Here is a 144,179-nt window from a genome sequence, read left to right on the forward strand (position 1 = left end):
GATTTTTTCTTGTAAATTCATTTAAGTTCCTTGTAGATTCTGGATATTAGCCCTTTGTCCAATGGATAGATTGAAAAAATTTTCTCCCATTCTGTAGGCTGCCTATTCACTCTGATGATAGTTTCTTTTACTGTGCAGAAGCTCTTTAGTTTAATTGGATCCCATTTGTCAATTTTGGCTTTTGTTGCCATTGCTTTTGGTGTTTTAGTCATGAAGACTTTGCCCATGCCTATGTCCTGAATGGTATTGCCCAGGTTTTCTTCTAGGACTTTTATGGTCCTAGGGCTTACGTTTAAGTCTTTGATCCATCTTGAGTTGATTTTTGTATAAGGTGTAAGGAAGGGGTCCAGTTTCAATTTTCAGCATATGGCTAGCCACTTTTCCCAACACCATTTATTAAATAGGGAATCTTTTCCCCATTGCTTGTTTGTGTCAGGTTTGTCAAAGATCAGATGGTTGTAGATGTGTGGTGTTATTTCTGAGGCCTCTGTTCTGTTCCATTGGTCTATATATCTGTTTTGGTACCAGTACCATGCTGTTTTGGCTACTGTAGCCTTGTAGTATAGTTTGAAGGAAAATTTATGGCACTAAATTCCCATAAGAGAAAGCAGGAAAGATCTAAAATTTACACCCTAATATCAAAATTAAAATAACTAGAGAAGCAACAGGAAACAAATTCAAAATCTAGCAGAAGACAAGAAATAACTAAGATCAAGCAGAACTGAAGGAGGCAGAGACATGAAAAAAAACTCAAAAAATCAATGAATCCAGGAACTGGTTTTTTGAAAAGATCAACAAGTAGATAGACCACTAGAAAAGATCAACAAGTAGATAGACCACTATCCAGACTAATAAAGAAGAAAAGAGAGAAGAATCAAATAGACACAATAAAAAATGATATAGGGGAGATCACCACTGATCCCACAGAAATACAAACTACCATCAGAGAATACTATAAAAACCTCTATGCAAATAAACTAGAAAATCTAGAAGAAATGGATAAATTCCTGGACACATACACCCTCCCAAGTCTAAACCAGGAAGAAGTCGAATCACTGAATAAACCAATAACAAGTTCTGAAATTGAGGCAGTAATTAATAGCCTACCAACCAAAGAAAGTCCAGGACCAGATGGACTCACAGCTGAATTCTACCAGAGGTACAAAGAGGAGCTGGTACCATTCCTTCTGAAACTATTCCAATCAATAGAAAAAGAGGGAATCCTCCCCAACTCATTTTATGAGGCCAGCATCATCCTGATACCAAAGCCTGGCAGAGACACACACACAAAAAAAGAAAATTTCAGGCCAATATCCCTGATGAACACTGATGCAAAAATCCTCAATAAAATACTGGCAAACCAAATCCAGCAGCACATCAAAAAGCTTATCCACCACGATCAAGTTGGCTTCATCCCTGGGATGCAAGGCTGATTCAACATATGCAAATCAATAAATGTCATCCATCACATAAACAGAACCAATGACAAAAACCACATGATTATCTCAATAGATGCAGAAAAGGCCTTCAACAAAATTCAACACCTCTTCATGCAAAAAACTCTCAATAAATTAGGTATCGATGGAACTTATCTCAAAATAATAAGAGATATTTATGACAAACCCACAGCCAATATCATACTGAATTGGCAAAAACTGGAAGCATTTCCTTCAAAAACCGACACAAGACAAGGATGCCCCCTCCCACCACTCCTATTCAAGTTAGTATTGGAAGTTCTGGCCAGGGCAATCAGGCAAGAGAAAGAAATAAAGGATATTCAATTAGGAAGAGAAGAAGTCAAATTGTATCTGTTTGCAGATGACATGATTGTATATTTAGAAAACCCTGTCATCTCAGCCCAAAATCTCCTTAAGCTGATAAGCAACTTCTCAGGAAGTTGTAGCAAAGTCTCAGAATACAAAATCAATGTGCAAAAATCACAAGCATTCCTATATACCAATAACAGACAAATAGAGAGCCAAATCATGAGTGAACTCCCATTCACAATTGCTACAAAGAGAATAAAATACCTAGGAATACAACTTACAAGGGATGTGAAAGACCTCTTCAAGGAGAACTACAAACCACTGCTGAAGGAAATAAGGAGGACACAAACAAATGGAATAACATTCCATGCTCATGGATAGGAAGAATTAATATCCTGAAAATGGCCATAGTGCCCAAAGTAACTTATAGATTCAAAGCCATCCCAATCAAGCTATCACTGACTTTCTTCACAGATTTGGAAAAAACTACTGTAAGCTTCATGTGGAACCAAAAAAGAGCCCTCATAGCCAAAACAATCCTGGGCAAGAAGAACAAAGCTGGAGGCATCATGCTACCTGACTTCAATCTATACATTTTTATTAATTGTCTGTAGCCCGTATGATATATAGATATATTTAGATATCTATAGACATAGATATATTTAGATATCTATAGACATAGATATATTTAGATATCTATAGACATAGATATATTTAGATATCTATAGACATAGATATATTTAGATATCTATAGATATAGATATCTAGATAGATAGATAGATGATAGATGATAAATAGATAGATAGATAGATAGATAGATATTTTTTAATTGAGAGGGAGTCTCGCTCTGTCATCCAGGCTGGAATGCAGTGGTGCAATCTCAGATCACTGCAACCTCTGCCTCCCAGGTTCAGGGGATCCTCTCGCCTCAGCCTCCTGAGTAGCTGGGACTACAGGTGCATGCCACCACACCCAGCTAATTTTTGTATTTTTGGTAGAGTCAGGGTTTCACCATGTTGGACAGGCTGGTCTTGAACTCCTGACCTCAAGTTACTGCCCACCTCAGCTTCCCAAAGTGCTGGAATTACAGGAGCTAGCCACCACACCCAGCCCTCATATGACATTAAAACTATTATCAGACTTGCTGGGCATGGTGGCTCACACTTGTAATCCCAACAATTTGGGAGGTTGAGGCGAGAGGATCGCTTGAGCCCAGGAGTTTGAGACCAGCTTAGGCAACATAGAAAGACCCATTTCTAAAAATAAATTAATAATATTTAAATTTTAAAAGTTTAAAAAAACTATTATGAGACTGTATCTGTATGCTCATTTATTTTTAAATATATTTATATCTATGCTTTTTAAATCAAGTTCTTTGACTTTGCCATAATAAGTTATTTATATTTATTTGTTTCATTTCTTCAGGGATGTTCCCTCCATTTCATAAACTTTTTAAACGTCTAAGATAACTATTAATTCATGCAATTTCAAGTAAAACATCATGAAAGGAAAATGTGCAGTTGCTAGGTGATAGAGAAATAAATATGAAAAGGAGGACCAAATCATCCAAAATATTTAGGAGGATAATGGAAATAAAAAGAAACTAAATAAATATCAGTGGCATGTCAGCAGTTAAACATTTTTAAACTTTCCATCACTGCACTCTAGATTCCAGTTTCACAGTCTTTTTTTTTTTTTACCAAAAAACTGCATTTTTATTCCTGCACCTCAAATTCAACCACTGTAACCTCCAATCAGAATACCATTCTGAGGGAAGAAGCTACCAAAGAGATACTGTTATTCTAGATCTTCCAAGAAGCAGATGCCAAGACAGAACTAAATGTGCAAGGATTTTATTAGGTGTAATATCCATGTAAAAAAAATAGAGTGATGGGAAAGACTAGGAAAACCACTGAAGAGGGTTGAGAGAAAGTGTCTCAGAGTGCTATGCAGGTCATCGGGGAGTCCTTGAGTCAAAGTCAACTGAGAAAGGAGTCCCCTGTCTGTCAGAAAAAGATCACCTTTAGCATCCTCACCACACCACACTCAGTCAGCTGATGAGGAGCTGCTCATGGGTGGTGTGGCCGCTGTGCAAACTCAAAGATGGATTTCAAAGCTGGGACCCTGGGGCCCCCGATCAACTGTGTTCCCCATAGTAGGAGGTTTGCAAGACACCATTCTCATGGATGCCATAGATACAAAGCATTCAATGCAACTATTATTTTAAAAAGTAACACTGAATATCTAGATAAACTATTTTCAAATGAACATTTCAACAAATAAAAATCAATTCTGCATTTTTATTTGAAGAATTTTTGCATAGTTTTCACAAACATTTCAAAACTGATTTCTAATTTAAATAAATCAAAGTTTCTTAACTATTTACTGAAACATACTCTGGCTTTCCTTGCTGCAATGTTTAAGATAAACAAGGCTTTAAAAAGTTAATAGGGAAAAAGAACCTTGGTTCTTGTTTGATTTGTAGATTCTATGCATTTTCACAACCTATATAAGATACTTCTCATATATCTACAATTTCCACACAATTCTTTCTCTCTGGGGAAATAGCTTTTTCTTCCTAGAACACCATCAATTGCACCTTTGACCATACTTTTCTCCCCAGCTGTTAGTCTGTGACCAATTTTCTTTCTGCAACATTTTGGAGAACCCTGCTGTGGATTGAAATTGGAGGTCACAGTTTCCTTCCAAACATTAGTTCAGAATGCAGGACACAGCCCCACTGCCCAAGAGAAGACTGTGGTCAAGCTGAAGCCAATTGTGAAAGCTTTCAAGACCTAATTATCTTCACCCTACTATCAACTTGTTTGGTGTCCAAATTTCTCAGGAGTCATTTAGTTTCAGGAATACCAGAGGATGTTTAGTTCCAGAATTTGTTCCCCCATTATGTGAAGTGTTCTTTCTGAAATGCTATCTCGTGTTTTCTTTGTTTTGTTTAAGACATTGCTTCTTGGTTTATTTACTTCAGTTTCTAACTACATGTTGGGTACCTTAATGAAACAGTAAATTCCTGAGAGAAAAAGAGCTCTCAGGTTATTAAAATTGCATCATTGATTGTCTCTATCTGTTTGGGCCTTTTAAAATGTTGATTATATAATCACGTGCTAGGAAAATAGCTCAGATAAGGAGTCAAATAAAATTCAGAATTTAAAAGCATTCACAGGTTGGGTGCCATGGCTCACGCCTATAATTCCAACATGTTCGGAGGCCAAAGCAGGAGGATTACTTGCATCCAGGAGTTCAAGACCAGCCTGGGAAACATAGCGAGACCCTGTCTCTACAAAAAATTTAAAAATTAGCTGGGCATGGTGGTTGATGCCTGTAGTCCCAGCTACTTGGGAGGGTGAGGTGGGAGGATCGTTTGAGCCCAGGAGGTCAAGGCTGCAGTGAGCCATGGTTGCACCAGTGCACTCCAGCCTGGGTGACAAAGCAAGACCCTGTCTCAAATAAATAAATAAATAAAATTTAAAAATAAAAGTATTCAGGGCCCGGACACAGTGGCTCATGCCTGTAATCCCAGTACTATGGGAGGCCGAAGCGGGAGGATCACTTGAGCTCAGGAGTTTGAGGCCAGCCTGGGCAACATGGCGAAACCTCATCTCTATAAAAAATACAAAATAAAATTAGCCGGGCGTGGTGGCATGAGCCTGGAGTCCGAGCTACTCAGGAGGCTGCAGTGGGAGGATCACTTGAGCCCAGGATGAGGAGGACACAGTGAGCCAAGATTGCACCACTGCACTCCAGCCTGGGTGACAGCGCCAAATGCTGTTTCAAAAAAAAAAGTATTCACTAGTTCAATATGTATATTGTCATTTTTGTCACCCTTGATCCCAGCCATTATCAACAGTTCTCCAACTTTAATGTGCATAAATCAAGGTCTGGGCACAGTGTCTCATGCCTATAATCCCAGCACTTTGGCAGGCTAAAGTGGGAGGATTGCTTGAGCCCAGGAGTTCAAGACCAGCCTGGGCAACATAGTGAGACCCCATTTCTAAAAATAATAATAATCATAATTCATTTTAATGTAAAAATAACCCAGGGAGCTAGTTAAAAATGGAAATTCTAAGCCTGGGCAACATAAGGAGACCTCGTTTCTACAAAAAATAAATAAATAAATAAATAAATAGCCAGGCATGGTGGTGTACACCTATGGATCCAGTGACTGGGAAGGCTGAAAGGCAGGAGGATGGTTTGAGCCCAGTAGGTCAAGGCTGTATTGATCTGTGATTGTACCACTGGACTCCAGCCTGGGCAACAGAGCAAGACCCTGTCTAAAAAAAAAAAAAAAGCACAAATTCGAGAACACTGTTCTCAAAATACCAGCCTGCGAAAGCCAAAAAGCTGTGTTTTTCACAAGCACCCAATGAACTGAAAGTTCCACCCCTCTAATCACATGGTTGGTTCCCCTGGCAACAGCCCACGTCCTGAGGCTCTTGAGGAACCTCCAAGATTTGCCTCATTAGAACAAAAAAAGATCCTGTCACCCAGGAAATTTCAAGGGATTTAAGAGCTCTGTGTCAGAAACTGGGGTCAGAGACCAAATACTATTAGAACAAATATTAGAACAAAAAATACTTATAGCACCCCCATCTATGAGGGTTTTAGGAGGTCTATGCCAGGAACTGGGGGCAGGGACCAATATTTCTATATTTGTAAATATATCTATACAGATGTTCCTCAACTATAGCTATATCTATCTATATCTGTACATATAGACAGATATAGTTATAGATATAGACATATATAGTTGAGAAGCATATCTACATATCTGCCCCCAGTTCCTGGCAATAAATATATAGATATAGTTATTCATATCAATAGATATAGATACATAGCAGATATACACATAGATTGATATAGATAGATATAGATATAAATATAGATAGATATAGCTAGATAAAATCTGTATCTATTGATACAGATATAGATAGCAAAATAGATATAAAGAGAGATAGTAGATATAGATAAACTATAGATATACAGATAGATATTTCTTCTTATATCACTGTATCACAGATGACTAATAAAAGTGTGCAAATGTGAAACTTACATACATATTATTAAATTCCACAGTAATTTCAATTATTTTGACCTAAGACCAACAAAAGTTTGGAGAGAGAGTATTTTATCACTGACATTGTTTAGACTTGGTGGTGTATGGTGGTATTAAAAAGAAGACCTACTTTGTAGGCAGTTCGTTATTGTTTTTAAATTCTCTACAGGCATCGCTCTTCTTTCTTACCTGCACCCAGAGGTGGCTGCTCCCACTGCCCCACCCTCTGTAAGCCCCTGGCTGGTTCCTCTTTGGGAATGCCTCAGCTAAAGAAAATTGCCTCGCCCAAGGTCATGCCTAAGCTCATGTCTAAGGACCAATATACAGAAGGTATAAAGGCCCAGCTCTTTGTTTCCAATCACTCTGAAGGTCATCACAACTCCAGAGCTCCCTGCAGGGTGGACTGAGGACTTCTTTGAGTCTGCATCAGAGCTCAAGTTCTCCCTCTGCCCAATCTTACTTCCACTCCTTTCCACAGGTGTTGATTCCAGGACCCCTCCCTAATAAAAGTCCTACACACTAAAATTAAAGTTAAAAATTAACTAGAAATCCTGCTTCCTGAGGAACTCAACGGGTAATACGAATTTTTCAATTTTTTGAAGAATTCAATAAAACCTGATAGTTAGAATTTACATTTCTTTGATTATTAGAAAGTTTCAGTTTTGCTCCTGACATCTTTCGGCCACTTATACTTCTGTTTGTGAATTGTCTCTTTTTTGTCAATTTTTCTTTTGAATTGCTCTCCTCTCCACCCTCACAATAAAACTATCTGCCCTTTGTCAATTTTTCTTTCCTTTATTAATGGGCTCTTTATAAATTAAAGATATTAACTCTTTGGCATATTCAGTTCTGCCCAAGGGAATACTCCCTTCTTAGCAGATGGTTCAGTCTATGGGACTGAAAAATAAATGTCAGTCTTGTCTTTCAGTTTTGTTTATGATATTTTTAAACATATATATTTTTAAAATATTTATGCAGAAATTTTTCCATTTTTTTCCTTTGTTGTTTTGCCTTTTGCATATACCCAGAAAAGCCTTCTATATTGGATACATTATGACATTGAAATGCACTGTATGATCAATCTCAGTGCTTTTGATTAAATTTTCTCATTTTCTACTCACCACATCTGTGAGATCACCAAAGCAAGTTACATCTTAGGGTTCAGGAGACATTAGACCGGATCTCATTGCTTTAGCGGTAGAGTGGAGTGAGAAGGTGATGACCTCATTCTCCCCAAGTTAATTCCACTCACCCAAATCTTATAACCTCCTATCTTTGCTGACTTTGCAATTCACCACTCTTTTCATTGATACCTGTATCTGAGATCCTGTATTGTGTACTATTCAGTAGCCTGCCATCTCATGGTGGAAATAGAGAAGTAGAAGTTTTTCTCCAGAAGAATAACCCCATTTCAGAATAGAGCTCTAAGGTAAATTAATAGTTAACTAATAATTGGAAAAAATTATGTATCATTTATAAATCAATTTTAAAATAAAACATAAATGTATCATAAACCTGGAATTGTAATATCTTTGTTTTATCCCCAGTTCTGCCATTATTGATTTGTGATGTCTGTTTTTTTAAAAAAAATTCTTACACCATTCTGGAAGTTAGCCTTAAGAAAGAATTTATGACCAAGTCCTCAAAAGCAATTGCAACAAAAACAAAAATTTACAAGTGGAGCCTAATTAAAGAGCTTCCGTACAACAAAAGAAACTATCAATAGAGTAAACAGACAACCTACAGAATGAGAGAAAATATTTACAAACTGTGCATCCAACAAAGGTCTAATATCCACAATCTATAAGGAACTAAGCAAATCAACAAGTGAAAAATAAGTAAACCCATTAAAAAGTGGGCAAAAGACATGAACTGGTACTTCTCAAAAGAAGACATATAAGCAGCCAACAAATATAAGAAAAAAAATGCTCTTGATCACTAATCATCAGATAAATGAAAATCAAAACCACAATGAGATACTATCTCACACCTGTCAGAATGGCTATTATTAAAAAACAAACAAAAATAACAGATGTGAGTGAGGCTTCAGAGAAAAGAAAATGCTTATACACTGTTGATGACAACGTAAATTACTTCAGCCACTTTGGAAAACAATTTGGAGATTTCTCAAAGGACTTAAAACAGAACTACCATTCACCCCAGCAATCCCATTACTGGGTATATACCTGAAAGAAAATAAATTATTTTACCAAAAAGACACAGGGAGTCACATGTTTATCACAGCACTATTCACAAGAGCAAAGGCGCTGAATCAACCTAGGTGGGCATCAGCCCTGGGCAACGTAGGTGCCCATCAATGGTGGGTTAAATAAAGAAAATGTGGTACATATATACACCATGGAACACTATGCAGCCATAAAAATAATGAAATCATGTCATCTGCAACAATATGTATGCAGCTGGAGGTCGTTATCCTAAGCAACTTAACACAGGAACAGAAAACCAAATACCGCATGTTCCATTTGTAAGCGGAAGCTAAACATTGAGTACACATGGACATAAAGATGGGAACAATAGACACTGGGGACTGCTAGAGCAGAAAGAGAGGGAGGAGGGCATGGGCTGACAAACTGCTTATCAGGTATTATGCTCACTACTTGAGTGACAGGATCATCTGTACCCCAAACCTCAGCATCATGCAATAAACCTATGTAGCAAATCTGCACATGTACCCCCGAATCTAAAATAAAAGTTGAAATTATTTTTAAAAAAGATTTGAGACAGAAAAAAAAGAGAAAGGAATATTATTTGGCAATAAAAAGGAGTAAAGTACTTGTATATGCTACAACACGGATGAATCTTGAAATCTTGCTGAGCAAAGGAAGCCAAACACAAAAGAACACAAATTATATTGTTCCGTGTATATGAAATGCCCAGAATAGGTAAATCTATAGAGACAGTAGATTAGTGGTTGTGTAGAGGTGGGGGAAAGTAGGAGGGAGAAAATGGGAAATGAGTAGTAATGGGTATGAGATTTCTCTTTTCAGTTATAAAAATGTTCTAAACTTAAATTTTGAGAGTGATTGCACAATTCTGAATATAAGAAACCACTGAATTGCACACTTTAAATGGTTGGCTTTTATGGCATTGAATCATATTTCAATAAAGATGTTTACAATTTTAAATTTAACTTAATTTAACATTTAAAAAATTTTCTTAATCTTTTAGAAGTTGAGTTTCTCTTTCTTTAAGGTAAGAAGGCTGTTGTTGTTGTCCTAAATTCTCTGTCATTGCCAATATGTCCTATTATTCTATTCCATGTGATCTTTGGAGAACTCTCACATCAAGAAATTTATTTTCCAGAAAATAAAAAAGTCATTTCAATAAAAGAAAACCTATATATTGCAGAAATAGAACCAGTAGATTAGTTTCATGGGAACACGTTTTGCTTTGCTAGGAAACAGATATTTCTACTACTTGAAGATATCTGAAAATTTAATGATCAGCCTCAAACAGTCATGAGTCCTTCCCGATTTCTGCAGGTGATATGACATTATATCAAATGACACTGAGGTCTCTTTGTACACTAAGATTGCAAGGTTTGTTAGTATAAAACCTTTTCTGATTACTAATCTTTCTTCTGTGACATTTTTGTGGCCTTATAATAATTTAAAATAATGACCTTTCTGCCTATAATTCACTTTTCTTTGTTCATTATTTCTCATGAAAATAGTATTCTCATCATAATAATACCATTTACAAGTCCAGCTGGTAAATTTTCCATCATTAGTTTATGTAATTACTATACAAGTTACTGCTGTAGCAAGACAGCTCCTGGGATCATTGCCATCAAAATACAAAAAAAAAAAAAATTAAAAATAGGAAATATTTGGAAGACAGAAGAAAATACTGTCATGCTTTAAAAATACATATTTTAAAATACAAATTTTTAACTTCATGTGAATTCAAAAGATATAATTTATTCAAGTTAAAAATGAAGTGGATATGTATAGAATAGTGATATATGAGTTTTGTAACACTTTTAAAATAATTAATGTTATAAATCAGAATTTCCCAGATAATGGTCAAAAGAATACCACTTCTTCAGGTTGCTAAAGGTATTAAATAGTCATATGGTTTGGCTTTGTATCCCCACCCAAATCTCATGTTGAATTGTAATCCCCTGTGTGAAAGGTGGGGCCTGGTGGGAAGTGATTGGATCATGGGGTTGGTTTCTAATGGTTTAGCACCATTCCCGTAGTACTGTCTCCTGATAGAGTTCTCACAAGATCTGGTTGTTTTTAAGTGTGTGTGTGGCATCTTCCTCCTCTCTCTCTTGCTCCTTCTCTGGCCATGTAAGACGTTTCTCCTTCCGCTACGCCTTCTGCCATGATTGTAAGTTTCCTGAGGCCTCCCCAGCCATGCTTCCTGTATAATCTGTGGAACCATGAGCCAATTAAACCTCTTCTTTATAAATTACTCAGTCTCAGCTCTTGGGAGGCCAAGGCAAGAGGATCATTTGAGTCCAGGAGTTTGAGACCAGTCTATGCAGCATAGGGAGACCCTGTCTCTTTAAAATAAAATAAAATAAAATAAAATAAAATAAAATATCAAATAGAATAAAATAAAATACCCAGGCTCAGGTAGTTATTTATACCAGTGTGAAAAAGGACTAATACAATTATCTAAACAAAGGAAGGCATTGTCCAATCAATTGTTTGGAAAGCACTGGGTTAAAGTTAAACACCTTTAATTACAAAGGGCTTCTCGGAGACTTTACTATGCTAATGCGCACGCTGACTGTCCAAGATGATACATTGATTATCAACTGCATTTCCCAAACCTGTTTGTTCACAGAGCTCTCTTTTTTTTTTTACAGAGCATCTCTCAGGGATTCTTAAAATAAAATAAGTCACTGTGAATACACAAAGGAAATGAAAACATATACAGAGTGTGAAATAACAGCCAAAAAGGTAAAAAGTCACTTACTGTTTAGGAAAGAGGAGAAGGGCTTGACATTTGTGATGAAGACAAACAGTGGTTTGGGGAGTGAGTAAGAGCTAGGGAGTAGCAGAACTTCTTGACACTTAGTGAGATGTCTAAAGAATCTCTTAACATAAACAACCCGAAGCCACTTGTTAAAACTTTGACATGACATATTTCAAATTAAAAATGTGCAGATGGGAGGAACCAAATGTAGACGCTTGCTATAATGTTATGGCGACCTCTTGTGGTTCAAAATCAAAATGACCTTTGAAAAATTAATTCGGCCACCCGAAGCAAATATTTTGGTGCTTCAATAAGCAACTTTAGTGTTCCCCCAAATTGTTATCAGAGGTTCTCTTTAAGAGTGGTATTAAGTAGCTTTAATCTCATATATTTTTGTAATGGTTCAATTTTTATAAAAAGTATGCATTGCTCTGATAAGCAGAAAAGAAAATAAGGACAATAAAATATAATAAAATATAGACAAAAATTATCATCTTTCCCAGGTAATTACTCATTTCACTGCAATCAGAATATAGAATTTGGATTAAAGTACTAAGTAATTCCTTTAAGCATTTGAAATATATAGCTATTCCATGATTTTGAACTTCTTACTTTTGCTTTGTAGTTATACCTACATTAAATATTTTATCCAAATATTAACAAATGATGATTGATTTTCCCATTTTTCTAATTCAAATAAAAATTCTTGCCACTAGACAGATTTTGTAATAAGAGATGAAATAAGGTCCCTGAAGAACAGTGAGATACTATGAAGGAAGATGTACTAAATCAGGTCCAGGTTTAATTAATATATAATAGCAAAAATATTATTTTGTTAAAATACAAAAGGTAAACCATTTGGGCAAATAACACATTACAAATTACTGCCAAGGAAGATTTAATAGCCATCCAACACCTGAAATTCTTTTAGTCTTCTCTTCAGGAAGAAGAAAATATTAAAATACTCATAACTTTAAATCGCCAAAATCAACAAAGCATAAATGGCCCCACTTCCAACTCCAAATATAAGAGATCCTTCTAGGTGAAGTAGTCCAGAAAGTCAATGACTCTGGCGACAGTTCACAAATTCTTCTCTGTTTATCAAAAGCAAGTTAAACCAGGAGTGTGCTCTGGCTGAGGAGCATAGTATCTGTTCAGAATCAATGTCAAGTGAGCAATCAGGTTTGCCTGCTGTGTTCTGATACTGAAGACAGACACATGCTAAGTTTTCTCACTGTAATCTGCCTTAGTCAAGTTAGAATTCTTGAAGAACGTACACAGGCATCAAGTTCATACGACCTTATAATTCACTTTTTCCAGGATAATGTTTTTCTTGGACTGATATGGAAGGTTTGTTTTGTTTTGACATGTTCTAATTAGAAAAACTTCAGTAGTGGAGGGAAAGTTAAGAAAAGGTAACCACATAGCCATCCACAAAAGCACTGTTCCCTACTGAGCACATCTGCTCTTAGAATCTGCCTCCTGGGCCCTCACTTTAGATTCCAGAGAGAAGTGTGGGGCCATCACACCACGTATTGTACCGTCCACGCACTGCAGGGGCTTTGCATTTTTCTGAACATGCATTAAGAACTGCAATCTTCCTGGATCCCAGCACTTTGGTAGGCCAAGGTAGGAGGATCACTTGAGCCCAGGTGAGCAGACTGGGCAACATAGTGAGATCCCATATCTTTTTTTTTTAATTTCCTTTTTTTTAACAAAAGAACTGCCGTCTTCTCAAAGCTAATCAACGTTGCTGCAAATGGATTTCCTTCTCTTTTAGGACTAAATAAATAATAATAAATAATACATACTCCATTTTATATATATACACACAGACACACATATGTATATACACATATACATATAAATCTATTCGCTTTATCAATTTTCTTTATCCATTCATCCATTGAATGGACACTGTGTTTCCATGTCTTGGCTATTGTGAATAATGCTGCAATGAACATGGGAGTGTAAATATCTCTTTGAGATACTGACTTTGTTTCCTTTGGACATATGCCCACAAGTGGGATTAAGAAGACAAAAACTGTATGATCTCACTTAGATGAGGCATCTGAAAAAGCTGAACTCATAGAAAAAAAGAGCAGAAGTAGAATGCTGATTGCCAGGGGCTGGAGGACGGGGGAAATGGGGAGATGTTTGTCCAGGAGTACTAATGTTCAGTTACAAGGTGAGTAAATCTGGGGACCTAATGTGCAGCATGGTGAGTATAGGTGACAATACTGTATGGTACACTTAAAATTTAAGAGACTAGATCTTAAATTTTTCTCTTTATACATACACATACAAAAAAAGATAATCATTTCACAATGTATACATGTATCAAAAATTCACATTCTATACAATAAATATATTCAAATTTTGTCAATTATATTTTAATAAAGCAGCAGGAATAAGAACTGCAATGTTAAATCAGAGCTTCTCAGAGAACAGCTCATTCCAGGTCTGGGCAAAAAATTGTACAAAATGAGCTTGGAAGATCCAGTCATTACAGAAAGCAAGGAAGCTATCAAAAAGTCAGAGTTGGCTGGGTGTGGTAGCTCATGCCTGTAATCCCAGCACTTTGGGAGGCTGAGGTGGGTGGATCATTAGTGGTCAGGAGTTCGAGACAAGCCTGGCCAACATGGTGAAACCCTATCGCTACCAAAAATACAAAAATTAGCTGGGTGTAGTGGCGGGCACCTGTAATCCTAGCTACTCAGGAGGCTGAGGCAGGAGAATCACTTGAACCCGGGAGGTGGAGGTTGCAATGAGCCAAGGTTGCACCACTGTAATCCAGCCTGGGCAACAGAGCAAGACTCTGTATGAAAAAAGAAAGAAAGAAAGAAAGAAAGACAGGAAGGAAGGAAGGAAGGAAGGAAGGAAGGAAGGAAGGAAGGAAGAAAGAAAGAAAGAAAGAAAGAAAGAAAGAAAGAAAGAAAGAAAGAAAGAAAGAGACAGAGAGAGAAAGAAAGAAAGAAAGAAAGAAAGAAAGAAAGAAAGAAAGAAAGAAAGGGACAGAGAGAGAGAAAGAGAGAAAGAAAGAAAGAAGGAAGGAAGGAAGGAAGGAAGGAAGGAAGGAAGGAAGGAAGGAAAGAAGGAAGGAAGGAAAGAATGAAAGAAAGAAAGAGAAAGAGAGAGAGAGAAAGGAAGGAAAGAAGGAAAGAAGGAAAGAAAGAGAAAGAGAGAGAGAGAAAGGAAGGAAGGAAGGAAGGAAAGAAGGAAAGAAGGAAGGAAGGAAGGAAAAGGGAGGGAGGGAAGGAAGGAAGGAAGGAAACACAAAAAAATCCTGCCAGAGTTATATCAAAAGAACATGTTAATCATGTTTAAATATGTACCTTAATAATATCTTTATTTGTTAGAAACCCTGGCCTTTATCCTGCCTGTTCTTTTTTTTTTTTTTTTTTTTTGGAGACAAAGTCTTGCTCTGTCGCCCAGGCTGGAGTGCAGTGGTGTGATCTCAGCTCACTGCAAACTCTGCCTCCTGGTTTCAAGCAATTCTCTTGCCTCAGCCTCAGCTGGGACCACAGGCACCCGCCACCACACCCGGCTAATTTTTGTATTTTTAGTAGAGACAGGGTTTCACCATCTAGGCCAGGCTGGTCTTGAACTCCTGACCTCATGATCTATCTGCCTTGGCCTCCCAAAGTGCTGGGATTACAGGCATGAGCCACTGCCCCTGGCCTATCCTGCCTTTTCTATACAAACTATATACTAGGGTAACCAATAGTTGATGTAGTTTCTTTTTTAGAGTATTTCAGCTAATGAATGAAGGAGTAATAAACTAAAAATATAATTATTTTGTTATTCCTAATGAAATAGTGGATCTAGGTGGTGATCATAAATGGCTGCTTTGAAAAAAAAAAGTGAGAGACAAATGTTACATGCATTCTGATGCAAGTATTCAGTACTGTTGTGAGTGTTCTTGCAAAAGAAAAATCTAACATAAGTGTGATCTAGCCTCCAGATCTAACTACCAATTTATAGGAATTACAGGGGACACCACAACATGTTAAATGACGCCACACGATGCAATCAGCAAATTCCAAATGTGCAAAACTCTACAGGGTACATGACCCACCAGTTTCTTAAAAAGAAGGGTTAGAGGAGGGAAGGCATATCTAAAAGAAAATATAAAACACGTAAACCAATTGTAGTGTCTCCTATTCAAATAAACCGACGGCAAAAAAATAAAATAAAAATTATAAAACAATTGGGAAAATTTGAACATTGACTAGATTTTGGGTTTTTGTTGTTGTTTGTTTGTTTGTTTGAAACAGAGTCTTACCCTGTCTCCCAGGCTGGAGTGCAGTGGAGTGATCTCGGCTCACTGTAAACTCCGCCTCCTGGGTTCAAGCTATTCTCCTGCCTCAGCCTTAGCTGGGACAACAGGCACCCACCACCATGCCCGGCTAATTTTTTTATTTTTAGTAAAGATGGGGTTTTGCCATGTTGGCCAGGTTAGTCTCAAACTCCTGACCTCAGGTAATCCACCTGCCTTGGCCTTCCAAAGTGTTGGGATTACAGGCGTGAGCCACCGTGTCCAGCCTAGATTTTGTTGATATTAAGGAATAACTTTAAGTATGCTAATAGAATTGTGATTATATTGCAAAAGGATCTTTATCTTTTAGAGATATTGAAATGTTTATGGATAAAATAATACATCTTGGTTTTACTTGAAAATAATTCAGGGTGGGAAGAAAGCAAGCAAGGTTATATATAGATCAGGGGTTGGCAAATTATACCCTAGTAGTCAAATCTGACCCACGAACTGTTTTTGTAAATAAAGCTTTACTGGAACACAGTCACATTCGTTCATTTATGTGTGATATGCGGCTGCTTCTCCACTACGATAGCAAAGTTGAGTCATTTCAATAGAGTTGAAATGGCCGACAATTCCTAAAATATTTACTATTTGACCTATATAAAAAATACTTTACTGATCCTTTGTATAACTGACACAAGGTTGGCCATGAGTCCATAATTATTGAAGGTAGGTGATGGATACGTGGGGGTTAATTATAGTAGTGTTTCTTTCCTGTATGTTTAAAATTTCCCATCATAAAAAGCTTAAAAGTTTGGTTTGGTTTTGGTTTGTTTGTTTGTTTTGGGATTTTTTTTGGTTTTTGTTTCTGGTTTTTTGAGACAGGTTCTCACTCTGTTGCCCAGGCTGGATTGCAGTGGCGTGATCAAGGCTCACTGAAGCCTCAACCTCTGGGGGCTCAATTGATTCTTCCACCTCAGCCTCCCAAGTAGCTGAGACTACAGGCACGTGCCCACCAAGCCAGGTCAATTTTTGTTTGTTTGTATTTTTTGTAAGGACGTGATTTTTTCATGTTGCCCAGGCTGGTCTTGGACTCCTAGGCTCAAGTGATCCACCTGCCTCCGCCTCGCAAAGTGCTGGGATCACAGGCATGAGCCACTGTACCCAACCTAAAAAGTTTAAAAGTTTTGTTTTGTTTTTTTAAAGTGCTGATAGTCCTAGGAGAGAGCTTTGACCTGGCCTTTGATTGGCTATTAACGATGGCATCATAGTTCTGCTCTGAGGGGCAATGTGTACCACACACTGCCTCTAAAGATGCTTTCAGGGGCTGAGGGTGAATATGACTGTCCACCCTGACAATTATTTTAGAGTTGGCAAAGCCTTGGCTGCCTTAGCTGCATCGAAGACATCAGAGGACTGTGTGCTGTGTGGGAAGCAGCCTTCTTCTCCTTTGCTTTTGCATTGCGCTTTGAAGAACCTACCACATCTAGAAAGAAACTTTTTATGCTCAAAATAACAGACACTTTACCTCTTCAAGGAATATCTCCTTTCCTTGCAGAATAAATTGATCCTCTAATGCTATGAAGATAATGACTCTTGGGAGCCCCTGAAGTTGACAAAAAGTCACAATAATTCCTATACATCCTATACAGGTATACACGCATCCACAATTATATATGTATGTGTGTTAGGCTACAAAACCACAAAATAACCTCACTCTTCAGATACACTTGCCAAGTATAGTGTTTCCTAGAGAAACAGGGAATTAAAGATTCTGTAAAAGTAATTTTAAGTCATTTTAAAACTCTGACTCTAGTTAATTCACGAAATGAGTATTGAATTATCTGCCCCCACAAGGCATGCTACTAAGCACTGAAGAGATGGAAAAATGAGCCAGGACTGTTGGTGTGCATCTGTAGTATCAGCTGCTCAGGAGCCTGAGGTGGGAAGATGGCTTGAACCCAAGAGTTCAAGACTGCAGTGAGCCGTGATCACACCACTGCACTCCAGCCTGGGTGACAGTGAGTCCCTGTCTCTTTAAAAAAAAAAGAAAAGAAAAATGAAAAATGAATAAGGCACTGTTCCTGGATTTAAGAAATTCAATCTAAAAGTGATTACAGGCCAGGCTCAGTGACTCACGCCTGTAATCCCAGCACTTTGGGAAGCCGGGGTGGGCAGATCACTTGAGGCCAGGAGTTTGAGACTAGCCTGGCCAACATGGTGAAACCCCGTCTCTACTAAAAATACAAAAATTAGCTGGGCATGGTGGCACGTGCCTATAATCCCAGCTACTCAGGAGGCTGAGGCAGGAGAACCGCTTGAACCCGGGAGTGAGAGGTTGCAGTGAGCTGAGATCGCGCCACTGCACTCCAGCCTAGGGGACAGAGTGAGACTCCTTCTTAAATAAATAAATAAATAAATAAATAAATAAATAAATAAATGTGATTACAGTGGTTTTTGTACAATAGTCCCTCCTAATCCACCCCAACGGATGCCAAACTCTTTATATACTATGTTTTTTTCCTGTACATACATACCAGTGTAATTTAAAGTTTATCTATAAATTAGATGCACTACTCTTGCACGTTGGGTCCATTATTAAGTAAAATAAATGTTATTTGAACACAAAACAACTGCCTTGACAGTTGGTTTGATAATTGAGATGGCTACTAAGTGACTCACAAGCAGGGGGTGCCTACAGCCTGGAGGACAAAGGGAGGATTCATGTTCTGGCTAGGGCATAGGGGGCTGGCGAGAGAAAGATTTCATCACACTATTCAGAATGACACAAAATTTAAAGTGTATGAATTATTTATTTCTGGAATTTTCCATTTAATATTTTCAGACTGTCATTGACCATGGATAACTAAAACTGTAGCTTCCTTTCACCAAGTACTTAGCACACACGCCCACCTGTGCTAAGCATGCTAAAGATTTTATCTTATTTAATTTTTGCAACAACCTATGAGGCAGGTGTTATTATTTCTATTTTACGCATGAAAACACTGGCCATTAGAGAGATGGAGCCACAAACCCATGCCTGCCACATTCCAAAGCCCACTCTCCTGAACATCATTGGTAGTTTAAACACTGGAATGACAATTTTATTATGTTTTCACCATAAGGACCCATTTATAAAGAAACTCCAGATCTTGTCATTCTATTGGGTTTCCTCTCATCTCTTGTGAGCTTGATGGCATTTATGACGAGTACCTTTAGCAGGAGTGAGACATTTTTGCTTCTGCCAGGCGAGAAGGACAATGTGAAGGGAAGGGGAATACTTTGCTGCCTTACCCATCAATTTCATAATAACAAAAGATGTGGGTGACTATTATTTTAAAGATGCATTGAAATTGTCACTACATATAAATGTAAAATATGGCAAATTGGAAAGTTGTTTTGCACACACAACAGCAAAATTCCTTTTTTTTTTTTTTTTTGAGCATGTTGACGTCCAGGACTGGCTCTAGGCAAGACTGTGAAGAAGCTATGGTGTGCACATTTAACAACTGGCTGTCCATAAAAATGTATGGCATGTTTATTTTAAATTTTACTGATGCAAAGAATGTGTCTCAACCAATTTATAAGCAACAGTAAAATAATACTTTTTTTTGAGATGTGCTTTCACTGTGTCACCCAGGCTGGAATGCAATGGTGTGATCTCGACTCACTGCAAGGTGCGCCTAGCCAGCTCAAGTGATACTCCCACCTCAGCCTCCCAAGTAGCTGGGACCACAAGTGCACACCGCTATGCCTGGTTAATTTTTAAAAATGTTTTGTGGACACTGGGTCTCACTATGTTGCCTAGGCTGGTCTCAAACTCTTGGCCTTAAGCAATCCACCTGCCTGAGTCTCCCAAAGGGCTGAGATTACAGGCGTGAGCCAGCCAAAAAAATACTCTTTATTGTAAATTCCAATTCAATAGTCAATTGATTTTCACAGAATGCTTTCATTGATTTTTTTGTTTGTTCAATTCTTCTATCTGTACCCAACCTATACTTGGAATTGACAAATAAGTGAATATCCAACATAAATGTTGGCTAATATTTCTATTTACATTAATGAACAATATGAAAGTGAAACAACGAAGACATATGTAAAACTTCTCTTGATCTTCATAAAGGGAGTGGCTTCCTTGCTGAATCAGATAACAGTTTTTAAATACTGAAAGAACATTTCTTCAAATTTTTTTGCAATTTACAATATAATGGCTATAAACATTACATACTTTTACTTTGCTTTATTAACATTTTCTCCATCTTTTTCTCAAGTCCAGACAATTAACCAAACAGTGAATCAAGCCCTGATTTGTAGCATTTGCCCATTTTCATGGTATAAATACTTCATTCCTGCCATGGTCTGCTGCAAGCTACCGTCATTATGTCATTAAACCCGGAGTTGAGAAGAGATGCATGAGAGCATGTCATTATATAGAATATCTACCTTACAAATACAATAGACATAATAACCTCAAGTGCATAAATAACAGTAAAACATAGTAAAATAATTTAAAAAAGATAAGTGTGGTATTTATAATTTATTTAAGTTGTATTAGTTTGAACTCTATAAAACTGTGGATATGTAACCATCTTTAGACCACAGAAGTGATAAATAAGTGACTGATTCAACATAAAACACACTCAGGATGTTTAAGGATGGTGGAATTGTGGTGGGTGGATAGAGAATGATAACAATAATGGCAGCCTCTACTATTTATTGAATACTTTCAAAGTCTGGGCACTGTGAAAAGCTAGGTTTGATTCTCTGTGATTTTCAACAATCAAAGCAGAATTTACATTGATTCCTTTTTATCTAGCTTCTCCCAAACAGTTCGGAAAAACCCTGATAGAGACTGGAGAATTTCTGGGACTTTAGTTCCAATTAAAGATTTGACACAATATATATGAAACACTTTATATGCAAATAGCATTCATGATATTTTACATAATTTTTTAACTAAATACAATATATAGCAGAACAAGCACTCCTTTTGGAGTATGAAACTCAACACAAGTCCCAGCTTCATTAAATACTTACTGTATTGCCAGCTGTGCATTTTGAGCTGCCTCACAGCTTCTGAGGGCTGGTTCCTTATTTGTGATTTTAGTAATAATACTGTCTGTGCAGATTCACATTGCAGAATAAACAGGAGATTCAAGTAGGAAAAAGAAAATAGAGTGCCTTCTAAACAGTCCAATTTTGCAGAGGTAGTGGCTTATTATTATAGAATCATAGCCTTCTGTATCTGTTTCCAGGATTGTTTCCTGGGCTATGCCCTTCGACTGGCTGGGAAGCAACTACCAGCCTTTGGCAATTTTAGGGCATTTCTGACCATTTGTCTTACAAATGAACTGTGTGGTAGAATTAGGTTCTCATGACTCTTCAAATTGCCTAGTCACATTTGATTTACTTATATTATAATAATAATGATAATAATAATTATCATTATTATTTTGAGACAGAGTCTCACTCTGTCCTCCAGGCTGGAGTGCAGTGGCACAATCTTAGCTTACTGCAACTTCCGCCTCCCACGTTCAATCGATTGTCGTGCCTCAGCCTCCCGAGTAGCTGGGATTACAGGCATGCACCACAAAGCCTGGCTAATTTTTGTATTTTTGGTAGAGACGAGGTTTCACCGTGCTGGCCAAGCTGGTCTCCACCTCAGGTGATCTGCCCCGCTAAGCCTCCGCAAGTGCTGGGATTACAGGTAAGCCATCATGCCAGCCTAAATTAAATTATTTTTATTAAAAACCCTCTCTTTGTTCATATTGATAGTCCTCAAAGAATTTTGGATTAGTGTAAATTACAGTTGAAAGCTCAGCTGGTGGTAGGAATGTTTACAAAACATTCAGGAGTTTGAAGCCTCCCAATAGTAAAGCTGGGAAGGGTCCCATCTGTGGGAGAGTAAGAATTGAGCCTGGATCCTCCCCTGACTCTCATATCTCTTTTTCCCAATCGTGGTTTGTTGCCTGGGTTTACTTGGGTCATCTGGCTGATTCATTGTTGCTGTATAAACAGGGCTGAGTGTGCTGTGTTGAAAGCCACTGAAACCAGAGGAAACTAGTCACAAAAACCCTGACTATCACCTGATAGATTGCTTGTGCTGCCTGATAATTACTCGCACTTTTCCCAGGCTAGTGCAAATCTTCAGGGGCCGTCCAGGACTACAGAGCTGTTTCACCCTACCTTGGCTTCAATCTCTTCCCCCATGCTCGAAGGTGCGGAGCTGTACTTCAACGTGGACCATGGCTACCTGGAGGGCCTGGTTCGAGGATGCAAGGCCAGCCTCCTGACCCAGCAAGACTATATCAACCTGGTCCAGTGTGAGACCCTAGAAGGTAAGTGTAGCTCTTCTCACCCTTTAAAAAGAAAAAAAAAAAAATGAAATGATGTCCCTCTCCAGAAGCATGGAGAAAAAAAGCCCATAATCATATGGTTTGAGAGTTCTGAGCAGATCCTTATTCCTGCAGTCCAGATTTCTGGGGTCCATAAACTTGAATGAGGAAAAAAAAATAAATCTCTATTTTTAATCTCTAAGTGAACTATAACATCTTTCATTACTAATGTAGGCAACAAATCACAGTAGTTGAGATAAGTAGTATCTGTGACACTGTCACCAACAAAAATTCAATGTTTTCATATCCCTTTAAAGTTCTTGCAGATACCTTGAAATGTCATGTATGTTTTCTCTATTTTGAAGTAAGATACCACACTCATCCTTTATTATTTATTTATTTATTGAGATGGAGTTTCACTCTTGTTGCATAGGCTGAAGTATAGTGGCGTGATCTTGGCTCACCACAACCTCCGCCTCCCGGGTTCAAGCAATTCTCCTGCCTCAGCCTCCCGAGTAACTGAGATTACAGGTGCCCACCACCTGGCCCGACTAATTTTTGTACTTTTTGGAGAGACGGGTTTTCACCATGTTGGCCAGGCTGGTCTTGAACTCCTGACCTCAGGTGATCCGACTGCCTTGGCCTCCCAAAGTGCTGGAATTACAGGCGTAAGCCATCATGCCTGCCAGATTCTTATACATTTTAAAGACATTTTGACAACTATATCTAAAAATATTTGGTTTCCTTTATAATCCTGTGTATTTTCATTCTACATATTTATAAACATTTGGAGAAGGGCTTCACCAAACTGCCAAGGGATCTATGACAAAGAAAAAATATATATATTTAAAACCTTGTTCTATAGAATTTTATTCTATCACATTTCTCAGTATCTATTGATTTGAGAGTTTGAAGTCTACCTTTAACTGAAGTTAAAAAAAAAAAAAATCAAGAGCTGTTACTGGTGGGGCCAGCCCTGGATTCAAAAGTCCTGGATTTGACTTCTGTCATGTCACCAGTAGGTGACCTGTGGCTCCAAGCCTCTGAGTCTCAGTGTTCTCAGTTATAATAAATAAATACTCAACAAGTGGAAATTGTCTCTAAACCACATTTTTTTTTTCAAAACCTTACCAAAGATTCCACGTCTGTAACAGTATTTTTATTATTAAAAACAGCTACACTCACTGATTTTGAAACATACTTACAAAACCCATATAGGTCAATAATAAGGTGGTTTAAAGCTTCCAGATTATTCTAGAAAAGGCAAGAAAGCACTAAGAATAAAGCCTCCTAGGAAGGGTATTAAAAGGCAAAAACGAACCAATGAACCTTCTAAAGGTGACTTTGCAGTCTCCTCAATTAGGGCTGAAGGGTCCTGAGGCCACTTGTTTATAGTTCTGACCAGTTAAAGCCAGAGTTCAGACAGAACCACCCAAGTTACGACAAACCCTGCACTTCCATTAGCATTGGAAACAGCAAGAACCTTTTAGATAACTAATTCTGTTGGCTACAAATAATTACAGTAAAACCCCAAATCCTAAGTCACTTCAGCATATTAAAATAAGAGTTTGGTGACTGGAGAACGTCGGTCACGTATAGAAAATCTACATAAAATAAAGAACACAGGGCTGACTAAGTGTTTCTGAGAGGAGACATTTTAATGAATTCTATTTAGTTTTCAGCCAAGCTCTTAAATGAGCTAAGGAATGCAAATTTAAATGCAAGGAATACATAAAATATCTTTGTGATACCAAAAAAAAAAAAGAAGGAAACAAAAAAAAGAATTCAGAGATAAATCAAGGGAAGCCATATCTAAAGCCATATAAAGAATTCTAGGCCTGGAGAGGTGGCTCATGCCTGTAAAACCCCGTGTCTACTAGAAATAGAAAAAGTTAGTTGGATGTGGTGGCAGACACCTGTAATCCCAGCTACTCAGGAGGTTGAGGCAGGAGAATTTCTTGAACCTGGGAGGCAGAGGTTGCAGTGAGCTGAGATCATGCCACTGCACTCCAGCCTGGGTGACACAGTGAAATTCTGTCTCAAAAAAAAAAAAAAAGAATTCTAGAAAATAGGTCGGGTATAGTGGCTCATGCCTGTAATCCTAGCATTTTGAAAGGCCTAGGTGTGAGGACTGCTTGAGGCCAGGAGTTCAAGACCAGCCTGAGCAACACAGCAAGACCTCGTCTCTACTAAAAATTTTGAAAATTGGCTGGGCATGGTGGTGCATGCCTGTAGTCCCAGCTGCTTGGGAGGCTGTGGCAGGAGGATGGCTTGAGCCCAAAAGGTTGAAGCTGCAGTGAGCTGTAACTGCACCACTGTGCTCCAGCCTGGGCGACAGAGTGAGACCCTGTCTCAGGAAAAAAAAAAAAAAAAAAAAAAAGAATTCTAGAAAGTAAAAAGATAAAAATCAGGAATTTAAAAATTGTACCCTATATTTTCTGCCAAGGTCCCTTTTAATCAAAAGACTTGTCGAGGGAAGGGGATAGATAGAAGGAGGAAGAAATGAGATTAACAGATCTATCCTCTACATAGACAGTTAGCTGAATCTGGTATCTTCATTTTCAGTTTGGGACAGAAGAAAAGGTTTCAATCCCTCTCAAAGACCTCAAGAATAAAGCTTGTGTTTAGAAAAACATACATAAGCAGGCATATGCAGAATTTTCCATACAGCGTCAGGGGATGAGAAACCACCTGAAGCCACCCCACCTGTGCTCTACTGCTTTATTGTCATTGTGTCTCATGATTTCTAACTCTCTCTCTTCCCAATTCTCAACTACATTTGAATCTGTGTGCCAATCTACTGTTCAGAGACTCCCAGAAATATCAAGCATGAATCATCAAACCATGTTTAGGTTATCATGACTGCTGAGAAAACAAATCTAAACAAGAATTTCATGTCCTCTGTTAGTTGAGGACACTGGGGCTTAGAATGGCTGTGACCACCTAACACGCTATTGGTGATGGAGGATGGATAGAGCTATCTGTGTCTCCTTTTCCACAAAAATATGCCATTGCCTCCTGAGTATAAATTGAAGATATATGAATAGGTCTGTGTGGAGTTGATGTCCACTCCATTTTGAAACAGAAAATAATGACTGCTCTACCTGATTATTTTATAGGATGTTGAGAAATAAATAGTGTGTGAACAGCAGTTCAACTGTTGCATCTGTGAATGTACTTAAGGAGACTCAGTCTGCCCCAAGCTAGATTCAGAGCTGAGAAGAAATCAACTTGTTGGAATAGAATCCTAAAGGCTTAAGGATTTTAGTTTACTTTTGCACAAAATATACACCATACAAACTATGGATAAACAACAGGTTACACTGTGCCATTCCAATACTATATGTTGAAGCAGGGACTTTCTGTAAAAGAAAAACTAACTTGGCCAAGATTAAATTTGCTTTCAGTCTTTTTAAGTCATCTGGTCTTTAAAAGGAAAGTGTTCTGATAGCAACAAATTGTTTTAGAACAACTTGCAAGGAACATAATAAGGTTTTGGGTAAATTTAGAAGAGAGAAAAAGATCATCCAGCAAAGCTTTGAAAAGTGTTAGTATTCATAATTGTGCTTAATTGTGTGCATAATTGGGTTAAGTGTAGTAAGAAATACCCATGTATTCTGAGGCCTGCCCCTGACTAATTGTGACTTGATTCAGATCTCTGGATCCACTGTGACTCAGTCTTTCCTAGGTACAGAAGAAGGAAATTAGTTCCCATTGCCTTTGTCACTGGTATTGCTTTAAAGTTGTATCTATAAAGAAATTTTAGGGTCTTTAAAAGTGACTTTGAACCAAAACAATAACTTTAAAAGAGCATATTTTAAAAACTAACACTACTGCTTGCATCAGAATTTTTAAAAATTACAAATAAGACTTTTGGAAATATTCTTCCCTCCTCAAAAAAGACAAAATAGTAAATCAATACTTAAAGTTTAGTAGTAAATAATCTTTTCTAAAACATATGACAACAGTGTCCACTGGCTCTCAAGATGTGGGAGGTCATTCTGGATTAAGTCTTTTTTTTTTCTTTTTGAGACGGAGTTTAGCTCCTGTCACCCAGGCTGGTCTCCAATGGCACGATCTTGGCTCACTGCAACCTCTGCCTCCCAAGTTCAAGTGATTCTCCTGCCTCAGCCTCTCAAGTGGCTAGAATTACAGGCATGTGCCACCATGCCTGGCTAGTTTTGTATTTTTTTTTTTTTTTTTTTAGTAGAGATGGGATTTCACCATGTTGGCCAGGCTGGTCTCAAACTCCTAACCCCAGGTGATCCGCCTGCCTTGGCCTCCTAAAGTGCTGGGATTACAGACGTGAGCTGCTGGCCTGGATTAAGTCTTTACTTTGTCCTTGACACAGTTTGTTTAGAAGGGAATTAGGGAAGCTGATTATATCTCACTAACAATGGTGCCCCCCTGTCAAGGGGCTTGAGCTTCAGAGCTTCTCCAGCAGTGTCTTCAGGTAGGAATTAATTCAACACCATCTAGTAAGTACTTTCTAGCTAGCGCCAAGAAAGTAAAGATGAACAAGATAGAGTCCCTGCCCTAAAAAGGATCCTACCTGGAGAATAAAAATATTAGAAAAATGAGAACCCCTTAAGGATGGCAATTGGGTAGTACCTACTGAAATTCCAAATGCTTATACACTTTGTCCAGGAATTCCAAGTCTCATAGACAAACTTACACACATGTGAGATGACAGCTATACAAGGCTCTTTATGTGGCATAGTTTTTTGTTGTTGTTTTTGAGACAGAGTCTCACTCTGTCACCCTGGCTGGCATGTAATGGCACAATCTCGGCTCACTGCAACCTCTGCCTCCTGGGTTCAAGTGATTCTTGTGCCTCTGTCTCCCGAGTAGCTGGGACTACAGGCGTGCACCACCATGCCTGGCTAATTTTTTGTATTTTTAGTAGAGATGGGGTCTCACCATGTTGGCCATGACAGGTCTCAAACTCCTAACCTCAAGTGATCCACCCACCTCAGCCTCCCAAAGTGCTGGGATTACAGGCATGACCCACCGCGGCTGGCCTTTTATGTGGCATAGTTTGGAATAGCAAAAGATGGAAACAAATCAAGTGTCCCTCTGCAGGAAATAAGTTTTCATTTTTTAAAATTTATTTTTTTAATAGAGACAGGGTCTTATGTTGCCCAGGCTACTCTCAAACTCCTGGGCTCAAGCAATCCTCCCACCTTGGCCTTCTAACATGCTGGGATTATAGGCCTGAGCCACCACAACCAGCCAGGAATAAGTTAAATAAGTTATGGAACATTCACATAATGGAATATTCTGCATTTAAAAGGAAAAACGCATGAGGAAGCACTCTAAAAGGAGAAATATGGAAAGATTACCAAGATACATTAAGTCAGAAAAGCAAGGGGAAGAACCAGGTGTGGCATGGCACTCTTTAGTAAAAAGTGGGATAAATTTTAAAAATATACTTCCTATATGATTACCTAGCTACAAAGAAACTGTGAAAGGATTAAAAAGAAACTAAAAATAGAGGTTACGTGAAGCTAGGAACGAGTGGCAGGGGGTGGTGGGTAGGTGAGTGACAAGCATAGGGACCTGTCACTGTTTACCCATATATACACCTATTACTTATTTTTAATTTCAAAATAACATATGGGAGGATGACTGATTTCAAAGAGCTTTCTCTTTGCTTCCTTAGACATTATTTGTACCTCTAATTATAGCACTTTTTCTGCCTTATATTAAAAAGACATATCCAATTCTCTCCTGTTTAAAACACATACACACACACACACACACACACACACACATCAAGAGCTTCCATCAGGCAAGATAAATGATAAATGACAGCTTAAAAGGCTGATCCACCTTGTAAGCCCTTCGTCAGAATGTTTTGCCTTTTCTAGAGCTGCACCTTCAATCACAAATTCCATCCCTTATCCCATGTTCCTGGAAAGCGACCATCTCCCTTTAAAGTCTTCATTTAAGTCACTTCCTCTGTAAGCCCCTTCCTACAGAATCTATCATGGGATGGAATTGACAAGCTTCAACTTTAGCTCCACGGTACCTTGTAATGAACCTAATCCTGTATAACATCTGTGACATTTGCATAGATGTGTCATCCTGAGGCAGAACATTTGCCTCGTTTGTCTATCTAGCTCCAGAGGCTGCTGCAGTTACAGGCTTAACTGATAAATAAATATATAGCTCTATCTGCCTTATTGCAAGCTTTTTTATTTTTATTTTTTAAGACGGTCTGGCTCTGACACCCAGGCTGGAGTGCAGTGGCATGATCTCAGTTACTGCAACCTCTACCTCTCCCGGACTTAAGCGACCCTCCCACCTCAGCCTCCTGAGTAGCTGGAACTACAGGCACAGGCCACTGTTCCTGACTAATTTTTGTATTTTTGTAGAGACAGGGTTTATTCATGTTGCGCAGGCTGGTCTTGAACTCCTGAGCTCAAGTGATCTGCCCACCTCAGCCTCCCAAAGTACTGAGATTACCGGTGTAAGCCAGCGAGTGCCTAGCCTGTAAACTTCTTTTTTCTTTTCTTTTTTTTTTTTTTTGAGATGGATTCTCTGTCGCCTAGGCTGGAGTGCAGTGGCGCGATCTCGGCTCACTGCAAGCTCCGCCTCCCAGGTTCATGCCATTCTCCTGCCTCAGTCTCCCGAGTAGCTGGGACTACAGGCACCCACCACCACGCCCGGCTAATTTTTTATATTTTTAGTAGAGATGGGGTTTCACCGTGTTAGCTTGGATAGTCTCGATCTCCTGACCTCGTGATCTGCCCATCTCGGCCTCCCAAAGTGCTGGGATTATAGACGTGAGCCACTGTGCCTGGCTGCCTGTAAACTTCTTAAAGGCAGAAAGTACACCTTAAACTTTTCTCTCTCCTACCTCCCTAAGCCTAAGAGTGTATTTTGCATGTAGTAAGAATCTGAAAATACACACTGGAAATATCTACATATTGGGTTCAAGTCCTGGATCTTCTGCTTTATGGTTCTGGGATTCTAAGCAAGTGCTTAACCTTTAACATGGTGCTTTTTTTTTTTATTTTTATTTTTTTATTTTGAGACAGGGTCTCATTCTGTTGCCCAAGCCAGGGAATGCAGTAGTGGGTAGCGTGATCATGGCTCAATGCAGCCTCAATCTCCTAGGCTCAAGTGATCCTCCCACCTTAGCCTTTCAAGTACCTGGGACCACAGGTGCATGTCACCAAGCCTGGCTAACTTTTTTGTCATTTGCAAAGACAAGGTCTCACTTTGTTGCCCAGGCTGGTCTTGAACTCCTGGCCTCAAACAATCCTCCTGCTTCAGCCTCCCAAAATGCTGGGATTACAAGCGTGAGCACTGATAAGTGCTTTCTTATCTCATCTTTAGATGGTATCTCCGTGGCCTAACTCCCAGTTCACTGGGAGGATCCAAAATATCTGAAGATGTTTTGTAAATTGTAAATCTTAACAATACACCCCTGCACTGTAGTTTACATACAACAAGAATTTGTTTTCCCTCTTCTGCTAGACTTTGGAATTCCTGAAATAGTTCTTTCCATTTTATGGTTTTGGATAGTGGCATTTGGATATGAATCCATTTAGTTTATTCTGTTCTTCAGAGAGCACCAGTTTTGAAAATATTTATTTTGGTAAGTAAAAATTAAAATGAAGATTTTCAACCCTAGTAAGATTTACTGGACTGTATAATGAAGTTCTGTGGGGCCACTGCTACATGGATCTTAAGTTTTAATCACAAATTAATATTTGAGGCTCATTTATGTGGCAAAAAAATGCATTTGGAGCTGTGGAGAGTACAAAAAAGAACAGGCTGGATGCAGTGGCTCATGTTTGTAATCCTAGCACTTTGGGAGGCCGAGGCAAGAGGATTGCTAGAGGCCAGGAGTTCAAGGTTGCAGTGAGCTATGATTATGCCACCGTACTTTAGCCTGGGTGACACAGCAAGAATCTGTCTAAAAAAAAAATGACACCATTTACTACCTAGACAACTGTGTAGTTGATAGGATGTCACAAATAAGTAAAATGAGATAAAAATTCAGAATCCAAAAATGGTTCAAACCTATTGATAGCAGATATACTTGAAGGTGAACCAAATCTTGAATAATAGATTGATAAAAGGCCATGAAATGGGGTTTCAGGAGGAGAAGAATTGAGATGTCAGGACATTCAGCAAGCAGATAAAACAAATGAATTTAAAAAGGGAAAAAATAAAAGCCTGTGGATGGGGAGTATATCAGTTAGGCTGCAATACTAGAATACTTGGAGAGAAGGCTGGAATTCAGGCTGGGAAAACTCTGAAAAACCTTGAAGGTTTGATTTGAAGTTTCAAGATCCTGACGCTAACACTGAATGAGGACAAGAGTCAGGTATGATTCTCAGTTAACTACTTGCCAGCGTGGAAAACAGGAACAAGTTACTTCTCTGAGCCTCAGTTTCTTCATCTATGAAATAGGATTATTGTTAAAGTTAAGAGATTATGTATACTAAAACCATTCTGGCAATGGTAAAACGCTCTACAAATTTTATAAAAGTTGTTTTTAATCTGCCTAAAACTTTTCAGTGGCTGCAAGCTATTTTTAGGATCATTACAGTACCAAAACAATTCTTAGGAAAGATTAAACTTGAGGCGGGGAGCACATGAGGAGAAATGAGCCTGGGAAAATCGATTCAAAGATTGCTGCAGTAATCGAAGTGCCAGATGTTATTCAAAACGGGAGTGAGCAGCAGAAATCAGGGAAGAAATGCAGGGCATTTGGAGTAATAAAGCACCAAAGAGGACTTTGAAGTTTCAACACCCTGAGAACGGCAATATATTAGCAAAAATGGAGAAAGAAGTGTCTGGTTGTACATCTTCCGGTGTATTTATTAAAAGTCTGAGTAATTACCAGATTTGATGGTTGATTCCAATATGTTAGTTGGAAAAATTCTGGTTTAGAGGATAAAAGCTGAATTCCTTAGCAATTTATTTTGGAGATAGGTGGGTACAATTGAAAAAACAATATTTTGTGGTGGATTCTCTATGCTGGCTCTTTACCTACCTGAATCATCTTTTTTTGTTTGTTTGTTTCTTTTCTTTTTTGAGACAGGATCTCACTCTATTTCCTGAGCCAGAGTGCAGTAGCTTGAACACAGCTCACTCCAGCCTCCACCTCCCAGGCTCAAGCAATTCTCCCACCTCAGCTTCCTGAGTATGGGGACCACAGGCATGTGCCACCACACCCAGCTAACTTTTTTTTTCTTTTGTAGAGTTGGGGTTTTGCCATGTTGCCCAGTCTAGTCTGAAACTCCTGGCCTCAAGCAATCCTCCCACCTTGGCCTCCCAAACCCCTTGGATTAGAGGCGTGAGCCACTGTACCAGACAACCTTGTTTAATCCCCAAAACAACCTGAAAGCGTAGACTATATCCATTTTGTAGATGAGGAAACTGAGTTCGGAAAATTCAGATAATTTCCCTAAGTTCAGCAGCAGCAGAGTGTGGGGAAAGGCAGGGGGCTGCTTGGATAGAACAGTAGATAGTCACTTCTCTTTATTTTTAGTAGAGACGGGGTCTCCCTATGTTACCCAGACTGGTCTCAAACTCCTGGGCTCAGCAACCCTCCTGCCTCGGCCTCCAGAGTAGCTGGGGTTACAAGCATCAGCCACCACGCCCAGCCAAAAAGGAATTTTCTAAAAATAGTCTGCCAACAAATTAGTAGACAATAACCATGAAGTCTAACTTCCCTATAGCCAAGTGATCTCAGATAATTCCCTTCATGCAGTGACCACAACCCACAGAAAACGCATGTTTATATTATGACTCAGTGCATACATTCAGGCACACATTCACACTATGTGATAGACTCTATTTGTTAAAATGGTGTAATCTATTTTTTTTATTCTATTGCTGTGTGGCACCTATTAAAGTGATTTAGTTGGTAGTGATCCTACAGTTTGGAATATATTCTATTTTCCTTATTTTAATAAAAAGGAAAAAACACCATTTGCCACTCTACCTTTCTAGATAAAAAGTAGTGTAATTTTCCCAAGTGTGCTCTGTGGGCGGCCCATTGTTTTTTAGTGGCTTGGGAGGTTCTGTCCCTTACTGTTTTCAAAGAAATCACTTTCATGTAGTAAAGGCTTTTAATTCCTACAGTAAAGAAGCTTGTGCCTTCCAAATTTATTTTACCATAAAGTCTTATTACTCACACACCTATTTAGATAAGCATTTAGGGAAATGTAGGAAAAAAAATTCAGTGAACTCATTTTGAAAAGTATAAAACTATGAGTACTGTTGTTATTATTGACAGTCTATCATCATCCCAGAGTGCATTTCAGACCCTCAGATTCTCTTGGAATCTGAAAGCAAGCATCCCTTGGATCATTTTAGTGCTGGGGAAGAGAGGTTCCTTCTATTCCACTTTTCACTGATTACAGTATTATAAGATTCCTACAGGGTATGAAACACTGAGACATTTAATTTCAGGATGTCCCTGGCAGCTGAAAGGTTTGAAAGTTATTTAGCTTGAAAGAAACATATGTCACATGAGCAAAATATCATGGTTTTGAAAGAAATACCATTTGTGTCACTTCTGTTGGCAAATATTCCTTGGTGCTGAGAATTCAAACTGTCAAGTTGCATAAAAATCTGAAATGCCAAAATGAAAGCTAAATAAGGCATGGCAACAAAGTAGAATTGTTTTAAGTTAATTAAATAGGTAATTGAGCAAATAAATTCTGCTGTCAGATGAACAGCATTTACGATGCAAAATCTACTCCAGACACTGAGGAAGACTGCAAGAACCACATTGTCCCTAATTGCAGGTGCACCCTCCCCCAGCTACCAGAGCAATCCATTCATAGCTCGCAGTGGCTTCCTGTTATCTCAGGATAAACATGGCATACCAAACCCTCCCTAGGACAGTTCTGCTTATTTCTTTGGCTTCAATTCTCACCTCCCCTTCTCTACCACTCCTTTAAAATTGACACATAAAAATTGCATATATTTATCATATGCAACATGATGTTTTATTTTATTTTATATTTTATTTTTTGAGACAGAGTCTGTCATTCCTTTGCCCAGGCTGGGGTGCAGTGGCGCATTCTCAGCTCACTGCAACTTCAGCCTCCCAGCTTCAAGTAATTCTCATGCCTCAGCCTTCTGAGTAGCTGGGATTACAGGCGCACACCACCACACCCAACTAATTTTTGTCTTTTTAGTAGAGACGGGGTTTCACCATGTTGGCCAGGTTGGTCTTGAACTCCTTACCTCAAGTGATCCACCCGCCTCAGCCTCCCAAAGTGCTGGGATTACAGGCGTGGGCCACCACGCCCAGCCTATGGTGTTTTAATATATGTATTAATTGTGGTATCAACCAAAATTAAGTTTGTTGAGGCAGAAATAGTTCAGTAAAGGTTTATTGGAAGCCAAATGTAAGGACTGATCAAGGAAGACACAGCAACAAAGCTGTGTGTGTCCCAGAGTCTGCTGCGAGTTGGAAGGCTTTTAAGGGAAAGTTTAGAAGAACAGAGGAGGACTCTTCATACTAGAGTTGTCCTTTTCATTGCAGGTCACAATACAGAGGTTACAATCACTGGCTACAGATGATATACAGGCTAAAATGTCTACGTGCAAGACAATCAGTAAACTTCATGATGCAGAAACCAATCACCAAAACTTGATGATTTGGAAACAAATCAGTGTCCTTTTCAGTGCCAGTAGGTTATGTATTAATCAGTACATTAAAAATTTGAGGGACTCACGGTAAGATTCTTTACTCTGGGATAGGACAGGACAGGACAGGACAGGACTGGCATCATAAGACCTCCGCCAGGCAGGTAAATTTGGAAGCCTGCCCAATGTGACCTACATGTTATCAATCAAGTGAATTAACAAGTATGTGAATTCACATACTTATTTTTTGTGGGGAGAACACAAAATCTACTCTTTACATGATTTTAAAAATACAATAAATTGTTATTTACTATAGTCACCATTTTGTACCATAGGTCTCTTGAAGTTATTCCTCCTAACTGAATCTAACTGAGTTTTGTATCCTTTGACATCTTTCCAACCCCTCACCCTCTCACTTGTCCCCCACTAAGTCGTTTTTTTCTTTTTTTTTCTTTCTTTTTTTTTTTAAATGTAGAGACAAGGTCTTGCTTTGTCACCCAGGCTAGAGTACAGTGGCGAGATCATAGCTCACTGAAGCCTCGAGCCCCTGGGTTCAAGAGATCTTCCCACCTCTGCCTCCCAAAGTGTTGGGATTACAGGCATGAGCCACCACTGCTGGCCCACTCCTTGCCCTTTGATGACCACTACTTTACTCTCTACTTCTGAGTTATCAAAATGAAAGATTTCTTTCTTTTTGAAGGCCGAGCAGTATCCTATGGTATATTTATACCACCTTTCCTTTGTCCATTCATCCATCAATGGGCACTTAGCTTGATTCTATGTCTTAGCTATTGTGAGCAATGTTATAATGAATGTAGGAGTACAGATATCTCTTCACCATACTGATTTCATTTCCTTTGGATATATACCCAGTAGTGAGATTGCTAGATCATAGGGGGTTCTATTTTTAATTTATTTCTCTCCCACTTAATACTTCAGCAACACTGAACTGCTTTGAGCTCCTTGCACACAGCATACCTGTACTAAGTCATCGAATGCCTGCCTCTGTTCTTAATCTTTCTCCCCTCTTCCTCCACTCTTACATAATATTCTAAGGCTCATCTCCTTCAAGACACTTTCCTAGGCTTCTTGCTCCTATCTTTATGGATCTGGGTCTCATTTTCTATGTTCCCATAAATCAAGGACCTTATCTTTATCACTAAATTAACACATTGTTTGAATCATTTGTGACTGCCTCTTTCTTTACCAAACAGTGGGTTTCCTTGGGAATGAGGAATATTTCTGGTCTATCTTTGGGTCTCCTGTAGTTGGCAGCACATAATAGATGCTTAATAAATGTTTGAGTGGAAGATCCAATAAGCTCCATATGTGTGCTGGATGTTGCCAAGGACATTTTAGATACTCAGATATGCAATAACACTTACATGTTGGGTTCTGCATAAGGAGTCACAGGTAAAAGATATAACTAAGATAGTGTAACTGCCTTCTGGGTTAACATGCTTAAGACTATATAATATCCTATAATAGGTGTTATGCTAGAGGTTTTATCAGAGTACTTTCAAATTCAGATGCATGAGAGTGAATAATTCTGCCTGAGATAATTAAATCTTTACAGAACAAGTGATAATCTAATTGAATTAGTTGGCAATAAAATAAAGTTTTAAGTGACTTTGAAGTCAGGAATACCTGGCTTGGAATCACAGTTTATCTACGTGAGATTTTTAAATTTTTTAATCTATGTGATCTTGAACAAGTTACTAACCTCTCTGAGCTTCAGTGTTCTTATCTGTACAAAGGCATAGAAATCATTTTTACCTCATAAAATTGCCATGAGTATTAAATGAGATAATACAAGTTCAGTACAATACCTGGTACCTAATAAGCACTCAATCACTGGTAACTATTATTTTAATGTTACCAGTAGGGTAACATTGAAGTGTAGATTATAATAAGCCAATCTGAAAAGGGGTGGGGGAAGAAATTCTAGAGTGGGGTTGGGTCAGCATTTACTGAAGTATGGATGCTAGAAAATACATGGTTTGTTCAGGAGGAAGTGACAATCAACAAAGCTGAAATTCAGTTCAATCCAATTACCTGGCAACCAAAATGGATGACATTTAAAGGATGCATGGCATGGTCTGGTGGAAACGATGCTGGGTTATAAGAATAAGGGGACTAATCGCCTACTTCAGTCTCATTAGATAACTCCACCATTTAGTCCCACTGAACTTCAATTTCTTCGTCTGTAATAAAAGGATACTGAAACAGAGCACCGATGGCTGCCCGTGCCACCTGCCCCCACACCCATGGTAGCTACTACTAATACATTTATCTTTTCCATCAAGTTGGGATGGAGCATTTGTATCCTCAACAGTTTCCCAGGTAGCTATCTCCAAAAGACTAAAACCTGTTTGCCATCTGTGGATTAGGTGTTTGTTAGGTTTTTTTTTTTTTCAGATCTGCTAAATAATACCAGATTTCTTAGTAATTGAAATATTTTGTGAGGGCCAGGCACAGTGGCTCCTGCCTGTAATCCCAGCACTTTGGGAGCCTGAGGTGGACAGATCACTTGAGGTCAGGAGTTCGAGACCAGCCTGGCCAACATGGTGAAACCCTGTCTCTACTTAAAAAAATACAAAAATTAGCCAGGTATAGTGGCACACGCCTGTGGCCCCAGTTACTTGGGAGGCTGAAGCAGGAAAATTGCGCGAACCCAAGAGGCAGAGGTTGCCGTGAGCTGAGATCGCACCACGGCACTCCTGCCTGGGCTACAGAGGGAGACTCCCTCTCAAAACAAAAGAAAAACACATTTTCTGGTGTGCTGGATTATCCATATTCACATAACATTTTTGTTGCTTTACAGATCAAGTCTAAATCATATTTAGACCTTATATTAAAATCTAATAAGATAATACATATGTATGTAACACAAAATTAGCATGAATTCAACTAATGTTGAAAAAGCTATTTGTGTATGTTCAAAATTTAACCTGAATTGGGGTTTCATTTAATTTCAGACCTGAAAATTCATCTCCAGACTACTGATTATGGTAACTTTTTGGCTAATCACACAAATCCTCTTACTGTTTCCAAAATTGACACTGAGATGAGGAAAAGACTATGTGGAGAATTTGAGTATTTCCGGAATCATTCCCTGGAGCCCCTCAGCACATTTCTCACCTATATGACGTAAGTGATGACAGAAAGCCCTAATAAGCCCCAATGTACTCGTGCGGATGACCCCTAACAATTACAGGGTGGGTATCAAGCCAGAGTGAGACTTAAGACCTTTTCCATTGTTTGTAAGTTTAAATTCATTCACATTTTAGCAACTGATAAGCTCATAGAGCCACATTTTTGCATTAGAAAATGGATTTCATTGATTTATAAACATGATTATATCAGCGGTGGTGGCCTCCATCTAAAGGAATCTTTTCAGTTTTCATTTAAAAAAAAAAAGTGTTGCCAGTGTTTAAGGTGTTAGTACTGAAGGTAAATGTTATGTGACATTCTTGGATCACTTTTCAGGGTGGGGTTGACAATATCTCAAAGTATTCATAAGGTCACATAAACCACTCCTAATTCCCTTTGTAACAGTATAAGTAGCAGTTGTGAAAGTTATATATGTTTTATTTTTATCCATCATCTGTGGTTCCAATTGTGCAACACATGAGCTCCTCATTCTACAAAATATTTGGGGCCGGGAGCTGCGGCTCATGCCTGTAATCCCAGCACTTTGGGAGGCCAAGGTGGGTGGATCACGAGGTCAGGAATTCGAGACCAGCCTGACCAATATGGCGAAACCCCATCTCTACTAAAAATACAAAAATTAGCCAGGCGTGGTGGCACTCCCCTGTAGTCCCAGCTACTCGGGAGGTTGAGGCAGAAGAATCGCTTAAAGCCGGGAGGCGGAGGTTGCAGTGAGGTGAGATTGTGCCACTGCACTCCAGCGAGGGCGACAGAATGAGACTCTATCTCAAAAATAAAATAAATTAAAAAAATTGAACTCCCACATAATAGTGAACTGCACTTTTATGACACCAATTAATAAATTTTACTTAGTGCTCAAATGGACCATTTGAAATAAGCTTATGCCCTTTCAGCTCTCCTAGCTGAAAAACTGGGAACAAAGACACACAAATAAATGAGCTGTGTGTTATGTAGATAAAATGTAGATGTAAAGCACAAAGTTCTGAAGACTAGGTCCAAGCCCAGGTCTGGTGCCTGGCACTCAGGCGTCAATATATTTGTGGAAAGAAAATATCAATGAAAAAATGCTGCATAGTATAAGCCAAAGATTAGTCAAAGGGGAACAAAAGAACAGGACTTCATGTCAAACACTGTGCTCAGTACTAGAAGTAGGAAATTAGAGACATGTTATACGAATACAGGAAACTGGGCGTTGGCTGTATGAAAGCATGGCTTTGGGAGACAATCTAAGATTTTTAGAGGCAGATTCCAAGAAAATATAATAAGAGAAAGCCTGGAAAAATAGAGGGCAGAGACTCCTTCTGAAAGAGCAGAGCAGTTTCAGCCTCTGTCTGGTTGAACGATAAAATGATGGCGCTGCCTCAAGGAGCAGGGAATGAAAAGAATCCGCTTATCTGACCAGGAAGATGATACTCCCTCTATCCTTCTATTCTTTCTTTGTCCTTCCGTATCATCCATTTTTTTTTTTTTTTTTTTTTTTTTTTTGAGACTGAGTCTCATTCTGTCGCTCAGGCTGGAGTACAATGGCGTGATCTCGGCTCACTGCAACCTTCGCCTCCGTGGTTCAAGAGATTTTCCTGCCTCAGCCTCCTAAGTAGCTGGGATTGCAGGCATGTGCTGCCATGCCCGGCTAATTTTTGTATTTTTAGTAGAGATGGGGGTTTCACCGTGTTGTCTGGGCTGGTCTCGAGCTTCCAACCGCAGGTAATCCTCCCGCCTCAGCCTCCCAAAGTGCTGGGATTACAGGTGTGAGCCACCATGCCCGGCCTCCATCATATATTCTTCCACTTTACAAATGACAGTATCTCTGCCCTTCAGTCCAGTGAACAAGAAAATGGAACTAAGAATATCCAAATATACTTGCTGAGCTGAACAAAGTTAAGTGGACCTTAACTTCTACACATGCCTTTAATTTCAGGGGAAAATAATATGTCAGTCAGAAAGATTTCTCACACTATAGCAGATATTCCTTGGCATCTAAATACGGCAAACAGAAAATATTCCATGAAAACAGACCTGCATTCCTAGGCCTTTGGCACAAAGGAAAACCAATGCAAATTTCCTATTATTGACAGTGGGCAAGAGCAGAAGTAAAGGAAGGCTCTTCTGTTTGGAATTTCACATCGCATCATACAATCTGAGGATCAATTTTACTTAATGAATAATATCTTTAAGAAAAAAAGAAAAGTAATTAAGGGACATGATTACAATCTTTCAAGAGTTCAGAAAAGCATAAAATAAAAATATCACTCTGTGTCTACATTTCCTCTTCTTCCCCACTCAGTTTCTCTTCCAAAAGTAACCACTTCTCAGTTTCTTATGTGTTATTCCAGAAAAATACTTACATGTACGTGTGTCTATTGCTACACACTCTCCCACCCACACATTTCAAATTTATACAAATGGAATCATATTCCTTCTGTACTTTTTTCCCACTTAATATTTCTTAGAAATATGCTTGTGACTGTCATTCTTTTTATTTTATTATTTATTTCTGTTTTTACAGACAGAGTCTCACTTATTGCCCCGGCTGGTCTCAAACCATCCTCTCACCTTGGCCTCCCAAAGTGCTGGGATTATAGACGTGCACCATCATGCCTGGAAAACATCATACTTTTTAAATAACTGCATAGAATTGGCTATATGTGTCATGACTCCATTTACCAATCATTTATTGACAAGTAGCTAAATTATTTTTATTTTTTCCGCTTACAAAAAAATTTGCAATTAGCTTATTTCCTACGAGATTAGACGAGATCAGGCACGTTCAGGGTGGTATGGCCGTAGATCAATTAGCTTATTTCTATGCAGGTCTTGAACTTATTTCTAAGCTCAGTTTTTAGCAGTGGAAGTAGTGAGTCAAAGGAATGTGCATCTTTATATTTTAGTAAATATTTCTAAGTTCTCAACAAAGGTAGCACCAATTTTAACCCCCTACAACAACCTGTGGAAAGACCTGTGTCCTTTTACCATTACCAACATTGGATATTTTCTTTTTAATTTTTGCCAGTCCAATAGGTTAAAAAAATAGTATCTCTTTGCTTCAATTTATATTTCTTCAGGAGTGAAATTGATCATTTCATATTTATTATTTATGTGGATTTGATACAGGACCTAATTGTCTATTTTTGTTAGAGTTTTCAGCAGTTTTTAATGACATATAACAGCTATTTGTAAATTAAGAAAGTTTAGCCCTTCATAATATATGTTGCAAAACTATTTTCTTTGTGTTATATATTTTAATTTTTATAATGTTTGTGGTTTTTTGCTGTGGAAACATTGAACACTTTTAATTAGCTATACTCATCAATGTTTTCATTCATTGCCTTCTGGGTATTTTATTGTACCCTGTTTAGAAAGGCCTTCACTCCAAATTCATAAATAAACCCACTTGTCTTTTCTTCTATTTATTTGTTGTTACACATGTTGCTTCATTTTTTACATTTAAAACTTTGGTCCATTTTAGAATTTATTTTCGTGTAAAGAATTAGACTACAGATCTAGCTCAAATTGTTTTCCCAAATAGCTCTCCCTTTCTACTCCATTTCTGTAAGTAAGCAAGTAGAAGAAAAGACCATAGGTCAAGGAAGGAAGGAATTGTGGATATACCTGAGGCATGACTTTAGTGCGGATGTTTCTTGTTTGCCATACTCAGTCCTCCTATCAGCGCTATGGGTTAGGATAATTCCTTCCATGTTACTTACAGGCAAGACACAGATGCTGATGTTTTCTAAGAATTCACAAATATACATACAGCTAGTCAGGAGTAGAGATTAGATATGGACTTACATAGGACTCAGTTCAGGGATTCTGGAAAACCTTCCCAGAAGGGCTGATGTTACTGAGCCTGGAAATACGGTAGAATTTGGCAATACGGGAGAAGCCTTAGCATCCGGGTCTGAAACATGTAGATGGGAAGGTTGTTCCATGCGTGAGGAACAGTTCAGTTTTGGCTGGAGTGGGTGTGCCATATAGGAAGGAGGAAGTGGGGAAACGAGGCTGGAGACGCAAACTCCAGTCAGATTATGGAAAGTCTTTGATGCCAGGCTAAGGAAGTTGAGCCTTATCACATCAGAGTGTTTTTCTTTTCTTTCTCTTTGTTTTCTTTCTTTCTTTCTTTCTTTCTTTTTTTTTCTTTCTTTCTTCTTTCTTTTTCTTTCCTTCCTTCCTTCTTTCTTTCTTTCTTTTTTTTTTTTTTTTTTGACGGAGTTTCACCCTTGTTGTGTTGCCCAGACGTGAACCTCCGCCTCCCGGGTTCAAGTGATTCTCATGCCTCAGCCTCAGGAGTAGTTGGAATTACAGGCGCACGCCACCACGCCCAGCTAATTTTTGTATTTTTTTTTATTTTTTTTAGTAGAGATAGGGTTTCCCCATGTTGGTCAGGCTGGTCTTGAACTCCTGACCTCAAGTGATCCACCCGCCTCAGACTTTCAAAGTGCTGGGATTACAGGCGTGAGCCACCGCGCCTGTCCGCAGAGTATTTTTCAAGGTTGTGTGTATATGTGGTGTATTTTGTTGGTATCTGCAAGGCCCTTCCTAAAAAGTAAAAACCTTAAGGAGAAACCCAAAATGTAAAAGAGATGAAAGAAGATGCCAGGATTACTCACAGAACGTATTCCTCCTCCCAGTGATGGTTGGGAGGAAGTAGAAAGTGCTTAGGCTTTGGGCTGAGTCAGATCCAAATTCATACCTAATCTTCAATAGCTGGCATGAGAGAGGCTCTGCAAGCAGTGGTGCCTCCTGCAAAAATACCTGGCATGGATAATTATGGAAACAGTAAAGATTCCTGAGCTGAAGGACAAAATGGCCCTAGTTGTGTGGAAGGAAAAATAACAATCAATATACTAGACAACATTTACAGAATATTACAATATGCCGGGGACTTTATTAGGTTGGAAAGCTAAGTGCTTTACAAATATTACCTCATTTAACCCTCCTGACAAGTCTTACTCAATTCTTACCATCACCATTCTAAGGATGAGGAACCTAGAACTTAAGTGCAATAATCTGCCCTGATCACAGATCTAACGAGCGGTGGAGTCATGATTTGAAATAGTTGTTAGCAGTAGGCTTCATAAAATTATTTTGCTCAGATTTTAGTTGAGTTCAGAAAATCTGACCATGACAGTGACAGAGGGCAGCCCAATTTTATCTGAATCAGAAAGCTGCCAGGGTTTGTACTTTGGGATTGGGAAACAAATCTCATATAAAGGCAATGTGCCCAGAATACACTGGGAAATGCTCTAGTTCTAAAAACAGCTGTGAGTCCTTTGGTCAAAGGTTCCGCTCACTGATGATCCCACAGATTTCTTGTTTCCTAATCATAGGATCTTTTTTTTTTTTTTTTTTGAGATGGAGTCACTCTCACCCAGGCTATAGTGCAGTGGCGCAATCTCGGCTTACTGCAAGCTCCACCCCCCAGGTTCAAGTAATTCTCCTGCTTCAGCCTTCCAAGTAGCTGGGTCTACAGGTGCACACCACCGTACCCAGCTAATTTTTGTGTTTTTAGTAGAGATGAGGTTTCGCCATGTTAGCCTGGCTGGTCTCAAACTCCTGACCTCAAGTGATCTACCCACCTCGGTCTCCCAAAGTGCTGGGATTACAGGCAGGAGCCACTGCCCCTGGCCCTAATCATAGAATCTTAGACATGGAAGGAAACTTAGCATTCATTAATTAAGCAAGCATCCTTATTTCACAACAAACTACTGTGTTACAAATATACTGTTTCTAAAACAAAAATAATTACTTAAAATTTTAAATATTTCTAGTTATAAGCAGTATTTTTAAAAATTATGTACAAAAATACAGATAATCACAAAGCCCAGGGTGGAATGCTAACACAAAATTAGAATTGGAAAGGTGGTTTTGGTAGTATCAGTATTGTTACTAAAGGATATATTTTAATTTATCTACTCTTCCTATTGGCTATACATGCTTTGAATTAGTGCTTTTAGTATCTCTGTCTGGACTCCCTATTACCTAATGGGCATTGAATATTTGTTGAATCAATATAGAATCCTGCATTCAGCAGTACTTTACACGGAGCTAGAAAAATATATCCAGATAACTCAGCAGTTTATATTTTATATAGCACTTGAAAATTAGTTTTTTATTGACCATTATGTTAGGGGTAAAACTGGATGTCATGCCTGCAGATACATTTTGTGAGGCCAGCTCAGTGTTTTAAAAAATAACTTTTAAAAAATACACTTTGAGCCAGGCACAGTAGCTCATGTCTGTAATCCCAGCACTTTGGGAGGCCAAGGTGGAAGGATCACTTGAGGCCAGGAGTTTGAAAAGCCTGGTGAACATAGTGACACCCTGTCTCTACAAGAGAAAAAATTTAAAAATTAGCCCAGTGTGGTGGTACATACCTGTAGTCCCAGTTACTGGGGAGTCTGAGGCAGGAGGATTGCTTGAGTCTAGGAGATTGAGGCTGCAGAGCCATGGTCATACAACTGTACCTCAGCTTGAGTGACAGAGTGAGACCCTGTCTCAAAAAAAACCAAAAACAAACATACAAAAAACACTTTGAAGTCAGGTGTGGTGGCTTGCACCTGTAGTCCCAGTTTCTCAGGAGGCTGAGGCAGGAGGATCATTTAAGTGCAGGAGTTTGATTCACCAGCCTGGGCAACACAGCAAGACCCTGTCTCTTTAAATAAATAAATTAAAAAAATTTTTTGTCAAGGCTGCATTCTTCCATTAGCCACAGTCTCCAACACTCTTGTATTTAAGCTACTTATCAGACCCCTGAACATATTTACTCTGACTTAAATGTTTTACCTTCACCTCTACACAAGAACCCTGCAAAACAGGTGTTTATATCTCCAATTTTAAAATTACGGAAATGGAGTGTCAATGAATTAATGCATTTTCCAAAGTTACAAAGGTAAGAGACATGGAAGGGATTCCATTCCAGGTCTATCAGTCTAGCAAGATAATGATCTCACCACTGTCCTCCTAGTTTATAATAAGGCAAACAAATCAGAAATATCTGTCGGTCTTCAAAAACCACTCATATTCTTGACCCCTACTTCAGTAGATTCTGATCTAGTTGGCCTTGGAATGGAGCCCATGTGTATTTTTGAAGGCACCCAGGTTATACTGAGGTGCACATCTGATTTAAAATGTTTAATCAGGGGGCCTCAGATTGATTACTTGAAGGTGACTTTCACAAATACTTCCATGAGTTTCTGTTGACAGTTACCTATACAGATAGCATTATCTCCCTGTCAGAGACTAGATAGCACCAAAGCCTAGGTCTTCTGAATCTCCATCCATGATCTGTCCCATCATGTCATGTGATGTCTTGTGACTAGCAACCCTGGCAGCATTCAGTTGCTGTCTGTAGACCTTAGAGGTTTATTACAATAAGAAATGATATATGGCCAGACACAGTGGCTCATGCCTGTAATCCCAGTACTTTGGGAGGCCGAGGTGGGCAGATCACTTGAGGTCAGGAGTTTGAGACCAGCCTAGCCAAAATGGTGAAACTCTGTCTTTGCTAAAAATACAAAAATTAGCCAGGTGTGGGGGCGCATGCCTGTAGTCCTAGCTACTTAGGAGGCTGAGGCGTGAGAATTGCTTGAACCTGGGAAGTGGAGGTTGCAGTGAGCTGAGATCGTGCCACTGCACTCCAGCCTGGGTGACAGAGCAAGACTCCACCATTTCAAAAGAAGGAGGAGGAGGAGGAGGAGGAGGAGGAGGAGGAGGAGGAGAAGGAGAAAGAAGGAAAAGGAGAAGGAGAAGGAGAAGGAGGAAAGAAAAAAGAATATACAAATGGTGGAAAGGTATCCCACAGTTCTGAAACCATTTCTCTTATCTCTCTTCCAGTATATCTTGCAAATTCGAGGGTCTCTCTAGCACCCATGAAATTCCATCAAATGAAGTAACTTCCTGTCCTATTAGAAAATGCCCGAGACAACGTTATACAAATGATTAAATCTGTTTTATTAGAGACAGTCTAAATTTAAGTTGGTATAATAAATACAATCTTAAGCATTGCACATTTTATGAGATATAATTACTGTACATGTGAAACTTATTTTGAAAATCTGGAATGGATATTTTTAAATACTTAATAGCAGGAAGATCTGCTGGAGGGTTTGTATACTATAATTATACACAGTTGTGTGAAACAAAGGAATGAATGCAATAACATTTTAACGAAGAGATCATTTAATATAAGCCTTGGTTGTTTTATTTTTCCTCCTTCCTATTGAACATTTTCCATCAGCATTTCAACTTCTCATCTCTTTTGAAACCAGGCATCTTTTTAAAAATAATCTCTCAAGCATTCAAAGTATCCCACCTCAGAGGCTGTAAAATTTCTGAGTAGAGGATGACCAAGGAAATGTCATCTTCGGTACTTAAACAGTAATGAGTAATCCTAGGTTAAAGTCCTAATTCTCAGTTTACTAAGAATCTGACGTTAAGGACCACACACTGAAGAAATCTTTAAAGATTCATTCCTAAAGGCTAATTAAAGTTTTAAAATATCCCAATGACACATAATAAACCATTTACAGCCTTTGTGGTGTGCTGTACATTAGGGTACTGAACACCTTAGTTTACCCAAAGTGTTTCCCAGGACTCAGAACTTGTAGTGTTGATACCAGGAAAGTCCTTGGAAAACCAGATCATTTGATCACCCTATCACCATATAGTCAAAAAATGAACAACATAACTCTGGCTCACTAAGGGCTTACATTCTAATGCAGCAAGCAAGTCCACAAATGGTGTAAAAGTAAGACAGAATTAAGCCACAGCTATAAGAGAAGGCTGAACATTCAATGAGAGGAACCTAGAGGACTGAAACAATGAATTTTGACTTTAAATGATTCTGTAGAGAAAGTAGAATTTTGGCCATTGTTTAAAATTGGCATAGATTGAAAGAATAAGTGAGGCATGAAAGGATTTTGTGTTTGGAGATGACATGGCATCTCTGATATTGCTGGAACCTAGACATGAGTAGGGAGAACAGAGACTTGGGCAAGAGAGTAAAGAGGTTGACCAGGTGAAGGGCTTTGTCACTAAGTCTCTAAATAAAAGTCACTACAGGAAGGCTTTCAGAAAATACTATCAATTCCATGCTTCTTGTGTGCTGCAGACGATACCCCCTCACTTAATGGTCACCACGCTGTAAGGGGAGAAGTATTTTCCCCCTGGGTGGCCATGTGATAGAGTGGTTGAACACTTCCGCTACCTCTGACTGTGTGGCCAAAGGCAGTTTGACATCTAAGCATTAGTTTCTCATCTAGCCAATGGGAGAGTACCTGTTCTTAGGATTATTGTGCATGTAGTACTTATTCAATAACTGGTGATTGCTATTATTATGCTGCTTTCCTGGGGCATACTTAAAAATAAAGTGTCCAAGTCCTTGTAGCTGCTAAGTAAAAAGCCTAAGATGTGATATCAAGTCACTCCAAATAGCATTCCAAAAGTGATCATTTTTTTCTTTTTTGCTTATTTGTATGTTTTTACTTTTTAACTCCTGCTTCGCAAAGTGAGGGAGCTGATCGGATGTATATCTTAGGAAGATGATTTTGTTAGTATTATAAAAGATGCATGGAGGGGATGGAACTTAAAGCAGAGAAACAATAGAGGAAGCTATTTTAAAAGCTTAGACTGGAACTTTGAATGGTAGAGACAGGAAGGCGGGGAATATGATTAGATTCATTTGAGAGAGAGATTTAACAGGATTTAGTATCTTGATTTATGAGGCATGAGGGAAAGCAGACAATAATTCCTGGGAATTCTAAGTTAAGGAAAGAAAGGATTTGCAAGTAAGATAAGTGGATTTTATTTTTAGTTCTTATCAAAGAGACTAGGAAGACCATGGTAAATTAGAGGAAATTATAGAAGTAAATAAATCACCCTAAATCTCACCATCAATTGACATATGCCTATACTCTTTTTCTATACATTTTTAAAGAACTAACATTATCATCACTTTAATTTTGAATCTTGGTTTTTCTCTGTATATTATCAGCATTTTCCCCACATCTTTAAATGAGTAAATAGCCTTCCATCTGGTCATGAACATAGATATGTTGAGTTTTGTGTCTTTCTTTCCCCAAACTTTGCATAATATTTAATTTGTTGAATTCCAGTTTCAACAATCAAATTTCTAATAATATGAAATTGGCTTTTTGACACCACCATGCCCTTGTGATCCTGAGTCTCTGGTCGGAAAAGTTCTTCTGTGGTCTTATAGATTGCACTGTCTTAAAGGCTTTGCACTCAGAGATTCAATGGGAATAGTCAAAGGGGAGCAAGTGCAGGGCAAACACATCCCTACTGTAGTTGCTGATAAGACCTTCAGTGCTTAAAACTCTCAAGCATTTTGTGAATTGAAAAACACTGGCGCTATTCTGCCAAAGCTATACTTGGTCTCCCTGTAACTGAATGATATTCATTTAATCAGCATAACAGTAAGTGACTACTATGAGTAAAGGCTTATGCGAGACTCCAAGATTAGAAACGAATTGAATATAGACTTTGTTCATTAACCAATGGAAGAGTTACTTAAGATGCAGATTCTAAGATCATGCTTTTAAAAATCATGATTTACTAGGTTCTGGAATGCAGTCAATGAATTTGCTCTTCTAAAAGCCCTCCAGGCGACCCTGATACAGGTGAGAAATTCTTATAACCAGTAGGTAGACTCTAAACTGGGTCTACAATATACCAACTGTAGGACCCCAAAAATGTCCCTTAGTCACTCAAAGCCTTGGTTTCCTCATCTGTAGTACAGGGATCGTAATTATATACAATATAGAGTTGTGAGTTTAATTTAAAAACAGAACCAGATACATAGTTTGTGAGGCCCGGTGCAAAATATAAAGCTCCTTGTTTAAAATATGTTCAGTGATTTCAAGAGAACAGCAGCAGAGAATTAAACCAAGCATTGAGTCCTCTGTGACTACATAGATCACACTCCCCTGAAACTGGCTGATTGAAAAAAATGTATACTTATACAATATATAAATATACCCACACATCCATACACATGCTCAAAAAATGTAGCTAATTTTATTTGTGTATTTGAGTATAATGTTCACCTGTGTGAGTGAGAAAAGGTGGCATGAAGGAGGTGATGCCCAAGCTAAGGCTTGAAAGGCTAAGCGTTTGTAGGTGGACATGGCTGGAGAGAGGCAAACAGCAGAGAGAACAGAAAACACAGGCCCCACCACTACTGTTGTTGGGTTGCTGATGCCACATGTCAGCAAAATCAGCGTCTGAGGTTGAGGATGTTAAGGTAATGGATGTGAAAGAGCTTAGGATGCCATCGCTACAACAACAGTTTTGAGTGGGATACAAATCAGTACCAAGGTGGGCTTGGGCAACTGTATGGCAAGGCATCAATCAACCACCAGGAGGCGATATTGATCCCAATAACCTGTTTTCCAAAACACTACTCCTTCCCCAGTTGTTTAGTTTAAGAGATTTGAGACTGTCCCATAACCTTCATTTTCAGGATGGAGACTGAAATCCACACTTATCCATTGTCCTAGTTTTATTTTAACTTGTTTATTTTTTAACTGAAAATAAGCACGTGTGTTTAAAAAATGAAAGAGGTTTTTTACTAAAATGTATTTTGTGCTCACTACACAAGTTAGTACCTTTATAATCACTTTCCTGTATTAAATTTAATAGATTTTCACAGCAACCCTATGGAGTGGTACTAGTATTGTTGGCTTTTTAGAAATAAGACGATGGATTGAGTAAAGACTATACTTCAGAATTCATGTCACAGAGCCCAGAGGTAACCACTCAAAACTTTCATGCATATCTTTCTAAACTTTTTCCTTGTGAAAAATGTTTTTTTATATGTGCATGTGTTTATATTTAAACACAAATATAAATATGCATAGTTGGGCTTATTGTTTGTTTTAGAACAGTGAGATCATACATGTATTGTCCACAATTTGTCCTTTTAAAATGTAATCTATTATAATTTTTGCATAAATATATAAAGATATATTTTATTTAATATATTTTTAATTTATGTATTATTTACTTAATTTAATTCATTAACTTATTTGTTTTTCTGAGACAGAGTCTCACTCTGTCACCCAGGCTAGAGTGCAGGTGTGTGATCTTGGCTCACTGCAACCTCCACCTCCTGAGTTTTAGTGATTCTCCTGCCTCAGCCTCCTGAGTAGCTGGGATTACAGGCATGCACCATCATGACCAGCTAATTTCTGTATTTTTATAGAGACTGGGTTTTGCCATGTTGGCAAGGCTGGTCTCGAACTCCTGACCTCAAGTGAGCCACCTGCCTCAGCCTCCCAAAGTGCTGGGATTATAGGCGTGAACTACCGTGCTCAGCCTATATATATATATATATATATATATATCTTTTTGTATATAGTATAAAGTTCAGGTGTACATGTGCAGGATGTGCAGGTTTGTTACTTAAGTAAACGTGTGCCTTGGTGGTTTGCTGCACAGATCATCCCATCACCTAGGTATTAAGCCCAGCATCCGTTGGCTACTCTTCCTGATGCTCTCCCTCTCCCACTCCCCTATAGTTATTTATTATCTGTAAATAACTATGTTTGAAATGAACATGTAAAACGACTTACTCAAAAGCACACAGCTCTACAGTGGCAGAATTAGTACTGGAATCCAAGCCTTATGTCACACTAAATATGTATTAAATATTTGTGAATGAATGAGCTAACTAGTCCTTATGTTCATCACTGCTACTGCCAATGTATATAGAAAATTTATTTCACCCCAGGATAAATATAAATACAGAAATTTAGAAAGAAAAAAGATATCACCTCTAGCTGGAGACAATTGAAAAGCTTCATGAAAAATATGATACTAGAATATGGCCTTAAAGGATTGGTAAGGAAGGGAAATTTTATACCTCTGGAGAAGGGTAGGAACCAAGACATTAATGTAGAAAAGGACAAGTTAAGTTTGAAGAATTTTTAATCTAAACAGTTGGGTTAGACCAAGATTGTAGAGAATCTTAAATACTGAAGAGGTTTCTTAAAATTCCAGAGCAACCAAGGGCTTGGGAAATGCAAAGTTATCAGCATTCTTGTTCTAAAATATGCTATTATGGCAATGCTGACTTGTAAGTAACTTTTCAGTATTTTATTTTGCTTCAAGGAAAAACAAGTGTGACAGCAAAATTGTTTGCTTTTTCAAATTATTTTAATTTTCACTTCCTCTATTTAAAAAAGGGAAGCTTCAGAGAAGGAAGAAATGTTACCAAAAATGTGAAATTTTAAGAGAGAGAAGAATGTTTATGGGGATATTCTAAATTCAGCTGACTAGGAAATCACGCGATATGACAGGGTTTCCCCATGTAAGCATATGTGGTTAGTGCTGGATTGAACAAATCCACAGTATAACAAAAAATGTTTACCAATGTAATCAAGGAAAACTTTCATTTGAAAATTCATACATTGAAAAAGTGTGAAATATATTTGGTGTACTTTTATAAATTATTTAATTCCTCAATGAAACTCGTAAATGAAAGGTGCCTTTCACACACACACACCGATCCTTTCCATGAACAATGACCCCTGAAATGCTTTTTTTTTTTTAATTGAGACAGGGTCTTATTCTGTCACCCAGGCTGCAGTGCAGTGGTGTGATCATGGCTCACTGCAACCTCAGCCTCCTGAGTAGCTGGAACTACAAGCAGTCACCACCACACCCAGCTAATTTCTGTCTTTTTTGTAGAGAGGCACCTTTGCCATGTTGCCCAGGCTGGTCTCAAACTCCTGAGCTCAAGCGATCCGCCTGCCTTGGCTTCCCAAAGTGCTAAGATTACAGGAATGAGCCACAGCTCCCAGCCTGAACATGCATTATATGTCCCTATCCTTGTACATTCTGTATGTATAATTGTTACCTAGCCAACATCTCACATAGTTCTCTGGTCACCTAAAACAAAATGGTTGTCATTAAGAATTAGATTACATGTTGCAGATGAAGGATGTGGATCTGGCCTCCTAGGTAGAAAGGAAACCTGTAGCAATCAAGGCCTGATAAAAGGATGTGGCTTTCTGGGCCAGGCACAGTGGCTCATGCCTGTAATCTCAGCACTTTGGAAGGCCATGGTGGAAAGATCACTTGAGCCCAGCAATTAGAGGTTGTGGTGAGCTATGATTGCGCCACTTGGGTTTGGATGACAAAGACCCTGTCTCTAAAAAAATAAAATAAAGCTGGGCAGTGGCTCATGCCTGTAATCCCAGCTCTTTGGGAGGCTGAGGCGGGCAGAGACCAGCCTGGCCAACATGGTGAAACCCTCATCTCTACGAAAAATACAAAAAATTAGCCGGGCATGGTGGTGGGTGCCTGTAATCCCAGCTACTCAGGAGGCTGAGGCAGGAGAATCACTTGAACCTGGGAGGTGGAGGTTGCAGTGAGCCAAGATCACATCATTGCACTCCGGCCTGGGCAACAAGAGTGAAACTCCATCTCAAAATAAATAAATAAACAAACAAACAAACAATAAAAGGGATGTAGCTCCTGTGATCAAGCCAAATATTAGTCACAATGTGTGTACACAGTGAAGCTGTTGTCATCACCAAGTTAAATGTTCTCTCAGGCCCAAAGGACAAAGTTCAGACTGAGTATTGAGGTACCTCCATCTAGCAAAGGGGCTCAGGTCTCTTTACAGGAAAGCTGTTATCAGTTTTGACAAACAGTTGGCAAGCAATGTTTTGAGATTACTGATTACATTTCCAAAGAAGTAATATTGAACTTTTTGAAGTTCGGATAACTTAAAGGAAACATCATATAAAATAATGACCACACAAAGACAACTCTGGGGTTACAAGATACAAAACAAGATGGTAATAGGTTTTATGAAATAGGTGTAAATCAGACTTGAGGGCTAGTATCTTAACACTATTGAGTAATACGATTTATGGTCTTCTTTTTTGGTGTCCCAGCCTTCCAAATGACTGTATCACTCAGCTTCTTGTCTTCACACCACAACTGACATGATAATCTCCTATTATCTAAGAGCAATAGGTAAATTTAGAAAGAACTCTCTTAGCTAAAACTAAATCCAAAACTACAGAGATGAAGAAAGCTCAGGCTTACCTCAACTAAACTTTTCAAATGTTTTACATTAAAGATGATGTGGCTTATAATTTCCTGCAAAGTCCAGTTTACAGGAAAATATCTTCTTCTAACAGTGTATGTCCTCCTTTATCCAAGGCACTCTACGAGTGCTTTCATATGTGTTACTAAGCCTGATGCCAACCATTCAAAGTTGAATGAATATTTTCATTTCAAAACTGAAGAAACTGAACTCTTAGGGTTTTTAAGTTGCAGAGCTGGGCTTAAATCAGGTTTATCTGTTTCAAAGCCTGGGCTCCTACTGTGACAACTTCTTTATGATTTACAAACTGCTTTCCTATGTGTAATTTGATTTAGTGTGCACAGCGACCCTGTGAAGACAGTAATTGTCTACTTCTTCTCACCCTGTGATGCCAAGTTTGTTGAAAAGAATAATCTGGCCAGGCATGGTGGCTCATGCCTGTAATCCCAGCACTTTGGGAGGCTGAGGTGGGAGGACTGCCTGAGCCCAGGAGTTTGAGACCAGCCTAGGCAACACAGGGAGACCCTGTCTCTATAAAAAAGGAAAAAAATTGGCCGGGCACAGTGTTTCATGCCTGTAATCCCTGCACTTTGGGAGGCCGAGGCCTGCAGATCATCTGAGGTCAGGAATTCAAGACCAGTCTGGTCAACATGGTGAAACCCCATCTCTACCAAAATTAGCTGGATGTGGTGGTACGTGCCTATAATCCCAGCTACTCAGGAGGCTGAGGCAGGAGAATTGCTTGAACCCAGGAGGCAGAGGTTGCAGTGAGCCGAGATCGTGCCACTGCACTCCAGCCTGGGCAACAGAGTCAGCCTCTGTCTCAGGAAAAAAAAAAAAGGGAAAAAAATTGACCAGGCATGATGGTGCATGCCTGTAGCCGCAGTTACTCTGGAGGCTGAGGTGGGAGGATTGCTTGAGCCCAGGAGGTCGAGGCTGCAGTGGTCTGTGATTGTACCACAGCACTCCAGCCTGGGTCACAGAGAGAGACCCTGTCTCGAAAAGAAAAAAAAAAAAAAAAGAAAAGAAAAGAAAAAAGAAAATAATAATCTATACTTCTCTATTTTCTCACTTATTTCCTCATCCCACTTCGGTCTTATTTCCTTCCCCATCAGGTCACCAAAAGCTATTCTAATAGCTAAGTCCAATGGATATTTTTTCAGCTGTTTCCTAATTCGCCATGGCATTTACTGTTGTTACCTTGTCCCATTCACTTTGTGACAATTCTTTGTGCTCTTTTTTACCATTTTCACTCTTTCTCCTTCTTCCTTGCAAAAATCTCCTTTCTATCCCTTAAGAACCAAGGAAATAACACAGTATGGACTTTAATTAATAACAATATGTTAATATCGATTCATTAATTATAACAAATGTGCCATACTATTTTAAGATGTTAATGAGAAGAAACTGGGTATGGGGTATATGGAAACTCTCTGTACCATCATCTCAATTTTTTCTATGAATCTAAAATTATTCTAAAAATTAAATTATGTTAAAAATAATTTTACAAAACAGAGTTTTTCTAATCTCAGTGTGTGCAATGCTTAAGAGACAGACAGGAAAAACAAAATAAAGAATGAGCTAAATAGAAAAAGAAAACGACAGGCCTGGGAGATAGGGCAACCATAAGACAAATTATCACAGAATTCAAGTTCCAGGAAGGAGGAGGAAGGTGTCCTGGAGGGGTGTTTACACTCATCAAATACCATTGCAAATCCTGGCAGACGCACCCTGAGAAGCACTCCCTCCCCAGAGTGAAGCCCTCCTTCCTGCTGCTACTTGAAAGGAAGAATAATATGCCCAGCTGCCTGCCTCTGTCCTCTTCCCCATGTGCCCTATGGGGAAGCCTCGGAGCATGTCTGCTGGCCATAACGACCCCCCACCCCAGTTCTTCCCCTTTCAATTCTGTTCTCAAGGTCTGGGTTTATCTCCGTCTCTGCTCACTCTGACTCAGTACTTGTAAGCACATCAGAAATCTTAACTCTCCCCTTCTCTACCTCAGAGACCCTTTTGGATTTTATCTTAGAGATAAATAACAGTGTGGCCAGCGGTTCTTTGTCATATAGTGTCCAATGTCCCTTCTGTCCCCTTAGATCAGTGATCACCATCCTTTAATCATACACCTATCATTAACACACAAGCCCAAAATAATATAACATATTTAATTATATATTATATGCATTTTTCTAATATATTATGTCAATTTTATATTTATTTATTTATTTTGTGTGGGAGGTGGGGGGAACGAAGTCTCACTCTGTCTCCAGGCTGGAGTTCAGTGGTGCAATCTCGGCTCACTGCAACCTCTGCCTCCTGATTTCAAGCGATTCTCCTGCCTCAGCCTCCCCAGTAGCTGGGCCTACAGGCGCACACCAACACGCTCAGCTAATTTTTGTATTTTTTAGTAGAGACAGGGTTTCACCATGTTGGCCAGGATGGTCTCGATCTCTTGACCTCAAGATCTGCCCGCCTTAGCCTCCCAAAATGCTGGGATTACAGATGTGAGCCACTACATCCAGCCATTTTTATTTATTTATTTTTGAGATGGAGTTTCACTTTGTTGCCCAGGCTGGAGTGCAGTGATGCGATCTCAGCTCACTGCAACTTCTGCCTCCCGGGTTCAAGTGATTCTCTTGCCTCAGCCTCCCGAGTAGCTGGGATTACAGGCACCTGTCACCACGCCCAGCTAATTCTTGTATTTTTAGTACAGATGGGGTTTTACCATGTTGGCCAGGCTGGTCTCGAACTCCTGACCTCCGGTGATTTGCCCACCTCAGCCTCCCAAAGTGCTGGGATTACAGCTGGGAGCCACTGCACCCAGCCTTATGTCCATTTAAAAACATATGCAAAAATTGAAATTTAAAAAAGAAAGAAATTAAAACCTATCTTAGTGAATAATTTTGAACATTCTATAAGACAGCAACCTTTCCACTGTTATACATGTCCCCCTAGGTCTACAGGATGCTTTCCAAGGGTTATGGAGACAGGAGTGATTATAAGATGACCACTTTCCAGATCCTGAGTGCCTATATGTATATATACTAAAACTACCTAAGAGTACTTGAAGTCAGAACACTGTGCTGGGTTCCCCTTATCACCTCCTTATCACAACTGTTCTTTTTCCACCATCCTTTTACACCATACTATGATGTATAGCCCTGAGGTATAAAAAGCTTTAGGGCACTAAACAAACCACAGGACCATTTGAAGTGTTAGTGTGTTGTTTTTTTAATTGATAAATAACATTTTCCATATTTATGGGGTCCATGCAATTTTTTTTTTACAGTTATAGAATGTGTAATGATCAGGTCAGGGTATCTGAGGAGTCTATGACTTTGAGTATTTGTCATTCTGTGTTGGGAACCATCAGTCTATTTTGTAATATGTCATACATTGTTGTTAACTATAGTCACTCTGCTCTTATGTCTAACTATAGAACTTATACCTTTTATCTAACTGTATATTTATACCTCTTAATCTACTTCTCCTCCTCTCCCCCTCCCTACCACCCACCATTCCTAGCCTCTATTATCTGTCATTCTACTCATTACCTTTATGAGATCAACTTTTTTTAGTTCCCACATATGAGTGAGTGCATATGATATTTGGCTTTCTGTGCCTGGTTTATTTTACTTAACATATTGACCTGCAATTCCATCCATGTTGCTGCAAATGACATATTATTCTTTTTATGGCAGAATAGTATTCTATTGTGTATCTGTACCATACTTTCTTTACCCATTCATCTGTTGATGGATGCTTAGGTTAATTCCATATCTTTGTTATCGTGAATAGTGCTGCAATAAACATGTGAGTGCAGGTATCCCTTTGACATACTGATTTATTTTCTTTAGTATAGATACCCAGTAGTGGCATTGCTGGATTGTATGGTGTTTCTGTTTTTAGTTTTTTGAGGTATCTTCCTACTGTTTTCCACAGTACTTGTACCAATTGAAATTTCTACCAATGGTGTATAAGAATCTCCTTTTTTCCACATCCTCTCTCCAGCATATTTTATTGTTTGTCTTTTTAATACTGTCCATTCTAAATGGGGTAAGATGCTATCTTATTGTGGTTGAAGTATTGGCGTCTTGGAGGACACTAATGACTAAAAGATAGAGAGAAGAAGACTGATTGGCTAAGAAACTTGAGACCCAGGGAATGACCTGGTTTTGAGTTTCTCGGATTTTCCTTCGGGTTGCCTCATACACTCCTAACTGGATGCTAGAAAATCTTACAGCCCAGAAAGCCAATGGGCACATACAAAAATGCCCCCAAGGAAAGGCTGTTCTCTCTAGCCAAAGGACCAGGAAAGGGGCAGCTTCACAAACAGAAAGTCTTTTTTTTTTTTTTTTTTTTTTTTTGAGATGGAGTCTCGCTCTGTCACCAGGCTGGAGTGCAGTGGCACCATCTCGGCTCACTGCAACCTCCGCCTCCTGGGTTCAAGTTATTCTCCTGCCTCAGCCTCCCGAGTAGCTAGGACTACAGGCGCCCACCACCACACCCTGCTAATTTTTGTATTTTTAGTAGAGACGAGGTTTCACCATATTGGCCAAGCTGGTCTTGAACTCCTGACCTTGTGATACACCCACCTCAGCCTCCCAAAGTGCTGGGATTACAGGCGTGATTCACCGCGCCTGGCCACAAGCAGAAAATCTTCAGATAATAATGGCTCTACTCTAACCAAGTGCCATGGGAAAAACTGCAACCCCACCCCTGTCAGCAAATGCTCGATGGGGACCCAGATGTCTACCCTTACCCGGCTGTAAGTGGGGTCAGAGAGGGCTGAGCGGGAAGCTGGGCCTTTGACCACCTCCCAGCAGTAATGAGCCCTCTTTTTAGCCTTGGTGTCAATAGAGGCCACACACAGAGTAGTAATAAATCCCAGAAGGAGAGGAGAAAAAAAGAAAGGTTGAAAAAGTATTCAAAGAAATAATGGCTGAAAATTCCCCCCATTTGGCAAAAGACACACACCGACTGATTCAAGAAGCTAAGTGAAACCCCAAACAGGAAAAATCCAATGAAATCCAGGCCAAGACATGTCATAATCAAACTTCTGAAAGAAAAAAAGACAAAACAAATCTTGAAAGCTATGGGAAATGACACCTTACCAATAAGAGAGAAGCAATTTGAACCATAGCAGATTTCTCATTAGGCACCTCATGGAGCCAGAAGCAAGCGGTGTAGTATTTTTCAAGCACTAAAGACAAGAAAAAAAAATAGCATTTTGTATTCAGTGAAAATCCTTCAGGAATGAAGGGGAAATCAAGGCATTCTAAGATGAAGGAAAGCTAGGAGATTTTGTCACCAGCAGACCTACTCTAAAAGAATGGCTAAACGAAGCTTTTGAAACACAAAGGAAATGATAAAAAGAGTAATCTTGAAACAATGGGAAAAAAGAAAGGACAACAGAAAGGAGAAAAATATGGGTAAATACAATATACCCTTTCTCCTCTTGAGTTTTCTTAATTGTATTTCACAGTTGAAGCAAAAATCATTACTCTGTCTGATGTGGTTCTCGATATACATAGAGGAAATATAAGTTATAAACAGGGAAGGAAAAGACACTTAAAAAGAAGTAAAGTTTTTAAAACTGCACTAAAATTAGGACAGCTACTCTGAAAAATAGTCTTGCAGTTTCTTAAAAAACTAAACATATTCTTACTATGCCACTCAGCAACTGCACTTCAGGGCATTTATCCAAGAATAATAAAACTTATTTTAATATAAAAATCAGCACACAGATGTTCTTAGCAGTTGTTATTCATAATAGCCAAAAACTAGAAAAAAACCACAAATGTCCATCAATAGGTGAATGGTTAAATACACTGTGGTATATCAATACCATGGAATACTACTCACCAATAAAAAGGAACAAACTGTTTACATGCAACAGCTTGAATGTATTACATGTATCTCAAGAACACTGAGCAGAGTTAAAATAGCCAGTCTCAAAATGTCACATATTATCTGCTGCCAGTTATATATTATTCAGAAAATGGCAAAATTATAGAGTGGGAGAACTGATTCGCATTTTCTAGACACTGGGGGTGGTGGGTGGGAAAGGGTGGGTGTGACAATGAAGAGGTAATACCCTGGAGAGCTTCTTCACTGAACTGTGTTTTTCTTAGAAGGTGTTTCTCTTTTTCTATCTCATGCCAGAGTGCTTAGTGAATGACAGTCATTTCTCAGCTATTGCTAATGACACTGAAGTACTAAAATTTTTATTCAGAGAAGAGCAATTCCTCTAACTTACCAAATTATGGCTCTATAATATTTGACCTCTTAGCAACTGTTATAGCAGCAGAATGTGGTAGTTATCATACAGAAAATATATTATAGTTTTCTTTGAGATCCTTAAATAAGCTAGGGAGCAGGAGGAGAAAGAATAGCTCTAAGATCAAATGGAAATGTTAAAATATCATCTGGCTTGAGCTCTTTTATCTGAACCTACTAGGGAGCCAGCACTTTGATTTTAGGGACCCAACTCTGCTGCTTGCCAGCACTGTGATCTTGGGTAAGGTATTTAGTACTGCTAAGCCTCAGTTTTCCTTAATAATGGTTCTTACAGCATTGAGTTGTTGTGAAGCTTGAGTGAGAGTGTGCATATAATTACTGCCACATAGTAAAAACTTCAAAAAGAATCAGCATTTAAAGATTTTTTAATATCCTAAAATTTTTGAAATTGAGTAATTTGCTCATCACAGTTTTAGGTGACTATGATTTTTACAGGTGTCAAAGGACATTTGTCTAGACCATGAGTAGGAGAAAAATTAACCTAACTGAATGGGTGGCTCTGTCACTACTTATGAGGATAATTATCTAAAACAGAGGTTTGAACTAGGTAAACATCCTGGTGTCTTTTTGTTCAAAAATTACTCAGGCAATGTCAGCAATTATTTGCTTCCCAACCACTGCATGCATGACCCCCTGGAGATCTACAAAGATTATAGTCTGGAGAAAGTAAACTGTCTTCTGGTTACATTATGTCCCTGTCACCCCAACAGCCAATGATAATTATATACCTGGTACCTATGTGTGATGGAGATGAGAGAGGGGACAGGAAAGAGACACCCCTGCCCCTCATTGTGGGCCAAGCCCTGGGTTCTCCATGTTTCTGAGGAACACTGCAAGAACTGGTATTATTGTTCCATTTTAGAAACAAGGCCACTCAGTAAGAGTTGAAATAAAATTGAACCCCATCTATAAAGCCCTTGCTCATTGCAATATGGAGCTTAGCCTGTCTATTAGTAAAAAAGTAAAAATAAAAATCCTGAATACACACACATGCACACACTGTAGAGGCAGGTCTGGGTGTTATATGCAGGCTGCATCCTGCTCACACCATTGACGCTGGTCGCCCGTCAACGTTGCTCTAATAGTCCTCTGCTAATTAGGAATGTTCGCAGCTCAGATGCTTTTACATTGCAGGGGAGGTTGTGGGGAACAATTAAATGTCTGGAGTCTGCTAAGCATTATTAAGTACTAGCAATTGCCCTCTGAGGTAATTGCTTTTGAGCCATAAAGGGACAGTTAAATAAGCACTTCCATTTTAATATCTTTTTGAAGAGATAAAAAGGATTCTAAAATTCCATAATGTCTAAATTTGGTACTGCTGTTCAGGAGGTGAAGAAACTTTATAGTCATGTGCTTTTTATAAAGGGATAATTGCCTGCTTCAAAATCTTCTCTAGTTAGAATTTTTGGGGTTAAGCTCTAGAAGTTCCACAATGAAGGAGACCCCCTTTTCCAACCAGAAACGAATTCCCTGCCCAGGAAGTCTGTACCCCATGCAGCCAGACTCTGGTGACAATGTTTCTACGTGTTCAAGTAAATTTTCATCCAGTAAAAAGGTATCATTTTTCAAGTGTATCTCACAAAGGTGGCTAAGCTTCCCATCACTGTGAAACCTCGAGGACTAGGTTTGCATTGTCCCTTCCTCCTTCTGATCTGCGACCTTGCCTTGTCAACTGCCTCCTCCCCCTCAGCACTTAAATATCTTTACTTCTCTTCCTCCCACCCTAAAAGGACACATATTAAAACTAAAAATCGAAAGCGTCCTTGGCCCCTGTATCTCCATATATCTGGTTTTCTCTTCCTTCAAGGTCAGCTTGCAGCATGAACTCCATTCTTTAAGCCTCCATGTCCCATTAATTTCAGACACACAATGGCCAGTCTTCCGCCATCCTCTTCTCCCTTTCCCTTGCACAGACACACTCCACTGAAGGCGTTTTCATTGCATTCTCTGATGACCCCTTAGTTGCTGTACCCTACAGATGCCTACTTCCAGGTCTCAACTTACATGTGGACTTTGACTCTCCAATCACTTCTTAGAACTCTCTAGAACTTCCTAAAATTCTCTCCCCTGATTCTCCTTCCCCCATCTAGTCATCCCTCTGAATTTCCTTCAAGGTCCTTAAAAGCTGGGGTTCCCCAGAGTTCCCAAGAAAGAACTCTCTACATGCACTCTACGATGTGATCCTACTTACTCCCAAGACTTCAGCTTCCACCTTTAAACTAACCCCTCCTGACCCGCTCGCCCAAATGTCTCGAATCGGCAGCTGTCTTCAGGGCACACACTTCTTAGGCTTACTTGACATCTCCTCTTGGTTACCTCCTGGTTACCTTGAACTCATTCCATCTAAAACATCTGCACCCATTGCAACCTCCTCTTCCCCTAATGCTCTCATCTCAATAAATGGCTCTATAACCTAACTGTCAAGCCCAGAAACCTACACATCACCCCAAAAACTAAAAGCACATAATGTGAGGGTTCAGAGGAAGATTTCAGAAGCAGACTGCCTGAGTCTGAGTCTCAGCTCTCCTACTTGTCAGCTTTGTGTGTCATCATGGGTTGTATTTTCACCTCTCTGGGCCTCTGGTTTCTCGTCTATAAAATGGAGATAATAATACGACATACCTCACAGTGTTGCAGCTATGGTTTGAAAAGATAACTTTTTGTAAAGCACCTCATTGTATAGGTGTTTGTTTACCTTTTCTCCTGTTTTAACATTTACATAGGTCATAATATTCCCTTCAGTGTAAGGGCAGTCAGTATCCTCCGTTGCCCTTAACATTCAAGTTCCTCATCTTGTCTTTCGGGGCCCAACATGCTCAGCCCCAGCCCCAGCTCCAGTGCTCGGCCCAGGCAAAGGAAACACCCTGAGTATCCTTGTGTTCCCATCTCTGGGGCTTTTCAAATGTTCTCCCTTCTGCCTTGAAATGTGCTTTTCCCCAGTTCCCAGCCCCTTTTGGCTGGCCAGCTTCTACTAATTCTTCAAGTTTCTACTTGACTGTCATTTCTCTAGCAAGTCTAATTCCAGGACTGGTTTAGCGTCCAGCTATGATTCTCCACACCACCCTATAATTTATTTTGCATAGCATGTATGCCCTATTGTGATTTGTTGTAAATGATTCTTTGTCCATTTCCTCACTTAAGCTGTATTCTTTGTAAAGGAAGGCCCTAGGTCTCATTTACTTCTCAACCTCATTGCTTGTAATATCTTAGGTGCTGACTACATGAGTGAACCAGGACATGCACCCAGGGTATCCCGAGCAGAGCTTATACCAAATAAAGAAATCACATAAAAATGATTAAAATATGAATTAATATGAATTAATAAACTCGGGGATGTGAGGAAGGTGGCCTAGAAAATTCACAATGTGATCTCATGCGAGGACAGAATTACACAGTATTTTTTAGAATTAAATTTTGAATCCTCAGTGATAGGCTTCATTGCAGTTTCAAATATAGTAGTCAGTTTTTAAAGTAGAGTAAGATGCTCCAGCTCTGTGTTTTTCAACTTTTCAAGCCCTTTGTCCATTCTGATAAACCAAACAAGTTCACACCCTCACCCCCCACCATCACATTTGAGAATGACTGTGGAGGGGCTTCTTCCGCATATTCCCACCAGCCAAGGTTTTATTTAGTTAGTTGTTAGAATATTGAATATGCTTTTTCATGGCCAGGTGCAGGCACCATGGCTCATGCCTATAATTCCAGAATTTTGGGAGGCCAAGGCGGGCAGATCACTTGACGTCAAGAGTTTGAGACCAGCCTGGCCAACACAGTGAAACCCTGTATCTACTAAAAATACAAAAATTAGCTGGGTATGGTGGTGAGAGCTTGTAATCCCAGCTACTCAGGAAGCTGAGGCAGGAGAATCACTTGAACCCAGGAGGCGGAGGTTGCAGTAAGCCAAGATTGGGCCACTGCACTCCAGTCAGGGTGACAGAGAGAGACTTGGTCTCAAAAAAAAAAAAAAAAAGAATATTGAATATGCTTTTTCAATTTATGACAGTCTCAGAGGTCATATATTTTTCTCCACATCTCCTAAACCCCAGTGTTTAAAATAAAAAGAGACTCATGTATTTTCTGAATGAAACAGTGTGTACCTAAAGAGTGTGTGTTTTTTACTTGTGGGATGCTTCTTATCCTTTTGCAGCTGTCCTCTAATGATTGAGTTGTCTTCTGAACCAGGTGCAGTTATATGATAGACAATGTGATTCTGCTGATGAATGGTGCATTGCAGAAAAAATCTGTGAAAGAAATTCTGGGGAAGTGCCACCCCTTGGGCCGTTTCACAGAAATGGAAGCTGTCAACATTGCAGAGACACCTTCAGATCTCTTTAATGCCATTCTGATCGAAACGCCATTAGGTAGGAACACTTAGGTAATTTTGTAGCTGCTTGTGTATGTTATCACAGTCATTAGAAAATGTACTATTTTTTTCTTCCCTGTGGTCCAAAAGAAAATGTACTTTGATTTCACAATTTTTTTCCATGAATACAGTAGCATACCATGCAGATTCCTGGAAGTGGCAGAGACATTAAGGAATTATCTAGTTCAGCTCCCTCATTTTTCAGATCAGGACAAATGAAGCAACCTGCTCAGATCACATGTGAACCATTTGTAGTAGAGAAGGAACTGGAGCTCATCTCTCAACCTTCAAACTTTTCACTTTATACCAGGTCATAGCAAATAAATAATAGCACTTGTCATTCTTCAAAAAAAATGTAATTTTCTAGCTTGGTTTTACAGAATTAGTTTCTTGTCCTTCCATTTAAATTTTTGTCTAGATAAGGCTGCATATAGGAAGCATTTTCTTTCAGGAAGTTTAAAAATGTCATTTTTCTGAGATGCTCAAGAGTATCTGTCAAGTCATCAGAAGCAATGATGAAATGATTGTTAATTTCATTATAATTTGGCACTAACAAGAGTTGTGTTCAAAATGCTAAAGAGATAATTGTATAAGCATCATTATCTAATATTGTCAGGAAATCTGGATAGTAGCAATTCACTATTGATCGTTTGTCAAAATAGTTGCTGTTTAAGATAGATATTTTAAAAAGCAAAAAAAAAATATTTGTGTCATCATTAAGCACCCGATACTGAGATAGCATAGGCTGATCGAGAGAGGTTGAGACTGCAATCAGACAACCATGAGCATGAAACCAGGCTCTGCCCGGTCCCAGCAAGGTGACTAGGAGCAATTCAATTCACCCCAGTTTCCTCATTTTGGAAATAATCGTATCTTTTTATAACAGAGTTTTAAAAATAAAACACACTTTTAAGTACAACTCAATGCTTGGCACATACTAAAGTTGCAAATAATAAATATTATTATTAGATAGTGAAGGAGGAGGGACTTCAAAAAAAAGCCTTAAGTGAATAGCTCCAAGGTGTTGTGAAGATTAAATGAAAGTATATTCAGTGTATAGTGTAGTGAGTGAGGTTTAGGGCAGCAGTCCCCAACCTTTAGGGCAACAGGGACTGGTTTCGTGGAAGACAACTTTTCCATGACAGGAGAGAGGGGATGGTTTCGGGATGATTCAAACACATTACATTTATTGCGCACATTATTTCTGTAATTATTACACTGTAATATATAATGAAATAATGATACAACTCACCATAATGTAAAACCAGTGAGAGCCCTGAGCTTGTTTTCCTGCAACTAGACAGTCCCATCTGTGGGTGATGGGAGACAGTGACAGATCATCAGGCATTAGACTCTCATAAGTAGCACACAACCTAGATCCCTCAGATGCACAGTTCATAATAGGGTTTGCTCTCCTATGAGAACCTAATGCTGCCGTTGATCTGACAGGAGGGGGAGCTCAGGTGGTAATGCAAACAGTGGGGAGCAGTTGTAATTACAGTTGAAGCCACTCTCTGGCCCACTGTTCACCTCAGCTGTGTGGCTCAGTTACTAACAGGCCACGGACTGGTGTTGGTCTGTGGCCTGGGGGTTGGGGACCCCTGGTTTAGGGCTTACACATGATAAATGCTTAAAAAGTAATAACTGCTTTCACCCTCATTACTATTAGCCCTATTTAGTGGAGTGTATGGATTGCAACTCTGCAGTGTTCTTGTCAGGAGTGAGCAGAGGGTGGTGTGTTCAGGATACGTTTTCTACAGCTTATAATCTTGCTTAAGATTCATTTTTTGGTATGGCAATTTCTGCTTTCAGCTCCATTCTTCCAAGACTGCATGTCTGAAAATGCTCTAGATGAACTGAATATTGAATTGCTACGCAATAAACTATACAAGGTAATGGTTTTCCCAAATATTGTCTTTTTCTTGATTACACAATGTATTGTGACTAGAGTTCTCTATTAAAACTTACTTTACTCATTAACCAACTTCTGCAATTATGAAACTGTGCATATTTGGAATATAGCTTTTATAGTTCTGGCCTGTCCTCTAGTTAAATGCATGCATGTCAGCTTCCCCTAGCCAGCAAGATATTTGAAAGGAAATAACATGCCCTATTCTTCCATATTCCTAGCTCCTTGCATGGTACCTGGAACATAAAAGGTGTTTGGATGATGGTAGGTGAAGAAATGGGGTGAACAATATCAATCCATTTAAAGCAACCAGCATACATAGCAAACCTTCTGCTATGTAGTGTTCATCTCTGTCCTCAATCCTGTTAGTATCCCTGAATCTCACAGCTAATCTGCCCACACAATTTTAATCTACAGTGTGCAGCATACCAGAATGAACAATTTGTGTACACTGCATCATAGGTACCACTTTGCATAATGTGACTGTCTGGACTGTGCTGCCACCATTTGAGTAGCTGTATATACTTTAGGCTGAGCAAAATCTGTCCATTTTTAGTCAAATAACCATAGCCTCTTTGGACACTCACACACAGTAACTGAACATATATGGCATGCTGTGTTCAAACATGTGGTCCTTTCAAAAGCATTGTATTGCAGGCAGTGTTCCTTTTGGTAAAGTGACTTATGGGCCTAGAGGAGGCATCCTTGAGATATAACTAACAGAAGGCACCGTTCTAAGCAATTTATAGGCCTTAACTCACTAATCCACCTGGCAAAAATATGATGTTTATGCTATCTCCATTCCTCAGAGGTGAAAACTGAGGCTTGGAGAGCCAAGGTTTCTTTGGAAGAAGTCAGTTAGCTAAAACGTATTAGAGTTGGGATCCAAACTCAGGCAGTCTGACCCTACAGCCTTTCCCATATAGCTCCATGCTCAAAGCCATCCCAAATGTGCCTCTACAAGAGACTAAATGTCAGCATAGGGCTAAATCTAAAATTATTCACTGATCTCAGAAAAGAACTTGGCACTCTTGTTAAAATAGCAAGAATTAACCATATGAAATAATCCAAAACCATGCAAAAAAAGTGCTTGTTAAGTAATTATAAGTTATGATAAATGCAGTTTTGTCCTTTTCTGGAATTCTTTTTTAGACTGTGCAACATGCTGCAATGTGAAAGCTTCTACCAAATTTATTATAAAATATCTTCCTATGGGAGATGTAATTCAGATTCCATTAAAGCATTTAATAAACCATGAAAAGCTGATCTAGACATTTTCAAAAGGAATATATATTCATTATATCACTTTATGATCTTTTTTCTTTTTAAGTCTTACCTTGAGGCATTCTATAAATTCTGTAAGAATCATGGTGATGTCACAGCAGAAGTTATGTGTCCCATTCTTGAGGTAAGAAAGAGTCCTTGAATTTTGTTATGCTAAATAAGGTGCTTACATATTTTTATTGTTTTAACCTTACTTATATTTCCTTATCTTTGAATTTTTTTTTAATCTAGAAGTAAGACAAGCAGTACATTTTATTATACATATGATTTGATATATTTGATTAAGAGTTGTATTTTCCAACTCTTAAGTTGGAATATGGAAGTTTTCTACATGGAAAAGTTAGCTTGGAATTAGAAAATAATAATGTTTACACAGATTTGGTTATGATTCATTTTAATGTAGTATGTAAAAAATAGATTGTAAACAATAACAAATTTAGTATACTGTTGTTACTGGAAAAGGGTCCCAATCCAGACCCCAAGAGAGGGTTCTTGGATCTCAGCAAGAAAGAATTTGGGTCCATAGAGTAAAGTGAAAGCAAGTTTATTAAGAAAGTAAAGGAGTAAAAGCATGGCTACTCCATAGGCAGAGCAGCCCCAAGGGCTGCTGGTTACCTATTTGTATGGTTATTTCTTGATTATATGCTGAACAAGGGGTGGATTATTCATGTCTCCCCTTTTTAGACCACATAGGGTAACTTCCTGACATTGCCATGGCATTTGTAAACTGTCATGGTGCTGGTGGGAGTGTAGCAGTGAGGACGACCATGGTCACTCTCAGTGCCATCTTGGTTTTGGTGGGGTTTAGCCAGCTTCTTTACTGCAACCTGTTTTATCAGCAAAGTGTTTATGACCTGTATCTTGTGCTAACCTCCTATCTCATCCTGTGACTTAGAATGCCTAACCGTCTAGGAATGCAGCCCAGTAGGTCTCAGCCTTATTTTACCCAGCCCCTATTCAAGATGGAGTTGCTCTGGTTCAAATGCCTCTGACACTATGAGCAATGGATGGACTATAGACACTCCATAATCACCCAAATTCCCTCTGGTGAGGGAACATTGGGCAGCTGGGAACCCCCACAACTTGGCATCAAAAGTCCACTATAGCTTCATCCACAGGGACATTGTGCCTTACAAATCCTAAAATAAAGGCTGCCCCAAGCAACCCATGAACATTCCAGCTTTTGGCAGGAAGACTCATTTGTTATGTGATTCACAGTTGGTAAGCTCATTTAATTATGTGTCAAACACCACCATTGGTATCTACCTCTCTAGCTGATGTTATAACTTAATTCCTCTTAAGGACCACAGATTTCATCTATGCTTAGGAGTCCTCTTGCATAAGAATGTTGACCTGCATATGCATGGGAGATTCAGGGCAGAGATCAGAAGGATTTGTGGGGCATCCTGCACATAATTTGCACTGAGTATTTTACCTCCATTCCTCTTGCTAGTAAATAATTTCCTAATTCACTTAAAAAGAAAAAATATCACTTTGGGCTTTTGTAAGCCCTTACTTTGCCCTGTGAAACTAAATTTTATCTAAAGAATATTTTTCATCATTACATTATCTGGTACAGTGACTTCACTGGTGGGTGGAATTCTGATTTCAAGAAAAGCCTAATAAGCATTACCCTTCAGGTAAAAAGAAAAAAATTAACTTCATTTGCAAGTATTTCAACCTAATGCTCTGAAACTGCATATGATAAAACTAGCTCCCCTCAAAACATCTAATCATTAAAATTTTACTTGGTTGATGACTTCTGATATAGAAAAAGGAAACAAAAAAGTTTTATAGTTGAAGATATTTTGCTATTCCTTATTGAGATTTTGTTTGTTTGTTTTGATTTTTGAGACAGGGTCTCACTCTGTTGCCCAAACTGGAGGAGTGCAGTGGCATGATCATGGCTCACTGCAGCCTCGACCTCTTGGGCTCAAATGATCCTCCCACCTCAGCCTCCTGAGTAGCTGGAACCACATGCACATGCCACCATGCCCAGCTAAGTGTTTTATTTTTTAAAAAAGTTTGAAAAGACCAGGTCTTGGCTGGGCATGGTGGCTCACACCTATAATCCCAGCACTTTGGGAAGCCAAGCTGGGTGAGCACCTGAGGTTGGGAGTTCGAGACCAGCCTGGCCAACATGGTGAAACCCTGTCTCTACTAACAATACAAAAAAAAAAAAATTAGCTGAATGTGGTGGTGCACATCTGTAATCCCAGCTTCTTGTGAGGCTGAGGCACAGGAGGTGTGAAGGTTGAACCTGGGAGGTGGAGGTTGCAGTGAGCCGAGATCGTGCCACTGCTCTCCAGCTGGGCAACAGAGTGAGACTCAGAAAGAAAGAGAGAAAGAGAGAAAGAAAGAAAGAAAAGAAAGAAAGAAAGAAAGAAAGAAAGAAAGAAAGAAAGAGAGAGAGAGAGAGAGAGAGAGAAAGAAAGAAAGAAAGAAAGAAAGAAAGAAAGAAAGAAAGAAAGAAAGAAAGAAAAGAAAGAAGGAAAGAAGGAAAGAAGGAAAGAAGGAAAGAAGGAAGGAAGGAAGGAAGGAAGGAAAGAAAAGAAAAGAAAAGAAAAGAAAAGAAAAGAAAAGAAAAGACGAGGTATCTCTATGTTGTCCAAGCCTGAAATTCTTAAAATAAAGCCTAAATAGTTGTGAAGTGAAAATCTTATCACTAAAGATCTCCAAAAAATATTCTTGTTCTTATCTATATTATACAGAAAGTGGATATCGAATAAATAAATAACATTTTGAGGCATAGTAAATGACAGAATGAAAAATAGTCTCTCTCAGTCATGCTAATCATGCAACATCATTAACTGGTGACCCTATGAAGCCCTATCCTTTCTTTTCATAAATTCAACTACTAGCCATACTATAAGAATCCATATTATCTATGGCTCAAAAGTAGAATTTCTACTCAGCATAATTCTTGTGGTTTGGAAATGGTTTGCTTACTTTATACCCATGAAATATGTGAAATAAAAGTTATATCAAGACTCATAACCTTATCAAAGGTATACAATAGCACTATTAATAGCTAACACTTACTACGTGCTAGATGCTATCTTGAGTGCTTTACATACATGAATTCACTTAGACTTCAAAACCACACAGAATAGGTAGTCTAGTATCTATTTTTCAGGAGGAGCAACTGAGGCACAGAGAAGGCTAATAACTTACCCGACGTCTCACAGCTAGTAAGTCACGATTGGAATGCAAGCAGTTGGCTCACGTACTTATGTGCTTATCCACTCTGCCATAGTGCCTCTGCATTAAATTCACCATTCACAATTCTTTTATATAAACGTGAGTGCTAATTCATAAGCAAGATCATATTGTGTACTATAAAAATTGGTAAATAGGTAAGGTAAGAATTACATCTTTGAATAGGTAAGAAATAGGTAAGAATTATGGCTTTGTAATCCTTGGTAATGTAAAAAAAGGATAGTATCATAAAAATGCTTATCACTGGGATGATGTGATCAAACTACGATATGCCCAGTGTTCTCATGGTACTTTTCCAATCTTCATGGTATCAGATGAGATTAGTGTTTGTTTGTTTGTTTCAAACAGCATTAAAAAAAAATCCAGCTAGGCATGGTAGTTTATGCCTGTAATCCCAGCACTTTGGGAGACCTATGCAGAAGAATCGCTTGAAGCCAGGAGTTTGAGACCAGCCTGGGCAACATAGCAAAATCCTACCTCTACAAAAAATACAGAAATTAACCGGGCATGGTGGAACACACCTATAGTCCTGGCTACTCAGGAGGCTGAGGTGGGAAGATCGCCTCAGCCCAGAAATTCCAGGTTACAGTGAGCCATAAGCCACCTCATTCCAGGCTGGGTGACGGAGTGAGATCCTGTCTCTAAGAAATAAAAATAAAAATCCATTGAACAGTTTTTATTTATACAGAAATATCAGCTACACAGGGCATGAGGTTATAACATTTATAATTATATGATCAAAGGGTGTTTGTCAGCTTTACATAAATACTTTCGATCATGTAATTACCTCCCTTTTACTTTTGTAACTATAAAGCACTTACTGTTTATAGGTTCCATGTATATTCTCAATTACTCTCATTTGGCCAGAGACTTCAAGAGACTTAATATGGTAGAAGAGACCATTAACCTCAGCTTACATGTGAAAATTTGACCTAATTACAAGATTATAACTTCATATGAAAAAAAAAGAAATTGACTTATGTTCAAGGCAAATGCACTGTAGTATAATATTTGCCTTTTACTCCTACTCTTCAATCTTATGGTTAATAGGGCAGTGAAAAACAATCATAAAATATGTTTGTTTGATCTCTACTGGTCAGTGCATGTGCTGATAAGGCTGGGCTCCATTCCAGTTCACTTCACTCTTTTCCATTGCCACTGACATCTCCGCCCACTGCCTCCTGCCAGGTGCACCCTTCTTCCCATGAGGAACTGGAGAGAATGTGTGACCCCATCGGTCTGAGTTTATGATGTGCAACCGATAGTGATTTTGAGCAAGTAAACAGTTCATTGCTATCTCTTGAAATAACAAAAAAAATAAGGTCTAGTTTTAACATGAGTAAGTTTTTATAGGGAAAAGTAAAAGGAAAGTCATGGGACTGCCAACATACACCATACCACACAGCGTGCCAACTCTCTGCAAGAAACAGGAACTAAGTCACACTAACACCAGCCCATTCAGTCTCCTCTAATCAAATGCGTGTCAAACTCTGCTTAGGGATGGTCAAAGAACAGTCCTTTTCCAATTCTAAAACGATGGGTGTTTTCACCATAGGATAATACACACACTTACCCAAAAGAGCCTCTAGACTAGAAGAGTAAGGTAGATATATAGTCAGTTATGATAAAAGGAAAATGGAATGTAATCAGGGTTCAAAGGGAATCATATCCAATTAGAGAAGAAATGGAAGGGCTTGTTATGAAAAAGATGACATTTGATGGGACAGGAGCGCAGGGAGGATTTCAGCATGCAGAGTTATGGAACAGAGCACATGCACGGTAGGCTAAGGGAAGAAGTGGTTACAAGGACAAGGAGGTAGCGAGAAGATGGAGGGCTCAGATAACCTACTGTATCAGCCAAAGCCCTTTCTTCTTATATTCATATTCTCTCCCCAGCCAGCTGTCCTTCCCACTTCTCCAATTGCTTTCCCAATGATTGAGCCATGACAATTCCTCCAAATCATCCTGCTTTGTCTCCTGCAGCTCCCTCTTCTGGCCTGGACTCTGCTGTTTGCCAGTCTGCAATGCTGCCTACGTTGCCCTAATTCTCTTCGTAAGATCATGACATTTTAGAATCTGAGAGCACATTAAAGAACATCTATGACAATTACCTCCATTGTTGCTCTAGTTGCCCTAATTTTTGTTTTAAGTTTTCTTATTGCCACGAAATCTTCTTCTTCCATTTCTTCTCTTATCCCTAGAAGGTCTAAAATTACTGACAGGACTGGTTATATTCAGTAGCCAGAGACAGCTGCCCTTGCTTCCACATAAAGCCACTCCCTACTTTTCAGCTCACACATAATCTCCATGAGAGCAATCAACAGGGTCAGATGGAACTAACTCTCACTCTCCTGATAGAAAACACCTGTTCTTACATAGGATTTCCAGTGAAATCTGTTGCAAGTTGGGTTTTGTTATAGGTTAACCAGTCAAAAGCTGATTAGAGGATAGCATACAGCAATTCTTTTCAGCTTTCACGTGCATATAGATAGCCTGGGAATCCTATGAAAATGCAGATTCTGGTTGAGTAGGGTTGGACTGCGGCCTGAGACTCTGCACTTCTAATGAGTTTCCAGGTGACGTCAAATCTACTGAGCCATAAAATATTGCTTTGAATAGCAACATTATGGAGAATGTTGGAGAATTTCAAAGTAGTAGGATCACACATCACTCTGTTGGATACAGTAAATACTTAAGACTTTCTTATGTGTCAGGCACTGGCTATTCAAAAATGAACAAAAGGCTGGGCGTGGTGGCTCATGCCTATAATCCTAACCCTTAGAAGGCCCAGGACAGAGGCTTTCTTGAGCCTAGGAGTTCAAGACCAACCTGGGCATTATGGCAAAATCCCGTCTCTACAAGAAAAATTACCTGGGCATGGTGTCACATGCCTGTAGTCCCTGCCACTTGGGAGGCTGAGGTGGGAGGTTGAGGCTGCAGTGAGTCCTGACCCCACCACTGCACTCCAGCCTGGATGACAGAGTGAGACCCAATCTCCAAAGGAAGAAAAAAAAAAAAAAAAAAAACCAATGAACAAGAAAGACATGGTTCTTCAAAGATTTTAGAGTGTAGTGGGGAGAAATGCAGGCACAGATTTCAAAATGAAGTGGTAATTACTGGGCATTTGGAGTACCTAGAGAAGAGCTGCGTAGCCCAAGAAAACCATGGCAAGCCCCCACAATAGGCAGAGGAGCCCCTAAAGGAGAGACTGAGATGGAATGGCCAGAGGAGGAGAACCAAGAGACTGTAGAAACATGGAGCTCAAAGGAATAGAAACGAAATTTCAAGAAAGACTTCAGTGGTCAGATGAAACAGGAATGATGAAGGGATACGAGCCCAGGTGCCTAGTGGTGTTCAGCACAGAGAAGACAGGCCGTGAGTATGTGTTGACCTACCTGGAAGATCATGTAGCCACATTCCAGCATCTTACAAAGAAGAAAACTTCTTGCGAGAAAGATGATTTGCCCTAACCCACATAGTTCTTAGCTACAGTCTTAGATTTATTGATACCTCACCTAGGACACTAACAAAGAAAACCAAAGCCATAAAAGTGTAAACAAATGGTAGGTAGCACAACATTTCATTATGTAAAAAGTTATGCTGACATTGACAACTAGGAAGGGATATTAACATGTATGGCATACACTTTTTGTTCCAAACATCATGCTAAGCACTTCCACTTATGTTACCTGGTTCTGCCCCTGAATGAACCCTAAGAAATAGGTATTCTCCTTTTTATAGAAGAGACACTTGTGACACTAGCGGCCTAATGTGACAGAGACACATGAGGAATTCATTGCAGGGTGCCCGGGAAATAAATCTTACTGGGGTTTCAGGAGTCATAGGTTATCATTGCTGCTGTGTGATCCTTCTCTGGCAAGCAGAGTTACTCCATTACAAGAAAAGACTAAGGGAACACTAATAACACATGTCTGGAGTATAATTAGACATAGATCCAGAAAGGAAAGCGAATCATTTCAGAAATGAATGTGTGCACTTAAGAGTCTGTTTATAGCATTTAGCAGTTTATTAGATTTTACTGGTTTTGTCTTGCAAATTCAGTTTGAGGCCGACAGACGTGCTTTTATCATCACTCTTAACTCCTTTGGCACTGAATTGAGCAAAGAAGACCGAGAGACCCTCTATCCAACCTTCGGCAAACTCTATCCTGAGGGGTTGCGGCTGTTGGCTCAAGCAGAAGACTTTGACCAGATGAAGAACGTAGCGGATCATTACGGAGTATGTGATGACACTGGCTTCCCTAAGTCCTTTGTGTTCATTCATTTCCATGTGCTTTAGAAGCTCACACATCAAATTTCCGCTTATACTCAAAAGAAGTAATAATATTTGTAAGGTAGCAATCAGTGTTTCTTGCTGAAGCAATCTCTCCCTAAGAAACACGTTAAGTTTCTAGCCCAAGCTGCTAATTTTTAAAGTTCCTGCCAAGCAAGTACTTGTTTAAATCTCCAAGGAATGGTCATCTGAGCACTCCTTTTGAAGTGTTTGATAAAGCAAGTTCCCCCAGGAGACTGGTTCAGTGTTCTGGAAATGTGAGCTCATATCAACGTTATGTAAAATAGTCTAACCCAGCAGCCCTTTCAGGTACCCACTAGGGAAACAAGGTTAGCCACAGAACGTCTAGGTGGACGGCAAGGAACAATATGGATGTATTAGTTTTTCCACTCACCTTGCTGAGTGGCCAGAAATCAGGAGAGGAAACATAGCTGCTTGTGTCCTTCCCCCACTCCAGCATCCATTTGCTCTTGGAGCGCCTGAAGCTCCTCAGCTTAAGGTTGTACACTTTGGCTCAGCTTCCATTCCCTCTCACTTGCACACATTTACATAACCTCCAGGTAACTTTTCCAGGGCTAGAATGACACTCATCTTTTCCTCCAGATTTCTGAAGCACTCCAGGAAAGATGAAAGTCAGCAAATGCGTAACCCTTGTGACATCTCATATGTAATTGCGTGAGACTCTTTAGCGTAATATTAAAATTTGAATTTCTCCCAAATTCCACCCCTTCCACACTGGAAACTACATGTGAATTTTATCAATTTTCATCTCAAAGAACCATGAACCCTTACTGACCAAATCATGAACATTCACTGAGCTTCTATAATGTACCTAGCTAGCCCTAAGAACCTGAGTGAGAAAATGAGCTCAAACACTGTATACTGAGAGTTGAATTGCCTTGTAGCCCTGAACAAGCCAATAGGCTAGAATTTCATCCACACTCTTGTTATTTGGATTTTTTTATTGTTTCTTCGGGAGGCCAAAATCCTATAAAAAAACATTCAGTCCTCCTGGTATTTTTTTTTAAATAGGTACACAATTTCTATAATGCTAGGAAAAATATATTTATATACATTTATAAGAAATGAAAATGTCTTTAAAATTAATGTCTTTGTTTTTAAGGTATACAAACCTTTATTTGAAGCTGTAGGTGGCAGTGGGGGAAAGACATTGGAGGACGTGTTTTACGAGCGTGAGGTATGATATAAGTGGAAATACTATTAGCTTATTTTTCTCTTACTGTGGATTTTATATATTTTCTTACTTTGGGTTTTCTTTTTACAGCTGATCATGCCAATTGATTAGGCACATTCATAGCTTGATAGTCAGTGATGTATTATTGCTACAAAGTTACACACAGACCTAGGAATCTTTGTGCTAGCAGTGCTGCTAAAGTTTGTAGCTTTTCTTTCTTTTTTTTTTTTTTTTTTATACCCTCCTAAAAGAGTTTACTTAAAAACTGCGAGAAGTAATGGAAGTACATTCAATTCCTCATGGAATTTGCTGAAGAACATTATTACAAATGCTACAAATTTTAGTGTAAAATTTTGGTTAATCATATGAGATAATGTTTCTTTTTTAAAAAAAAAATTGTGTTATACTTTAAGTTCTGAGATACATGTGCAGAATGTGCAGGTTTTGTTATGTAGGTATACGTGTGCCATGGTGGGTTGCTGCACCCGTCAACCCATCATCTACTTTAGGTATTTCTCCTAATGCTATCCCTCCCCTATTCCCCCCACCGACAGGCCCCAGTGTGTGATGTTCCCCTCCCTGTGCTCATATGTTTTCATTGTTCAACTCCCCCTTATGAGTGAAAACATGTGGTGTTTGGTTTTTCTGTTCCTGTGTTAGTTTGCTGAGAATGATGGTCTCCAGCTTTATCCATGTCCCTGCAAAGGACATGAACTCATCCTTTTTTATGGCTGCATAGTATTCCATGGTATATATGTGCCACATTTTCTTTATCCAGGCTATCACTGATGGGCATTTGGGTTGGTTCCAAGTCTTTGCTATTGGGAAAAGTGCTGCAATAAACATATGTGTGCAGGTGTCTTTATAGTAGGATGATTTATAATCTTTTAGGTATATACCCAGTAATGGGATCGCTGGGTCAAATGATATTTCTGGTTCTAGATCCTTGAAGAATTGCCACACTATCTTCCACAATGGTTGAACTAATTTACACTCCCACTAACAGTGTGAAAGCGTTCCTATTTCAATTTGGAGCTTTTCTTGTGATTCTACAAACTTACTTTAATAACTTCCGTTGTCTACATTTATCTGCAGAGTGACACTCTCTCTTTAGAACTTTCTGAGTTGTCACCATACTCCTCTATTTGGCCCAATTTAGAGATTGCCTGTTTAAACACAAATAAGCACTGCACAAGTTCAAGCCAGTCAGTAGCTTAATATTATTCCATAATGTTCCAAATAAGTTGATGATCTGTGTTACTTTTTTTCTTTCCTCAGGTACAAATGAATGTGCTGGCATTCAACAGACAGTTCCACTACGGTGTGTTTTATGCATATGTAAAGCTGAAGGAACAGGAAATTAGAAATATTGTGTGGATAGCAGAATGTATTTCACAGAGGCATCGAACTAAAATCAACAGTTACATTCCAATTTTATAACCCAAGTAAGGTTCTCAAATGTAGAAAATTATAAATGTTAAAAGGAAGTTATTGAAGAAAATAAAAGAAATTATGTTATATTATCTAGACTACACAAAAGTAAGCCACACTATATCTTCATGAGTTGCAAATCCATGGAAACACAGTAAACCAGCCCTGAAACAAAGCATTTCCTTGTTTTCAGTGGTATTAGATCTTGTTTCCACATGTCTGTCTCATTCTTCACTGGGCCTTACAGGTTAGTTTTAATTAACTCTATGGTATTTTTCTTATTCTTGTTTGATCATGTTAAAAATTGGACCTAATAAAAGTATTTTATTCTTGCTTTTCCATGCTTCTCTACAGGTCCAAATACTGAATGTCTCCTTTACTTTTTCTCTTTTAAATTTTTTTCTAGACAGGGTCTCACTCTGTCACCTAGGCTACAGTGCAGTGGTGTGATCACAGCTCACTGCAGCCTCGACTTCCCAGGCTCAAGTGATCCTCCCAGCTCTCAGCCTCCAAAGTAGCTGGCACTACAAGTGTACACCCCCACACAAGGCTAAGTTTTGTATTTTTTGTAGAGACAGGGTTTCAACATATTATCCAGGCTGGTGTCGAATTCCTGGGCTCCAGGGATCCACAGTCCCCCTTGGCCTCCCAAAGTGTTGGGATTACATGCATGAGCCACTGTGCTGGGCTTCATTTACATTTTAACTGTCTGTTCCTTGCCTAGATTCACAGAAATCCAAAGCTGTATGTAGTCAACATGGTTCACAAGTGTTGGAAAATGTGTTTTTTGTTTTGTTTTGTTTTGTTTCGTTTTGTTTTGAGACAGAGTTTCCCTCTGTCGCCCAGGCTAGAGTGCAATGGCGTGATCTCGGCTCACTGCAACCTCCACCTCCCAGATTCAAGCAACTCTCTGCCTCAGCCTCCCGAGTAGCTGGGATTACAAGCACCCACCACTACACTCAGCTAATTTTTTGTATTTTTAGTAGAGCCGGGGTTTCACCATCTTGGCCAGGCTGATCTTGAACTCCTGAGCTCATGATCCACCCGCCTCAGCCTCCCAAAGTGCTGGGATTACAGGCCCCTTGTTCAGCCACTGCACCTGGCCCCTTATTTTGTTTTTGTTTTCTAATATACTTTGATGTAATCAGCTTGAGAAAGCAACACAATTTCAAATCCTATCTTCTAGATGCAAGCAGTGTTAAATTTGTTAATAAATTTGCTTTTCACACCTTTCTTTAAATAAAAGGTATATCTCTCTTTCTTGTGGTTTCTTCCTTCTTTACATGAGAAGAAAATGACCTCCTTAATTGTAGTTTACTCATTCAAAAATCGCAGGTTCAGTTTTCAGGGTATGAATTATCTATTAAAATCTCAGTAGAAATGGTGCATAGAGCTACCAGGAAAAAAAAGACAACAAAGCACTGCTCAAGTCCTTCCTTTAAATATAAAACATATTAACATATTCCTAAATGTAAAATCTATATTTGCCATGTTTTAAAAAATAAACCCATATATATTTGAAAATTCTTCAAATCAGAATATGTACAGAGAGTATACAAATACTGATATCTAGAATTAGATGCATAGACCAAGGAGTAAATCAAATTTTCTTCAAAAATCTAGCTTTTTTAGTTAAATATTTTAATAATTTTAGTGATAGGAACTTTTTTGTTGTTGTTGAAACAGGGTCTTGCTCCATCACCCAGGCTGGAATGCAGTGGTGGGATCACAGGTTACTGGAGCCTCCACCTCCCAGGCTCAAGTGATCCTCCTGCCTCTCAGCCTCCCAAGTAGCTGGAACCAGAGGTGTGTGCCACCACAACTGCCTAATTTTTTTTTTCTTTTTTAAGGTAGAGACAGTGTCTCTACATGTTGCCCAGGCTGATCTCAAACTCAGGCAATCCTCCCACCTCGACTTCCCTAAGTGCTAGGATTACAGCCACAACGCCCGGCCAAAAGGAACTTTTAAGCATACAGTAAAATAGTAGCTCATAGAACCAGGAAGAAAGCCAAGTGCCTAGCCTCACATCTATGCAGGAGGCCCAGCCCACACCAGGGTCCTGTTAGTACTTGAAGTGCCCCCTGGAGGGCTCCAGTGCAGACCCATCAGCTGGAGCCAAAGCAGCCACTGACCAAGTGTGGCCCCTGGTCTGGAAAGCATCTTCCCTGCCTTGCTCAGGATGCTGTCCTTCACGGGGGGGTGGGGGGTTGGACCCAGAGACACCTCTATTGTACATTTTAACTTGTGGTTTCTGGTGATGGGTTTAAGGCTTAGGGCTCCCTTAAAGGTCGGGAGGAAAAGACACTGATGGGAAAGGGATAGCTTAAAGAAAGGCACCAAGGTGATTCTCAGACTATCCCCTTCCCACCCCACCTCTACATGATATGGGTAGGGCCCTTAATGTGCCACAAGGCTGCAGGCTGAAGTTAAATTCCCTTTCTCTGGATATAAACAGACGATTCCAATCCTTCCAACCCCTTCCTCAGCCACCCAAGAGTCCAACCATTATGTGAATACAGAAGAGAGGAACTTCCCTAATCCCTTGAGGCAAGTAGAAAGTGCACCTAGCATGGATAAGGATATATACATTGTGATTTGAAGAATTTGCCTTGAAGTTTCATAGCTTTTCAGTGGCTGAGCTGGGATCTGACTGCTTCATCATGCCTCAGGGAACTGGGCTGCAATGGAAAACATGAACCTTTGAAAAACATCTTACAAAATGAGGCCCAAAAGTTCAGATACTATACATGGAACACAGAAAACAGTGAGGCAAAGACTAATTTCTTGGGCAGGGTGCAGTGGCTCACACCTGTACTCCCAGCATTTTGGGAGGCCAAGGCAGGTGAATCACTTGAGGTCAGGCATTTGAGACCAGCCTGACCAACATGGTAAAACCCCGTCTCCACTAAAAACACAAAAATTAGCCAGGTGTGGTGACACAGGCCTGTAGTCCCAGCTACTCGGGAGGCTGAGGTGGGAGGATTGCTTGAGCCTGAGAGGCGGAGGTTGCAGTAAGTCAAGATTGGACCACTACAGTCCAGCCCGGGCCACACAGCAAGACTCCGTCTCAAAAAATAAAAAAAATTAATTTCTTGTTCTAAGTAACTGAAGCTGAGGCTCCTCACCATCCCTTCTCCACCCTCCTCCTGAACATTTCATCAGTCCCTCAAATTCCCTCCTCTATCTGCTGCAGTTGGTGTCAGAACATTATATTCCAATTAAACTCTAGACAGAATTCTTGGTGGTCTGCAGCCAGTCCTGCCTGTACTCAGGGTCTCTAGCCTTCTGCTCCCATCCATTGCTCTCAAGGGTTCGCAGGTCCTCTATCAGCCTATCTGTGGGCAGAATTTGTTAGTCCTCTAATGAGATTTTGCAGTTGCAGAATTGTGTTTCTCTATGGGATACAAATGCAGCAGCTGCAATTCTCAGGACATTTGGAGAACATTTCAGAAGAAAGGCAGTCGTTTCGGTTGTTCAGATGCTTTAGGAAAGAGGAACACTGACTAAGGGCTGGCGGAGATACTGAATTTGAGTTTGGCCCAAAAGCTAAGTATTATTGAACATTGACAGAATTCCGTTAAGTACCTGGAGAGCCCTCCACCCCCTCCACAGCATGGTAACAGTGTAATAGGTCATTGGGAGGCTAAAAGAAATATTTGTAGGCCTGGCTCACGCCTGTACTACCAGCACTTTGGGACGCTGAGGCGGGAAGATCACTTGAGGTCAGGAATTTGAGACCAGCCTGGCCAACATGGCAAAACCCCGTTTCTACTAAAAATACAAAAATTAGCCAGGCCTGGTGGCACATGCCTGTAGTCCAAGCTACTCAGGAGGTTAAGTCAGGAGAACCGCTTGAACCCGGCGGGGGTGGAGGTTGCAGTGAGCCGAGATCACAGCATTGCACTCCAGCCTGGGCGACAGAGCAAGACTCCAACTCAAAAACAACAACAACAACAAAACTGTAGAGTGAAGAAAGTCTTGGTGATAATCAGATCTGAGGGGCTTCATTAATAGTAATTTTTGAGTCTACCACTTAAAAATGCATTAATAATGTCTTAGATCTCACAAACAAGACACAGGAAAGATGCAATTACAGTTTCACTCTGTTTTGTCTTAGTTACTCTCAGGAGCGGACAAAATTCTCCCTGTTGTATGATTCATTTTATTCATTTTGAGTCATTTTGTCTTCACCTCAGCAAATGGAAACACTAGTACTTATATATACTGAATAAGAATTGCTGGGCAATATATGTGGCATTATCAGAGGGCATCATTTTCAGTGATTTCATCCCTTATGTCTCACAATAGCTGAGCCCAAGAGTTTTGATGTCATCTTGGATGACTGCATAATCATAAGATGTGTAAGTTTTATATATACACAAACATAGGATATGGAAATTATAATAATGCCCAAACTACTTTCCCTAAGTAATCCCTCTCTCTGGCATCTTCATTATTCCATCTGGCCTTCCATAGTGGCTTTTCCACTGACTCCCCCTTTCTCCTCAGTCATTCGTGCTGCAGTTTTCAGCTTCCACCACTTGCTGAACGTTTGGTCAGTAATTGAAATCCAACTCATCACAGCCCTACTCAACATCAATGACATCTGGCTCCTTATGTAAGGGAGGCCAGGTTAGAGTTATCTTTGGAATGAAAGCAGAATAAGGAAAGAAGATGCACATACAGACCATTGTGAATATCAATATATTAGAAAGGAATTGTCCCCAGAGAATTACCATTCTAACTAGATCTACAAACGCCATTCCAAAGCTAGGCTTACTGACAAAATATAAACGTACATCAGTAGCTCTATTGCAGTAGCAGACTGCTGTACTCCCAGCACTTTGGGAGGCTAAGGCAGGCAGATCACTTGAGGTCAGGAATTTGAGACCAGCCTGGCCAACATGACGAAACCCCGTTTTTACTAAAAATACAAAAATTAGCCAGGCATGGTGGCACATGCCTGTAATCCCTGAGACTGGCGGTACTTGCTAGTGGGACAGATTTCTTATTGATGGTCAGACAGCAGCACCAGATTCGCTGACACTGAGTCAAGCTCTTCAGTGGTGAATGTCATTATTACCGTTATCTTTTAAACAAATCGAAATTCTAGATTTTAAATAATTTATACATTTTCTGATTCTACTTTTGGAGGTTTTAAAAAATTAAAGCATCTATTTAGCTGCTCAGTTGTTAATGCTGAGATGTACATTTCATTGTGTAAGATGCTCACTGTTTCACATTTTGGATTTATTTCAACTTGGGTTTTAAACAATTTTGTTTTTCATATAGATGTAAGAGTGGATACCAATATATTTCAGGTTATTTCTACAACACCAGGAATTTTTAAAAATTAAAAGATTATTCTGAAAATAAAAAACTTAGAACTCAGATTTAATATCTTCATGATTCAATTTTTAAAAATTCAGTAATATATTTATTAAGATCAGCTTGGATGGGTGGGTGACCAGGAATCCCAGCTCCCAGTGTCCAGATCATTTATTTGTACACAAGGATTCACCATGGTTGTACAATGACAGTTGTATATGCTGATTAAATTCTTCAGAGCCTCAAATGCTTTTCAGAAAGTAGATCATAAGAAAGTTCTGCAGGATTCAGATATGCAAATAAATAAGCAAACATAAATTATGTCATAGGGAATTAACACTTCACAGTTTAACTGTGTCTTATACTGGATGTAACTCCATGAAACACGAGGATTATTTTAGCTATAGAATTTAATATGAGTCCTTAACAGTGACTTTAATCCATGGATATCTTTCTTCAGAATAATAGACATTTGCACATCCTCCCAAAATTTTGCATAACGCATGAAAGGACTATGGATGCTCTAAAATCCACTGAGCAACCTAGAGGTCTATAGACTCCAGGTTAGACACCTCCATTGCATAAGCTGAGGAAGAAATGACAGGTTAGACAGCAATAAATGGAAAAGAATTTTAATTTGAAAAATGAAATATATGTACACACGTACCTTTCCCATATCTTAAAAGGACATCCTGTTGTGCTGAGCAAGTAGCTTCAGGATGGAGGCAACATTTTAGGTGGAGAAGGGCTCCCTACCTGCCCAATCAATCATGTCAATCACAGAGATGGTGAAGAGACCAAGGTCACAAGTAGTTTGCTTACATAACAAATTGAAATTATAATCCAAAGCATCCATATTCTACTTCTTAAAAATATTAATGTTCCTATCCATTAAATGCATTACTCAATGCTATTGGTTTTTGCAAGAACAGTAGGTGAAAATTTGTGGGTTGTTTTTAAAAAAAATAATTGTGCGGAGATTATGTTGTAGGAAAATAAAAAATAAAATAAAAGCAAATGCTGACCAGCTGATGTTTCTTGAAGCACACTCCAGGATTGAATGATCAAATGGAAAAAAATTACTTTTAAGCCTTTACCTTTGGTGAAATAGAAGGAAATTGCACTCTCACATTTCCTCGTGTCACCTAGAAATGAATCATTTCTATCTTTTTAGTCAACTGTTATTGCTTAAAGTCAAATAAAAGTAAGCCAAGTGGAAGAGTAAAGAGTGAGCAGGACAGACGCATAACCTCCTCAGTAAATACTATAAATCCCAGAAGAGCAGGTGGAAATTTAAATCAATATATTTCCCAGGGGGAAGCATATATATTTATGTTGAGGAAGCAGCCTCTGCTATCCTGCATTGATGAGGCCATTTTCAGGGAAGACTATGGAGAGAATGAGTGTGTATAAATCAAAAACAGCCAGGGACACTGCTCACCCCTCCAAAGCCACATGGAAAACATAAATTGACTTAAGACAGGAGTAATTTTAAAATATGGGAAGGCAGCAGCAAGGAGAAATGGAATGCCTCTGTAAAAATAATAATAATAATAATAATAATAATAATAATAAAGCCTAAATCAGCAGTCAATGCAGAAGAAACCTCAACAGGGAGTAGAACTTTTTTCAAAATTCACTCTGGGCTGGAGCCGTGAGAGTAACCTGCTTTGAGGGATAACTAATCTGAGGAAAACGAAGTAAAAGCATATGAATGAGAAGCATATTCTTTCTAGGTCAAGCTAATGCTTTAACATTTTTCCACCTAAGTTCTTTAGGTTTTCCCTATGTATTTGACCAACTTTAACTATTGTAAACACTAAATTTATAAAGAATAGACTCAGAACAAGAAAACAAATGCTAGCTTTAAACTCATAGACACTGTGGAAGCAAAGCGCTTAACTTCTCACAGACCAAGAGAAGGCAGCAGGGCAGCTTTTGCTGGACAGCAAAAGGACCCACCTGCACAGCTACCAAAGTGCTCTATGTATATTTTAAGAAGGCTCGTCTCAAATTCAACAAATGCTTAATAGAGAGTGATCCCTCATCTCAGACATTTTATAAATGTGGTTGTTGCAGATACAAAGGAAAAGCTCCCTTTTTATTAAACAGGAATTATAAAGTAGTCTTTATACTTTATAAAGTATAGGAATTATAAAGAAAGATCAGTAGTCTTTCTTTTCAAGCTTATGAAAGGGCTAGCACCCCTGTTATAGTAAGTTTTAGGGACTAAATGACACGGCCAACTGACGTAAATCCAAGGCCAGAATTTAAGGAAGGGATGTTTTGTTCGTTTGTTTGTTTGTTTTTTGAGATGGAGTCTCACTCTGTTGCCTAGGCTGGAGTGCAGTGGCACAATCTCGGCTCATTGCAACCTCCACCTCCCGGGTTCAAACGATTCTCCTGCCTCAGCCTTCCGAGTAGCCGGGATTATAGGCATCCACCACCAAGTCCAGCTAATTTTTGTATTTTTAGTGGCGACGGGGTTTCACTATGTTGGCCAGGCTGGTCTCAAACTCCTGACCTCGTGATCCGCCCGCCTGAACCTCCCAAAGTGTTGGGATTACAAACGTGAGCCACCGCGCTTGGCCAGGAAGGGAGTTTTTGAGCATTCATCTGGAGAAAAAAAAAAAAAATTAATGGGAACATCTATGTCACCTTTACTTTTTTAAGCCAGAGTTTCTCAGCCAGTATGTCAAAGCACACATGCACCTCGTGTGAATTACAAGGCTGTACAAACGTTCATTCCCACAGTCTCAGAATGTCTGTGGCTTCCAGTATTCTTGGACCAACATCAGTTTTCTCTTCCAAAGGGAGGCATACAACTGTTTCCTTTTTTTTTTTTTTTTTTGAGACGGCGTCTCACTCTGTTGCCCAGGCTAGAGTGCAGTGGCGCGATCTATCTTGGCTCACTGCAAGCTCTGCCTCCAGGGTTCACGCCATTCTCCTGCCTCAGCCCCCCAAGTAGCTGGAACTACAGGCGCCCGCCACCACGCCCGGCTAATTTTTGTATTTTTAGTAGAGACTGTGTTTCACCGTGTTAGCCAGGATGGTCTCGATCTCCTGACCTCGTGATCCACCCACCTCGGCCTCCCAAAGTGCTGGGATTACAGGCATGAGCCACCACGCCTGGCCTTTCATTTATTTTTTTAATTTTTATCTAATATCTATCTATCTATCTATCTATCTATCTATCTATCTATCTATCTATCTATTTTAGAGATAGAGTCTCACTCTGTCCCCCAGGCTGGGGTGTAGCGGTGTGATCATAGCTCACTGCAGCCTTGAACTCCTGGGCTCAAATAATCCTCTCACCGCAGCCTCCTCAGTAGCTAGGACTACAGGTGCACCATGCCTGGTTAATTTTATATATATATATATATTTATTTATTTATATAAATACATATATTTATAAATATATATAATTATAATTATATATATATTTATAATTATATATATTTATAAATATATTTATTTATAAATATATATTTATAATTATATATATTTAATTATAAATATATATTTATAATTATATATATTTATTTATAAATATATATTTATAATTATATATATTTATTTATAAATATATATTTATAATTATATATATTTATTTATAAATATATATTTATAATTATATATATTTATTTATAAATATATATTTATAATTATATAATTTATTTATATGTATTATATATAAATAATATATATATTATATATATATAAATTATATAATTATATATAATTTATATATATTTATATATAAATTATATATAATTATATATTTATATATATAAACATATATAAATTATATATTTATATATATAATTTATATATTTATATATATAAATTATATATTTATATATATAATTTATATATTTATATATATATTTATATATATATTTTATATATATATTTATATATAAAATATATATATAAATATATATATAAATATATTATACATTGATATATATTTATATATATAAATTATATATAAATTATATATTTATATATATTAAATATATTTATATATTTATATATAAATATATTTATATATAAATTATATCTATTTATATATCTATATATAAATTATATATATTTATATATTTATATATATTTATATATAATTTTATATATTTATATACTTATATATAATTATATATAAATATATATATTTATATATATATTTATATATAATTATATATATTTATATATATAAATTATATAGATATTTATTTATTTATATATAAATTATATAGATATTTATTTATTTATACATATTTATATATAAATTTATATATATTATATATTATATATCTTTATATATAATATATATAAATTTATATATATAATATATATTTATATATAAATTTATATATATTATATATATAAATTTATATATTATATATATTTTATGTATAATATATATTTAAAATTTATATATAGAATATATATTTTATATACATTTTTATATATATTTTATAATTTTTATATATATTTTATATATATATTTTTATATATATTTTATATATATTTTTATATATATATATAAAATTTCTGGTAGAGAAAGGGTCTTGCTTTGTTTGTCTTGAGATCCTGGCCTCAAACAATCCTCCTGCCTTGGCCTCCCAAAGTGCTGGGATTACAGGTTTGGGCCACCGTACCAAGTCTCTGTTATAATTTTGTAGGCACTCAGCGATGTGGAAAATAAAGGAAACAGTTTTAACCAAGCCAGAGAACATATGAATAACACATGATTTCTCCAAAGAGATACAAGCCAATACTAGGAGAGCCCATTTTTATATTTTTATGATACCTTTTATGGACCTCAAAACACCTGCTCAGCACAATTTGTTTTGTATGTTGCTAAGAGATTAGCATTCTCTACATTATCTATAGCTAGGTCTTTATCTTACAAAATAAATTCAAGCTAAATGTCAACATAATATCTCCATTAATAAATTTACGTACATGTATGACCCATTAATTTTTCTACAGTAAATCAATATACTTTTATGGTCATATCTTGATCCGACAACTTTAGTACATTAAGCTGAATACTCTTTGGTTTTCGTATTCGATTTAGCCTTCTAAGAAACACGTCTTTATTTCCTTACAGCTCTATCTTTCCTAAACAGACAAAAAAAATAAAAAGATGTATGATTTAAGTAAGATACTAAAATATAGACATAAAATAGATCCTTAGAAATATAGAATTTCAGGGCTAGAACGAATACTAGTTTTCCAAATAAGAAAACTAAAGTCAGAAAACCTAAGAGTAGAAGAGTCAAAATTAGATGTCAAGTGTCCTGATTCTTCCACATACACATATATCCTTCTTATTGTTGGCTTCATTTTTTCCCTTCTCCTTAAGTTATAGCCTCTAGTTTAAGACAAAGATCCTTGCTTGCTCAGAATACATTCTGTAAAGAAATGACAGAAATCCCATCACACTAGTTTAAAATACAAAAAGTAAATTTATTACATCACATCATTGGAAAGTTGAAGAGCTCACGGAACTGTACCCAGGGCTTCAAAAATGTCATGAAGAACTGTCTATCTGTCTTTCCCCATGCAGTGTCACAAGGAGCTCAGGCTCCCATCTCACCAACTACCCAGTCCAGCAGAAAGAGTCCCTCTTGTCCAATAGCAACAAAAATGTTCTGGGTTTGCCAGTGACTGGTCTGCCAAGGCACTTCAGGTAAACCTTTTCAGTCATAATATTTATTATTTCACTAATATTTGAGAAATCAGGAAAAATGATAAAAATAATATATTGTTAATTTACTTTCATAAGTTGTTAGAATAGGCAAAATGTTACCTACTTTACCAAGTTATTTGTTAAATATATATTTGCTCATTTACTGAGTACCAGAGTATGTCATGCTCAGTGTAATTTGAGACTTATATTTGGAAGTAATGTTGTCATTGTTCAACCTTAAAATTATTTAAAATGCTAGTTATCAAAGTTTTGGTTAATTAAGATTTTAAATTTGAAATTTCAATAATGAAGTCATATTATGAGATCTTAATCTTTTTCACCTATTATATGCAACCCATCAGTAAATTCTCCCAATTATATTCCTTTAACCCATCTCCTAAATCCAATCCTTATCATCTTTTGTCAAGATTAGGGCTATAAACCTCTAACTTGTCTCAATTCTGTCTCTTTCAACCTATCACTCCCTCTACAACTGAGAGAGCTTTTGAAAATCTAAGACCATGTCACTCTTTTATTTAAGACTCTCCATTGTGTCTCATTAGATTTGAAGCAAACTCAAAAACTTTACCATGACTTACAGGGCCCATAATGGTCAGGTCTTTGCCTACCTTTCCATTATCTTCTCTTATTGGCTTCTTGCTGTCTGCTACCCTATTCTCACTGGCCTTTTTTGAGGTTGCCAATACACCTAGTTTTGATACTCATTTTGGGGCCATCATACATGTTCTCTCTACATAGAGACTTTTCCCTCTGGATTGTCACATGGCTGGCTCTTTCTTCCCTTCAGGTTTCAATGTCACCACATTGCCAGGTTGCCCAACTCCAGTGACCACCTCCCATAACTTTGGAATTGTGCAAACCACCAGTACATGACAAAATCTCATATCACCTCCTAAAAGAGATCATCCAATCATAAGGAGGTTCCTTGCATTATTCACTCACAAAGCACCCTGTTTGATTGCTTGTTTTTAGAGGCAGAGTCTCACTCTGTCACCCAGGTTGGAGTCCAGGAGCATGACCATAGCTCACTGCAGCCCCAAACTCCTGGGCTCAAGTGACTCTCCTGCCTCAGCCTCCCTATCGGGTATGTACCTGTAGTATCACTTGCTGTCTCACTACAGGTGCATACCTGTAGCACACTTAGCTGTTTTTTTTTCTTTTTGGAGATGGGGTCTCACTGTGTTGCCTGGGGTGTCTAAAACTCCTGTGCTCAAGCAATCCTCCTGCTTCAGCTTCTTAGTGTTGGGATTACAAGCATGAGCCACCCCTCCCAGCAAAGCACCCTGTTTTTTAAGCTCATAATTCTTATCACAATTTTTAATCATAAATGTGTTTGTTTCTTTGTTTTGTAATGTTAGTCTTCCCATCCAAATATACTCTGTGAAAGTAAGAAACTTCTCTTTTTGATCACTGCTGTTTACTCAATGCTTGGCATAGAGTCTGGCATGTGGCAGTACTAAATATATAATTGTTTAGTGAATAAATGAACAAATTCTTCTACCTGCAAATTCTGATTCAAATTACAGAAAGAAATGTCAAAACATAAGTAGGCCAATGGATTCATAGATTTTCACTGATGGCAGACATTTTGGTGCCCAGAAATGGAAAAGGCCAAGATTCTGAATTTGAAAAGGTGTCACTGCCTCACTCAGAAAGCATAGAGCAACACTTTAGAAAGGACCCCTGCTGTCCCTTCACTGATGAATCACTGGAGCATACTGCAATGTTCAGCACATAGTAGGCATCCAACATATTTGTTGGATGAATAAATCTATAGCTGGGGCAAGTACTGCATCAGCACCCCCACCTGATCCCTGCAACAAACAAGGATCTGCACCAAGCACAGCATCCACTGAGAGTGGGAGCAGCCACAGAGCCATTCTTTGCCTGCAGTAACATTGGGCACAGCATCACCAGGCAGCAGGCAAGCCAGTTCACAGAAATATACCCCTTAACTAAATAGAGTCTACTTCCCATAGTCTACAAATACAGATGTCTATGAGGGACAAACCTTAGGAACAGGTAAATTCACAGATTGCTCCATGCTGTCCCCTAAACACTAACACAAACCTGGGCAATGATTCTCAATCCAATTTGCCTTTCTGTTCAAATACTTAATATCTATCTTGAAATTCACAGAAACCTAGAATACATAAAGAACTGGTTAATTTCCTCAAGTATGGAGTGCATTAAAGGAGGAAAAATCAGACTGAATTGTCAAGGGAGATTTACTCTGCCATGTACTGTCTGTTTATTCAACTAATTATCTTACCTCTCCTTCAAAGTGTTGAAGGCAAGATAAAAGCAGAAGCATAGAATATTCCATCTCAGTGATAAAAATTAATGGGTGTTTTAAGGGAAAGAAGATAAATAAAATAAGAAAAAGAAGAAGAATAGAAATGATTTCAAACAACTGCAAATGGCATTTAAGGTTAATTCCAAAGTCCTCGACATTTTACTGAACCTAGTGTCTGTATATCAGGCACCATGCCACAAACCATTCATCCTATTAAGAGCAGAAAGTTTCTCAGATGGGCTACTATTAAGCTAGAACAATAAGATTTTCTGAAAAAACTTTGTTTTAGGGATTTCACATTTTAGCATACTCATAATATGCTCTTCCAATTATTAGGTAGCATTTAGGCATCTGTTCAAACAATTTCCAACATCTGTTCAAACAATGATTTTTTTACTTAAATGTGGAACTTTTGGGGATGTGGGGAGGAACATTTCATAATGGGCTTCTTCAGGGATAGGTTAAGAATAAGAAACAAACCATGTCCAAACACAGACCAAAAGCCACGTGAATGCGCAGAGTTTTATGAAACGTCTGTAGTTGTGCAATTTTCTTTTGAGGTGAAGAATGGTGAAAATGCATTCACTGTGGACTAGCATTGTTTCCTCAGTGACATTTGCTCCTCCTAGACATGTAAACAATAAATCTAATCTTGTTAAATGTTTCTCAAATGCATCTTTCCAAAATAGAAGCACTTCAAGGAGACACTGCCTTGTTAAACCAGTTCAATAGTCCTAATACTGTAATATGTATAAAGTTAGGAAGACCTATGAAATACGGGCCTAGGTTAAAGAAAGTCAGAAAAGATAAAGATATTTTGCACATACTGGTGATTATTTGTAGCTCTTCTGATCTGTGCTTAAGTCCTTTGACTAGAACCAACTTCACAGTCATGGAGAAATATTTTAAAACAGGGCTACCTCAAAGACTATTAGTTGCTTTGGTAATACATGGGCATGAGAGTTTAAAAGGTCAAAATGCTAAATTCAGAAGTGAGCTCCATTCTACATATTCATTCTCTGGGATAATGAAAAGGTTTCCAACCTCCAAGTAGATCTTCCCCTCTTAATCTATTCTTGCTCCACCCTCCAATCTCCTTTACTCTGCTAGGCTGTGCCCAGTTTATGAGGGTCTTAGAAATAAATGCTTTGACTCTTGTTGAGCATGAAACAAATAAAATCGACTTTCAGAAATCAACTGGGGACCGGGCTGCAGTGGCTCATGCCTGTAATCCCAGCACTTTGGGAGGCCCAGGTGGGCGATCACTTGGGGTCAGGAGTTCGAGACCAGCCTGGCCAATGTGGTGAAATCTCGTCTCTACTAAAAATATGTGGTGGCTCATGCCTGTAATCCCAGCTACCCAGGAGGCTGAGGCGGGAGAATTACTTAAACCTAGGAGACAGAGGTTGCAGTGAGTCGAGATCACGCCACTGCACTCCAGCCTGGGCGACAGAGTGAGACTTTGTCTAAAAATGATAATAATTAGCCAGACGAAGTGTAGCGTGCCTGTAATCCCAGTTACTCAGGAAGCTGAGTCATGAGAATCTCTTGAACCTGGGTGTCAATGGTTGCAATGAGCCGAGATCATGACACTGCACTCCAGCCTGGGCAACAGAGGGAGACTATGAAAAAGAAAGGGGAGGGGAGGGGAGGGGAGGGGAAGGGGAAGGGGAAGGGGAAGGGGGAGGGGAAAGGAAGAGGAATGAGAAGGAAGGGAAGGAAGGGAAGGAAAGGAAGGAAAGGAAGAAACTGGATGGAGCAGAAAAGGAAACAAGTCTAAGAGAAGAGTCAGAGGAATCTGAATCTATCTTCTTTAATATCCAGAACTTTGTGGCCTGAGGCAAGTTACTGAACTTTTAAGATTCAGTTTCCCCACCTGTGAAAGCGAGATACTTGCATCTATTCCTTGAAATTTCTATAGGATTGAAATTATATAGTATGTTTAATATGTTAACTATATTTACTATGTTTAATACATTAATATGTTTAAATGCACAGGCAGTACACAGCCTAGCACAAAGTGCTCAGTAAATGTTCTATTCATACCCTCTTCAGACAGACTTGCATTAGAATGACTTGCATGTATGACTATCCCAGCCACTGGATTGAATGCATCTGGAAATTGGACACCATCTTTTCATTGTCTTTTTTTTTAAATTTGTACTTTTTTTATTATTATTATACTTTAAGTTATAGGGTACATGTGCACAACATGCAGTTTTGTTACATAGGTATACGTATGCCATGTTGGTTTGCTGCATCCATTAACTCATCACTTACATTAGGTATTTCTCCTAATGCCATCCCTCCCTCTGTCTCCCACCCCACGACAGGTCCCAGGGTGTGATGTTCCCCACCCTGTGTTCAAGCGTTCTCATTGTTCAATTCCCACCTATGAGTGAGAACATGCAGTGTTTGGTATTCTGTCCTTGTGACAGTTTGCTCAGAATGGTGGTTTCCAGCTGCATCCATGTCCTTGCAAAGGACGTGAACGCATCCTTTTTTATGGCTGCATAGTATTCCATGGTGTATATGTGCCACATTTTCTTAATCCAGTCTATCATTGACGGACATTTGGGTTGGTTCCAAGTCTTTGCTATTGTGAATAGTACCACAATAAACATACATGTGCATGTGACTTTATAGTAGCATGATTTATAATCCTTTGGGTATATACTCAGTAATGGGATTGCTGAGTCAAACAGTATTTCTAGTTCTAGATCCTTGAGGAATCGCCACACTGCCTTCCACAATGGTTGAACTAGTTTAAACTCCCACCAACGGTGTAAAAGCTTTCCTATTTCTCCACATCCTCTCCAGCATCTGTTGTCTCCTGACTTTTTAATGATCCCCATTCTAACTGGTGTGAAATGGTATCTCATTGTGGTTTTGATTTGCATTTCTCTGATGACCAGTGATGATGAGCATTTTTTCATGCATCTGTTGGCTGCATAAATATCTTCTTTTGAGAAGTGTCTGTTCATATCCTTTGCCCATTTTTTGATGGGGTTGCTTGTTTTTTTCTTGTAAATTTGTTTAAGTTCTTTGTAGATTCTGGATATTAGCCCTTTGTCAGATGGGTAGATTGCAAAAATTTTCTCCCATTCTATAGGTTGCCTGTTCACTCTGATGGTCATTTCTTTTGCTGTGTAGAAGTTCTTTACTTTAATTAGATCCCATTTGTCTCTTTTGGCTTTTGTTGCCATTGCTTTTGGTGTTTTAGACATGAAGTACTTGCTCATGCCTATGTCCTGAATGGTATTGCCTAGGTTTTCTTCTAGGGTTTTTATGGTTTTAGGTCTAACATGTAAGTCTTTCATCCATCTTGAATTAATTTTTGTATGAGGTGTAAGGAAGGGATCCAGTTTCCGCTTTCTGCATATGGCTAGCCAGTTTTCCCAGCACCATTTATTAAATAAGAAATCCTTTCCCCATTTCTTGTTTTTGTCAGGTTTGTCAAAGATCAGATGGTTGTAGATGTGCGCTATTATTTCTGAGGCCTCTGTTCTGTTCCATTGGCCTAGATCTCTGTTTTGGTACCAGTACCATGCTGTTTTGGTTACTATAGCCTTGTAGTATATTTTGAAGTCAGGTAGCATGATGCCTCCAGCTTTGTTCTTTTTGCTTAGGATTGTCTTGGCAATGTGGGCTATTTTCTAATTTGGTTCCATATGAACTTTAAAGCAGTTTTTTCCAATTCTGTGAAGAAACTCATGGTAGCTTGATGGGGATGGCATCGAATCTATAAATTACCTTGGGCAGTATGGCCATTTTCACAATATTGATTTTTCCTATCCATGAGCATGGAATGTTCTTCAATTTGTTTGTGTCCTCTTTTACTGTATTGAGCAGTGTCTGTAGTTCACCTTGAAGAGGTCCTTCACATCCCTTGTAAGTTGGATTCCTAGGTATTTTATTCTCTTTGAAGCAATTGTGAATGGGAGTTCACTCATGATTTGGCTCCCTGATTGTCTGTTATTGGTGTATAGGAATGCTTGTGATTTTTCCACATTGATTTTGTATCTAGAGACTTTGCTGAGCTTGCTTATCAGCTTAAGGAGATTTTGGGCTGAGACGATGGGGTTTTCTAAATATACAATAATGTCATCTGCAAACAGGGACACTTTGACTTCCTCTCTTCCTAATTGAATACCCTTTATTTCTTTCTCTTGCCTGATTGCACTGGCCAGAACTTCCAACACTATGTTGAATAGGAGTGGTGAGAGAGGGCATTCCTCTCTTGTGCAGTTTTCAAAGGGAATGCTTCCAGTTTTTGCCTATTCAGTATTATATTGGCTATGGGTTTGTCATAAATAGCTCTTATAGTTTTGAGATATGTTCCATCAATACCTAGTTTATTGAGAGTTTTTAGCAAGAAGGGCCATTGAATTTTGTTGAAGGACTTTTCTGCATCTACTGAGATAATCATGTGGTTTTTGTCAGTTCTGTTTATGTGGTGGATTATGTTTATTGATTTGTGTATGTTGAACCAGGCTTGCATCTCAGGGAGGAAGCCAACTCGATCATGGTGGATAACCTTTTTGATGTGCTGCAGGATTCAGTTTGCCAGTATTTTATTGAGGATTTTCGCATCGATGTTCATCACGGATATTGGTCTAAAATTCTCTTTTTTTGTTGTGTCTTTGCCAGGCTTTGGTATCAGGATGATGCTGACCTCATAAAATGAGTTGGGGAAGATTGCCTCTTTTTCTATTGATTGGAATAGTTTCAGAAGGAATGGTACCAGCTCCTCTTTATACCTCTGGTAGAATTCGGCTGTGAATCCATCTGGTCCTGGACTTTTTTTGGTTGGTAGGCTATTAATTATTGCCTCAGTTTCAGAGCCTATTATTGGTCTATTCACAGATTCAACTTTTTCCTGGTTTAGTCTTGGGAGGGTGTATGTGTTGAGGAATTTATCCATTTCTTCTGGATTTTCTAGTTTATTTGTGTAGAGGTGTTTATAATATTCTCTGATTGTAGTTTTTGTATTTATGTGGGATCAGTGGTAATATCCCTTTTATCATTTTTATTGCATCTATTTTGATTCTTCTCTCTTTTATTCTTTATTAGTCTTGCTAGCAGTCTATCAATTTTGTTGATCTTTTCAAAAAACCAGCTCCTGGATTCATTGATTTTTTTGAAGGGGTTTGTGTCTCTGTCTCCTTCAGTTCTGCTCTAATCTTGGTTATTTCTTGCCTTCTGCTAGCTTTTGAATGTGTTTGCTCTTGCTTCTCTAGTTCTTTTAATTGTGATGTGAGGGTGTCAATCTTAGATCTTTCCTGCTTTCTCTTGTGGGCATTTACTGCTATAAATTTCCCCGTACACACTACTTTAAATGTGTCCCAGAGCTTGTGGTACATTGTGTCTTTGTTCTCATTGGTTTCAAAGAACATCTTTATTTCTGCCTTCATTTCATTATGTACCCAGTAGTCATTCAGGAGCAGGTTGGTCAGTTTCCATGTAGTTGTGTGGTTTTAAATGAGTTTCTTAATCCTGAGTTCTAATTTGGTTGCACTGTGGTCTGAGAGACAGTTTGTTATAATTTCTGTTATTTTACATTTGCTGAGGAGTGCTTTACTTCCAATTATGTGGTCAGTTTTGGAATAAGTGCTATGTGGTGCTGAGAAGAATATATATTCTGTTGATTTGGGGTGGAGAGTTCTGTAGATGTCTATTAGGTCTGCTTGGTGCACAGCTGAGTTCAATTCCTGGATATCCTTGTCAACCTTCTGTCTTGATCTGTCTAATGTTGACAGTGGGGTGTTCAAGTCTTCCATTATTATTGTGTGGGAGTCTAAGTCTCTTTGTCGGTTTCTAAGGACTTGCTTTATGAATCTGGGTGCTCCTGTATTGGGTGCATATATATTTAGGATAGTTAACACTTCTTGTTGAATTGATCCCTTTACCATTATGTAGTGGCCTTCTTTATCTCTTTTGATCTTTGTTGGTTTAAAGTCTGTTTTATCAGAGACTAGGATTGCAACCCCTGCTTTTTTTTGCTTTCCATTTGCTTGGTAGATCTTCCTCCATCCCTTTATTTTGAGCCTATATATGTCTCTGCATGTGAGATGGGTCTCCTGAATACAGCACACTGATGGGTCTTGACTCTTTATCCAATTTGCCAGTCTGTGTCTTTTAATTGGGGCATTTAGCCCATTTACATTTAAGGTTAATATTGTTATGTGTGAATTTGATCCTCTCATTATGACGTTAGCTGGTTATTTTGGCCATTAATTGATGCAGTTTCTTCCTAGCATCGATGGTCTTTACAATTTGGCATGTTTTTGCAGTGGCTGGTACCGGTTGTTCCTTTCCATGTTTAGTGCTTCCTTCAGGAGCTCTTGTAAGGCAGGCCTGGTGGTGACAAAATCTCTCAGCATTTCCTTGTCTGTAAGGGATTTTATTTCTCCTTCACTTATCAAGCTTAGTTTGGCTGGATATGTAATTCTGGGTTGAAAATTCTTTTCTTTAAGAATGTTGACTATTGGCCCCCACTGTCTTCTGGCTTGTAGAGTTTCTGCTGAGAGATCTGCTGTTAGTCTGATGGGCTTCTGTTTGTGGGTAACTCGACCTTTCTCTTTGGCTGCCCTTAACATTTTCTCCTTCATTTCAACCTTGGTGAATCTGAAAATTATGTGTCTTGGAGTTGCTCTTCTCAAGGAGTATCTTTGTGGTGTTCTCTGTATTTCCTGAATTTGAATGTTGGCCTGCCTTGCTAGGTTAGGGAAGTTCTCCTGGATAATATCCTGCAGAGTGTTTTTCCAACTTGGTTCCTTTCTCCCCGTCACTTTCAGGTATGCCAATCAAATACAAATTTGGTCTTTTCACATAGTCACATATTTCTTGGAGGCTTTGTTCATTTCTTTTTTAACTTTTTCTGTAAACTTCTCTTGCTTTATTTCATTGATTTGATCTTCAGTCACTGATAACTCTTCTTCCACTTGATCGAATTGGCTTTTGAAGCTTATGCATGCGCTGCGTAGTTCTCATGCCATAGTTTTCAGCTCCATCAGGTCATTTAAGGTCTTCTCTATACCGTTTATTCTAGTTAGCCATTCATCTAATCTTTTTTCATGTTTTTTAGCTTCCTTGCAATGGGTTCGAACATCCCCCTTTAGCTCAGAGAAGTTTGTTATTTCTGACCTTCTGAAGCCTACTTCTATCAGCTAGTCAAAGTCATTCTGCATCCAGCTTTGTTCTGTTGCTGGCGAGGGGCTGTGATCCTTCAGAGGAGAAGAGGTGCTCTGATTTTTAGAATTTTCAGCTTTTCTGCTCTGGTTTCTCCCCATCTTTGTGGTTTTATCTACCTTTGGTCAGATGGGGTTTTGGTGTGGATGTCCTTTTTGTTGATGTTGATGGTATTCTTTTCTGTTTGTTAGTTTTCCTTCTAACAGTCAGGTCCCTCAGCAGATATTGCTGCCTGATCCTTCCTCTGGAAGCTTGTTACCAGAGGGGCACCTCCCTGTATGAGGTGTCAGTCAGCCCCTACTGGGAAGTGTCTCCCAGTTAGGCTACACGGGGGTCAGGGACCCACTTGAGGAGGCAGTCTGTCCATTCTCTGAGCTCAAACACCATGCTGAAAGAACCACTGTTCTCTTCAGAGCTGTCAGGCAAGGACGTTTACGTCTGCAGAAGTTTCTGCTGCCTTTTGTTCAGCTATGCCCTGTTCCCAGAGGTGGAGTCTACAGAGGCAGCAGGCCTGGCTGAGCTGCAGTGGGCTCCACCCAGTTCGAGGTTCCCCAGCTGCTTTGTTTACCTACTCAAGCCTCAGCAATGGCGAATGCCCCTCCCCCTGCCAGGCTGCTGCCTCACAGGTTGATCTCAGACTACTGCACTAGCAGTGAGCAAGGCTCTGTGGGCGTGGGACCCACTGAGCCAGGCATGGGATATAATCTCCTGGTATGCCATTTGCTAAGACAGTTGGAAAAGTGCAGTACTTGGGCAGGAGAGTCCCGTTTTTCCAGGTACCATCTGTCACAGCATCCCTTGGCTAGGAAAGGGAAATCCCCCCACCCCTTCTGCTTCCCAGGTGAGGCGACGCACCGCCCTGCTTCGGCTTGCCCTTCATGGGCTGCACCAACTGTCCAACTAGTCCCAATGAAATGAACCAGGTACCTCAGTTGGAAATGCAGAAATCACCTGTCTTCTAGTGTCGATCACACTGGGAGCTGCAGACTAGAGCTGTTCCTATTTGGCCATCTTGGAAGAATCTCTTCATTATCTTTTATGCCTTCACTAATTCACAGCATGATGCTTGCTCAAAATAAAGCAAACATGCTTTTCAAATAAAATAAAACATTTGGTATTAGATATCAAAGTACCTGTTTATAGATGCATGACTAAAATAATTTTACTTTATTCCCAAATTACACCTGGCTGCAGATGAATTCTAAGCCATGAGGCCTGTCACCTTCCACAGCAACCTGCACTACACTGTATGGGTCTCTTTTGTACAGTGATTTCTTCTGTTACCATCTCAAGGCCTCTCTTCCCCAAGACCCTAGAGCAGTTTATGTGCTTGTCTTGCAATTCTAGTTACTCCTCCTAGCCCTCCTTTCTGTTTCCCCTTCCAAGTCTTTCATGGTAAGGTCTGCTGCAACAACTGAGCCCTTAGTCGCATCTATTTTGTTCTTGGTTCCTGGGACTCATTGCTGTTCCTCTTCCTTCAGTATCCTCCCCTTGCCCCTGCCTCAATTCAGTCTTATAATAAAGTCTTCTTGAAATTTAAATACGTTTCTGCTTTCTTTTTTTTTTTTTTCCTTAAACAGCTCCATCGCCCAGGCACCCAGGCTGGAGTACAGTGGCATGATCTCGGCTCACTGCAACCTCGGCCTCCCGCATTCAAGCAATTCCTCTCCTGCCTCAGCCTCCTGAGTAGCTGGGATTACAGGCATGCACCACCATGCCTGGCTAGTTTTTGTATATATATATTTTTTTAGTAGAGACAAGGTTTCACCATGTTGACCAGGATGGCCTTGAACTCCTGGCTTCAAGTGATCAGCCTGCCTCAGCCCCACAAAGCGCTGGGATTACAGGCATAAGCCACCCCACCCAGCTGCTTTCTTCATAACTAGAGGCCACTACACAGAATTTACCAAACTCTTCTTGATAGTTCAGGATGCCCATCCTTCCAATAATAATACAGAGTTGCCGCTGGGGCTACTAAGCTAAATTGGGCTATTTGTGCTTTTTCTTTCTTTCTTTTATTTCTTCACCAAGACTCTTCCTTACACCAATATTTGTCCTTCTTTGAAGTGACTCCAGACAAGTACACATTTTGTAGTTTTATTCTTGCTTTTTCTATGATGTTCTTTCCCCTCTTTCACTGTCAGTGTAATAGAAGTCACTTGTCTCTATCTTCTGATTTGCTGCTTATTTTTTGGGAGCCATAAAACTAAATTTTTATGTTAGAATTAAGTCTAACATAAGAGAAAATACAGATCAGATCAGCTTTAGCACCTGGACTTTGAGATGCTGCTTTGAATTCTTGGTAAGTTTTTTAGCTTGATGGATTATTTTCTATTTCCTGAGAGCTGAGACTACTTTGTTAAATAACCACTGGGTACAAGAGAGTTTTTATAATATTATCACTATTGTTGACAGGAAGTAGTGGAGCTGAATCAGCAGGCTGATGTGTCCTCTAAATCAGTATTAAATAATGTGTTGTGATGATATGTACAGACCTCGGGTACTGGAGATGCCAGTTGCCAAACTGCATTACAGAACCAAGCCTTAAATTCCTTCTGATTATTAAGTATTCCACTGAGTGTGTGTGTGATAACAAAACAGTAGAGGATATTTTCTTCCCAGTGTTCTGCCAAATCTCAGCTTGAATTTAACACTTTGGCTGAGCACATTTCCCCTTTCTGTTTCATCTGGATAAATTTTGCTTTTTTGGCTTCCTGTCATAGAAGGTTATATTTACACAAAGGCCATATCTTATAACATCTCATCTTTGGATCGAAGGAATTTCACAGTGTACCGTCAAGCTAATTAGGAAGTAAAGCTGCTTAGTGTTAGCTGCTATGGAAACATCAGATACACATACATCAGACTATGTCATTTTAATTGGCATTGAGGAGAAGTGGACCTAACATCTAGGAACAATTGAAGCCAAAATTCTATGCTAACTTAACATGGCATTTTAAATTTGAAGTGAAAAGACTGTTTCTAGAAGGTGAAACATGTTCTTTTATGAAAAAACATGAAAAAAGGACACCTGAAATGAAAACAATATTTAAATTGAGTTCATGTGGTTTTATGGAAAAGTACCATGAATTTGCCTACCTTTGTTTCTGCTAAATCTAACCTCTTAGAAAGCTATAAAATCTGTATGCTCAAAGAGCTTCGCTGTGTGCATTTATGAGAACCTAGTCATTAACCCGCAGAATAGTGAATCAGCCAATAGTGTTTGCAGTCCTTCAGTATTTTTATAATTGGTGTTTTGGTTAAGATTCTTTCATTTATAAGAAAAGAAACTGACTTTAGCTCATCTCAGTGAAATAAGGGAGTGTGTGAAAAGGGCTGCTCACAAAATCAAAGGAAGAGCAGTGTACATAGTCTTTGGAGAGGACAGAAATGGGAGCAGATCCAGGGAAATCATCAGGGCTGGCTGCTCACAAATCCTCTCTGTAAGACACTCACATTGGATGACTCAGCTCTCAGAAACTTGCATTTCTGACAAACCTCAAGTCATTTTCAAATGCCTGTGGGGGGAATATCCTGTTGGCCCAGGTGGACTTAGAATTTCTGCTTTTGGATTAATAGCCAATGCAAAGGATACGGGGGAAGCATAAAAGGAAGAGTGATACTGACAGGGCCACTCAGAGAATCATGTACTGAGTAGCAGCCTGATTTGGGAATGCTATTTTTGATGAGCTCATAATCAGTTTCAAGATGAATTTAGTAATAAACAGAACTTTAGTTTTTCCCATATTTTTATCTTTATAAATTAATAATTTTAACACTTTATTAAATACCTACAGTGTACCAGGAAGAAGACGACACTCCAGATATAAAAAAATAAGCTCTAGCTCAAGTCAAAAATGCAGATGTGTAACTAAAGTGATTCGCAACGTAGCAGATGTAATGCAGGCTTGCACCTATTTAGGTAGTTATTAGAAGCATTGAAGAAAAGCATCAATCTACATAGACCTGATGATATCAGGGAAAACTTTATAGAGGAAAGAATCTTTGGGTTGAGTTTCAAAGGATAAGTGGGAATTTGCTATGAAACGAGAGGAGAGAAAAACTGTAGAAAAACTGTATTTCAAAGCATCCCGCATCTACAAAGAGCATGGCTCAGGTGGGAGCTGCAAATGGTTCAGTGTTTTTGGAAGTTTGGAATCTGAAGACGTTACTGAAAATGAGTCTGGAGAGAGAAGCAGTACCTGAAATTTCTGTTATGCACATTAAGACATTGGACAATGGAGAGTCATTAAAAGATTTTTTATTTGGAAAAGTATCATGATTGGAGTTGGTTTTAGGAAGGCAACTTTGGCCAGGCATAGTGGTTCATGTCTATAATCCAGCACTTTAGGAGGCTGAAGCATGTGGATCTCTTGAGCCTAGGAGTTTGAGACCAGCCTGGGCAAGGTGGCAAAATCTTGTCTACAAAGCATAAAAATTATCCATGCATTGTGGTGCATGCCTGTAATCCCAGCTACTCTGGCAGCTGAAGTGGGAAGATCACCTGAACCCAGGGGATTGAATCTGAAGTGAGCCATGATCTCACTATTGCACTCCAGTCTGGGCAACAGAATGAGACCCTGACAAAAGAAAAAAAAATATAGACAACTTTGGCAGCAATGTGGAAAAGAATTTAAATAAGAGAAGACCAGTATAAGACTGCTGCAATAGACCATTTAGGGAGGTCGAGAGAAATTCAGTCTTCTTTCTCAGGCAGCAGTTAAGATAGGGGGGTCACTAACTGATGTAAGCAACTTAAGGAATGTTAAAAAGTTAAAATCATTCAGAGGCTAAGGCATACTTGGGTCTGCAGTCGGAAGAGGAGGGAAAGACTAGAAACTTGTATTTCTGAGTCAACAACATAATATAGCAATTTTAAGTGTGAGTATTGATGAGGTTTCACATATAAAATATTAGAATATTCAGAGATCACCAGACAGAACCCTGGAGACAAGGGATGGATCAAGGAAAATAAGTCTGAGTTAGAAAATCTAAAATAGTAGGAAGAAGGCCAGTAGGGAGCAGAGTTACAGAGAGTAAACAGAGGAAAGGGAAGGGAGTTTCAAGAAAAAAGTATGTATCTGTTAGGATTATACTTAGTTGCAGGTTACAGTCCTTTCTCACATAGACTAGATGTATAGTTAGGCAGCCTACACTAGTGTGGGGCCTCTATTATCATCCAGTTCTTTCTACATTCTACTCTGCATCTTAATCGTCCAAGATGGTTGCTCAAGATTCATCCCAGAAGGAAAAAGGACAGGCCGAAGAAGAGTGCATCACTACCTTGAAAGACACTTACTCTACATTTTATACAACATTTCTAATTCCAATCCATTGGCAGAATTTAGCCACATGGCCATATCTGACTTCAAAGGAGGCTGGGAAAAATAAATCTTATTCTAGACAGCCATAATTCCAGGTGAGCAATGGGTTCCATTTAATAAGAAAAAAGGGGAAAAAGGATCCTGGGAAGCAATTGGAAGCCTTTGTCACATAGGAGTTAGTGAACAATGACATAAATTGAAGAGAGTTGTTGTAAGAAAAAGACTGAAGAGTGTTTATTGCACTAACTAGTGACAATCTTGGCAAAAGTAGTTTCTTGGAGTAGTGAGAATGTAGGTCAAACTGCAGTAGATGAAGAATTGACTTTAAGATAAAGAAAATGAATATGAGTTGAAAATAAGCTGGGCTGCGAAAAGGAAGGTGAGAAGGAAGACTGTAGTTAGCTCAGCACCTTCATGAGAATAGAGCTCATGGATAAGACTTTGATGGGCCATGTGCAAACTGAAGCAGAGGAAACCAGTCATCATGAAGTTGAGAATGGAGCAACCTGCTTCTCCTGGAAACTTCTTCCAATGTCCTCCCAAAGCAGTTCCACCAACATGGGATAGAAGAATGAGAGATATCATATTTCTTGTTTTTGTTTTTGTTTTGAGATGGAGTCTTGCTCTGTTGCCCAGGCTGAAGTGAAGTGGCACAATCTCAGCTCACTGCAACCTCTGCCTCCCAGGTTCAAGCAATTCTCCTATCTCAGCCTCCTGAGTAGCTGGGACTACAGGTGCCTGCCATCACGCTGGGATAATGTTTGTATTTTTTAGTAGAGAGAGACGGGGTTTTACCATGTTGGCCAGGCTGGTCTCGAGCTCCTGATCTCAAGTGATCCACCTGCCTCACCCTCCCAAAGGGCTGGGATTACAGGCGTGAGCCACTGCGCCCAGTCAAGATATATCATGTTTCTTATATGATCCATTTCCTTGTCAGAATTAATTGGTAGTTAATCTAATCCAAATTGGTCTAAAGAATCCATACCAGTGAACCACCTGAATGAATGAGGAGTGGCTAATGTACTCAAATGAGCCAGTTTCCCCACCATGGGATTTTTAGATTTTATACTGGAGAAATACCAAATCAATTTCATTTCAGTGATTGAAACTATAAACTGTAAAATTCGTTGGCAATCATGTTTTCCATCATGTTTTGAAAAGCAACCTGCAATGAGGAAGACAAATAAAAATATAGAGAAATGCGAAGATGAAAGACTAACAGAAAGAAAAATGAGTGCTAGCACCATTTCGATCCTTACTTACTTCCGATTGTTCCTGAGACCCAGAAACATTATTTCTCTCAAGATCTGAGATAATCAGTATTTCTATAAGAAAATTTCTCTTTCTGCTTAAATAAATTGTAGCTGAGTTTCTGTCATTTACCATTAAAAATGTCTGATTAAAACTGAGAGGAACATGTTTATATGTTTAGAAAAAAGTCAGAAGAAAGGTTGAAGATACAAAAAGACTGAGAATTTGAGAGTATGTATATCCAAGATAGCAATCTTGTTTCTGCTTCCCTCTGAGGTAACAGTCCCTGCCCCAAATCACTATTCTCTTTATGACCTCAATCCCTAGACATAGCTGTTTGAATCATGAGAGGGCACCTGCCTTCCTTCTACATCCTAGATGAACTGGTCTGAGCACGTTCTTCTGTGAGGTTTATAATTGAGATGTGTGGACACTAAGCTCATAAAGAATCAGGGCTAAGACTATGATGGGTCATATGCAAGCTGATGCTGAGGAAGCCCACCATAAGAACGGAGAATGGAGCATTCTGCAGAGAGCAGAGGTGACTGGGCCTCTAAAGGGGTGGGGGTGATCGAGGGAGTAGACACTTTTTGTTTTTTTAATAGAGACAGGGTCTCACTCTGTCACCTAGGCTGGAGTACAGTGGTATGGTATCATAGCTCACTGCAGCCTTGAGCTCCTAGGATCAAGTGATCCTCCCATCTGAGCCTCCTAAGTAGCTAGGACCACAGGCATGTACCATCATGCCCAGATAACTTATTTTATTTTATTTTTGTTTTAGAGACACGGTTTTGCTATGTTGCCCAGGCTAGTCTTGAACTCCTGGCCTTAAATGATCCTCCTGCCTTGGCCTCCCAAAACACTAGGATTACAGGTGTGAGGCCATCATGCCTGGCTCCTGGGAATAGATGCCTTGATTCATGCCAATCTGTACATTGTTCAAGGGTAGGAGCTTTGGAATCACTTAAATCTATCTCTGAGCCCTGGCTCCCCTATCAACTTGTGTGACCTTGAACAAGTTACTTAACCTCTTTAAAACTCATTTTTCTCATCTGTAAAATGAAGCTAATAGTAGTATCGTTCTCACAGGATTGTTAGAATCAAAAGAAAGATGCATGTGAAGTGCAGAGCAGTGTCTCACAGTAAACTCACAGTTAATGCTAATAACATAGCATAATCATATCCAATGCTACATGTAATAATTATAATCAAATACAATGACATAAAAGGTAAGCTCTTTCCAGTTCCAATTCTCATTAATCTCAGATACTGTCTTCATTTCTCAATGAAATCTGCGTATCCTTGAAATATCTTTTCTTTCTATTTGCTCTGGTTAGACTAAGAATTTGTTCTTGACAAACGCAGTGAGAATGTTTGCATCCCAATCCCCAGGGTGAGCTTGGACAAGTTACTTCCTTACCCGACATTCAGCAACATTGCCCCCTCCATCCGTCCTGAGCGCTCTCTTCTCTTGGCTTCTGTGACCAAGAGAAGCCAAGGAGTCTCCTGGCTTTCCTCCTACCCACTGGCCATGGTGTCCCTCTTATCCTGGCTCAGCCTCTTCTGCTTGTCTTTAAATGCTGCATATTCTCAATAATCATTCCTAAGTGTCCTCATTTTTCTCACTTTGTATTTTCTCCCTAGGCTATAATATCGGTGCATGGTATCAATTATCATGTAATTTAAACTTTGACTCCCAAAAGGTTATCTTCAGCCCAAACCTCTCCTAATCTCCAAATCTGCATATCTCACTACCCACTCAACATTTTACCTGGAGATCTGAACGAAAGATTCATCAAAATCTACAAATTCAAAACTGATCTCATGATCTTTTCCTCTAAAACTATTTCTCCCGACCCAAGGGTTTTCTATCTTGATACCACCACCCATCCACTCTTCCAGTTTTGCAAGCCAGAGACCTGTAGACATCATCCTCTGCCTTGCGTCTTAGTCCATCAAGACTTGTTGATTTTACCATCAAATTGTTTCTTGACTTTGTCAACTGCTTATTCTCTATTGCCATCACTCTTATTCTAGCCATCATCATCTTTCTCTTGGACTCTCACACTGTACTCAGAAATTGTCTCATTGCATCCCATTTTAATCCATGCTATAGTCAAAGTTTTATTTTAAAAATAAAAATATGTTCAATGCAATAGCTTTCCATTGCTCTTTAAGATAATAATCAAACTCCTTATGGCATACAAGGATCCTCTGTGATCTAGCCTCTCGGGAAGAAAAGGAGTGCGTTGGATCTGGCTCATACTGGCTGGCACCTGCATGCAGATGGTTAAATATTTTGGAAATTTGCAAGCTGATTGCTGAATCATTGGATGTGGGGAGAGTATGTATCCTGTGGAAACTGGCAAATGCTACAAAGGGTTTTCCCCACACCTCCCCTCTCTCCTCCATGCAGGAGAACCAGTTTAACAGCACTCGGTTCTCTCTCCAGGCTTAACCGTTCTTTCATTCCGTACTTTAACCACATTGACCAACTTTAAGTTTCTCTAACATGTCATAGTTCCTTATATTTAAGAACTATCAAATATATTGGCTGCCTTTCCCAGGAAACTATAAACTCCAAGAAGTCAGTGACTCTCTGTTTGCCCAACATTAAATCCTCAGTGCTTTTCAGTGCCTGGCGCATAGTTGGTGCTAGGTAAGTACCTATTGAATAAGTGCCTGCTCTCACATGGATTTTACAGATCTCAAAACAATGTGATGTCTGTGATAATGCCCTAAAAATGATGAAATAATACATAGATATGATTATGGATATTAAAATGTTTCCTGAACAAATAGATTTTTTCTATTTTTATTAGTTTTTTCTATTTTCCACTTAAGATGGTATCACAATTTATTTTCTAAATGATGAAATGTTTGTTTCTCTAAAGCAGTCATAATTGAATCATGATATTAACATATATTTAACTTGAATTAGATATGACTTTTGTTATAATAAAATTATGTTCCCTAGCAAGAAGACTCAGGCAAAAAAAAATGTTTTTAATTATGTCAGAGTAAATGAGGGTGATATTTTCAATGGAGCCTTTAAAAATTCTTCTTTCCTATTTTAAAATTAGCTTTCCAGAAATGCACACTCTATTCTTTATATGCTGATACAGCTAAAACATAATAGTAAACTATTTTCTCACGAAGAGATTTGTTTAAATTATCAGAACTCTCTTGGAAAACACTTTCAGTAACTTATTTAACTTGAATTCTAATGAAGTGAAAATTGCATCATCATCATAATTATTAAGATTATATCCACTGGCAAAATTTTCCATTTATATGGAAAAAATATGTTCATTGTTATATTGGTATTTTTAACCATTCATACATTTTTCATTCTTCTCTCTTCTCCTCCAGTGAATATTTTTTTGGTCTCTACGGTACTCAAGGCAAATTATATTTAGTTTAACATGTGAACTAATTAGTAAAGGCAATACTTTTTGCAAATATCATATTTTACTTGGTATATCTATTTCTCCCACATTATTGCATCTTAATTTGGGGATACTAAAATTCTCCACCATGGGATAATATAGGCTAAGAGTTGCTACTATTTTCCATAATTAGTGGTTGTTGTTTTTTAATTTTTATACAAGGTGTGATTTAGTAGATATGTTTTAGATTGACTTTGAGGATCTAGTCAATCTCCCATGGTTTCAAGTCCAAATTATCTCCATATTAGGCATAACAGAAACAAAGATGCTACATAGAATAATCAGACTAAGTGGTCAACTCTCAGTTCATGAGTTGGCCTCTCCCACTGGTTTTCTTATTCTTGTATCTGGATGTCTTCCAGTGATGCAATGTTCCTTGCTTGTAAAATTGCACATTTATGCATCACCTTATTAAATTTGCTTGTGTGTCTATCATTCTGAAAGTGCTTCTTGTTCTTTAGTGAAGCATTGTTCTAGTTATGTGTTGTCTTTTCCTGTCAGTACACACTATTTGTTGTAATTAGTCTCTGGCTTCAAGTCTATACAAAATGAGCAGACATTTGCACAGTCTTTCAGTTGCATCTGATCATTGTGGACAATAAGCCAATGATTTAGACAAAAAATAACCTCATTCTTTTCCTTTATAAAAGAAATAGTTTGTACTTTTTGCTTGGATCTTATTTGTACTTCATCTGTCCTCATGTTTGTCTAGATAGATTTACCTTATATAAACATTTTTCTCTTTTATTTATTTATTTATTTTGAGACAGGGTCTCACTCTGTCACCCAGGCTGGAGTGCAGTGGCACAATCTCGGCTCACTGAAACCTCTGCCTCCTGGGTTCAAGCAATCCTCCTGCCTTAGCCTCCCGAGTAGCTGGGATTACAGGCATGCACCACCATGCCCAGCTAATTTTTGTGTTTTCAGTAGAGACGGGGTTTCACCATGTTGTCCAGGCTGGTCTCGAACTCCTGATCTCAGGTGATTCACTTGCCTCAGCCTCCCAAACTTCTGGGATTACAGGTGTGAGCCACTGTGCCTGGCCTCCACCTTTTATTTTTAAACCAAGCATTATAATATAAATACCAGTAACGTTGTTCTGTTCAAAATTTAGTATTTTTCCTTTTTATGTGACTTACAATTTGTACATCTTATTAGACTTTCTCCCTCAAGCTCATGCACTACACCAGGCAGAGAAATTCATGAAGATATGCATTTAGGTAATGGCCCTCAAAAAACAAAACTGGCTTAATGTAAAATCGTTGTTGTTGTTTTTTTTTTCTTTAATCTTCCCCAACTTAAATCTTTTAATTTAAAAGTAAACTTTACTGTCGAAAACGCAAACTTGGGGATGGCAGAAAGATCACACACAAGGCTGCCACTTCACACCTGGAGGGTTGCACGGCAGCCAGGCAGAGGCGCTCCTCACTTCCCAGTTGGTGCAGCAGCTGGGCAGAGGTGCTCCTCACAATGATTTTTTTTTTTTAATTATCATTAGGTACATGGTTCATGTTTGTAATCCCAGCACTTTGGGAAACTGAGGCAGGAGTATCACTTGAGCCAAGGATTTCAAGAACAGCCTGGGAAACACGACAAGACCTTGTCTTCACAAAAATTAAAAAATTAGCCAGGCATGATGACATGCACCTGTAGTCCTAGATGCTCAGGAGGCTGAGGGGAGAGGATTGCTTGAACCTAGGAGGTTGAGGCTTCAGAGAGCCATGATTGCACCACTGTACTCCAGCCTGGGTGATAGAGTGAGACCCTCATCTCTAAAAAAATTTAAAAATTAATAAATAAATAATACATTTTCAAATACTATGTCCAACACACCTCTGGCATTTACTCCACTCTTGCTTTCTCCAATATTCCCTAAGCCCCTCAGATTAGGCCAAATCTCTTCATTAAATGCTCTTATAATACAATTTTCTTTTCTTCTTTTTTGAGACGGAGTCTCACCCTGTCACACAGGTTAGAGTGCAGTGGCGCGATCTTGACTCACTGCAACCTCCACCTCCCAGGTTCATGTGATTCTCCTGCCTCAGCCTCCTGAGTAGCTGAGATTACAGGTGTGCACCACCATACCCGGCTACATTTTGTATCTTTAGTAGAGATGGGATTTCATCATGTTGGCCAGGCTGGTCTTGAACTCCTGGCCTCAAGCAGTCCACCCGCCTCAGCCTCCTAAAGTGTGGGCTCATGTCAGCATGAGCCACCGAACCTGGCCCTTACATATGTAACTTTTAACTCAGTTTGTAATTATATATTTATTTTGAGATCAGTTGATTACTAAGTTTCCCTGTAGACTGTAAGCTCAAGGAAGGCAAAGCTTGCATTAATTAAGGTACAGGCTAAAGTGCTTTAACAAATAGAACTCCAAATAATGTCACTTATACAAGCTGCACATATATAATTTTTTCATATAACCTTCTAGCTGATGGGATTGCTCTGCTGCCCTCAATATGTAGCTTCCATCTCTCAGTCAAGCTGCCAAGTTCTTGCTACCTCTTTGTCAATAAGAAGAGGAAAAGGATGAGAGGTGCATAAGTTGAATACTTTAAAAGCTGAGCTCTCTAAAGTAGCAAACACTGCTTCCACTCATTACATTAGCCACAACTTGGTCACATGAGTACACCTAATAGCAAAAGAACCTGCACACTGTAGGCTTTAGCTGGCAATTATCAATACTAGGGAAGGAGAGGAAATTAAATATAGGGAGACAGGCCAAACACGGTGGTTCATGCTTGTAATACCAGCATTTTGGGAGGCTGAGCCAGGCAAATCACCTGAGGTCAGGAGTTCGAGACCAGCCTGGCCAACATGGTGGAGGTTGCAGTGAGCCGAGATTGCACCACTGCACTCCAGCCTGGGTGACAGGGTGAGACCCTGTCTCAAAAAATAAATACATAATATAAATACAGGGAGACAACTAGCTGTCTGCCACAGATCTGTGTCTTATTCATGAACACAGTGTCTCTGGAGCCTACCACAGTGCCTGCTCCAGAGCACCTGCTCAACAAATACTCATAAGATGGATTGATGAATGGACCTCACATCTTCACGCCATCACTGACATCACCCATACCTTATTCTCACCCCTTCCCTCTCCTCTACCCAAGGCAGCTGTGGATCCAGGAGACCAGGAGACCCAGGAGATTTCCAGAAGCATGAGAGTAACTGTATGTACAGGTTACAAAGTGGCTTTCTTGCAAGGGTGAAGCTGGTGAGGTTGACTGGTATCTGTGCTATGAGAATCTTTATGGGTTTTTTTTGTTTTTGTTTCTGTTTTTTATTTTTTTTTCTTTTTTTGAGATGGAATTTTGCACTTATTGCCCAGGCTGGAGTGCAATGGTGCGATCTCGGCTCACTGCAACCTCCACCTCCAGGGTTCAAGCGATTCTCCTGCCTCAGCCACCCAAGTAGCTGGGATTACAGGCATGTACCACCATGCCCGGCTAATTTTGTATTTTTAGTAGAGACGGGGTTTCTCCATGTTGGTCAGGCTGGTCTCGAACTCCCAACCTCAGGTAATCCACCTGCCTCAGCCTCCCAAAGTGCTGGGATTACAGGCGTGAGCCACCGTGTCCGGCTGAGAATCTTTAATTCCTGAAATGAAGTGAAGACTTTTCAGAAGATATCCAGGTGGGTGGGTTTTCCAGGTCCAGTCATCTTTGCCACATCATCCACCACTCTAAGTTGAAAGTGTGGCAGTTTCCTCTTCTAGTTGAACAGAGAGGTTGTTGAAATGGAAACACACACATACCACACACATCTCCAAAAACCCAACATTAATTCTGAGTGATGGTCCTGTGCAAATTCAGAAAAAGAGAAAAAAATTTCGTTTTTCACAACTGAGCTACACTTCTCATTATCGATGAAAACAGATGGGAAATAGGACAATGACTCTTCAAGGAAAATGTAATTGCGACTGTCTCTATGCCCACCTAGCACTTTCCATAGCACTTTTCATGTGGTATTATAGTTAATGACATTGTGAGATATTTGTGAACTGAAAGCATATCTTGTTTTTATTTATATTTTCCCAAGCACTGAGTAGCACATATTAGTACTCAACAAAAGTCTGTTGAATGAATCAGTGAATGAATGGAGAATTAATGAATAAGTTAATGAATCTCCTGGGTTATTGTGTTAAAAATGTAACTGCAGGAATAAAAGGTGACTAGAAGAATAAAACTTCCGCCTCCCTCCTCTTGAAAGAAACTGATCTCAGCAACTTGGCAGGGCCTTTGGGAAGAAAAGGTGTTGGCCATTGTAAGAAATATTTGGAAACAAGGGAAGAAGACAAAACTATTTTTTTGCTTAGCCTAAAAAATGTGAAATAGTAATTCAGTTATGGAAGAAAAAGACATTTCCCAACTTCCTTTTAGAACTGGAATTCACTGTCTCTCAGGATTAACATATAGCTTTGGAAGGTGGTGTGTGTGTGTTTTGTGTGTGTGTGTGTGTGTATGTGTGTGTGTATGTGTATGTTTTGTCTGTGTGTATTGTGTGTGTTTTGTTTGTATGTGTGTGTGTTTTGTGTGGTGTGTGTGTGTGTGTTTTGTGTGTTCCTTACTGCACAGTTGGAGGAATAAAGTGCCCTTCCTTCCACTTACAGTGTTCCCACAGGTTTAATTCTCCTGGGGAACTCATGCCCACCCTGGATATTGCCAAGCTATCTGGGGAGTGTCAGCACAGGTTATGGACTGCCCTGTTGACAGGGTCTTTGGCTCTGTCACTGCCCCCCACCACAAGAACATTACTTCAAAAGCAAGGACTCTTGAGTTAGGAAAATATACTTCTGTGGAAGAGAATAGCATGGAAACAGATCTCAATCTCTCTGGCTAAGAGGCATCATCTCTGTCTTAGCCCACGTGGGCTGCTTGTAACAAAATACCATAGACTGGGTGGCTTATAAACAACAGAAATGCATTTCTCACAGTTCTGGAGGCTGGGAAATCTGAGATCAAAGCACCAGCAATTCAGTGCCTTGTGAGGGCCTGTTTCTCATTGTATCCTCACATGGTGGAAGTGCCAAGGGGTCTCTCTTGGGCCTCTTTTATAAGGGCACTAATCCTATTTACGAGGGCTCTGTCCTCATGATGTAATCACCCCTCAAAGTCCTTGCCCCCCAGTGCCATCACCTTGTGTGCATAGACATCAACATATGAATTTGGGAATGGGGAACATAAACATGCAGAACATAATGTTTCCCAAAACAGTTTCCCAAAAGGAGGGTAGAAATCTGCAGAGCAGAAGTCAGAAACATGACACATGGGGTGGAAGAAGCCAGGTTAGGAACAAGAATGAGCTCAAGAGGAGTTCCTTTATGAATGTTGTAGCTTCTTGGGTGCTGTCCCTATGGCAGAGTTCCCCCATCTTTTGGGCACCAGGGATTGGTTTTGTGGAAGACAATTTTTTCAGGGACTAGGGTCGGGGTTGATAGTTTCAGGATGATTCAAGTGCATTATGTTTATTGTGCACTTTATTTCTATTATTATTACATTGTAATATATAATGAAATAATTATACAACTCACCATAATGTGGAATCAATGGGAGCCTTGAGCTTGTTTTCCTGCAACTAGATGGTCCCATATGTGGGTGAGGGTAGACAGTGACTGTGCTAGTCCATTCTCATGCTGCTAAGAAGAAATACCCAAGACTGGGCAATTTATTAAGAAAAGAGTTTAATTAACTCACAGTTCCACAGGGCTGGGGAGGCATCAGGAAACTTACAATCATGGTGGAAGGGGAAGCAAACACATCCTTCTTCACATGGGCAGGAAGGAAAAGTGCCAGGCAGAGGGGAAAAAGCCCCTTATAAAACCATCAGATCTCATGAGAACTCACTCACTGTTACGAGAACAGCATGGGGGTAACCACTGCCATGATTCAATTGCCTTCCACTTGATCCCTCCCACAACACGTGGGGATTACGGGAACTACAGTTCAAGATGAGATTTGGGTGGGGACATAGCCAAATCATATCATTCTGCCCGTGGCCTCTCCCAAATCACATGTTCTCACATTTCAAAACAGAATCATGCCTTTCCAACAGTCCCCCAAAGTCTTAGCTCATTCAAGCATTAACCCAAAAGTCCAAGTCCAAAGTCTCATCTAAAACAAGGCAAGTCCCTTCTGCCTATGAGCCTGTAAAATCAAAAGCAAGTTAGTTACTTTCTAGATAGAATGGGGTTACAGGCATTGGGTAAATACATTTCAGATGGGAGAAATTGGCCAAACAAAGGGTCTACAGGCCCCATGCAAGTCTGAAATCCAATAGGGCAGCCATTAAACCTTTCAAAATGCTCCTTTGACTCTATATCTTACATGCAAGTCACACTGATGGAATAGGAAGGCTCTGAAAGCCTTGGGCAGCTCTGCTCCTGTGGGTTTGCAGGGTACAGCCCTGCTCCTGGCTGCTTTCACAGGCTGGTATTGCATGTCTGCAGCTTTTCCAGTGCAAGCTTGCACAGTGCAAGCTGCTGGTGGATCTATCATTCTGGGGTCTGGAGGATGGTGGCCCTCTTGTCACAGCTCCACTAGGCAGTGCCCCAGTGGGGACTCTGTGTGGGGGCTCCAACTCCACATTTCCTTTCTACATTGCTCTAGCGGAGGTTCTCCATGAGGGCTCTGCTCCTTTGGCAAACTTCTGCCTGGACATCCAGGCATTTCCATACATCCTCTGAAATCTAGGTGGCGGTTCCACAACCTCAATTCTTGACTTCTGTGCACCTACAGTCCCAACACCAGGTGTAAGTCACCAAGGACTGGGGCTTGCATCCTCTGAAGCAACAGCCTGAACTGTACCTTGGCCCCTTTTAGCCACAGCTGGAGTTGAAGTAGCTGGGATGCAGGACACTATGTTCCAAGGCTGCATAGATTGGGGGTGCCTTGGGCTCAGCCCATGAAACAACTTTTTTCTCCTAGGCCTCCAGGCATGTAATGGAAGGGGCTGCCGTGAAGGTCTCTGACATTTTCCCTGTCATCTTGGTGATTAACATCCCACTCCTTACTACTTATGCAAATTTCTGCAGCAGGCTTGAATTTCTTCCCAGAAAATTGGTTTTTCTTTTCTATCACATCGTCAGGCTGCAAATTTTCAAAACTTTTATGCTTTGCTTCCTCTTGAATGATTTGCCACTTAGAAATTTAGGGTATCTCCACCAGATACCCTAAATCATCTCCCTCAAGTTCAAAGTTCCACAGATGTCTGGTGCAGGGGCAAAATGCCACCAGTCTCTTTGCTAAAGCATAGCAAGAATCACTTTTGCTCCAATTCCCAACAGGTTCCTCATCTCCATCTGAGACCACCTCAGCCTGGACTTTATTGTCCATATCACCATCAGTATTTTGGTCAAACAAAGTCAACAAGTCTCTAGGAAGTTCCAAACTTTCCCACATCTTGTCTTCTGAGCCCTCCAAGTCTCTAGCAAGTTCCAAACTTTCCTACATTTTTTATCTTCTTCTGAGCCCTCCAAACTGTTGCAACCTTTTCCTGTTACACAACTTCAAAGTCGTTTCCACATTTTTGGGTATCTTTATAGCAGCACCCCATTCTCTGAGGTACCAATTTACTGTATTACTCTGTTCTCACATTGCTATGAAGAAATACCTGAGACTGGATAATTTATAAAGAAAAGAGGTTTAATTGACTCACGGTTCCTCATGGCTGGGGAGGTCTTAGGAAACTTACAATCATGGCAGAAGGGCAAGCAAACACGTCCTTCTTCATACGGTGGAATGAAGGAGAAGTGCCAAGCAAAAGGGAAAACGTCTTTTATAAAACTATCAGATCTCATGAGAACTCACTCACTATCATGAGAACAGCAAGGAGGTAGTCACCCCCATCATTCAGTTACCTCCTACAGGATCCCTGTAGGATCCTGGGGATTATGGGAACTACAATTCAAGATGATATTTGGGTGGGGACACAGGCAAACCATATCAGTGACAGATCATCAAGCATTAGATTCTCATAAGGAGCACACAACCTAGATCCCTTGTGTGCAAAATTTACAACAGGGTTCACGCTCCTATGAGAATCTAATGCTGCCATTGATCTGACAGGAGGTGAAACTCAGGCAGTAATGCAAGCCACAGGGAGCAACCATAAACACAGATGAAGCTTCACTCTCTTACCTGCTGCTTACCTCCTGCTGTGTGGCCCAGTTCCTAACAGGCCACAAATCTGTACCTGTGGACCCCTGCCCTATGAACTTGGGAACAGTCACATTTGAAGTATATTTGATATCACTCTTGAATTACACTGAACAATGTAATAAAGTTTGAGGAAACTGTTCTGTATACTGCAATGGCGGGTGGCGGTACAGGAGAGTGGGCCTTTACTTCATTAACCTTGTCTACCTTGGTGCCCCTGGATAGGAGCTTATAGCTTTTTACCAGGCTTGCAATTGAGCCAGAGTAGGGCAGGTGTGCTCTGAGGGGACCACTCTCACACAGAGGGGAGTCAAGATTTCAAATGGAAAATAGCAGCTCCCTTCCCCAAAAGACAGATAATTTTTTTCTGACCTACTCCTTAGTTGAATCTCTTTGGGTTAACTTGACAAAGAGTTAATAGACACCAGAATCCTTAAAAGAATCATATCTGTAGTTAATCTTGTCTTTCATATTCCCATTTATAAAGAGTTTGCCTATAAGTAAGAGGCCAGAAAGCCTACAGATATTATGTAACTTAAGTCTGTCATTGTTATCTGAGTGGTTCCAGTGATTCATGGGACCATTGGTGGGAATGAAGGTGGCATAATAAGACTGTATTTAAAGAACATAGTACCTTAAGTACATGAAATAGTTTTATAACTGAGTCCTTATTAAATAGGATTTATCTCATAAGCTTAATGTTAGTTAGGTAACTATTGAAAAAGTGTATACAATGCTTTTATAACATATTGTTTCCAATATAAACAGATTATAACCTGTTCTCAATTTGAATGTATCATCTCCAATCTGAACACAATAACTCAAAGCTAAAATAGCCGTTCAGCTGTTTATATGGACATGCTTTTATATATAATTTTTATGTTTAATATGTGACTGCTGATTTCTCTGTTAAATCTTCCAGAAATTATCCACCCTTTTCCATGGTTTACAATAATTCCAGATTTCCTATTTAAATAGCATCCACCCAGCAAGCACTCAAGAATTACATATTAATGACGGCCATGTTAGCAGTAATGTAGAATGTAAGGTGGACTAAATTAAACATTTTTTAAAACCATCCATCATGCATTAGATTTTTTTCCCATGACAGAATTTCAGTGGCAATGATGAAATCTCAGGGTTTTCGCAGGGAAATTTGCCCCTGATTTTGTCTGCATCTCCCTTCCTTTTGCACCACATCTCCTCCCAGGGATTCCTCCAGTAAGCATCAATATTTGGCCCTAGCACCCTGCCTGCCACTCCTCAGCTGCTGTTGGGAGTGGAACAGCCACCTACAGCAGTCACCTCAGGACTCCTCTTCCTCCCAACAGACCCTGTGCGGGAGTGCCTCTCCAATCTCCTCCAACATCCATGAGAAACAGCTTCCAAGACTCTTGCTGTAGAGGTGACATGTGGCCCTAGTTCTTTGGAATGTTCTCTGGCCCTTGAAGTGATTAGGAAGATAAATTAATGCAGTGCCAACACTGATTACAATGAGAGGAATGCAAACCAAGTTGCCCACGGAAATTGCCATTTTACTACCTGACCTGGTCTGCACGTCCGTCAATCATTTGGCAAAAAGTCAGTTGCGAGAAGTTTCCTGGACCAGAAACCAGTTAATCTGAATTTTCCTCTGAAAGCCTAAAGTCAGTAACCTTGGACTGTCTTTTAATGAATTAATTAAGAATATTCATTAATTAAGTAATTTTAGCTGGACTAATTATAGAGATTAGTTTGGTCCTACATAGGCACAAAACTGACCTGGTTTCTTTAGTGTCTTTAAGCTCAACTGAAACTGCATCATGTACATTCTACGTTGATTCATAGCCTTTCCTTCAGGTACCAGGAAAGCATCTCTGTGTAGATATGATTTATCACGGTAAATGGGCCATGATGCTGCAGCTTCCTACTTATTAGATTATTTTCCATTTCCACTCTCAGAATACATTTCAAGTCCTGAAAAGTTCTTCCTGGCAAATAGTAGGCATATAAATATTCCTTGAATGAAAAAATAATCTTAGTTTCCTTTTCAATTTATAAGACAAAAATTTTCAATAAACTTCTCATGTATTATTTTATGTGTCCGTTTTCCAAAACGTGTACTATTTGTTAATGAAATCCCTATAATAGTACTACCTGTCAAAACAAATAATACACAATTTGGAAAACCTACACATAGTACTACCTATCAATATGTATACACATACATATATACATATTACATATATATATATATATAAAACATGTTATATATATATATATATATATAACAATTTTTACTAAAGAGACAGGTCTCATTACATTGCCCAGGCTACTCTCAAATTCCTGGGCTCAAGTGATCCTCCCACAATGGCTTCCCAAATTGCTGGGACACAGGTGTGAGCCACCACACCCAGCCTATTAAAGGATTTCTATTGTCAAATGCTTTTTAGAAGGTTTAGATAAAATATAGTTAAGATTAGTTTACTCCCATTCTGTAGGTTGCCTGTTCACTCTGATGGTAGTTTCTTCTGCTAGGCAGGAGCTTTTTAGTTTAATTAGATCCCATTTGTCTATTTTGGCTTTTGTTGCCATTGCTTTTGGTGTTTTAGTCATGAAGTCCTTGCCCATGCCTATGTCCTGAATGGTATTGCCTAGGTTTTCTTCTAGGGTTTTTATGGTTTCAAGTCTAACATTTAAGTCTTTAATCCATCTTGAATTAATTTTTGTATAAGGTGTAGGGAAGGGATCCAGTTTCAGCTTTCTACATATGGCTAGCCAGTTTTCCCAGCACCATTTATTAAATAGGGAATCCTTTCACCATTTCTTGTTTTTGTCGGGTTTGTCAAAGATCAGATGGTTGTAGATGTGTGGTATTATTTCCGAGGGCTCTATCTGTTCCATTGGTCTATATCTGTTTTGGTACCAGTACCATGCTGTTTTGGTTACTGTAGCTTTGTAGTATAGTTTGAAGTCAGGTAGGGTGATGCCTCCAGCTTTGTTCTTTTGGCTTAGGATTGTCTTGGCAATGTGGGCTCTTTTTTGGTTCCATATGAACTTTAAAATAGTTTTTTCCAACACACCAGGGCTTGTCGTGGGGTGGGGGGAGCAGGGAGGGATAGCATTAAGAGAAGATATACCTATTGTAAATGACGAGTTAACAGGTGCAGCACACCAACATGGCACATGTATACATATGTAACAAGCCTGCACGTTGTGCACATGTACCCTAGAATTTAAAGTATAATAAAAAAAAGATTAGTTTACTTACTGAATCATTTGGGAGAACTAAGTTGTTTGAGGTACTAACAATCAAAATAACATATTTTGGGAATGCCCAGAGCATAATTTATTTCATTCCCTAAAAATTTGTGTTATGTTTTATTAATCATTAAAATTAAATATGTCTTGGGTAAGCTAATTAAAATTAGGTGAGTTGGGTTTGCCTACTCCCCGGAACTAGAAGAGTTCCTAAATAGTAATACTAAAATTGCTCTTAAGTTAAAGACCTGACAAGCTTAGAATTCATTAAATGGCCTAAAATTTAGTAGAAAATGTAACAAATGTACTTGTAGGAGTTACCTAATTGTGACTTTTTTTCATATTTCTAGTTTGTTTTATATTTTCTAAATAACAGTAATAATACTTATTCAGTGGTATATTGTTTTTCCAGTATAAGATTCACATTCTTGGCATTTTATGATAAATGAAGATGGGTAATATAAGGAAAATTTGTCACTGACTTGGAGATGGCCAGCAGAGACTACTTGGCATCCTTTCAGTGGAATCCTGGGAGTTAGCAGAAAGATCCTCTGGAATTATGTAATTCTATAGGGATGTGACCTTTGATACTTTCAGGTTGTCTATGCTTTTGGCAAATCTGTGAGGATAGAAGTTAAGTTGTAGAAAACTGATAACAATGTAAATCATTCCTGTTCATGATGATGTAAATTAATTTTGTCCCATAAGGAAAATAAATCTCTATAAGTCACATTTGAACCTGTTTTAGCATCATACTAGTTCTCTCACTAATTAATGACATAATCTTTGATACAAGTTTATTTTACATTTGTATAAGAGTCATGATTTTACCATTTTGAAACTTACACTTTAACAATAAAATATGTTCCTGCCTCTTAGAAGTCTGTAATCTGAAATGAGGAAATACATATGCATCATATCTATAATACATATCAAAATTTGTTAAATTCTCTGTAGGAACTTGAGAGTTCATTAGAGAGAAGACTCCTACTGTTTAGAGAACAGAGATTTCAAGGAAGGATTAAGGCTGGCATCCTGATAGCAAAGGTGGAGACAAAGGAAAGCATTCCAGGTGATAATATTATACACAAATAGACTGAAATGAAGAAGTGAATTGAATGTTGAAGGAACAATTAATCAGTTTAGTTAGTTTAGTCAGAACGTATACCGGGAAGTTGTAAAATTTAAGGCCAGAAATGAGGAGATGGCTGTTTATCAGAAGAAGAGATAGGAAAAGGAGGAGCAATTATTTCTCTTGGGCACTTCCTCTAAAACCGTTATTTTAGTTTTGAAGTTAACATGGCCACATGATGATTTTTAAGGCTATAATAAAAATATATTAGAGAAAGAAATATGAAGCAGCAGCTTGAGACACTTAAAAGTCAATGATCAGTGCCGTTTTTATACACAACATGCCCCTACCACCACTCTTGATTCCTCCCCACGGACAGTGCATCTCTCCCTCCATCTGGCCCAGGCAGTCTCTACCTGATGGGAGACTTTGACTATCTCTAGGTGAAAGGTAATGGGATGGTGGAAATAGTATGAGTGTTGATCCAGACAGATTTGGGCTCAACTCTTGGCGCTGCCACTTACTAACTCAGACTTACCTAGGTGACATCCCACACAGTCAGAATAGGCATGTCTCAGCCATGACTTACATGAAAGACTTAGGAAATTTAAGTGCATAGTGGTGCCAAAACAGTAAACAAAACTAGATTATTTAGAACAAGGGAAGTGATAGTTCTGCTCTGCCCTGCCATAGTCTGGAAAGACTGCATTGTTTATAACATTAAAAATTAAGAAACTTTTGCATTAAAATGGGCCTGGCCAAGGGTGGAGGGTCTTCTTATGGAAAGTAGTTGTATCTAGGTCATATGGCCCTGACATTGGCTTTGGGGGTGGGAAGGTTTGGGTATAAGGTGGCTGGGGAAGGAGAAGATGGGTAGGGAATTCAGTGTTCTTACAGAAAAAAAGAAAAAAAAAGAGTCTCAGGTACCTAGTATTGCATTGGCCCCTGGAGATGGTGAGGAGTTTCTGTGACTTCACACAGGAAATTTCAAGCAATGTTCGAGACTCCCTATCAAGATCTCAGTGATAATCCAAATAACACAGACTTAGGGAGGAGGGGAGCATTTTAACCTCTATTCTAGTTATATGAGAATATGGAGTTGGCCAAGTATTTGTCACAGAAGAATGGATAAACAAAATGTGATATATACACACAATAGAATATTATTCAGTCTTAAAAAGGAAGGAAATGTAGATACAAGCTACAACATGGATGAACCTTGAAGACATTATGCTAAATAAAATAAGCCAGTCACAAAAGAACAGATGTTATGATCCCACTTATTTGAGGTACCTGGAGTAGTCAAATTCATAGAGACACAAATTAGAATGGTGGTTGCCAGGAAACAGCAGCAAGGGGGGATGGGAATTAAGTGTTTAAAGAGTACGGAGTTTCACTGGGGGAAAATGAATAAATTCTGGAGATGGATGGAGGTGATGGTTGCACAACAATGTGAAATATACTTAATGCAGCCGGGCACGGTGGCTTATGCCTGTAATCCCAGCACTTTGGGAGGCCAAGGCGGGCAGATCACTTGAGGTCAGGAGTTCAAGACTGGCCTGGCCAATATGGTGAAACTCCGTCTCTACTAAAAATACAAAAATTAGCCAGGCGAGATGGAGTCTCGCTCTGTTGCCCAGGTTGGTGTGCAGTGGTGCAATCACAGCTCCCTGCAACCTTGACTGCCTGGACTCAAGAAATCCTCCCACTTCAACCTCCTGAGTACCTGGGATCACAGGTGTACACCATTACCCGTCGCTAAAAATGATGGACATTTTAAAGATTAGAATGATATGTGAATATTGTGGAAGAACTTTAAATGCTGCTCTAATCTTAGTGAGATAACACATTGTAGTATTTTGAACAGGAGAATGACATGTTCGTAGCTCTTAGCCAGGAGCATGTAATCCCAGCTACTCGGGAGGCTGAGGCAGGAGAATCTCTTGAACCCGGAAGGTGGCAGTTGCAGTGAGCCAAGATTGCACCACTGCACTCCAGCCTGGGTGACAGAGTAAGACTCTGTCTCAAAAAAAAAAAAAAAGAAAAAAAGAAAAAAATGAAATATATTCAATGCTACAGAACTGTATACTTAAAAATTGTTAAAATGTTAAATTTTATGTTATGTGTATTTCATCACAATTAAAATTATATACATGCAATTTAACTACCCAGGTCTTCCGGGTGTCTTCAAATGAATATTTCCTATGTCAACAGATTGTCCTGCATTGACCCTCTCTTATGTTCCTTATCCTCTTATCACCTCTCCGGAAAGTTTCAACTTTCCCCATCATGTTTTCCTCATCCCTTCCCCAATCTGGACACTTCCATTCCCCCAGCAGCTAGAATTCTTAAGCTTTCTTTAGTATCTGAAATATTGCTTGCTCCTAGCATAAGGTTTGGTGTTTTGCTCCCAGCATAAGGTTTGGTGGGTTTTTTTTGTTGTTGTTGCTTATTTGTATTGTTTTGTTTTGTTGGTTTTTTTGATGGAGTCTCACTCTCACCCAGGCTGGAGTGCAGTAGCACGATCTTGGCTCACTGCAACCTCCACCTCCCGGGTTCAAGTGATTCTCAGCCTCAGCCTCCTGAGTAGCTGGGATTACACACATGTGCAACCACGCCCAGCTAGTTTTTGTAGTTTTAGTAGAGACGGGGTTTCACCATGTTGGCCAAGCTGGTCTCGAACTCCTGACCTCAAGGATCCACCCACCTCAGCCTCCCAAAGTGCTGGGATTACAGGCATGAGCCACCACGCCCCACCTCCTAGCATAAGTTTTGAATCATAGTCTTTCTCCCCTTTCCCTGTGTTCACTGAAGGGTGAGAAAGAAGAAGAAGATTCAAGTCTCAGGGAGGAGAAGAGGAAGATCATTTTCCAATGTGGGTTGGAGTTTGGGTGTTTAGTTTGTTTTTCTTTGGTTATCCTTAAGAATATAAAACCAGTCAGATAGCCTCCCTCCATGAATCTACATAAGAGATTCATATCTCCACTAGTAGCATAACTTCGGGTACTTAAGTAAAATAATAGCTATCTTCTTCTCTCCTTGGTTGTATTTCAAAACCCTCTTCCACTGAGTTAGCATGGGAGGGCTCCATGACCACCAGCACCTTCTCAATAGCTAGAATGCACCCACCGTCCACCCCTGTCCCACCCTGTCTCAAGGTGTGAGAAACAGCTGATAGAGTCTTACCACATTGGCCTAGTAATGAGAAATAAAGCTAATACAGGTGAAGCCTCTAACAGTTCCTAACACAGATGCTTAAAAAATGATGGACATTTTAATTTTTTTTTAATAGAGATGGAGTCTGGCTCTGTTGCCCAGGTTGGTGTGCAGTGGTGCTATCACAGCTCCCTGCAACCTTGACTTCCTGGACTCAAGAAATCCTCCCACTTCAACCTCCTGAGTAGCTGGGATCACAGGTGTACACCATTATCCGTGGCTAAAAATGATGGACATTTTAAAAATCAGAATGATATGTGAATATTGTGGAAGAACTTTAAATGCTGCTCTAATCTTAGTGAGATAACACATTGTAAGATTTTGAACAGAAGAATGACATGTTCATAGCTATGGTTCAGGAAGATGAAACTAGCACCAATGAGAAAGATGGATTGGAAAAGAATGCAATTAAATGCAGGATGAATAATTAGGAAGATATTGCAGTAACTGCTAGAAAAAGATATTAAGGACTTTTCTAGAAAAGCAAATGTGGCAATAGAAAGGAGAGGATCAGTGCAAGAAACCTGTCAAGGTAGAACAAATGGAATTTAGATCACCAACTGACTGAGGGAGAGGGAAGAAGAGAAAGCTCAAACGTGACTGTCACCTATGAGTCTACACTGCTAGGAATATATTGGCCACTAGCTGAGAGGTGAAAGTCTACACTGCTAGGAATATATTGGCCACCAGCTGAGAGGTGAAAGTAGAGGAGATTTGGTAGAAAAGATGTTCAATTTTGTACATGCTGAGTTTGAAATTCCAGTGAAACACTTCAGTGCACCAGCTCAAGCAGGCAGGTGAAAATGTCAGGGTTCAGTTCGGTAACAACTGTATTTATACTGTATTGAAAGAATCACTTCATGGAGATTAGATCAACCAACATAAAACTTAGGGACATGTTGACATTTTATTCTCTCCATCAGATAACTTTCAAAAGAAACTCAAACATTCGGAAATCATTTTCACTACCAAGAAAGGAAGTTAAGAAAAATAGTTATTTCCAAGGTAAGAGGAAAATATAAATTATAAATAAATCCCTGAAGGTCTTGCCTTTAGAAACTGTATAGAAAATATGCTTTTACTGACCTCTAAGCCAGAAAATGCTTTTATCTGTGTAGTATGCTAATTATATTTCTGTGTCTGAAGATTGGTTTCTATTTCCTTTGCTTCTTCATGTAGTTTTAAAAGGCTTTCTTTTCTTTCTGATTTTTCTATATTCTAAAATGTACCCTTTCAAAATACGACAATAATACGCAGCTTAGCAATTTCCTTTAATATGTACAATCAACTTTTTCACATGTAGCTGACTGTATCTTATCCTTGTTTGAAATATTGAAAAGATGTGATAGAAAATTGGCAAGAGACAGTGAGAGAGGGAAGAGGTTGTGAGGCAGGCGAGGCAGGCAGGTTATTTCTGCACTGTCTCAGACACATAATTTGGCAAAAAGCTCTGATTCTAATAATCAGCATTATCATTTTCATTCAGTTTTACTGAAAATTTTCCAGTAATTTTTTGAGGAGCCTTGATACTTGTAGGATAAAAGATAATTCTCTCCTAAAACATCAGAAATTATTTCATCCATTCTATCTTGTTATAAAAATAAGAATCAGTAAGGCATGGATGTCTGAGATTGAATGGCTGACTTGCTCATTTTATAGTCACCTGATTTGGAGTAGCATCTGAGATAATCTATAGAGATATTGTCTCTGTGCAATAGCTATTTTGTACAGCACATATAATAATGATACCCACTAACATTTCCTGAGCCCTTACAATAGGCTAACAATTGCTACATATAATTTTATTTGAGCCTCACAGCAATCCTAGGAGGATGAAGGATTGTCACAGACAACTCCATCGTCACTGGGACCCTGCAAACGAAAGCTCCATCTCCAGTGCAGAGAGTGATAATTGTCATTCTCAAACTTTTCATATACCCAAATTTAGAAACACTTTGACTGGATATCCTCTCCGACTGGAGTTTGAGCCTTCATTTTACTACTTTCATCAGAACTGGAAATTTCTTCAATGCAGTCAGGTTCTACCCAAACCAGCCACCCTTTCTCTTCCATCATGACTGATTCATGAATTTGTGAATGAACGTGTGCCTTCATCAAACCACAAGCTGAGTCTTCCACTGAACTTGAAGCCTATTCATCCCTTGGGACTCAACAAGAGCCATTTTTTCAGCTCAGATCCAAGGTAAAGAAAGCATATGGCACTGTCTCATTAGTGGCTTTTTTCTCTCAACCACATATGTGCCCATAATCTTTCAATAGCTTTCCAGAAGAACAACCAAAGAAAATAGAGCATTAATTCTTCGATGGCATTGGCTTTTTAAAACCATAGCTTTAAGATTCAGCCTTTGGGCTCATAAACTATTTAGAAATAAATCATTTACTTCTTTCCAGAAAACTTTACACAAATTTAATAAATGGTTTAAGTCACTTTCTTTATATTGACCTGAGGTAACTTGGATTCTGTTGAATCAGCATCAAAAACATCACGAAATTTTAGCTCTTGCCTTTTAAATGCTGATTTCTACAGAACTTGGAATCAGGCTTTTAAAAAATTCCAAAACAAGAATGGGCTTTGAGTTCAGATGTGACGTCAAGAGGTATGTGAGCCAGAAGTTTTCAATAAAAAGCACAATGCATGTTTCCTGTGAACAACAGAAAATCGTATTATTTTTCAATGTTATGTATTTCTTTTAAAAATACAAACTGTTGTGATAAGATTGGGACCAACAGATGATGAAATTCTAGTTAGAATTCTGCTTGGTGCCCAGAATGAGCCCATCAGTTCAGAAAAGAAAGAGAATTAATTATAGAGGCCACAGGCTTCTATGAGGAACACCTTGTTCTGTAGAAACCTTTCCAGCACATTTCATTTGTTTTACTGAGTCTTGTTTATGGCAAAATGCTATACATGTATTATATAAATTGAAACGTGATGCTACACAAGCATGTGAGATTCCCAGATAAAATCCTAGAGAGAGTGAGAGACAAGGTCTGCCTTTAATACAACTCAGAGAGATTTCCCATGAGGGGCTCCAGGATAATTTTCCACAGTACAATGCGCTACTTTATCAGTAGTAAGTGACACTACACAATGCCCTATGCAGGGTTTATATTTTGCTACTTTTCATGCTATCCTGTTTTCCAGAGGAACTGTATCTATTATGTTTTCCACAGAATTTATTTGGATACCATGCTACTGTTTCTTCAAGCTATTTAAAGTAATCAAGTTACTTGAAACTGTTGACACTTATTAGTTCATTCACTTACCCATCTATTCTTTTATGTATTCATTTAGTAAAAATGTATTGCATAGCTACTATGTTTACTTGTTTTTAAAATTTTATGGAGTACTTACTATGTGCCAGATTGGGCATGAAAAATAAGCTGTGTATGTATCTAATTTGCATATACTCATTAGGCCAAATCATGGGTGTTATGAAGACAGTTATTAAAATCTTAAAAATAGAAGTCTTAATTTAAAATAATTGTTAACTACCATTTCTTTAGCGTGCCAGACACTGAGAAAAACACTTTTTCTCTCCTTTTTAAATTTTTCCTTTTTTAAGACAGAGTCTTGCTTTGTCACCCAGGCTGCGGTCACAGCTTACTGCAGCCTTGACCTCCCAGGCTCAAGTGATCCTCCTGCCTCAGCCTCCTGAGTAGCTAGGTCTACCAGCATGTGCAACCATACCTAGTTTTTTTTTTTTTTTTTTTTTTTTTTTTTTTAGAGACGGGGTTTCCCAAGTTGCCCAGGCTGGTCGTGAGCTCAAACAATCCGCCCACCTCAGCCAAAGTGCTGGGGTTACAGGTGTGAGCCACTGCACCCCACCCTTTTTTTCATTTTTAACATGCTATCTCATTTAGTTTTCATTTTAAAAAAACCCTAAGTGCTAGATATTAACTCTAATTCGTAGAGGATAAAACAGGTTTAAAGACATTGACTAGCTGGGTGTGGTAGTGCTTGCCTATAGTCCCAGTCACTCAGTAGGCTGAGGCCATCAGAGTTCGAGTCCGGCCTGGGCAACATAGCAAGATCCCATTGCAAAAACAAACAAATAAACAAACACAAAACTATTTTTGGCTTGAAATAGAAAAGTTGAGCAACGGTGTCTTAAACCATAGCCATATTTAATTAAGTTACGTAATAAAAAGTCTGTAAGCAGGCAGTTTCAGAATTAGTTAAGTTTGCAGCAAAACAATATGTTGGCCCTGTCTGTTTGTCCCTGGTTCTCCTAACTTTCACCTCAGGGTCACGAGGTGACCAGCATGGCTTCAAGTATCACATCTTTACATGACAAAATCCAAGAAAGGAAAGAATAGAGAACTTTTTTGGATTTTTGTCTTTTAATAGGGGAGGACAGTCTTTCTTATAAACTCACATTAGACTCCTCTTTACATTTTACTGGCAAAAACTGGGTCCCATGCCTACACCAATCACAGGCAAGGAGCCTAGGGTTACAGTGATTGGCTAAGATCATTTATGATACATCTCCTTAAGATAGGAGTGATTTTGCCTTTTATTTGTATAAAATCAATTTTCTCTTATCAAAGGAGAAAGAGGCAAACAATAGGGTCTCCCTCATCCACTAAAGTGCTCGTAGCTGCCATGTGATAAAGAATTTTCTTGCTTGCTATGGACAGCCTTCTTCCATAATACTTTAACTCAGAAATTATTATATTTTTGTTTTAGAACAATTTGGATCACTGAGACAGAGATTTATAAATCAAGTCTCTTTCAACATTTTTCCTTTAAACTTTATTGAGAGTAGTTAGTATTGTCAATCCAGATTTCTTGACTGGCATTTTATTTGTTAAAAAAAATTTGCAACATTTTAAACATTCTTAAATTATTCAAACTTTTTAAACATCCACATTAAGACAGTAGATTGAAGAAACATCTATTTTAGCCACCCTTCTGGAATCCCACAAAAATGGTAATAAAGGAACTTTTAAAATAAATAACCTCACAAAGAAGAGAGCAACAAAATATTGGAAACTAGAAAGTGAATGGATAAAAGGTAACTGATTAAGCAGTCTCAAGACAGTGGATCCTTAAACTAAAAATAAGACAAACTGAGAAACAGCTGATTTATACCACACAATGCTCAAATGCATTATACACCTCGATATTAGGCATACCTGGGGAAGGCAGAGAGGTTGCAATATTTAAGAAGGATTGGGGGCCAGGTACAGTGGCTAACGCGCCTGTAATCCCACAACTTTGGGAGGCCAAGGCAGGCAGATCACTTTGAGCTCAGGCTCAAGACCAGCCTGGGCAACATAGCAAACCCCGTCTCTACAGTGGTGGTTTGTGCCTGTAGCCCCAGCTACATGGGGGCCTATGTGTACTGATTGCTAAATGCCAAGACTGCCCTCTCTAGCCGCATTCCTCAGCCCAGCTCCCAGCAGCCAGCAGTCAGAGCCTTGTCCTTCAGGGAGAAGATTAGAAAGCTTCTCTGGGCTGCATGACCAGCCAAGATAAAAGATTTACAGATACTGACTTTGGGGGTTCCTTAGCAATCGGCCCACCCAGATCGCCATAGAGTCCGTTTTAAAGTCCATAAGCCTAATGCATACATTCAGAGTTTCTCATCAACTTTTTAGTCCCTTACTAGTACTCATGAGAGGATCACTAAGGATTACAAAACAGCTGAGGAAAGCCTCTAATCCAACATGGAAAACAGAAGCACAGCAGTTTAAAAGCACATTGGCAGAAACAGAGACCAGGCATTTTTAAACACTGAAAAAAAAATTTTTCTCCTCAAAGAAAAGGGAAGATATTGTATCCAAGAGCCAAAAATAACATGCTGTTACAAAGTAATACAAACAAGACCTTGGAAATTAAAAGTATAATTAAAATGGGAGAGAAGGGAGCCATGAGGAAATCTCCAGACAGTAAGAGAAAAAGGAAAGAAGGAAGGAAGGAAGGAAGGGAGGGAAGGAGGGAGGGAGGGAGATGGTTTGGATGTTTTGTCCCCTTCAAATCTCAGGTTAAAATGTGATTCCCAATGTGGAGGTGGGTGCCTGGTGGGAGGTGTTAGGGTCGGGGGGCAAATACCTCATGAATGCTTGATAGTGTCCTCGCAGTAATGAGTTCTCTCTCTGTGAGTTCACACGAGATCTGGTTGTTTAAAAGAGCCTGACGTTTCCTCCTCGAGCTCTTGCCATGTGATGCTCTTATTTCCCTTTCACCTTCTACCATGATTGGAAGCTTCCTGAAGCCCTCACCAGAAGCAGATGCTGACATCACACTTTCTATACAGCCTGCTGCACCATAAGCCAAAATACAACTCTTTTCTTATAAATTATTCAGCCTCAGGTATTCCTGTATAGCAATGCAAATTGACTAATACAGGAAGGAAGGAAGGAGGGGAGGGAAGGGAAAGGAGAAGGGAGGAGAGGGGAGTGGGGAGGGGAGGGGAGTGGGGGAGGAAGGAAGGGAGGGAAATTAAAAAGAAGAGAAGAAAGATAAGAAAATCAGAAGACCAGTCCAGGAGGTCCAACATAAAAGTAATACAAATTTTAGAAAAAGAGAGCAACACAAATAAAGAGCAGGAATTTATCAAGGAAATTACTCAAGAAAATTTTCCCAAACCAAAAGAGAATATTTTCCATTTTGAAAGAGCCCACTGAAGGTCCAACACAATAGGTGAAAGTAGAGTCACAGAAAGTTGCAGTATTATTAAATTTCAAAATACTGAAGACAATAAAGTTTTAACTCTGAAATTTTAAGACTAGATGGAAAAAAGAAATTACAGGCCATCTACAAAAGATTAGGAATCAGAATGTGCTAAAAGGTCTAACTAGAGCAATTAGACAAGAAAAGTAAACTTAAAAATTAGAATAATTTTGATTTTCTCAAAAAAAGTTAGATGTCAGTGGAGAAATTCCTTTAAAATTTTGAAGAAAAAATATTTCCAAAGAATTGTATACGTTGCTCAAGTAGCAAGATAAAATAGATACTTTTTTATATATGGACTATCTCATAAAATTTGCCTCTCATTTCCTTTTTTATGACATCACAAAAGAATAAGCTTTTTCAAAACAAAAGAGTAAAGCAAAAAGAGAAATACTTGGGACAAAGGAAACAGGAGAAGGAAAGGGAATTCAGAGAATCCTGGCCAAGGAAGAACACAGGATAACTGCTGTGCTTGAAGCATAGAGAGTAATCAATTCAGATTGGATTATGTTAGAAAAAAAAAATTTTTTTTTGAGACAAGGTCTCACTCTATCACCCAGGCTGGAATGCAGTGGCGTGATCACAGCTTACTGCAGCCTTAACCTCCCAGGTTCAGGTGATCCTCCAGCCTCAGCCTCCCAAGTAGCAGGATTATGGGTGCATGCCATCACACCAGGCTAGTTTTTCTATTTTCTGTAGAGATGGGGTTTTGCCATGTTGTCCAGGCTGGTCTTGAACTTCTGACCTCAAGTGATCCACCTGCCTCAGCCTCCCAAAGTGCTAGGATTACAGGCATGAGCACTGTAATCCTGGCCTACCTTATTTTTTAAAAAGATAACAATAAGTTTGAGTGGTTCACCTTGGACCTATTAAATTATATTTTCCAGGGGCCTCAAATCTATGGTCTTCAAAGTCTTCCTTCATGATTCTAACAATAGGTTGGGTTCTGGAGTCACAGAGTTTGGAGACTGTTTCAGCAATACAGATGAGAAATGATGGTTGTCCAATCAATACTATGTCAGTAAAAGTGGAAATAAATGGGGAGATTAAAAAGGTATTTATTTTACAGAAGTGGAAAGAAGTGCTCATTAACACATCCATTAAGTAAACACTAACTTATTATCTGGTATCAATAATGAAGAGTATGAATGAGCATAATATCTGGCTCTTACATGGCCTATATGAACTACGCTCTTTTAATGTCACACTTAGCAATCCAGGTTCAAGAACACAGAATGCTTGTCATTTGTTACACCTGCAATTCAGGATCGAGAATGCTTGTCTTCAAACTATACATAGGGCTATAATAACCAAAACAGCATGGTACTGGTACAAAAACAGACACGTAGACCGATGGAACAGAACAGAGAACCCAGAGATAAGTCTACATATGCACAACTATCTGATGGTCTTCAACAATGTTGACAAAAACAAGCAATAGGGAAAGAACTCCCTATTCAATAAATGGTGCTGGGATAACTGTCTAGCCATATGCAGAAGAATGAACCGGACCCCTACTTCTCATCATATATAAAAATTAACGTGAGGTGAATTGAAGATTTAAATGTAAGTCCTCAAAGTTTAAAAATCCTAGTAGAAAACCTAGGAAATACCCTTCACGACATCAGCTTTGGGAAAAAAACTTACAGCGAAATTCCCCAAAACGACTGAAACCCAAACAAAAATTGACAAATGGGACTTAATTACACTAAAGAGCTTCTGCACAGCAAAAGAAACTATCAATATAGTAAACAGACAATCTACAGTATGGGAGAAAATATTGGCAAACTATGTATCTGACAAATGTCTAATATGCAGAATCCATAAATAAACAAATGAACCAGAAAAAAAAAATCCAATTAAAAAATGGGCAGAGGACATGAGCAGACGCTTCTCAAAAGAAGATGTATGGTCGGGCACAGTGGCTTACACCTGTAATCCCAGCACTTTGGGGGGCCCAGGCGAGTGGATCATCCAAGGTCAGGAGTTCGAGACCAGCTTGACCAACATGGCGAAAACCCGTCTCTACTAAAAATACAAAAATCAGCCGGGTGCGGTGGAGTATGCCTCTATTCCCAGCTATTTGGGAGTCTGAGGCAGGAGAATCGCTTGAACCCAGGAGGCGGAGGTTGCAGTGAGCCGAAATCATGCCATTGCGCTCCAGCCTGGACAACAAAAGTGAAACTCCGTCTCAAAAAAAAAGAAGAAGAAGAAAATGTACACTCAGCCAAGGAACATGGAAAAAAATGCTTAACAACACTAATTATCAGAGAAATGCAAATCAAACCACAAGTACCATCTCACATTAAGCAGAATGGTGGTTATTAAAAAGTCAAAAAATAACAGATGCTGACAGGGCTGTGGAGAAAAGGGAACGCTTATACACTGTTGTTGGAAATGCAAACTAAGCCACTGGGGAAAGTAGTTTGGAGATTTCTCAAAGAACTTAAAAGAGAACTGCCATTCAACTCAGCAATTCCACTATTTGGTATATACCCAAAGTAAAATAATTCATTCTATCAAAAAGACACAGGCATTCATATGCTCTTCACAGCACTATTCACAATAGCAAAGACATGGAATCAACCTAAATGCCCATCCATGATGGACTGGATAAAGAAAATGTGGTACATATACACCATGAAATACTATACAGTCCTTAAAAAGAATAAAATCATGTTCTTTTCAGCAACATAGATGAAGCTACAGGCCATTATCCTAAGCAAATTTATTCAGGAACAGAAAACCAAATGCTGCATGTTCTTACTTATAAGTGGGAACTAAACAATGAGTACACATAGACATAAAGATAGGAACAAGAGACAATGAGAACTACTAGATGGGGAGGGACAGAGGGGAGCATGGGCTGAAAAACCACCTATTGGATACTATGCTCACTACCAGCATGATGGGATCATTTGCACCCCAAACCCCAGCATTATGCAATATACCCATGTAACAAACCTGCACATGTACCTCTTAATCTAAAATACAATTTGAAATTTTTTAAAACAAGAAGAATGCTTGTCATTTGTTACACCTGGGAAGGATCTGAGAAATTACCCACTTTTGCTTTACAGCTAAATAAAGGGACACTTATTTTTTTCTTCACCTTAAAGTAATAGAAGTCCGTTACTTAGAAATATAATTCTGAAACTTTGCTCCCTATAAAGTTACTGTGACTTCTCTACATTCAGGTAGTTTGTTTCTCATGTTTGAAAATAAGCATATATGCTGTATTCTGGGAAATACTCCAGTATTCCCAACCCTCTGGCACAGAGCTGACACTTAAGCAAAGTGACTTTTTTTCTTCCTACCAGCTTCTTATACGAGATACTGAAGAAGCAGCAACTCAGAGAAGTCATCTGAGAGAGGCCTAGGCCTAATGGAAAGATGTGAACCGATTCATTGCAGAACAGTTATTTCCTTCGCAACCATATCATTAGTCAAGATAAGAAAACATGATGTAAACAGCAACATCCAGGTTCTTGCTTGTCAAGAATTCCCAATACTCTCTCTTTGTTTGCTGGGATGCCCTGGCATCAGGATCAGAATAATCCAGCTCTGGAGATTACCTGGCTGTTTCTCAAGTCTAGTTTAAGGTTTCTTTTGAAATACTGATCCCATCTTTTTGGCAGACATTGCTAATAATGGAGGCTCATAGTACTACATCTTGGGATGAAGTTTGAGACTTTTCCAGATTTCATATTTTAGTTCCAACTCCAACATGCAGATGAGTTACTACCTACAGAGATAAGCAAAATCAGGGTGGCCTTCTTGAACCAGCCTCTATAGCTGGAAGAGGTCACCACACAAACTGGGAATGGAATTGGATAATGAGGAGGACCTAGCTTCATGGGTTGAATAATGGCCTTCTTAAAAACAGATCTACAGGGAACATCAGAATGTGACCTTACTTGGAATAAGGGTCTTTGCAGATGTAAGAAGTTCGGGATCTTGAGACAGGAACATCCCGGATTTGGAGTGGGCCCTAAATCCAATGACTGGTATCCTTATGAGAGAAAGGAAAGGGAGATTTTTTTTATTTTAATTTTATCTTTTTCTTTTTCAACTTTTATTTTAGATTCAGGGGGTACATGTGCAGACTGGTTACCTGGGTACATTGCATGATGCTGAGGTTTAGGGTACAAATGATACCATCGGCCAGTTATTGAGCATAGGACCCAGTAGTTAGTTTTTTGACCCTTGCCCTTCTCCCCACTCCCTTATCTGATAGTCCCCAGTGTCAATTGTTGCCATCTTTCTGTCCACAAGTACCCTAAGTTCAGCTCCCATTTATAAGTGAGAACATATGGTATTTGGTTTTCTGTTCTTGTGTTAATTTGCTTAGGATGATTTTGGACTTCTGACCTCCTGCAAGAGAACAAATTTCTGTTATTTTAAGCCAATTGAATTTGTGATAATTTGTCATGGCAGCTCTGGGAAATGAATACAACCTCACAAAGCTATTTAAACATGTTCCGGGCTGGGTTCAATGGCTCATGCCTGTAATCCTAGCTCTTTGAGAGGTGAAGGCAGACTGATGGCTTGAACTCAGGAGTTCAAGATCAGCCTGGGCAACATTGCGGAACTCCGTCTCTAACAAAAATACAAAAAAATTAGGCAAGCTTGGTGGCATGCATCTGTAGTCCCAGCTACTTGAGAGGCTGAAGTGGGAAGATCACCTGAGCCTGGGAGGCCAAGGTTGCAGTGAGCAAAGATCGTGCCAATGGACTCCAGCCTGGATGACTGAGGCTCCATCTCAATAAAAAAAAATAGAATAATAAAAATTAAACTGTTCTGAATAGAGAGGAGGTAGAAGCTTCTCAGCTAGTGTCTGCTTTGCAAATTTCATGATACAAACAAGAGATAACCCTTGTTTATCTTGTTCCAAGATAACCTTGGAAGCCCTATATGTACAATAACAAAGCGATTACTTCTCAACTTCAAAGTATGTCACACACAACTCATTAATCTTCACAGCACACCTGTGTCAAATAGTTAAGTACCATTGGCCTCAATTCAGAGAGTATAGCAAATAAGTCCTTGCCTGAAGTCATCAAAGGAATTTTTTTTTTTTTTAGACAGAATCTCGCTCTGTTGTCAGGCTGGAGTGCAGTGGTGTGATCTTGGCTCATTGCAACCTCCACCTCTCGGGTTCAAGTGATTCTCCTGCCTCAGCCTCCCGAGTAGCTGGGACTACAGGTGCCTGCCACCACACCCAGCTAATTTTTGTATTTTTTGTAGAGACGAGGTTTCACCATGTTGGCCAAGATGGTCTCGATCTCTTGACCTCGTGATCCACCCACCTCGGCCTCCCAAAGTGCTGGGATTACAGGTGTGAGCCACCACACCCAGCCAGGAATTATTGATAAATGGCTTCAAAATAGACTCTTCTTAAAGGAAACATATCAGGAAGATGAATTACTGGTGGTCCCGAGTAGAACAAAAGGAATTGCCAAGCAGAAAATTTACTACACAAATATTTTGTAAGGGCTCATTTCCAAAATAATATAAAATATAAAAACTATAATGAAATTCATGTTGCAACTTTCCTTGAAGTCTTGAAATTTTATAACCCCTCTCTTGCTACCAGCAGCCAATTTCTTGTTATCTTGCTGTGGAACAAAAGTTTCCCTGAGAAACTGTATTGACCTATTAGACTTGCCGACGTACTGTCCCACACAGTCTTAGAATAGGCATGTCTCAGCCATGACTTACATGAAAGATGTAGGAAGTTTAAGTGTGTAGTGGTCCCAAAACAGTGAACAAAACTACAATATTTTAAAAAAGGGAAACGATAGATCCGCCCTGCTCTGCCATAGTCAGACCACATTCAGAAAGACTACATTGTTTACAGCATAAAAATTTAAGACATCTTTACATTAAAAAGGTCCTGGCAAGGTGTAGAGGGATCAAGGTTTTCAAAAGCGGCAACTTTGGACTACTAGGGGGTTTTAATCTGGAGAAGGCACAGAGCCACAAAATGGTTATCATCAAGTATCTAAAAGGATATCATGTGAAAGACGATTAGACTTACCAATAGACAGAAATTACATTGCAGCTTCATATCATTAGGAAAAGCTTTTGGAAAGCAAAGCTGTCTAAAGATAGGACCAGCATCTTTAGCAAGTAGTGATTCCCCCATCCCTGGGAGTATACAAACATAGATGAGCAAGTTACTTTGTGGGGCTGCTGTAAACATTTAAGATTTCTTCTAAATCTAATGTCAGTCAAATTGTTGGTTCTTCTCACTTGTAATTTAAATATCTTCCAGGTCTCCAGAATCTGAAGCTCTGCTCCTGAGTTTATAAAATGTGGATGACGTCTATGAAACTAAGCTCGGGAAGTATTTTGTCACATATTGTGTTGAAAGCTCATAGGAAGAGGAAAGTTGGGCAGTTGTCTAAGTATAGCGGAGGTTTATGTGAAGGGAATGTTGAACCATGAGGCTCACATAAGGCAACTGTCTTAAGAATAAATAAGTAGTATGCTATAAATAGATTATCTACCATGCTAAATTAAATATGTTATTGGCTTCTCCAAATAAACAGACCCATGGATGTGTATATGGAGAAAGAGAGAGAGGGACAGAGAGAGAGAGAGTGTGAGAGAATTTATTTTTAAGAAATTGGCTTGGCTCACGGAATCATGGAGGCTGGAGGCTGGCAAGTCCAAAATCTGTAGTGTGGCCTGGTGGCCTGACAGGCTAGAGACCCATGGAAGAGCTGATGTCGCAATTCAAGTCTGAAGACCATCTGCTGACAGAATTGCCTCTTGGGGAAGTCAGTCTTTGTTCTAGCAAGCACTTCAACTTATTGGATGAGGCCCACTCACAATAGGAAGGCAACGTGCTTTACTCGAAATCCAACTATTTAAATGTTAATCTCATCCAAAAAACACCCTTGCAGAAACATCCAGAATAATGTGTGATCAAATGTCTGGGCCCCACGACCCAGCCAAGTTGACACATAAGATTAACCATCATACCAGGGGATAGTTCCTCAAACTTGACAAGTCCTTCAACATCTGTGGATGCCACCTCTGAGGGATAAAGGGAGGCAGAGAACAGAGCTGGCTAACAAAGGTCACTGGACATCTTCCCACATTCCCACTTTCTGAAGACATCTCTAAACCAGATCTTTTAAAATTCTAAGCTATGCAGATGAATTTTTAAAATTGAATAATACTGGATGAGTGTGACTCCTGGGATGCTATCCACTCAACCATCTACTACACAAAGTTTATACACAACTACATCATTCCCAGTAGGTCACACTTATTAATAAATCAAGTGAAGACACAGTAATGCTGTTCTTCTAAGACATGTCCACATTTTTCTTAATGGCACTCAAAGAAAATTAACCTAAAGATTCACGCTTCTTATTTTTTTGAGACAGAGTCTCACTCTGTCAACCAGGCTGGAGTGCAGTGGCACGATCTCAGTTCACTGCAACCTCCACCTCCCGAGTTCAAACGATTATCCTGCCTCAGCCTCCCAAGTAGCTGTGATTACAGGTGCACACCACCACACCCAGCTCATTTTGTATTTTTGGTAGAGACGGGTTTTCATCATGTTGGCCAGGCTGGCCTCGAACTCCTAACCTCAAGTAATCCACCTGTCTCAGCCTTCTAAAGTGCTGGGATTACAGGCATGAGCTACCTCACCCAGCCCCATGCTTCTAAAATAGTTATTAGCTTGAAAAAAAATGGGGCCAGGCACAGCGGCCCATGCCTGTAATCCCAACACTTTGGGAGCCCGAGGTGGGCGAATCACAAGTTCAGGAGTTTGAGACCAGCCTAGCCAATATGGTGAAACTCAGTCTCTGCCAAAAATACAAAAATCAGCTGGGTATAGTGGCAGGTGCCTATAATCCCAGCTACTCGGGAGGCTGAGGCAGGAGAATCTCTTGAACCCAGGAGGTGGAGGTTGCAGTGAGCAGAGATCACACCACTGCACTCCAGCCTGGGCGACAGAGTGAGACTCCATCTCAAAAAGAAAAAAAAAAGTGCTACATTCTGGAAGGGAAAAGCCAACTGAAAAATGGAATTATTCTTTTCATTTTCAAATCAGCATCTTCCCCGGCCCCGCCCACCTCACACAAAAAGGACTCAGTAAGATGAAGAGAAGGAATGCTTTTAAAATTTTTAGTCATTCACTTTTATTATAGGATCCCCACAAATTCAGTAGAAAAGGGGTGGGATACAGAAAAAAAAAGTGAGAGAATGGAAGTTGTATAATCACTCTATCAAGCTACGCAAACCAGGACTTAAGTTTTTTACCATGCGAAGCAGAGCTTTTAGCAATTTCTTAGTGACTCTGAAGCCAGGTACTGTCTTAGGCACTTTTGTATACATTACTTATTTCATTTGAGAAAAAAATATTTACCATAGGAATTTCACCATGAATGTTCTATCATATGTTTAACCTTGATTTGGAATCTGATATATGTTTTTTAGAAGGCCAATTTTTTAAGAGTTTGCACTTCCGACATCTATTCCTCAGACACATCAGGGAGGCAAATATTAAATAGTAATTGTAAATAGCAAGTCATCTTCTCAAACCAAGCCAATCTTATTTTAAAATGTATTAAAGGTATGTAAAATAGTAATCCGCTGAGAACTAACAGAAGCACGTAGACATAATGCACATTTGGAGACTTTACCAATGGTATCACAACCAAGCCCACGTCGATGACTATTGTTGCTAATGGAAATGACAAAAACACCTGAAAAGAGCAAAGTTTGAAAAAATATTGGATATGAACATCCATGAATGATACCTGCATATTCATATAAATAAAAATGCAAAGATACAAGCTAATTAAAGAAAACAGGCTAAATTAGCTGTAAAGTTGAATAAATCTGGCTTAGAAGTCAGATAAATGCCTGAGTGAAAGGAGATGTTGAAGACTGTCATTGTCAGGTTGGAGGGAATGGGCATCTAGCATTTGACTGCTCATGAATGGAAATAACTAGAACCATTTGCTGGTAAGATCACTATCTACTGATCTGGGTACCATGAATCTGTTAAGAGGGAGTTTCTAAGGCCCAATGGAAGTAACAACAATCTTCTCTGGAAAATATCTCAAGGCAGTAAGAAATTCATGACAAAACAGAAAGACTATCCTCAGACTGTCTGTTACACAGGTAAATACTGACAGGTAAATGTTGTAACTTTATAGGCTCAGCATATTAAAAAAAAAATCAAGACAAAAATTTTAGCTAAAACAATTTTCCCTGTTTTATGTTTTGTTTTTGCTTTGCCAAAAGCCTTAAAGACCAGTCCCTGGTACCTGCTTTGTGTTAGAATTGTAAGAGTTCTCTACAACATTACCCAATCTAGGGAGAAAATCGATATAAGATATAACTGATATGAATCTATATTCCCCAAAGATATATATTACACAGCTAGTCATAATTTATGAAACAAAACCCTTTAATTAGAGGATCATTTGTTGGGATTTAATCATTAAGAATATCTTCTTGGCCGGGCACAGTTGCTTACGCCTATAATCCCAACACTTTGTGAGGTCAAGGTGGATGGATCACGAGATCAGGAGATCGAGATCAGCCTGGGCAACATGGTGAAACACCGTCTCTACTAAAATTACAAAAGTTAGCTGGGTGTGGTGGCAGGCACCTGTAATCCCAGCTACTTGGGAGGCTGAGGCAGGAGAATCTCTTGAACCCAGGAAGCAGAGGTTGCAGCAAGCCAAGATCATGCCACTGCACTCCAGCTTCTCCAGCCTGGACGACAAGAATGAGACTCTGTCTCAAAAAAAAGAAAAAACAAAGAATCTCTTCTTAGCTTATAAAGCGTCCCAGAAAAAGATACTTTATCATCTCATGGCTCAGTATCAGTTATCAAATAACTGAGAGAAAAGAAAAGAGCACTCCTGGGGGCATACAAGACAAATTTCAGCCACTTGTACTTAAGGCTGCCCTTGCCTTCCTTTCTGATGCAAATGTAAGTTGAATAATAATATAAGCAATAATAGCCATCAATGTCAGACCCTGGATTGTTTGCATGCCTTAGCTTACTTAATACCTCCAACGTTAATATGAGGTAGGTATTATTTTTTCCCATTTTAGATCGGAAGAAACTGAGGTTCAGAGGTTCAATAACAAGACTAAACTCAGCTACTAGCCAAGCAACTGGACTTGAGCCCAAAACTCTTAATGATTATCTTATACTGTTATTTGTATATAACAAATTTATCCTCCAGTTCATAACTTCTTTATAATTGTATCTATTAGGGTCAGTGATCTAACAAAATGTGGATCAGAAAACAGCAAAAGACATGTTAAAAAGATGCAGCATGTGAAACTATACAGAAAGCAGACGTTAGGCAGGCACCTCCAAGGGGGACTGTGGCCATCAGCCCTGCTCTAGATTAGATCTCTCTCCCTATGTGCTCTCTGAGCATCCTCTGCAGACCACTAGGTAGCAATCGTCACACCGTGATTTTTGGTTTACATGACTGTCCAGATAGATTATAACCTGCCTAAAAGCAGGAGCCAAGTCTTAATTCTTTTTCTACTGAAAGTACCTAGCAAGGTGCTTAAAATATAGTTGCTTCTTGACAACTAATACTCAAACACACAACAATTAAGAGATGACTGGTTGGAAGAAGTTGGAAAGAAGACTGGAAAGGAAGGACATAAATCAACCATAGTTGGTGATGAGAACATTGCTTTCTTTCTCTCAGCAGTTCTTTCTTATATTTTGTATTTAGCAAGATTTAAACACTCCAAAGAGACTGCCTAGATTTGAATCTTGGCTCTAATCCATGCTGTGTGAGCTTGAGCAAGTGACCTAACTTTTCTAAATCTGTTTTCTTATCTGTAAAATGGAAATAACAATTGAATCCACCTTTTTATTACTAAGAGGATTAAAGGTGATCATCCAAGCAAAGCTTTGAACATCCTACCTAGGCAACTAAGATTATTTTATTATTCTGATAATCAGACCGTCAGGGCCATCTTTCTCCAATAACGTTCTTATGCTACCAAGTTTTGCTGCTTATTTCCTTTTCTACAATTAAGTGGTTGTCTCCTCTCCTGTGAAAAGTTTTTTCATCCAGACTGAAAGTCAGTTTAAAATAAGTAAAGTTGAAAAGATGTAATTTGCCAACAAAGTAAGCTGATGTTTCAGAACAGTAGATGTTATCACTTGTGACCTCACCTTGCCTCTTCTGTTTCCCATCTGCTAAATCTGGCCCTGACTGTGGAAGACATTCATATGCATGACTAGTTACATAAGTAGACAAAATAATATCTGGTCAAAAGACTCATAATGATCTGTCCAACCACCCAGAGAACTATTTTTCTCTCTAATAAACCGTTAAATGGAATCTAAGAGATTTTTATATTGAATAACCTAGCCAATAAAAACGAAAATTAAAACCAAGACTAGATTATTCTCATGTGTTTCACAGTAACTGAGTATTCAGAAGATCTACTTATAGATGCTCTGATTATAATCTTAAATACAGTTATACTCAATATCTGTTATTTCACACAGAAAAGAATTAGAAATCCAATTTTACCTTATAAGGTATAGATAGATTGGGTTCCTGGTATCTCCGCCTTAGTATTCCTATCATTAATAATATAGACCATAATGAACCCGTGAAAAAAATATAGTTTATCAAATCAATTAGACTTGTTAAGATAATTGCAAGGGATCCCAAAGTGACAAGTAGTAGCACAGCTGTAAATGGAGAAGAGTGACTATTAAGTGTATTAAATAGCAAAGGCAGCTGGCCCTCTTGGCTTGCAAGATATATTGGTCTCGATGATTTAAATATAGAAATCAGAAGGTTGCTAAATAATGAGGTAGAAATAGCAAAAGGCATAATCCATGCTAATGAGGGAAAAGCTCGATCAGCCCATGTGATAGCTACAGCATCTGCAGAAAAACAAAAATACACAAAAGAAAATGTGTTAAAAGAGAAATACTAATGATAAACCTTTTAATATTATTTCAAAATGAAAACAGAAACTTAAGTAATTAATAACATTTAGTTTGCTTAATTTTATCATTTATTTCCTTAGTTACACCTACATAACACCTTATAAAGGTGTCTATTTGACTCCATCACACTGTATTGTAAATGGTTATCATTTTATATGTCTTCCCCAATAGACCAAGAATGTTTTTGAGGGCAAGGATAATCCATTTATTTTCTATAAAACTAGTGGATCACTCTGTGACAGACATCCAGTAGGCTTTCAATAAACACTTGTGAAATAAATTGATTTTGTTGAATGGATGATTGAATCCAAGCTTATTTTCTAAAACTAGTTTATAGAGTCCTGATAGTTACATTCAGAGTCCAAAAAGCACAGTGCAACACTACTGACACCAGAATGAGACTTTCCCACATCATGGTGCAATTTGAAATACTTAACAGAAAAAGGAACCATGTAGATGAAGAAAATAAGTTACACACCATTAAAAATATGTATGACATTCGGGACTTTTCTATAGACCAGTAATTCTCAATTGGAGTTAAATTTACTCCTCAGGGTCACTTGGCAATATCTGGAGACTTTTTTGGCTGTTACAACCGGGGAGGTAGGAGGTTGCTGCTGGTGTCTAGTGAGTAGAGGCCAAGGATGTTGCTAAACATCCTATAATGTACAGGACAATTCTCTACAACAAAAAATTATATAGTATAAAATGTTCATGGTACTAAGATTAAGAAACTAACCATTAGAGAATATTCTACTTTTTTTTTTTTTTGCTTAAAGATAAAAGATCTTATGAGTACTAATTTAATAAAAGTCCACAGGAACAAAACACAACTGTGAAGAAAAGCATCCATTGTTTGTGAGAACCCACTTGATTCAGTTCATATTATGTGGATATATGCTAGGACAGATCACTCAGTCAGAGAGAAACAAATTATCAGTTTTTCAATGGAATGAGCACAATGGGGCCTGAAGTCCCTGGGGGTAGATGTCCTTGGAGCCTATGTTCTTGTGCCAAGGTTTGTTTCCAGGGGTACTTTTGGGACATCAACATACTGGCTTATAACACAAGGTAGGACTTCCCAAATGCGACAAAATTAAAATATCATTAATAGCTCTTGTTCTTAAAGATATTTATTTTTTGTAACCCTTTTTAAATAGCCTCAACTGCCATTTTACTTTTTTCCTTAGCCTTAGTGCTATTCTACAACTTTGGATCTTTCTTAAAAATATCTTGTCTCATTTATTGTTCTTCTCAGGAAGATATTGTTGGTTGTTTCTCCTGGACACCCATACCTCCACAAATTTCACATCTTCAGTCACATTTCCAAAATATTTCTTTCCAGTAAGGCAAAGGAAATTCCCCTTCAATTTCCCAGTGTGCATTCTACAAATGTGGTTAGTTATAACTTGAGGAGGATCAGGTGCAGCTCCGTCAGTGCTGGCTGGCAAAAACTATACATCTTTCTACATCATCTTTAGCTCTATGCCACAAGGGATGTTTTTTCTTTGTGACTCTGTCCACATGTTGTTTCTTTTCTTTTAAAAATGATTTCATATATGTTTTAGGTGAAAAGTAAAATAAATGGCACTGAAGAACATGAAGTGAAAAGTAAATGTCCCTCTCCTCACCAGCCTCCCATTCATGCGGAGCAATGTAACTACCATTAACAGCTGTTTGGATCCTCTTCTAGAAATTTTGTATGAATGTATAAACATCTATTAGGGTTGTATATGAGTCTGCATGTATTTGTATGCTCACTTAGGCTTGCTTTTTCATGTTCATCTTGCTCTTATTGGTACATTTGCATGCATCTAATTCTTCTAGCAAGTTCTCAGTATTCCATTATATAACTGTCATTGCGTTTATCTACCCATTTCATACTGTTTTATTTGTAGCTTATTTTCAATTTCTTGCTAATATAAAAGGGGCTTTAATGAAAACACTCATTCCTCCCATTCTTGATAGTTGTTCAAGTCTCCTTAGAGTAAATTCTTAGAAGTGGGCCTTGTGAGTCCAAAAGTATATACATTTTAAAATAAGGATGATATTACAAAATTGCCCTCCAAAAATAATTGCATCAATTTACCAATAAGCGATTCTAAAATTCTCACTTTCTCTTCAAAATTCTTTTATTATTAATTAATTTATTTATTTATTGTCTATCATTGGCTATCTTATCAAAATTTTTAACAACATCTGGGTACTTGGGACCAGCTACTTTTAGGCTGCATCTGGACAGGGAAACCTCAGCTTCTGCTTCCATAAAATGTATTTACGGTTTTAGATTATCTGATCCTATGCCAATTTTCTCTAGTTTTAAATATGGCATGGAACTCTCAAGAAAATCAAATGTGAGCACCCCTGTCAGCAGTGTGTGGCAGACCTTTAGGAACAATGAAATCCTCAGTTTTCAAAGCTGGGACAGGGCTCCTCACTAAGGCATTTCCATACACCTTTTTCTAGAAGAACACCCTTCCCTTCTCAGTTGTGAAACTTATTCATAATAAAGGCTATTTTATTTCCTAAGAGAAAAATAGGTGAAGAAACAAGTCAGAGCTCTGACACGGACACAGACAAAAACATTACATGATTAATACCATTCTTTCTTTTTCTATCTAAACCACAAATATTAGAATCTAATATTTATCGCAGCCTGGTGTAATTCTTTCAATGTTCCTTAAATAAAATGTAGTATCCAATTCCTGCCACATCATGGATGCTCTATATTCATATGGAAACTTTTCATATTTTTTACATATACTTGTTTGATTGAAAAAAATGCATCCCTTAATCGTTAAAATTTCTTAATTTAAGAAACTATATTTGGGCCTAGTGGCTCACGTCTGTAACCCCAGCACTTTGAGAGGCCAAGAGGGAGAATCAGTTGAGGTCAGACCAGCCTGGCCAACATGACAAAACCCTATCTCTACTAAAAATACAAAAATTAGCCAGGTGTGGTGACCCATGCCTGTAATCCCAGCTACTCAAAAGGCTGAGGCAC

At 39.0% G+C, this 144,179-nt stretch overlaps 2 protein-coding genes and 1 long non-coding RNA gene across 4 annotated transcripts in view, besides 2 other annotated features; 2 read left to right on the plus strand and 1 right to left on the minus strand.

Annotated features, from left to right (window-relative positions):
- Positions 1 to 22,187: 22,187 nt before the first annotated feature.
- ATP6V0D2 (ATPase H+ transporting V0 subunit d2) lies at positions 22,188 to 77,503 on the plus strand. The gene is made up of 8 exons (NM_152565.1): positions 22,188 to 22,386; positions 36,987 to 37,158; positions 62,735 to 62,913; positions 64,728 to 64,807; positions 66,155 to 66,232; positions 73,390 to 73,566; positions 74,744 to 74,818; positions 76,094 to 77,503. The coding sequence occupies exons 1-8, from the start codon at positions 22,257 to 22,259 to the stop codon at positions 76,253 to 76,255; spliced, it is 1,053 nt and encodes a 350-aa protein (NP_689778.1). The 5' UTR covers positions 22,188 to 22,256; the 3' UTR covers positions 76,256 to 77,503.
- Positions 53,733 to 54,234: an enhancer, noted in NCBI's record as "NANOG hESC enhancer chr8:87142684-87143185 (GRCh37/hg19 assembly coordinates)". NCBI's record gives its function as "activates a minimal SCP1, AML or CMV promoter by ChIP-STARR-seq in primed H9 embryonic stem cells {active_cell/tissue: H9 hESC(primed)}" and the evidence as "EXISTENCE:reporter gene assay evidence [ECO:0000049][PMID:30033119]".
- Positions 57,362 to 57,914: an enhancer, noted in NCBI's record as "NANOG hESC enhancer chr8:87146313-87146865 (GRCh37/hg19 assembly coordinates)". NCBI's record gives its function as "activates a minimal SCP1, AML or CMV promoter by ChIP-STARR-seq in primed H9 embryonic stem cells {active_cell/tissue: H9 hESC(primed)}" and the evidence as "EXISTENCE:reporter gene assay evidence [ECO:0000049][PMID:30033119]".
- A 26,242-nt stretch (positions 77,504 to 103,745) lies between the features above and the next one.
- LOC105375623 (uncharacterized) lies at positions 103,746 to 135,514 on the plus strand. The gene is made up of 5 exons (NR_188044.1): positions 103,746 to 103,897; positions 109,925 to 109,984; positions 119,165 to 119,279; positions 123,419 to 123,500; positions 135,473 to 135,514. It is a non-coding gene; the product is annotated as an uncharacterized LOC105375623 (long non-coding RNA).
- A 1,826-nt stretch (positions 135,515 to 137,340) lies between these two features.
- The window catches only part of SLC7A13 (solute carrier family 7 member 13), a 16,319-nt gene continuing 9,480 nt past the window's right edge, over positions 137,341 to 144,179 (minus strand). For both annotated transcript variants that reach the window (NM_138817.3, XM_011516867.3), the window contains exons 3-4: positions 140,748 to 141,109; positions 137,341 to 137,924 (exon numbers count right to left, since the gene is read on the minus strand). In NM_138817.3, the coding sequence (NP_620172.2) occupies positions 137,691 to 137,924; positions 140,748 to 141,109 (596 nt within the window). In that variant the 3' untranslated portion in view covers positions 137,341 to 137,690. The remainder of the gene's footprint in view (positions 137,925 to 140,747; positions 141,110 to 144,179) is intronic.

Source organism: Homo sapiens, chromosome 8, assembly GCF_000001405.40.
Source record: "Homo sapiens chromosome 8, GRCh38.p14 Primary Assembly".
In the NCBI taxonomy this organism is placed as follows: domain Eukaryota; kingdom Metazoa; phylum Chordata; class Mammalia; order Primates; family Hominidae; genus Homo; species Homo sapiens.

Bases quoted from the DNA above. Each gene is read 5' to 3' on its own strand.
- ATP6V0D2 (NM_152565.1), top strand. From the start codon at position 22,257: ATGCTCGAAGGTGCGGAGCTGTACTTCAACGTGGACCATGGCTACCTG. The intron at 62,914-64,727 runs GTAGGAACACTT...TTCTGCTTTCAG, and splicing joins TCTGATCGAAACGCCATTAG to CTCCATTCTTCCAAGACTGC. The intron at 73,567-74,743 runs GTATGTGATGAC...TTTGTTTTTAAG, and splicing joins ACGTAGCGGATCATTACGGA to GTATACAAACCTTTATTTGA.